The sequence below is a fragment of the Oncorhynchus mykiss genome, chromosome 2 (assembly GCF_013265735.2).
Source record: "Oncorhynchus mykiss isolate Arlee chromosome 2, USDA_OmykA_1.1, whole genome shotgun sequence".
In the NCBI taxonomy this organism is placed as follows: Eukaryota; Metazoa; Chordata; class Actinopteri; order Salmoniformes; family Salmonidae; genus Oncorhynchus; species Oncorhynchus mykiss.
Genome location: NC_048566.1, coordinates 53399102 through 53543280, shown reverse-complemented (window position 1 = coordinate 53543280; position 144179 = coordinate 53399102). Strand labels below are relative to the sequence as shown.

General features: G+C 41.5%; 3 protein-coding genes across 6 annotated transcripts; 1 reads left to right on the top strand and 2 right to left on the bottom strand.

Annotated features, from left to right (window-relative positions):
* Positions 1–52875: 52875 nt before the first annotated feature.
* Positions 52876–75009, top strand: oaz2a (ornithine decarboxylase antizyme 2a). The gene is given in 6 exon segments (XM_036950407.1): positions 52876–53117; positions 61764–61830; positions 61832–61912; positions 67961–68133; positions 70764–70849; positions 72574–75009. Coding segments are annotated over 6 exon segments (648 nt in total). The 5' UTR covers positions 52876–53007; the 3' UTR covers positions 72705–75009.
* A 1955-nt stretch (positions 75010–76964) lies between these two features.
* Positions 76965–99233, bottom strand: psma4 (proteasome 20S subunit alpha 4). 3 transcript variants are annotated; one of them, XM_021564892.2, is made up of 9 exons: positions 98981–99233; positions 93002–93026; positions 92830–92872; positions 89534–89696; positions 89377–89454; positions 86063–86151; positions 85655–85785; positions 81425–81548; positions 76965–77229 (listed from the first exon to the last, which is right to left on the bottom strand). In XM_021564892.2, the coding sequence occupies exons 2-9, from the start codon at positions 93002–93004 to the stop codon at positions 77075–77077; spliced, it is 786 nt and encodes a 261-aa protein (XP_021420567.2). In that variant the 5' UTR covers positions 93005–93026; positions 98981–99233; the 3' UTR covers positions 76965–77074. The 3 variants fall into 3 exon arrangements, with proteins under 3 accessions (XP_021420567.2, XP_021420576.2, XP_021420584.2); XM_021564901.2 differs by lacking the exon at positions 98981–99233 and adding an exon at positions 93607–93631; XM_021564909.2 differs by lacking the exons at positions 92830–92872; positions 98981–99233 and having other exon boundaries at positions 93002–93023.
* Positions 99234–104511: 5278 nt separating this feature from the next.
* ireb2 (iron-responsive element binding protein 2) lies at positions 104512–127168 on the bottom strand. 2 transcript variants are annotated; one of them, XM_021564872.2, is made up of 22 exons: positions 127044–127168; positions 120204–120293; positions 119814–119979; positions 119051–119188; positions 118621–118851; positions 115718–115787; positions 115329–115512; positions 114808–114947; positions 112956–113127; positions 111965–112065; positions 111708–111824; positions 111203–111362; positions 110958–111093; positions 110611–110695; positions 110215–110371; positions 109849–109973; positions 109629–109733; positions 109270–109412; positions 108918–109065; positions 108549–108671; positions 107038–107223; positions 104512–106908 (listed from the first exon to the last, which is right to left on the bottom strand). In XM_021564872.2, the coding sequence occupies exons 1-22, from the start codon at positions 127162–127164 to the stop codon at positions 106798–106800; spliced, it is 3009 nt and encodes a 1002-aa protein (XP_021420547.2). In that variant the 5' UTR covers positions 127165–127168; the 3' UTR covers positions 104512–106797. The 2 variants fall into 2 exon arrangements, with proteins under 2 accessions (XP_021420547.2, XP_021420553.2); XM_021564878.2 differs by lacking the exon at positions 127044–127168 and adding an exon at positions 125432–125490.
* Positions 127169–144179: the final 17011 nt, after the last annotated feature.

Sequence of the window (144179 nt, the reverse complement as noted above, 5' to 3'; positions counted from 1 at the left end):
TGATATGGTAACGGGCTATAGTGCATAACACAGAACCTCACAGTGTTCAGTGGCTCTTTAAGTAACCTGTCTTATGTAACCATACCAAAAAATAAATAACTTTACCAAACGTAACGTATCATACTAATTTGAGTGTCTCGTATTTACTATATTACGTCTAGTCTATGAGACCAGGCTGCCAAATCACTAGCATGCCTCTGATTACCTGCTTGGCTCCAGTTATGAGGGATGGGTGCTCCTTTTTCTCTATCCACCTGCACGCCATACCAGCCAGAGCTCCAGCTGCAAGTGCTGACACAGTCACATGCTACCACAATAGCTAGCTACCAATCTAGCAGAACCAGTGACAAAGCAAGCACCGATGAGAAGTAGACGAATAGAAGCAGACTGCGGCCACATATACTCCAAAATGTGCAGCACCAGTGTTGCCAATTTAGCGACTTTGTCGCTATATTTAGCGAGTATTCAGACCCCTTTAGCAACACATTTTCAAAAAATTGACGAGCAACAAATCTAGCATCTTTTTCTGGTGTTATTGGAGACTTTTGGAGACTCTGCCTTGAAAGCAAGTATCGTTCTTACTCTTCTCAACGAGCAGCAGGTGCTGCCGTGGAACCCAACCCGGCCCAAAGCACTCACAGGCACAAAGCAACCCAACCCGGCCCAAAGCACTCCCACTCCCAGCGCAGCAGTCCCTCCCAGCTGCAGTCAGAGCAGGAGATGTTCACCGCTCCGAGTCCAGACTGCAAAATAATCCCACATGCAGGAAGCCGCCGCAGGCTGATCCCGCCCTGGTTTACATTCAGGGCGGGATGTAAATGTAAAATGTTCTTTGTCTAAAATAAATCACTACATTTGACTCACACAGCCTCAGTCACTTACTCACCTTGTCCACTGTGTGTGTGTGCCTCTCTGTGACATAAGCTAAAAATCTAGCTGGCTAGCTCATCATGTCTCAGTCTAAACTGTACACTCAAAAATACAGAAAGGAGTGGGAATCTGACTTGTTCCTGACAAGGTTCTGGCCTTTCTAGGGAGTTTTTCCTAGCCACCGTGCTCCTACACCTGCATTGCTTGCTGTTTGGGCTTTTAGGCTGGGTTTTTGTACAGCACTTTGAGATATCAGCTGATGTAAGAAGGGCTTTATAAATAAAATATGTTTTTTTTTTCTGGGTCCGGATCCGGTTAGCACTCTGCCAGTTGAGATATTTACCGAACATCCAAACAGATCCGCAGACAGCGCCATCAATAAATGAGGGATATTGTCCAAATACTATTCCTTGTGTTTCGATGTATAGCAACTTTATAATATATATATTTTTTTGGGGGGGGGGGGGTGGGGGGGTTAGGCTACTTTCCAAAAACAATAACTGTCCACCTCATGGTTCAGCTGTCAGAGATTTGAGCACTAAATGAATCAGGGAATTGCATGCATAGGCCTACAGGCTTAAGTGTCCACTGGATGATATTAATGTAAAAAAAGATATAGCTTTTATATAAAGGAAGATAAACTTAGGCCTAGCCCCAGAGAGATACATAGAGACATGCCAGTGGCATGGGGCAGCAGGGTAGCCTAGTGGTTAGAGCGTTGTAACCGGAAGGTTGCAAGTTCAAACCCCTGAGCTAACAAGGTACAAATCTGTCGTTCTGCCCCTGAACAGGCAGTTAACCCACTGTTCCTAGGCCGTCATTGAAAATAAGAATTTGTTCTTAACTGACTTGCCTAGTAAAATAAAATGCTACGACACCGACATGCATTTCTTTATGTCCGATGGCTACTGCGTCTGTTATACAGATATAGATGTACAGGAAGCTAATTCATTCATTTTCGATCAGAATATTTTGCATAAAGATAAGCATTATCGTAGTAACTCTGGTACGCCTGAAACATTCTTCCTCACCTCAAGTTAAACTTAGAGTCAGATGGAGTACTGTTGCACTTACGGTAGCTAAAGCTTCATAATAGCTACACCTAACCTTCACAAATGTTTCTAAACTTTATTAGCGTAATATCAAAGGTAAAGGTAAATATCAAAGGTAAATATTGCGGTAAACACAGCATTACAGTTGGAATTTAATTTGGCCAAAGAGAATGACTGGTTAAAACCTTCACAAAAGGCAAGTGCCTACCATACCCAACAAATGACAGAAATATGCTAATGTTATTTATATTACAACATACATACATAGAACCTGTCTTAAACTAAATACGTAGCACACAAAAAATACAGATCAAATTTAATTTAGCCAATAAAAATGTCGTCTCAACAGAATGAAACAAAACCGTTTTTTTTTAAATATTTAAATAATTTTTTGATGAATAAATATGGTTACAATAATAACAATTATATACAATAATAATAATGATAACATAAATGATTATACATAAATATAAGTTCCAAAATTGCATCCCTACCTGAATAGGGAGTTGCGCAGTAGCCTGCATTCTTCTCATTTTAGTACACTACAATATTATAACTTAGATTAAATGCCCCTTTAAGTAATTTTACTATAGGCATACTATTTTCCCTCTAATTTTTGTTTTACTAGGCCAAGGCTCCTCTGTTGCTCTGTCCCTCCTCATCTGCAAGCGCAGATGCACTTAAGGTGTAAGAGAATGGTGCTGAAGCGCGAATTCGATGTGGAGGCTATGATAGACAGCCTCTCTTGGACAATTTGGCCTGCTACAATTTTATTTATCTGGTTTAAAAATGTTTATCAGCCAAATGCAGGCAATTACGAGCTAAGTGAAACCCTGGAGCATTCTCCCGTCAGAGTTGTTTCCATTATTTTGCGTTGTTGCAGATAAAAGTCTGAGTAACTACGTAGTGCACATAAAGAGACCTTGAGGTTAAATTCCCATGTATCGAATAAAAAATACAAGTTAAATGGGTTTCCATCGCATTTTCACCTCTAGGCATACTGATGGTTTTGTAGCAAAAAAATTGATTTGGTATAGCGAATGTATCGGCACTCTGGTATTGGCACGTGTGCTCTAGCCAACAGCTCGCGTATACAGTGCAGGTTTAGCCTACGACATGATGAGATTATTATGGACAAAGGTGCGAGATTAGTTTTATGTGTGAAATGGCAGCCGAGCATCAATCCCCATGTCACCAGAATAAGACCCATGATATTTATTGAAAGGTGCATCAACCTCATCACTGTGCACTTTCACCACCCTGTGAAGTTAATAATTTATTTAATCTGTAGCCTAATAAACTGCAAGCTTTCCCATGATGTGGTGACATTTTTTTTATCACACATATAGGATACTTTACTCGCATAAAAAGTTTGGATGGAAACCTGGTTAATGTCAAACCTTTTGAGGATGGTGGAATTATATTTTGGATGAATGTGCGCATGAGTACAGGAGACTTTTGAAGTAGCCTAATCAGATTAAAAACATTTTGACTGGTATTGTTTATGCCACGTATAAAAAGCTACATTATTATAGGAGGACTTGGGAGAATGATGATCTACAACAGACAGCGCATTCAGTATCAGAAGTAAAACTATAGCTAGACTGGACTGCTAGTGTGGATTTCTAGACCTTATAAACTGTCGAGAGTAGATCCACAACTGATCCAAATCGAATTAAACATTCAAATCACAGGGCTTTTGCGCCATTATTCAAATAACATTTTCACTGCAGGCTAGAATGTCGTACTCACTTGAACACAATAATGCAATTATTCGTTGCATTGTGGTGTTGTAGGCTAGTCTAGGTTGGATAATTGTATTGTCCCTAAACAAGATCAATAGGGGAGATTTTTTAACTCTGTCTCATATTTTCACTGTTCTTTCATGAACAATGATGCACCTGGCCTCTCCGCTGCCTATCAGCTATTCATATTTGTTCTTGTCGATTCATATTAAAGATTGATGCAGCTTTTAATGGTTTTATGTGTGGTAGGATTGCTAGTTAGCCTATTGCAGATTTGAACAAACGATCCACCTCTTATTATTGTCACTATGAATGATGGATGCAGGGCAGGTTATACTGTTGGACTATACTGACCTGTGGTATAGTAAGAAGTTAGCTCATGGAAAAGTGTAGTGCATAAAGGAAGTACCAAAACACCTTGACATAGGGGAGGAGCATGCAAGCAGATGAGGACATTTGGCTAGGATGGAATAAATGACACAGTAAAAGCTGCTAAACAGTGAATGTAAACCAAGGGGGGAAAAATGCACTACCGTACCCTGTGCCCAATAAAAACAGCGAATTGGCTCTGGAAGCCAAAACAGCATCTAAACGTGAATTGATTCTCAATTGCGGTACGGTTTTAGAAACATAAATCCCTATACATCAAAATAATTCCACAACATAATTTCACAAAATACAAAATGATTCTGCAACTACGGGCACTTCTATGTCTTCGGGTCAATTTTGGGGATTTTATAAAAAATAAAACAAATATTTGTATGTTAAGTTCACACTAGATTCACTCCATACTTTTTAAAACACATCTCTAAAGTATTTTATCTACTTTTAAGATGCATTTTGTACCTCAATTTCATTATTTTGCCCTTGTCCCTGACCCAAACTTTTTTAAGTTTCTATGTTTTTCTATGAAGAAACATTAATAATGACACATTATGTAATGTTATGTACTACAGAAAGAGTCAATTAAATAAAATCTATATCAATATTTATTGTGAATATGCCCTTTATATTGTTTTTTATACAAAATATACCTGTTCTCTGGGAGTGGTGTCATTTCCACCACTGAGGACAAATTCCTCATTACTAAAGTTTTTTCAAGAGAATGTTAATTTAGTTACCATGGAAACATATTGTGACACTGAAGCACATGGCTGCAGTGGACAGTTGTTCCAGATGTGATGTTGTTAATAGAATTATATGATTAGAATATTACCCTCTGAGACCATAACTCTGAAACCATATGATAGTATGAAATTGATTAGCATCATTAGACTATTTTAATGCTGTGTGTGATTTAGTCAGTAGAATTATATCTGAGAGTGTAGTTCGTAGTCAGAATTAATGTTTTGGTGACCATATATCTAGTGTCTTGATAACGGACTGTCTGAGCAAGATTCGGGGCAGACCTTGGCTGGGGCACTGAGAACTTCCCAGGGTCTCGACACTGAGAACTTCCCAGGGTCTCTCCCTATGTCGGCTGGGTAGCAGGACAGTGTGGGCGTATGATAACTAATGTTTTGTGTGGAAGTATGTGTGTCAATATAAAATCAAGGTCTTTGTACTGTGCACGCCAGAACGTTCCCGTGAATAAACATTTGACCATTGTGGACTGGGCCTCTGTCTGTTTTCATTCCAACCAGTATCTTACAAATCCTGGTTGCAGACAGAGTCATTTAAATGAATTGGGGTATGAACATTTGAGAACCTAATTCTCGTGACAGATGTCCAGAAGTTGAAGAAAAATCAAGGTAAATATTGCTTGCGTAGAGAATATTTTAATCGTCAGTCATTTCCAAACAGGCTATAATTTCTTTCATTTGTGGTAGAACTTTTGAATTTTTAACAATATTTTATGTATTTAGTGTAAATGATATGGTAGCTCTAATACTAACCAAAGCATGCTAAGCAGTCTGTCAATTTTCTCCAGAAACTGTAGAAGTGTCATTTCCATCACAGTCATTTCCATCACAAACTTAAATGTGGTGGAAATGACACAAATCCATTATCTTATTAGTTTTTACTTTACTTTTTAAAAACTTTAGGCTTATTTAATCACGTTTGAAATTAATTTATTCTAGAAAATGCTCCAACGTGTGCACAAGTTGAAAATATTTTTTATGAAAGTATTTTTGTTTATTTTCAGAAGATGCCACATAAAACAGCATAGAGGTCACAGACATATAGAAACAAAATACAAAATTATCCTGTACGATGCCAGGAACATCTGCAAAAAGACAGGGAGAGATACTGGAAGCAAAAAGATGAGGGAGAAGTAAAATCTCTCTCTGAGCTTACAAAGCGAGAACAAAGAAACAAAGAGAAGACAATGGAAATGTGACCAACGGAATAGAAGACAGGCTTTAAAGAGAACGGTTGCAATGGAGACCTACCTATCAGGCAACACACCACCTCAGTCACCAGATGACTTGCAGCCAGAACATGAAGCTACCCCTAATTTACCTGATTTACCTGATACCCCTTCCTCATTGTCTGCAACAGGAATGAGAAGTCGAATACTTGCTGAAAGGAAAAAGGTTGGAAGAGGTCGCTCAAAAGCATACAGAGATCTTAGGATGACAAATGTCAAACTTGATAATGCTTTATGGAAAGCTGAGAAATACAAAAAAGGTAGGATAGACTGATGAACAAAATGGAGAGACAAGATTCCCCAAAGACAAAGCAGCAAATGAAGGGAACCCCGAAGAACTTTAAGGATTTTATTGTTTCAAAATGCCATCATTGAAACAACAGTATAAAACAATGTGCAGTGCCAAGGACAAACAAGTGGCTTCAACAATGCTCAGAGGCAACATCCTGAGAAAGTATGGCCTGGTCAAAGCCGCAAACAGAGAATTTGCATTTTCAGCAAAAGCAATGAGGGCAAATGAAAACAGGCCATCAAGTCTTCAATTACTCCAGGCAAAATCAGTGTAAACAGAATTAGCACAGCCACAGAAGAGAAAATCACTAGATTATATGAACCTGATGATAACAGCAGAGCAACAACAGGGAAAAAGGACACACTAACGAGAAATAAGAAAAAAAAGCAGAAGCACTTCTTGAATGACACAATTCAGAACCTTTATCAGAAGTTTAAGAGGGAATATTCAGAAATTCAAATTTCCTACTGTGAATTCTGCAAAAGACGTCCTTTTAGGGTTGTCAAGCCAGTAGTCCAACACATGCCTCTGTAAAACCCACGCCAACCAGTTCATGGCGGACAAACTACAGTATCACAAAGTGATCAGCTGCAGCAACATTGAGGAAGTTGTTGAGTCTTTGTGCTGTGAGAACCTGAAGAAAGAGTGCATGTATAGAGAGTGCTCCCTTTGCCAAGAAAAAGAGCTTAAAACATCTGACTTTGATGCTGGTGAGCAGACATTGTGGTTTGAGTGGAAAAACAAAGCTGAAGAGAGAGAGAAGAAAAACAGAGGGAAACATGGAGAAGTTCAGTGTACATTTGACAGTAAAATAAAAGGTATGTGGCACGCTGCAGATTCTATTGGAGGACTTCTCCAAAGGATTGAAAGAGAAGTTGGGGATACACGTGTACAACATTCGACACTAATACTCCAAACTGAGAGAATTAAAAGATCATCTGGGGAAAGAGGAGATTATTGAGCATATTGACTTTGCAGAGAACTACCTGTGTAAATACACCAGTGAAATCCAGGCAGTTCCCTTTGGTGATTCTCACAAGCAGGTGACCCTCCACACCTGTGGTGGATATACCACAACTTTCACTTGGCTCACTGAGCTCTTCTATGCGGCATAACCCCTCTGCTATCTGGGCCCATCTCTCAAAAACACTGGCCTACTTCCTTGAGCTCTGCCCATCGGCTACTGCTGTACACTTTGTGTGTGATGGGCCTACAACCCAGTATAGGTCTAAAAATAATTTACAGTATCTCTCCACCCTTCCCTTTGAAATGGGCTCCCAGAGAGTTACATGGAATTTCCTAGTAGCCGGACATGGAAAGTGATGGGGTAGGAGCAGCTGTGAAACGAAGAGCAGATGGAATTGTGGCACAAGGCAAGGACCTCCCAAATGGAAAAACTGTATTTGAGGAACTGTCAAAAGATCAGTCAGCTATTACACTCTTATACATTTCAGAGGAGGAGATAGAGCATCGAGGCCCTCCTACCGGTTCACCTGGAGACAATCCGTGGGACAATGAAGATACACCAGGTAATAGTTGTGGGTTATTTTATGTTGAATTTCACAGTTCTTATACAAACATATTATCACTACACTATGTATCACTAGACTGTCGAAAAAACAGAGGCAGACCAAGATGGAAAATTCAACTCATCTCAAAGCACTGTCCAGCCCATTGAAGATCTAAGTTTAGCATTGATTGGAAAGTGGTGTGTGGTGGAGTATGATCAGGACGTTTACCCTGGTATCGTGCAAGACGTTGACGCAGAGAGTGGTGCTCTTGTGAAAACCATGAGTCGCGTTGGCTCCAACCTTTTTTTTCTGGGCCAATGAGAGATGACATCATATGGTACAGACCGCAGCATGTCCTTGGACTTGTCCCTGAGCCCCATCCAGTGACTAAAAGGCACATGGAGCTGAATGCCTTGGTCTGGGAGGAACTTAGCTCTCTTTCTAAGCCTTAGATACTCACTATACACTACATACAAAGCAGGGCATATAATCATACATTAAATAAAACATGTCTAGCTCTCAATTAACTCTTTCCTCTATATAGACATTCAAGCACATATATATTTGTAGCATCGAAGTATAGTCAAGGACAACACAATGTTTTCATGTTGAAAATGTGCTAGTACTTATATTAAATAAATGTTTAACAATGGTTGTTCAAAATGTTTGCAATAAAATATTGTTTTCATACCTTTTTTTTGACATAGATGTCATTTCCACCACACCTTGTCATTTCCATCACAACCCATATTTTTTAGGTAAATTAGTATATTATGTACAATTTACATACATTTATTTTAGATATAGAAATCATATGGTTGTTATCATAACCTCACAAAACGGTTGGGTGGAAATATCTTATTTTTCATGATAAATAAATGATAAATCTGTCACCAAGGCAAGTTTAAACATTCAGGCGTCGTGTTGAATAACTTAGAAAAACCTTAAAAATCACTTAAAATAATATTCAATACAAGTTCATGTACAAATGTATAAGAAATCTGTTATAAATCAATAGTATGATATTTCATTTTCAACTAAATGGCTGTCTGGGAAAAATTACAAAAATATATACATTCCTGAATAGTACGATCGCAGCCATTATCAGATATAGTTTCTAGACAAATCAAAGACAAGTACAATACTGGTAAAATGGTGTTTGAATAAGTTTTATTTTCTGAAATTTCGCATGACCAAAGTACTCGAAGTTGCAGAATCACCCTTACATTTGTGTGTTCGGAGATGCAGATAGCTAATTAGCACAGGTTGTCCACTCTGTCTTCCGTCTGTATCCGTAAACAAGCGCTGTACCATGGAAATATGGCCGTGTGGTAACCCTAACCCTATGTAATGTAATGTAATGGAACTGAGAATCATGATCAAGGGCTAAGTGATTCCATTCCAAGTACAGAGGAGTTATTTTATTTGATAGAGCAACGTTGTTAGTTTCCCTACAAGCCTTTCATTCTAATAGTAATATATTATATTCAAAGACAGATCGCTGTAATTTATACCATACACTTTTACAACATAGTCCTTCAACATTATTAAAATGAAAATGAACTAACAATGGCACATTGCTCAATAAAATGGAAGATGGGTGTCCCAACTCTGTGGTCACAAAAGAACCCATGGGGGGGTGGGGTCCTATCATGAAATACCGTGTATAAAAGTATGTATGCAACAAAATATCTGTAAAAAAAAACAAAAAGTAGAACAAAGTTACTTTTGCCCTCTGGAGAGGGGCGGATGGGCCATGAGTATGTAAGTGGGGTTAGGGGGGTGAGTTTCCCCTGACAAAGAGCTTTGGGTGTCTAGAAAAGTGCCAAGTCCAATTAATGGTTATTATTAAATGTTTTGCCATCATCCATAGTTTGAAGACCATGCTTTTGTACAGAGACGAAAACTGGTACAAAAAAAACAAAAAATGTGGACTGCAAGGCTATGTTAAGTGTTAAGTTAAATAAATAAATGACTTTGCAGTAGCGGTGAGTGGGTAAAATCACTGGGAACCCCCCCTCCAAAAAACACATTACAACCTGTGTTGTGATAGTGTTTTTTGCTCTATAACCTGTTAGTTCACTGTGATACAGTGTATATAGGCCTAAAGGCAAAGACAATAAGAAGACAGTGTCAATTTGTTTGTCTACATGCCATTTTAAAAACAATACAGATATTGGAGTAAACCTATTTTGGGCTAAGACTGAGTAGCTAAGACTAAACATCATGATAAGCTTGCAAGCTGAGTTTGAATAAGACATCCGATTAACACCATTTATAACAGTTGGTTTTACTATAGCTAATAAATAACAAAATCCTTGATGGATGAATAGATTTAAGAAATGCATGCCTCGTCTGCTCCATGCAAGCAAGCCAGCATACACGTCATCACACTCCCTTATCTGACTGGTTGAATAGGCGGGCGTTTGACTTTGTAGAAACTAGTGAACATTCCTTTTCTCCATTCTTTTTCTCTGGTATTATGGCAGTCCACAAACAAATGTTACAGGTGCATACCGCCACCTACTGTATGGGTAATGGGGTGGGGGGGGGGGGGGGGAATTCCATTGCGGGAAAGGGGGAAAATAAACATTTTATACAATACAAACATATAATAAATACAAAAACCCATCCCACTCAAGCGAGGAGCTAGGGTCTCAGCACAGAGGGGGCGGGGCGGTCTTGAGGGGCCCTTCTGACCAAATTTGTTTTTTTTTAACAATAGGTGATATGGCGTGATATCAAAACAATAGGTGATATCATAAACGCACATCAGGCATCATCACATATTGAGCCATACAAGTCTATTTCCAATAAACAATACAGAGAGATATAGTATCACTTAGCCAGACACACGTTTTGAAAGGCATAACCAAGTCATCCCTGCTCAGCCAATGTAGCAATGTTGTAGTTTGATGTAGTGTAGTCCATTTGTTAATTCCATCATCATGGAATAAAACAAAATAATAGAATAGAACAAAATAATTATCCCAACAGGTGAATGAACTATGTACAAATCAAGGTCCCATTTTAAAACGTCCCATTTCCATCCTCCTCTCCTTAATGTTGGCAAACTTGCCATCCACCTTTTCACTGTCTACAGTTCATTCTGAAAATATTCAGACCCTATGACTTTTTACATTTTTTGTTAAGTTACAGCCTTATTCTAAAATTGATTAAGTATATATTTTTTCCCTAATCAATCTACACACGATATCCCATAATGACAAAGCAAAAACAGGTTTAGACATTTATGCACATTTATTAAAAATAAAAAACGGATATACCTTATTGACACATTTTCAGACCCTTTGCTATGAGACTCGAAATTGAGCTCAAGTGCATCCTGTTTCCATTGATCATGCTTGATATGTTTCTGCAACTTGATTGGAGTCCACCTGTGGTGATTGGACATGATTTGGAAAGACACATACAGTATCTTGTCTATATAAGGTCCCACAGTTGACAGTGCATGCCAGAGCAAAAACCAAGCCATGAGGTCGCAGGAATTGTCCATAGAGCTCTGAGACAGGATTGTGTCAAGGCACAGATCTGGGGACAGGTACTAAAAAAAGGTCCCCAAGAACACAGTGGCCTCCATCATTCTTAAATGGAAGAAGTTTTGAACCACCAAGACTCTTCCTCGAGCTGACTGCTCGGCCAAACTGAGCAATCGAGGGAGAAGGGCCTTGGTCAGGGAGGTGACCAAGAATTGGATGGTCACTCTGACAGAACTCCAGAGTTCCTCTGTGGAGATGGGAGAACCTTCCAGAAGGACAACAATCTGCATCACTCCACCAATCAGGCCTTTATGGTAGAGGCCAGGCAGAAGCCTTTCAGTAAACGGCAAATGACAACCTGCTTGGAGTTTGATCAATAGCCTATTGGGAGTTGAGAATTTTGATAGGCTAAATAAAGACAGGTTAGAGTTTTTTTTTGTTGTCTCCTCTCATTCGTTTTTTCCAGCAATTTTATTTAGAAATATTGCGAAAGGCCTATTTTCGATCATTTTCATTGACAGCTGCAAATCAACAATCAGTAATTATTAATTAATTATATAATTTCGTCAAGTTCAATTAATTTTATTTTAGGGGAAGCTTAGCGTCTAGTCTATTGGAGGTGCCGCCTATGTATGTCTCCTGCTACTGTCTCACCTTGGGCCCTTCCAATCCCACAAACGGCACTAAAGACGAGTGCATCGCTGCTCCATCATCTGGGCCACAACCTAGTTTTGACGTGGTTCGACTCCAGCGCAGGGATGCATACGTGGTGGATGTGAAGTCCTACCTGACGCCGAACAGCACCTGCATCCTGTGCTGTAAACTACTGCATGGCGGCAAGCGACCCATGTCTGCACAGGAGTGGCGCTGCCATAGACACTGCCATCACTGCCACCACGGCCTCACCAGCAGCCTCAGTTTGGCCGGCAGTGTGAAGGCTGACTTGGCCATAGACACAGGCAATGTCTCAGGTGGCTTGGAGGTGGCTGGGACCAAATCAGAGATGAAAAGCATTGCCGTGGAAAGGACCAAGACTGACCAATTCTCCTTCACCACCCACCAGCTGCACTGCACCCGCTGTAGGTCAGTCATTCTGTAGGGGGTCATGTTAGGAATTCATCATTTAAATCTCCCTTCTGGAGAGGGCTGCCTGTTATTTCTACAAAAATGTCTTATAGATTATAGTTACAAGGATTCAGCATCCTACTTTTTATTTAATGATTGGTTAAAAGGTGTTTCAACAGTGCATTATTCACAACGTGTCACAGTAAATCTGTAGGTAACAGCTTCACTTGAGGTGTATAACAATACCCATTAGCTGTAATTTATTCACATTATGTTCTCTTCCTCTCATCATGCTTTTTTGCTTTAGCAAGAATCATAATGTCCATGAGCTAGAACTGGTGTCAAGAGCAGGTCATTGTCTCGTTGTTGTTTTTTATATTCTCCATTCCAGTGATCGTGTCTCCAGTAGCCCACCTCTCAGTCCTGAGTTCCGTAAGGATGTTGGCTGCTCACTCCCCACTCAGTAGATACCAAGACAAATACCGCCATCTCATCGACACCTATGGAACCCACTACATCTGGAGTGTGTACTTTGGTGGCAGGGTAAAGACAGTCACAGCTATACGAGCCTGTTTCAGCTGACCAGGTGAGCGAGTGTCTGAGTGTTGGGCTGAAAGTAGGCCTGTTTCAGGCCTCCTACAGCTCCGGAAACTTCATCAATGTTCTACAAAACCGTGACGCCCAGGCAAGCTATTCCAGTGGCTTCGTCGGTTCCTTCACTGAGGTGGCTGGTGGTACGGGCTGGCTTGGGTCCGTGTCCTTCACTAAGAACGATGCAGCAGGCTTCAACAAGTAGCTCTACAGCCTGACGGACCACCCAGATGTCATCAAATATGACCTGTGCCCTCTGCATAAGCTCCTTCCAGACACCATCAAACACGGCCTAAAGAATGCTATCCAAGAGTACCTGAATGAAAATGACGTCTCTACAACCTCTGGGGTGCCCAGCTGTCTGCTGACGATCGTGTGAGGAAAGTTGTCAGTATACATGAAGTGGGCTTGTGACGTATAAGTCCGTCACTGGCCACGGTCAGCATTTGGTACTTTAACGCAAGCACACATTCATCACTCGTCCCTGCTCCGTTATCAGATAAGTTAACAATGTGTGTCGACACACAAGTTAACTTCTCTGTCTTAGTGCATGCATTTCACACTTACAGTGGGGCAAAAAAGTATTTAGTCAGCCACCAATTGTGCAAGTTCTCCCTCTTAAAAATATGTAATTTTCCTCATAGGTACACTTCAACTATGACAGACAAAATTAGGGAAAAAAATCCAGAAAATCACATTGTAGGATTTTTTATGAATTTATTTGCAAATTATGGTGGAAAATAAGTATTTGGTCACCTACAAACAAGCAAGATTTCTGGCTCTCACAGACCTGTAACTTCTTCTTTAAGAGGCTCCTCTGTCCTCCACTCGTAACCTGTATTAATGGCACCTGTTTGAACTTGTTATCAGCATAAAAGACACCTGTCCACAACCTCAAACAGTCACACTCCAAACTCCACTATGGCCAAGACCAAAGAGCTGTCAAAAGACACCAGAAATAAAATTGTAGACCTGCACCAGGCTGGGAAGACTGAATCTGCAATAGGTAAGCAGCTTGGTTTGAAGAAATCAACTGTGGGAGCAATTATTAGGAAATGGAAGACATACAAGACCACTGATAATCTCCCTCGATCTGGGCCACCACGCAAGAGCTCACCCCGTGGGGTCAAAATGATCACAAGAACAGTGAGCAAAAATCCCAGAACCACACGGGGGGACCTAGTGAATGACCTGCAGAGAGCTGGGACCAAAGTAACAAAGCCTACCATCAGTAACACACTACGCCGCCAGGGACTCAAATCCTGCAGTGCCAGACGTGTCCCCCTGCTTAAGCCAGTACATGTCCAGGCCTGTCTGAAGTTTGCTAGAGAGCATTTGGATGATCCAGAAGAAGATTGGGAGAATGTCATATGGTCAGATGAAACCAAAATAGACCTTTTTGGTAAAAACTCAACTCGTCGTGTTTGGAGGACAAAGAATGCTGAGTTGCATCCAAAGAACACCATACCTACTGTGAAGCATGGGGGTGGAAACATCATGCTTTGGGGCTGTTTTTCTGCAAAGGGACCAGGACGACTGATCCGTGTAAAGAAAAGAATGAATGGGGCCATGTATCCTGAGATTGAGTGAAAACCTACTTCCATCAGCAAGGGCATTGAAGATGAAACGTGGCTGGGTCTTTCAGCATGACAATGATCCCAAACACACCGCCTGGGCAACGAAGGAGTAAGTAAGAAGCATTTCAAGGTCCTGGAGTGGCCTAGCCAGTCTCCAGATCTCAACCCCATAGAAAATCTTTGGAGGGAGTTGAAAGTCCGTGTTGCCCAGCAACAGCCCCAAAACATCACTGCTCTAGAGGAGATCTGCATGGAGGAATGGGCCAAAAGACCAGCAACAGTGTGTGAAAACCTTGTGAAGACTTACAGAAAACGTTTAACCTCTGTCGTTGCCAACAAAGGGTATATAACAAAGTATTGAGATAAACTTTTGTTATTGACCAAATAAATTCATTAAAAAAATCCTACAATGTGATTTTCTGGATTTTTTTCCCTCATTTTGTCTGTCATAGTTGAAGTGTACCTATGATGAAAATTACAGGCCTCTCTCATCTTTTTCAGTGGGAGAACTTGCACAATTGGTGGCTGACTAAATACTTTTTAATATAAGCAATATTTATTATACTTATTGATGTGGTGGATGAGCACGTTGTTTGTTCCTTCTCTCTCCACCATCTCTGTAGCTTCCGGGTATGCTGGATAAGGACTAACCGAGCTAAGGGAATTGGACTGAGGGAATTGGCAGTACTGTTGTTTTTGTTCAGGGAATCACTATGTAAATAAACACCCTTGCACAGAATAACTTTTGCGGCTCCGCCAACTTTTTATTTTGACAGAGGTTAGGTTTTCCAGTATAGCCTTCTGGCCTACTCTACGTGACAGGGCTAGTGAGCTGTGGGGGGACATTTGGATTGAAACCGAGTTCTTTGCTATAGTCCGTTATGGATCCACTTCTTACCAAACCCACGAGGAACACACTGACCACACCAGGTGGTATGTCACCTATGACTTTGGTGTGGTGGACACCCATCACATTCTGAGAGTGGAGGTGTTTGATGCTGATTTGTGCGGAAACAACAACCTGGGTGGCTTCAACCTCAAGCAGGGCACGCACAAACAATCCTGCAGGCTGGACAACTGCAATGTTGAGTACACCCTCACCTGCGACCCTTACCAGAGATTTGTGTAGCAAGTACAAGCCTAACCCCTAGCCTATGGGCTAATCAAGGCAAGGATTCCACAGAAGTGGAAGTCGCTCAGGATAAGAGCATCTGCTGCTAAAGGACTAAAATGTCATATGTAAATGTCTTGCATATAGATCTCATATTACTGAACACTCTTTAAAAAAAAAGGTGCTATCTATAACCTGAAAGGTTTCTTCGGCTATCCCCATAGAATAACCCTTTGAAGAACCATATTTGGTTCCAGGTAGAACCCTTTCCACAGAAGGTTCTAAATGGAACCCAAAAGAGTTCTAGCTGGAACCAAAAAAGGGTTTTCCTATGTGGAAAGCCGAAGAAACCTTTAGGAATACTTTTTTCTAAGAGTCCATGGATTAATAAAAAATAAAAATATATATATATGGGCCTCCCGGGTGGCGCAGTGGTTAAGGGCGCTGTACTGCAGCGCCAGCTGTGCCATCAGAGTCCTGGGTTCGCGCCCGGGCTCTGTCGTAACCGGCCGCAACCGGGAGGTCCGTGGGGCGACGCACAATTGGCCTAGCGTCGCCCGGGTTAGGGAGGGCTTGGTCGGTAGGGGTGTCCTTGTCTCATCGCGCACCTGTGGCGGGCTGGGCGCAGTGTACGCTAGCCAAGGTGGCCAGGTGCACGGTGTTTCCTCCGGCGCATTGGTGCGGCTGGCTTCCGGGTTGGATGTGCGTTGTGTTAAAGAAGCAGCGGCTTGGTTGGTTGTGTATCGGAGGACGCATGACTTTCAACCTTCGTCTCTCCCGAGCCCGTACGGGAGTTGTAGCGATGAGACAAGATAGTAGCTACTACACAATTGGATACTACGAAATTGGGGAGAAAAAGGGGTAAAATTCAAAAAAAAAAATATATATATATATATATATATTGCGAAAGTATTCGGCCCCCTTGAACTTTGCGACCTTTTGCTGTATTTTTTTGTGAAGAATCAACAACAACAATCATGAAGTGGAACGACATTTATTGGATATTTCTAACTTTTTTAACAAATCAAAAACTGAAAAATTGGCCGTGCAAAATTATTCAGCCCCTTTACTTTCGGTACAACAAACTCTCTCCAGAAGTTCAGTGAGGATCTCTGAATGATCCAATGTTGACCTAAATGACTAATGATGATAAATACAATCCACCTGTGTGTAATCAAGTCTCCGTATAAATGCACCTGCACTGTGATAGTCTCAGAGGTCCGTTAAAAGCGCAGAGAGCATCATGAAGAACAAGGAACACACCAGGCAGGTCCGAGATACTGTTGTGAAGAAGTTTAAAGCCGGATTTGGATACAAAAAGATTTTCCAAGCTTTAAACATCCCAAGGAGCACTGTGCAAGCGATAATATTGAAATGGAAGGAGTATCAGACCACTGCAAATCAACCAAGACCTGGCCGTCCCTCTAAACTTTCAGCTCATACAAGGAGAATACTGATCAGAGATGCAGCCAAGAGGCCCATGATCACTCTGGATGAACTGCAGAGATCTACAGCTGAGGTGGGAGACTCTGTCCATAGGACAACAATCAGTCGTATATTGCACAAATCTGGCCTTTATGGAAGAGTAGCAAGAAGAAAGCCATTTCTTAAAGATATCCATAAAAAGTGTAGTTTAAAGTTTGCCACAAGCCACCTGGGAGACACACCAAACATGTGGAAGAAGGTGCTCTGGTCAGATGAAACCAAAATTGAACTTTTTGGCAACAATGCAAGACGTTATGTTTGGCGTAAAAGCAACACACCATCCCCACTGTCAAACATGGTGGTGGCAGCATCATGGTTTGGGCCTGCTTTTCTTCAGCAGGGACAGGGAAGATGGTTAAAATTGATGGGAAGATGGATGGAGCCAAATACAGGACCATTCTGGAAGAAAACCTGATGGAGTCTGCAAAAGACCTGAGACTGGGAAGGAGATTTGTCTTCCAACAAGACAATGATGCAAAACATAAAGCAAAATCTACAATGGAATGGTTCAAAAATAAACATATCCAGGTGTTAGAATGTCAAAGTCAGACCTGAATCCAATCGAGAATCTGTGGAAAGAACTGAAAACTGCTGTTCACAAATGCTCTCCATCCAACCTCACTGAGCTCGAGCTGTTTTGCAAGGAGGAATGGGAAAAAATGTCAGTCTCTCGATGTGCAAAACTGATAGAGACATACCCCAAGCGACTTACAGCTGTAATCGCAGCAAAAGGTGGCGCTACAAAGTATTAAGTATTTAGTTTTATATCTTTATGTTTGAAGCCTGAAATGTGGCAAAAGGTCGCAAAGTTCAAGGGGGCCGAATACTTTCGCAATGCAATGCACTGTATATATATATATATATATATATATATATATATATATATATATATATATATATATATATATATATATATACACACACACAGTTGAAGTCAGAAGTTTGCATACACATAGGTTTGAGTCATTAGAACTAGTTTTCCAACCAGTCCACAAATTTCTTGTTAGAAAACTATCATTTTGGCAAGTCGGTTAGGACATCTACTTTCTGCATGACGCAAGTAATTTTTCCAACAATTGTTTACAGAGATTATTTCACATATAATTTTATAATTCACTGTATCACAATTCCAGTGGGTCAGAAGTTTGCAAACACTAAGTTGACTGTGCCTTTAAACAGCTTAGAAAATTCCAGAAAATTATGTAATGGCTTTAGAAGCTTCTGATAGGCTAATTGACATAATTTGAGTCAATTGGAGGTGTACCTGTGGATGTACTTCAAGGCCTACCTTCAAACTCAGTGCCTCTGGACTTGACATCATGGGAAAATCAAAATAAATAAGCCAAAACCTCCACAAGTCTGGTTCATTCTTGGGAGCAATTTCCAAATGCCTGAAGGTACCACGTTCATCTGTACAAACAATAGTATGCAAGTATAAACACCATGGGACCACGTAGCAGTCATACTGCTCAGGAAGGAGATGCGTTCTGTCTCCTAGAGATGAATGTACTTTGATGCGAAAAGCGCAAATCAATCCCAGAACAGCAGCAAAGGAACTTGTGAAGATGCTGGAGGAAACAGGTACAAAAGTATCTATATCCAGAGTAAAACGAGTCCTATACCGACATAACCTGAAAGGCCGCTCAGCAAGGAAGAAGCCACTGCTTCGGTTTGCAACTGCACATGGGGACAAAGATCGTAATTTGGAGAAATATCCTTTTGTCTGATGACACAAAATAGAACTGTTTGGCCATAATGACCATGGTTATGTTTGGAGGAAAAAGGGGGAGGCTTGTAAGCCGAAGAACACCATCCCAACCGTGAAGCACGGGGGTGGCAGCATCATGTTGTGGGGGTGCTTTGCTGCAGGAGGGACTGTTGCACTTCACAAAATGGATGACATCGTGAGGAACGACAATTATGTGGATATATTGAAGCAACATCTCAAGACATCAGTCAGGAAGTTAAAGCTTGGTCGCTAATGGGTCTTCCAAATGGACAATGACCCCAAGCATATTTCCAAAGTTGTGGCAAAATTGCTTAAAGACAACAAAGTCAAGGTATTGAAGTAGCCATCACAAAGCCCTGACCTCAATCCGAAAGAAAATCTGTGGGCAGAACTGAAAAAGTGTGTGCGAGCAAGGAGGCCTACAAACCTGACTCAGTTACACCAGCTGTGACAGGAGGAATGGGCCAAAATTCACCCATCTTATTATGGAAAGCTTGTGGAAGGCTACCCGAAACGTTTGATCCAAGTTAAACAATTTAATGGCAATGCTACCAAATACTAATTGAGTGTATGTAAACTTCTGACCCACTGGAAATGTGATGAAAGAAATAGAAGCTGAAATAAATCTCTAATATTCTGACATTTCACATTCTTAAAATATTGTGGTTATCCTAACTGACCTAAAACAGGGAATTACTACTAGGATTAAATGTAAGGAATTGTGAAAAACTGAGTTTAAATGTATTTGGCTAAGGTATATGTAAACTTCAGACTTCAATACTTCAATTGTGTATATATATATATATATATATATATATATATATATATATATATATATATATATATATATATATACACACAGTGGGGAGAACAAGCATTTGATACACTGCCGATTTTGCAGGTTTTCCTACTTACAAAGCATGTAGAGGTCTGCAATTTTTTATCATAGGTACACTTCAACTGTGAGTGCCTTCTGGTATTGGCCTTTGTGGAGAAGTTGGAGTCCGTTTGATTGAGTATGTGGACAGGTGTCTTTTATACAGGTAACGAGTTCAAACAGGTGCAGTTAATACAGGTAATGAGTGGACAACAGGAGGGCTTCTTAAAGAAAAACTAACAGGTGAAAGCCGGAATTCTTACTGGTTGGTAGGTGATCAAATACTTATGTCATGCAATCAAATGCAAATTAATGTGTGTGTGTGTATGTATACACAGTACCAGTCAAAAGTTTTGACACCTACTCATTCCACGATTTTTCTTTATTTTTACCTATTTTCTACATTATAGAATATTAGTGACAACAGTGAAACTATGAAATAACACATATGAAATGATGTAGTAATAGAAAAGTGTTTAAAAAATCCAAATATGTTTTATATTTCAGATTCTTCAAAGAGTTTGACCCCCTCTGGTCAGTCTAATGATGTCACAGCCACCAATATTGAGCTGTCATCAAGGCAAAGGGTGGGTAACCCTTTGCCTTGATGACAGCTTTGCATACTCTTAGCATTCTCTCAACCAGCTTCATGAGGTAGTCACCTGGAATGCATTTCAATTAACAGGTGTGTCTTGTTAAAAGTTAATTTGTGGAATCTTTCCTTCTTAATGTGTTTGAGCCAATCGGTTGTGTTGTGACAAGGTTGGGGTGGTATACAGAAGATTGCCCTATTTGGTAAAAGACCAAGTCCATATTATGGCAAGAACAGCTCAAATAAGCAACGAGACATGAAGATGAAAGGATGATCTACGCATGTGTGGTTTCCACCGTGAAGCATGGGGGAGTGGTGATGGTGTCGGGGTGCTTTGTTGGAGACACTATCTGTGATTTATTTAGACTTCAAGACACACTTAACCAGCAATGCAACCACAGCATTCGGCAGCGATTCGCCATACCATCATCTGGTTTGCACTTAGTGGGACTATTATTTGTTTTTCAACAAGACAATGACCCAACACACCTCCAGGCTGTGTAAGGGCTATTTGAACAAGAAGAGGAGGGATGGAGTGCTGCATCAGATGACCTGGCCTCCACAATCAACCGATCTCAACCCAATTGAGATGGTTAGGGATGAGTTGGACCGCAGAGTGAAGGAAACGCAGCCAACAAGTGCTCAGCATATTTGGGAACTCCTTCAAGACTGTTAGAAAAGCATTTCAGGTGAAGTTGGTTTATTTTTACTGGATATGTACACAGCCTTTGGCCAGATCTTCATAATCAATGTCCATTCCATGTGATTTATCATCAAATGAGTAAGCTGTGTCATGTAATTGGTTCTGAGTGTCTGTTCAGATCAGATGCAGTTATTCTAAAATCAAATAAATGTTATTTTCTTTCATTTGCTTAATATTTCCAATAAAAATTATTACAGGATACTGAAACATTCAATCTCTGACTGATATAGTTATCAATGTGTTTTCAGTGAGGCATTAATATAATTAATTCACAGTCCCCTTATCCCGAATTCATTCCAACCTCTATCCATTTATTTATTTATCCTCAATGAGATGACAATAAAAGTAAAAACAACAGAAAAGTGTAGTAAAGGTGAGATTGTTTTGGAAGTCATACTGAAATATTTCAGCAGATGGCGCTACTACTTTGAGGAACCAAAGTCTCATTCACTACCAGTAGGCCTACGTTCGTTACAGCTAAGCTAATGGAATTCTGCAGTGGAAGTTTTTATGTGTCACGTATGACAGAGAGATAAAGGCAAGGTTTGGATATGAACCACCATATCGCCAGTTGGGTTATGTCACAAAAGAGGCTGAGATCCACTTATTCACTGACAAGAAAGCAGCATTAGTGCTGTTGTTGTTTTAGATATACCTGCAGTAAATTTCATGGATATCCTCACATAACAAAATACATCACAATTCTTTTACATCACCTTTCATGTTTTTCTCCCCTAAAAACTCTTACAAATCAGATTTTTATCCGTCACTTATTGTGCACCACCTTTACTACAAGCAAAACATAAAAAATGCACAGACAGTAGTACATTTGACTATTCACTGTTTATAATGACTAGGACTGAACTGAAATGTACTATTCACTGTTTATGATGACAAGGAATGAACTGAAAGTGTGAATTACTGTACAGTGTAGGTCCATTATTTATGCAGCTGCATTTTGGATGGATAAGAACGTAGCTTGTTAGCAAAACACAGTGTAGTGGTTTTCCTTTGTGGGACGACTTTTAATAGAATGCGTTGATGCAGAACGCTCTAGATCGGTCATCCCCTTGCCCTCTCAATCAATGCACCGTTCCCAGGCAACGGTCACAACACAGCCTCCTCTCATCAACATGCAAATGTTGCATAACCTGCCATACCAGTCACTAAATGCTCAGAGCTCAATATTGGTGGCTGTGACATCATTAGAGGTTGAGTAAGGTCCTCTTCCCCCTCTACCAAGATTGCTAAACATCCATCTGCACATCACTGACCAGACTGACCAGAGGGGGTCAAATAAAACTCAGTTTCAACTCAGAACATGAATTGTAATGTAACTTAAATGCCTGTAATGTCAAAATATTACACTCTCAATTTATATTAATTAATTAAAAGTTAAACTAACTTACTGCATTGACTTCTAAATTAATTGCAATCCATCAAAAGCAGGAAGCAACTGTACCTGATATGTATATTTGATACTTTGCAGCTCCGCTTCTGCTTAAGATGCAGCAACACAAAGTGGATTTAAGGTTCACATAACATCCTTTGAACATCTGGACTGGTTGCATCACATGAGTCTGTCTGAGATTATATGATAACTATGGGGAGACATACTCAAAACCCTATTACATCACCCACCCAGCAACCAAGAGTTCTCCCATGACTGTGTGGCCACGTTCGACTCCAACTCCATCATGAAGTTTGCTGATGACATCACGGTGGTAGGCCTGATCACCAATGGCGATGAGACCTACAGGGAGGAGGTCAGAGACCTGGCAGTGTGGTGCCAGGACAACAAGCTCTCCCTCAACGTCAGCAAGCCCAAGGAGCCACTTCTTCCTCAGGAGTCTGAAACTATTTGGCATGGCCCCTAAGATCCTTAGGGATTTTTATTGCTGCACCATCGAGAGCATCCTTACTGGTTGTATCACCATCTGGTATGGCAACTGCACCGCCCTCGACCAGACGGCCCTACAGAGGGTGGTCCTTACGGCCCTACAGAGGGTGGTACAGACAACCCTACAGAGGGTGGTGCGGACGGCCCAGCACATCACTGGGGGTGAGTTCCCAGCTATCCAGGATGTACATGGCAGGTGGTGTCTCAAAAAGGCCAAGAAAATTGCCAAACACTCAAGTCATCCAAAACATGGAGTGTCTGGCAGGTGGTACTGGTGCATCAAGGTTCAGACCAACAGACTCCTAAAAAGCTTCTATCCCCTACATAAGATTTGTAAATGGCTAACATGTACTGCTCCCCCCCACAGCTACGCTACAGCTAAAATTATTACAACGATACTGTTCATTGATTATTGATTGCCATTACCATAGATTGCATCTATCTATTTATCCTGCTACTGTCCACTATTACTCCTGTTTATATGTAGCAAGTTTTAAGTTCCTCGGCATACACATCACAGACAAACTGAATTGGTCCACTCACACAGACAGCATTGTGAAGAAGGCGCAGCAGCGCCTCTTCAACCTCAGGAGGCTGAAGAAATTCGGCTTGTCACCAAAAGCACTCACAAACTTCTACAGATGCACAATCGAGAGCATCCTGGCGGGCTGTATCACCGCCTGGTACGGCAACTGCTCCGCCCTCAACCGTAAGGCTCTCCAGAGGGTAGTGAGGTCTGCACAACGCATCACCGGGGGCAAACTACCTGCCCTCCAGGACACCTACACCACCCGATGTCACAGGAAGGCCATAAAGATCATCAAGGACATCAACCACCCGAGCCACTGCCTGTTCACCCCGCTATCATCCAGAAGGCGAGGTCAGTACAGGTGCATCAAAGCTGGGACCGAGAGACTGAAAAACAGCTTCTATCTCAAGGCCATCAGACTGTTAAACAGCCACCACTAACATTGAGTGGCTGCTGCCAACACACTGACACTGACTCAACTCCAGCCACTTTAATAATGGGAAATGATGTAAATATATCACTAGCCACTTTAAACAATGCTACCTTATATAATGTTACTTACCCTACATTATTCATCTCATATGCATACGTATATACTGTACTCTATATCATCGACTGTATCCTTATGTAATACATGTATCACTAGCCACTTTAACTATGCCACTTTGTTTACATACTCATCTCATATGTATATACTGTACTCGATACCATCTACTGTATCTTGCCTATGCTGCTCTGTACCATCACTCATTCATATATCCTTATGTACATATTCTTTATCCCCTCACACTGTGTACAAGACAGTAGTTTTGGAATTGTTAGTTAGATTACTTGTTGGTCATTACTGCATTGTCGGAACTAGAAGCACAAGCATTTCGCTACACTCGCATTAACATCTGCTAACCATGTGTATGTGACAAATAAAATTTGATTTGATTTGATTTGATATATTATATATTTATATATTCTTGCAGCCAGTCACCTTTCGGCCCTGTTTACATGTATGACCTCCTATCACGGATACATTGTATAACTACAATGTTGTTGATACATCCTGTTTTCTCCTATCACAGCCATTAAACTCTGTAACTGACTTAAAATTACCATTGGCCTCAAGGTAAAATCCCTGAGTGGTTTCCTTCCTCTCGGGCAACTGAGTTTGGAAGGATGCGTGTATTTTTGTAGTGACTGGGTGTATTGATACATTTGAATAGAAAATGTGAATACAGAATCAATCATTTTCATAAACGTTGGAAACATTAAAAAAAAGCTAATTTCAAAGTTATAATTTCTGTGTTCCAAATTACCTCCGTTCCCAACGTGTTCCTGAACATCAAAGGTCTGTTACTAATACATCACGATACTATCTTTCTGCAGGAAAATACATAATCAGGTTGTCATTTCTCAACGATTCATTACGTGCCCTTTTAATACCTAGTTGCTAGTTACAGTGCACGGATGTTTTGTCTGGACCTTGGTGCAACAGAACACATCAGTGGTTTGTCCATCCATTCTGATGCCTTTGCTAATGCTGCCAGACTTTGGCACCATTCTCTCCCTTGATAAGCCAACCACACGTTGCGACAGCAATGTTACAAATCCGCTGGAGGAATGTGGAGTGTTGAGGGCCCTGTCCCGACAACTGCCAAAGGACGAGAGAATGGTATTTGTAAACAACTCTGACATCATTCGCTGCTGTAAACATCCAGGACCTCATCCGCTTGGCCTAATTAAGTCTGATATGGACATTGGTTTCTAATGACGAGGGTTAAATAAAATCCATGGGGAAGTTTACTTATCACTGTGTACACCCAATCACCTCTGAACCCACACACACAGACAGAGACACACACATAGACGCACGCACACACTCATTTTCAAACCGATGTAAAATCTATGAACAGTAATATTTTAAACACACATGAACGTACACATTAGCAATAATTTCTGTTAAAAAACAAACGTGAAAAATTGGTGGATACAGCGCTTTGGAAATAATCTCTGACGGCACGGCGGGGGTAGGCCTTATCACTAACCGTCGTGTCACCAATAAAATATAATAAAAATGAAACAACAACTTGTTTTAAATAGGCAATGTCTGAATACAGTTACAGGCACCATCTTTGCTCCCCGTGTGCATATAATACAGACAAGGCAACTAAGGGCTCTATTCAATCAGATCCACTTTAGCTAGCATCCAACATAGTGGTTGTTTTGACAGTGAGGTGGAAGTTGTGGTTTCAAATCCACAAGTGGCTCCTAGCATTATACCTAAAGGGAACATTGCCATTGGCTGCACGGAGTCACATTAACAGACATCCCCATGCTGTCTTGTTTACAAGTTTGAACAATGGAATGTGAGATTATGATAGAAATCCTCATTATTTTGTTTCATGATTTTTCAATGAGCATAATTATTTCTATATAGCCCACACTTTCTCGTTCTGCACTTCCAACAGGAGTGTGGCGGATGTGGCTTCCAGACAATGATCACAAGAGCAGCTACTCAGCGATTTGACGGCCTCTGACACGCCAAAACATCCGCTATGCGGGTGTCCGCTAACCCTTGATCTGATTGAATCTAGGCCTTAGAATTGAGGGTTATACGCACATCCAAACTTTTCACAGGAGCTGGACAAAGATACAATATAAAAAGGGGGAATGTCCATTCACCGTTATAGTGCAGATTATATTTACACTTCTCCAGAAATAACAGCCGAAATTGCATTACATTCGAGCAATGTACGTTCTCAACATAAACCAATGGACGGCAAATATTTCTTATAAATTTGTTTTTTAATCTAATTAAATTAAAAACCATCAATCTATTTTTTTTTTTAAATAAGAACAATATTTCTAAGTTGGATGGGGTCAGAATTATATAAATCATATCTCTCATTCCATGAGCATAAGGCAATGTGTGCACATGTAGGCCTAAGGGCTCTTCGGCAGGAGGCATGGATGTTTGTCCTATCCATTGAAGATACACAAAAGTATGTGGATACCCCTTCAAATTTGTCGATTTGGCTATATCAGCCACACCCTTTGCTGACAGGTGTATACACAGTCATGCAATCTTCACAGTCATGAAATGGATTTCCATGGCCGAGCAGCCACACACAAGCCTAAGATCACCATGTGCAATGCCAAGCGTCGGCTGGACTGGTGTAAAGTTCGCCATCATTGGACTCTGGAGCAGTGGAAACGCGTTCTCTGGAGTGATGAATCACGCTTCACCATCCGGCAGTCCAGACGTACGAAATTCCTGGCAGCCGCCAAATCTGGGTTTGGCAACGGCCAAGAGGATGCTACCTGTCCGAATGCATAGTGCCAATTGTAAAGTTTGGTGGAGGAGGAATAATGATCTGGGGCTGTTTTTCATGGTTCAGGCTAGGCACCTTAGTTCCAGTGAAGGGAAGTCTTAACACTACAGCATACAATGACATTCTAGAAGATTCTATGCTTCCAACTTTGTGGCAACAGTTTGGGGCATGACAATGCATGACAATGCCCCTGTGCACAAAGCGAGGTTCATACAGAAATGGTTTGTCAATATTGGTGTGGAAGAACTTGACCGGCCTGCACAGAGCCCTGACCTCAACTCAATTGAACACCTTTGGGATGAATTGGAACGCCGACTGCAAGCCAGGCCTAATTGGCCAACATTAGTGACCGACCACATTAATGCTCTTGTGGCTGAATGGAAGTCCCCACAGATATGTTCCAACATCTAGTGGAACGCCTTCCCAGAAAAGTAGAGGCTGATAGAGCAGCAAAGGGGGGAGCATCTCCATATTAATGCCCATGATTTTGGAATGAGATGTTTGACGAGCAGGTGTCCACATACTTTTGGTCATGGTGTGTATTTTATTAAATAGTATACTGTAACCTTACAATAGGCCTAGTTATAACAACATGTAGCCAATCAAGCTGTTTTATTTGCTTCAAAATGGAAATATTAGTCTACACACATTGCATTCACATTTCAAAAGTGCACTGCACGTTCGAGCCATGGGCAATTGGACATTGCCCAAACGTTAATAAGATTAGCCTACCATCGCCGTTGATATGGCCTGTTAGTGACTTTGCCAAGTGAAAGGTAAACAAACAAGCAGACAAATAGCCTGGGCTGCAAGCAGATTCAGCACCAAGGATAGAGATCGGAATTCCCACAATGACAGTTACAACTTCTTTTTACAAAATGATAAAAGAAAAACAGTCAATTTATTTGGGTAGTCCGGATTTTCCCTCTGTAGATGCTCCACAGTTGGTCATACTATCAACAAACTATCTGTTGATAAGCAACTGCTCGCTGAGGTTAGGTTTAGAATAAGGGTTAGGATAAGGGTTAAGGTTAGGGCTAGGGTAAGTGTAAGGGTTAAATTTAGGGTTAGGATAAGGGTTAAGGTTAGGGCTAGAGCTAGGGTGAGTAGATAGTTAGTTGAAATGTTACTGATAAACTGTAGATGCTTTGCAGACTAGTCAAATAAACTGTTACCGGAAAAACAATAAGCAGTCTATTGTAATGACTTGATGTTCCTAAACAGACACTTCAAATTCACTGACACCTTACATTAAATATGCGTCGCACATAGGGCCAAATTTTTAACAGATGCTGCATGGTCAAAAATGATGTCTAATATAAAGAAAAAAACGGGTATGTCGATTGACTGCTTTGCTGCTCAAGATAATTCTTTAAACATTGGTTACAGCCTACTGATTAGGCTACTGTGTGCCTCCGCTTGGCAAACTCGATGCCATAACCAATTGCATTACCGCTAAACCCGGCTTTTGGTGAGTCTTAAATATCACCAGTAGGTATTGGAGTATGTTTTTGAGGCCACACCTAAAATATTTTACCCCTCCCACCTCAGCGCAAGTGAGTTGATATTAGACGGGTGTCGTGATGTGACTATTATTCATGTGATGACATGCTATTTATTGAATAATTAACTATGTTTAATTATTACATGATTAAATGAATCATGTAACAATTAACTCATTAGTAACTTGAGGCACCTCAGGAAAAGTTTGTTTAATGAGTTACCATTTCCCAAATTAACTCAAGAATGTATAAGAATATATCATAACAGTCAAAATCAGTCTCATTCTGAATGTCGTAGACTCTCTAAATCTGCACAAACCCGGGTCTCACAAATCAGTCCGTACCACACAAATTGAGTTGATCCTTTTTTACAAACAAGCTAAATGATAACATAAGACATGCGCACACACACACACACACACACACACACACACACACACACACACACACACACACACACACACACACACACACACACACACACACACACACACACACACACACACACACACACACACACACACACACTAGGTTATTGATTAGAACTGAATACAATGACAACAGGTCCCTAGCGGACCGACACAATACGACACATTGCACAATATGGAGATTTAAATATGGAGAGAGCAAGAGAGAAAAGCAACACTTGGATACATTTGTAAACTACGCTTAGTTTAGCCCTAATACCTTGCCCCGAACTGCCGCTCTTAAGCGTAAGAAGTGTAATGCATGCATTTACGTGTTGACGGTCTCCGTTGGGTATCTGTTGGATATCGCTGTTGGGCCCACTTTGGGTGGCCTGGTCTTTCGTCCTCAGATGCAAGACTCTGATTGTCCACAAGATGTCACAATGTCCCTTCACTTAGTTGTCTGTTTCCTTGCACTCGTTCTGTAAGAGTGGTCTTCTGAGGACGGATAATCAGCCGTGTCAATGCTCCCAGCGTGGGTCGGAAAGCCGTGTAGACAACCGATTGTTTGAAGAGAATCACCGGATGGTCCTGCTTTAATTCCCCTTCTTAGCTACTCCACCATAGCATTGATTGTTAAGAGGTTTTCTTTGTCTTCTTCAACCTCGTGTTGTGTTTGGGATTGTGACTAATTGTATACCTCGGCTGCAACGAGTGGTCATCTTATTCCAATATGTTAATTCTTAACTCGTGCTTTATACCCTCGGGTAGAAAGGGTCCGTTTTCATCTTGCTCTGGGCTCCCTGGGGCGTAGCTATTTACAAGGCAAGGTATCACAATTTACTATGATCTCATTTAGATAACCAAAATCACAGTCTCATCGTCACAAAAACACTCTCTTTAATCTGGATATTTTCTACACAACGTAAAGTATGTAAACATCATAAACACATGAAAACTCTTCAAGTTACAATGTTTTCATCATAACGTCTTCATTTAACTTTTAATGACATCACAAAAATAGACATTGATCTTCCACATTCCATCTCTTATCCTTACCAGCATTTGGAGGATGAAATATATTGTCCCAGAGTCAATTTATTTGATATTGTAGTTTTGAGGTATACTCTCATAAGGCAGACAAAGACATTCCAGTCCCCATACTTGAGCAGAGAGGAATCATCTGCTGCCTTACAATTTACGATGGGCGTGAGGTGTCATATAATCCCCACCTTCATCCCTCTCCCACACTGCGGGAGAGAGAAGAATCTGTGTAGAGCTGATCCACTGTAACCTAATCTCTTGGACCCTCACAGGAGAGTGATGACACAGGTCAATTACCAACCCTGACGCCAGGGTTGGAAAATAGCAGAGCACTGGCTTTTACAAGTCGGAATTGCCAAAGACTGTGCGTTTGACACTAGCCCCGCCCAAACTCCAGCCAAAAATAAAGTATTCTTCTGAGACTGCTTAGTGTATGGATCAGGCTACACTAGCGCTTTAAGTCTTACTTCTTCACTGAGACTGCTTGTACTTGGGTTCTTCAGTCCCAATTAGAAATGTAGTCGGATCCTTTGTCTGGATTATCCGAAGCAGTTCCAATCATCACGGGAACCCTCCCAAAAAGGTTCCGCTGTAGAATGGTTAGGAGAGTTGACGTTCTAGTCAGACTAAGGAGAAGGGTAAACCACCCTCTGCTTCCTAGTATATTACTTGCTAATGTACAGTCTCTGAATAATAAACTAAGCAAGCTAAAAGCACAGATTTCCTACTAGAGATACGACAGATTGTAACGTAATCTGTTTTACTTGGCTAATGGGGGAGGTGCTTGATACGACTATACAGCCTGTGGGGATTTCTATACACCGCACAGACAGAAACAATTTGCTTTATGTGAAAAACAAATGCGGAGGAGTATGTTTCATGATAAACAACTCATGGTGTGATTGTAGGAATGTACAAACCCTTAAGACGTTCTATTCCTCCAACCTGGACAAAAAAAATCGAGAGAAAGTTATTATTATTTAAATAGAAGGTAGCCATGGTAAGATCCGTTGAATGCTGGTCTGGCCAATTAGAATCTATGCTACAAGACTGCTTTGAGCACATGAACTGGGAAATGTTCCCGGGTCGCCTCCGACAATAACATCAACGAGTATACAGATTCAGTCACTGGGTTCATCAGGAAATGCACAAAGGATGTTATCTCAAATAGGACATATCCCAAATAGAAACCACGAGTAAATAGCAACATCTGCGCAAAACTGAGAGCGTGGACCAAAGCATTTAACTCTGGTCAGATTCCTGGGGATATGGATGAAAACAAAATTACCAGCTACAACCTCCGGAAATCAGTCAAGGACGAAAAAAGAAAACACAGGTGTATAGTAAAAGGTCTACAAATCATCACAGACTACAAGGGGAAAACTATAGGTGCGTACACCGATGCATCACTCCTAGACGAACTACACAACTTCTATGCTCGTTTAGAGGCAATCAACACTGATAGTCCTCTCAATCTCTGTGGCCGTTGTGAGTAAGACCTTTAAGCACGACCAAGACGGCATCCCTGGCCGTGTCCTCAGAGCATGTGCAGACCAGCTGGCTGGAGTGTTCACTGACATATTCAACCACTCCCTGTCCCAGTCTGTGGTCCCCCATGCTTCAAGATGTCCACCATTGTCCCTGTACCCACCTCACATCATATGAAGGACTGTGCCTACCTGATTTAGGGGACACAGGGAACAGTTAGCAGTTTGGGACAATTTCATCATAAAACATTTCCTTGGTGTTAACTACAGTCTGTGAACAAACTTAAAATATATAAGTTGATGGTTCGGATTGCAAGGTTTGGATTCCAAGGTCATATTTTTCCATATACGGTTCCAGTTAAAGGGTTGTCAAGATTCAATTAGATCTGTGGACCATACATTTTTAATGGCTAGCTCAGAATATGAGCTTTCCAAAAGTGTTTTATATATTATAGAGACCCATCCTTTTGGGAGCCCAGATCATTTATTTATAAATCCCATCACTGGATAGTAGTTTAGTTTCCCAAGGGACTCAATAGGCCAGAATAAGTTGCAAATATAGAAAAAGGAGTTGCCTGGTAATGTGTATGTATCTTTCAGATCTTGGAATGTTCTCAAACCATTACTGTCCATGAAATCGGTGATATCGGTGTACGGATTTCACATTTGGGCCATTGGGGGGGATGCAAAATGCACCCCCTCCAGATTGCAAGGCGTTATTGTGAAATATTGGAGTATGGGCATTCCGTTTTAATTCCCAGTTACATTGTTTTAAAATTTTGTGCCAAATAGAAATTGTGTGAGTAATAATAGAACCAAAGAATAATTTACATTGTTTAAGGGATATATCAGTGAAGATCACCTCTTCCAGGCCAATAGGAGACACCATATTTATCTTTACACTCAGCCAGGGGGCAGAATAATCATGTCTCAACCAATTTAGGATGGGAAGAAATGCTAGTACCTAGAAATGCTATTTAAAGTTTGGTGCAGATAGTACCCCTACATCTTTCCCTCTTTGTAATTGTGTTAATTTTATCCAAGATCGTTTACCTTCCCAGATACATTTTGAAACCACACTATGAATTTTACCCTAATAGCCAGAAGGGGGGGCCATAGAAAGCTTTGAACTGCAGAAATTCAGCCGTGGCAATATATTCCTTTTGACAATAGTTATTCTGCCGGTTAAAGCAACTAGGATATTATTCCATCTACTGAGGTGTTCTGTTAAACTTCTTATGGCTGGGGGCAGTATTGAGTAGCTTGGATGAATAAGGTGCCCAGAGTAAACGGCCTGCTACTCAGTCGCAGTTGCAAATATATGCATATTATTAGGATATTTGGATAGAAAACACTGTGAAGTTTCTAAAACTGTTTGAATGAGGTATGTGAGTATAACAGAACTCATATGGTAGGCAAAAACCTGGGAAAAAATCCAAACAGGAAGTGGGAAATCTGAGGCTTGTAGTTTTTCAACTCAGCCCCTATTGAAGATACAGTGGGATATTGGTCATGTTGCACTTCCTAAGGCTTCCACTAGATGTCAACAGTCTCTAGAACCTTGTTTGATGCTTCTACTGTGAAGTGGGGCTGAATGAGAGGGGAATGAGTAAGAGGTCTGCCTGAGTCCCACGAGCTGACCATGCACGGTCACGTGAAAGTTAGCTTGCTTTCCATTGCATTTCTGAAGACAAAGGAATTCTCCGGTTGGAACATTATTGAAGATTTATGTTAAAAACATCCTAAAAATTGATTCTATACATCGTTTGACATGTTTCTATGGACTGTAACGGAACTTTTCGACTTTTCATCTGCTCGCGCGTCATGAATTTGGATTGCTGTGCTGAATGCACTAACAACAATGAGGAATTTGGACATGAATGATGGACATTATCGACCAAAACAAACATTTATTGTGGAACTGAGATTCCTGGGAGTGCATTCTGATGAAGATCATGAAAGGTAAGTGAATATTTATCATGCTATTTCTGACTAATGTTGACTACACAATATGGCGGATATTTCTTTGGCTGTTTGGTCTCTGAGCGCCGTTCTCAGATTATTGCATGGTATGCTTTTTGCGTAGTTTCTTTGAAATCTGACACAGCGGTTGCATTAAGGAGAAGTTTATCTAAAGTTCCATGTATAATAGTTGTATCTTTCATCAATGTTTATTATGAGTATTTCTGTCAATTCATGTGGCTCTCTGCAAAATCACTGCATGTTTTGGAATTACTGAACATAATACGCCAATGTAAACAGATTTTTGGATATAAATATGCACTTTATCAAACAAAACATACATGTATTGTATAACATTAAGTCCTATGAGTGTCATCTGATGACGATCATCAAAGGTTAGTGATTCATTTTATCTCTTTGTGCTTTTTGTGACTCCTCTCTTTGGCTGGAAAAATTGCTGTATTTTTCTGTGACTTGGCGGTGACCTAACATAATCGTTTGTGGTGCTTTCGCTGTAAAGCCTATTTGAAATCGGACCCCGTGGTGGGATTAACAACAAGACTACCTTTAAAATGGTATAAAATACTTGTATGTTTGAGGAATTTTAATTCTGAGATTTCTGTTGTTTGAATTTGGCGCTCTGCACTTTCACTGGCTGTTGTCATATCTATCACGTTAGCGGGATCTCAGCCATAAGAAGTTAACATTTCTGGCAATGGTTTTATCCAAGGAAGGAAATACAGTGTATCTATTCCCAAATATTAAAATGGGAAACAATTGCGTGGTCTTGAGAGGCAGTAGGACTGATTTGGTTAGACACATTTTATAGTTTGAGATTCAGCTGAAGTTATCTATGATCTTCAATGTGTTTGGGAGCGATTGAGATACAATGTCTATAATTAGGGTATAATGAGATGAAGTGATCAATAGATTTGAGGGAAATTTACAAATTGCTTGGCCAGAGTTTCCATGGATAATAAGAATGGCAAAGGTGAAATTGGATCACCTCGTCTGCTGCTTCTAGTAAATCTGAACAGAGCAGAGCCGATATTGCCTGTTATAACTATGGCTGAGGGATTGGCATATAATATTTTAATCATATTAATTACATTTGAGCTAATTCCCATAATGTTCCAGACAGACCAGAGATATGACCATTCTGGTACATCAAAAGCTTTTTCTTCTTCGAGAGATAATACAGCCCAAGGAGCTGTTGTGTCTGAGGAAACATCTAAGATATGTAATAGTCGCCAAAGGTTATCTAAGGATAAACGCTTTTTAACAAACCCGCTTCTGTCTGTGTGGACCAATTTGGGTAAGTAAGTCTCGAGACAGGACGACAACATTTTAGAAAACAGTTTAATATCTGTGTTTATCAAAGATTCGGGGCGATAGTGAGAACACTGGTTGGCATCCTTACCTTTTTTAAATAAAAGCGAAATTAGTGATTTATTCACATCTCACCCAAATTAACCTTTTTAAACAGCTGAATGTATTAATCATTTCAAGCAACAGTGGACCTAATTGATTCCAACATTTGAAATAGACCTCAGGAGAAATACCGTCTCATCCAGGTGATTTGCCTTTATTCATGCTAACCAATGGCCTTTGAATTTCATTGGTCCTAGATTCCGCAGTCTGGTACCGCTTGCCGTGCGGTAGCAGAGAAAACTTGGGTGACTGGAGTCTGACAATTTTTTGGGCTTCCTCTGACACCGCCTATTATATAGGTCCTGGATGGCAGGAAGCTTGGCCCCAGTGATGTACTAGGCCGTACGCACTACCCTCTGTAGTGCCTTGCGGTCAGATGCCGAGCAGTCGCCATATACCAGGCGGTGATGCAACCGGTCAGGATGCTCTCGATGGTGCAGCTGAAGAACTTTTGGAGGATCCAAAAACTATTTTCAGTCTCCTGAGGGGGTACTCTACCTCAGGCGAGCAATACCTCGAGACTTCTTTAATATTAGACATCACGCACCAGCTGTTATTGACACACACCCCACCCCTCATCTTACCAGACGTAGCTTCTCTGTTCTGCCGGTGCATGGAAAATCCCGCCAGCTCTATATTATCCGTGTCGTTGTTTAGCCACGACTCGGTGAAACATAAGATATTACAGTTTTTAATGTCCCGTTGGTAGGATAATCTTGATTGTAGGTCATCGATTTTATTTTCCAATGATTGCACGGTGGCCAATAGAACGAATGGCAGTGGGAGTTTGCTCGCTCGCCTACGAACTCTCAGAAGGCAGCTGAACTTCGCCCTCCTTTTTCTCCGCATTTTCTTCAAGCAAATTATGGGGATTTGGTCCTGTTCCCGGGAAGCAGGATATCCTTCGCGGGTCTCCTTAATGGAAAAAGCTTATTCCAGTTTGAGGTGAGTAATCGCTGTTGTCAGAAGTCGATGCCTCTCCTTGTTCGGGCGGTGTTCGGTGGTTGACGTTTTCTAGCCATCACTGATCCATTTTTCATTTTCCATTTGTGTTGTCTTGTTTTCCCACACACCTGGTTTAGTCCTCTGTTTCCCCCATGTCTTTGTGCATGATTGTCTATTGTTAGGTCTGTACGTTTCCGGCTGGTTTATTCCCGGGTGCTGTTTCACCGAGTGTTTAGAGGCTACCGTTATTTTTTGTTCTCACATTGGGTTTGTTACTTTGTGCATTTGCCTTTATTAAAGTGAGTTGATCACTTATCTATACTCACCTGCGGCTGACTTTATGCATCAGCTACACCCACCTCCTGACAGCTGTTCTGATGTCCAGAAGTTATTTTCAGTCATAAGAGACGGTACCACAACATTATGCACAAAATAAGTTTAAAAAATAAGTTAAACAACACAAGAAAACTAACAAAATAGCACAGTTGGTTAGGAGCATATCATCTCCAGCTGATAAGATGACAGCATGCGCTGTGCATAAGACAAGGAACAGAGTGCAAGCTTTTTTAAATACTTTTTAAATATCAATAGCCTATAGTCACATCATGCATCCCATATACAGTGCCTTGCAAAAGTATTCGACCCCCTTGAACTTTGCGACCTTTTGCCACATTTCAGGCTTCAAACATAAAGATATAAAACTGTATTTTTTTGTGAAGAATCAACAACAAGTGGGACACAATCATAGAGACATACCCCAAGCGACTTACAGCTGTAATCGCAGCAAAAGGTGGCGCTACAAAGTATTAACTTAAGGGGCTGAATAATTTTGCACGCCCAATTTTTCAGTTTTTGATTTGTTAAAAAAGTTTGAAATATCCAATAAATATCGTTCCACTTCACGATTGTGTCCCACTTGTTGTTGATTCTTCACAAAAAAATACAGTTTTATATCTTTATGTTTGAAGCCTGAAATGTGGCAAAAGGTCGCAAAGTTCAAGGGGGCCGAATACTTTCGCAAGGCACTGTATGTTTTGATTTCTTAGACATTCTAAGGCCTGTATCATTCACAACTAAAGTTGCCAAATAACTCTAAATCCTTATGACCTGTTTCAAATTATAACTTTTACGCTCAACAGCCACTTCAAATGCGCACTTGCTCCGCAATGGGAAGTATATCCTTTCTATTTTATTCAGCAAAGTTCAAATACATTCTTCTTACTATAAAATCACATAATATTAAATAATGCCACGGGACTTAAGCATATCTTGTCTGCTAAATGAATAAGCCTACAGCCTATGGAACGGCACATAGCCAAATAACATACAGTAGGCCAACTCATACTGTTCTTCTGAAATACATTATCTTCATATCATGTTTCTTTAGAACTGCCTAAAATCAATAATGGATTTATTGTGATGGTGTACTGTATATTACATTGATTTATTAGACTTATTTAAATGTAGATCTTCTGAAGACGTGCATCAGCGGCTTGTATGCAGCTTGTAGCCTATGCGTAAATGCCTAATTTTTATTGATCATCATTAATTAATTTAGTTCAATTTCAAATTGATCTCAGAATGTAGGATTTTGTAGTAATGAATCGTTGAAACGCCATTTTGTGGATCTTTTAGGAGATTCTGACATTTGAAGATGGCAATAGTAAGCGTGGTGTTCATACAAGCTTCTATATGAAATTTCTATTTTCTTAATGAAAGAAAATAGAGGTGTAGATAATAGTATGAAATCGATTCGAGATCATCATTTATGCCTGTTTGAGTAGAAAGTGTACTCTTTATCTTTAGGATTAGGTGCTCAGCAAGCCATCAATGAGGTTGTAATCAGAGAGTGTATGCTGGAGAGCCTTGGCTGCATGTAGACTGTGATTGGTATTATTAGATTTGTCCCGCTTGTCCAAAATGTAATTCATGTCTGTCCCAATAACCAGATGAAATTCAGTTAATTGTAACAATATGCTGCTCAGAGAATCAAAAAACGTAAGATTTTATGAATTTGAAGTATACACATTAACAAAGGTTATTTTCTTTCCACTATGGATAGTTACATTAAGGAAAGTAATTCTGCATTCTTGGTTGTCGCCTTTACCCAAGATAGTCATTTTTAGTTTCTTATGGACCGTTATGATTGCACCTTTTTGTATGGGGATGATGAAAAAGCAGCCAGTTTGCAATGGTTCTCTATTTTATGTGAACCATTTTGGAATAGGTGTGTTTTCTTGGAGCATTGCTATATCAACATGGTTTCTTGCTAGGAGATTAAGACAGCTGGGATGTTTAATAGGGCAGTTTAGGCCTTTCAAATTCCAAGTGAGAATAAAAAAAAAAGTTTAATCATTAATGATGTAATTGTTATATTTAATCTTGATAAGCCCATGGATGTCAAACAAAAATCAGGACCCACAGGGAAACCCACCCAATGCGGTTCCCCACCCTGTTTTTTATGATTCATAAATACTTTCCTAACCCTAAATAATCTACAAGATCAGAGTATTTTTAAATCTACCAATTGGTGCTAAAACTGAGACAAATATGCATATATTTAGGTCAGTAGCGGTGCGTGGGTAATTTCACTGGGTAAGTCAAGCCATAAAAAAAGCCAAATTACAACTTATGTGTTGTGATAATTGCGTTGCTCTATAACCTGTTAGTTCATATGCCTTGTGACCATGATATTTAGGCTTAAGGCCGAGACAATAAGAAGACAGTGGCAGAATAAATTTAACCACTCCTTTTCCATCACAAATCCCGAGAGCAGCCTCTGTCCTTTGAAGTACACAAAGCATATTGCATGAAACATTCAGTTACATGACCTAAAGAATGGTCAAGCAAGTCAACGTTTTCAACATTTTCGGACTACTAAACAACTTTTGATTTGGAACCACAGATTGTAAAAGCAAGTCGCAAAGAAAACAGGAGCTGCCTCTACTATTCCAGCACCATTTCAACTTGAACATTTCAACATCATCAATGCTTAGTTTAATACAGTAACTAAAAGATACCAAAAGTGGCTTCTTCCTTGCTGAGCGGCCTTTTAGGTTATGTCGATATAGGACTCATTGTACTGTGGATATACAGTAGGGAGAACAAGTATTTGATAACCTGTAAAATCGGCAGTGTTTCCTACTTACAAAGCATGTCTGTAATTTTTATCATAGGTACACTTCAACTGTGAGAGATGGAATCTAAAACAAAAATCCAGAAAATCACATTGTATGATTTTTAAGTAATTCATTTGCATTTTTCTGACCCACTGGAATTGTGAATTATAAGTGAAATAATCTGTCTGTAAACAATTGTTGGAAAACTTACTTGTGTCATGCACAAAGTAGATGTCCTAATCCACTTGCCAAAACTATAATTTCAATTATAGTTGAACTATAGTTCAACCACTCCACAATAAATGTGGCTCCAACCTAAATGTATGTAAACTTCCAACTTCAACTGTATATATTCTAAGAATCTTTGATTTAACGTTATCCATTGAAACATCTAGGGAATGATGGCACCCACATCATCAGCAGAAAGACAAAGGCAGTGTCGAGCACGTCAAAATGCTGACCCAGAGAAAAGGGAAAAATACCTTGAGAGAGCGTTAGAGATCGTAAAGAAATGTTGAGGCAGGGAAAAAGATCAGTGATTTAAGTGAGAGAGACCAGCCTCAGAAGCGTAAACAGTGGAGAACTGGAGAGTAAAGGAGCACTGAGGAACTTGACCACACCTCCAAAGTTCAGATCGTGTTCCAGAGCAGTCCCCACTGCCAGGATCTTCAAGGTCAGGGCAATGTGCATTTAAGGTTTAGAACATTGATAGGTTGAGTGTAGAAGACGTGTATTGTACAGAGCAAGTGAAATTCTTGTTAATTCACACAGTCTCCTCTGAACAGTTGATGTTTGTGTCTGTTACTTGAACTCTGCAACCTGTGGTGCAGTTAACTCTAATGTTCTTATCCTCTGCAGCAGAGGTAACTCTGGATCTTCCTTTCCTGTGGCTGTCCTCATGAGAGCCAGTTTCACCATAGCGCTTGATGGTTTTTGTGAATGCACTTGAAGAAACTTTAAAAGTTCTTGAAATGTTCCAGATTGACTGACCTTCATGTCTTAAAGTAATGATGGACCTTTGTTACTCTTTGCTTATTTGAGCTGTTCTTGCCATAATATGGATTTGGTATTTTACCAAATTGGGCTATCTTCAGTATACCACCCCTACCTTGGCACAACACAACTGATTGGCTCAAACGCATTAAGAAGGAAATAAATTCCACAAACTAACTTTTAACAAGGCATACCTGTTAATTGAAATGCATTCCAGGTGACTACCACATGAAGCTGGTTGAGAGAATGCCAAGAGTGTGCAAAGCTGTCATCAAGGCAAAGGGTGGCTACTTTGAAGAATCTAAAATATAAAATATATTTTGATTTGTTTAACACTTTTTTGGTTCCTACGATTCCATTTGGGTAATTTCATAGTGTTGATGTCTTCACTATTATTCTACAATGTAGAAAATAGTAAAAATAAAGAACAACCCTTGAAGGAGTAGGTGTGTCCAAACTTTTGACTGGTACGGTACATTGTTTTATGTTTTTTCTTATATGTTCTCTCAATATATTCTATTGAGTCTGTTGACAAAATTCGAACTAAAGTGTACACCGTATTTAAAGGGATGGCTTAAGATAAATGCACTGAAATCCCTATTGAATGAAAACTCCACAGAAATCTGCTGGCCAGCAAGTGGGAGGGTTTTCAGCAGTTGAATTGCATTTATTCAGTGTGTGCAAGGGAACCACGCATGTAAAGCCCAATACGCACCTTCATAAAATAAGTCTGAATACCAACTACTGAGAAGTGTGTAGGAAAGGTGTGCATAAGAAAGTCGGAATCGGGCCCTTGATGAATAAGGGTGGTTCATGAGGGGAAAAGGGAAGAGAAAATGAAAAAGAAAGTTAAATATAACAAGAGAAATTCAAGCCTAAACAACCAAACGGGATGGCTGTAGGAACAATGGCTCCTGATCCATTTTCATTAGCAATATGGTGTAAATTGTCCTAAACATAATGTCCCCTCAATATGTATTAAGCATATAGGTGCTCTATACTATGTACAAAAAAAATCAAAAAGAAGAGGGTATGTGCAAGAAATGGAGTCTAGGTCTATAATCCAGATCTTCACAATAGTGAATCGTTGCTGGTAGGAAAAGTCCTCCCTGGGAGATGAATTCAGCAGCGAAAACAGCCATTTATAAATAATTTTAAAAAATTAAAAAAGTTGTGCGGTAGCCCATATGGGACTGGCCATCTATCCTAAACAGCTTAGCCCATAGGGATGCAATGCGCTGTAGCCCCACTAGGACGCAACCCCAGTCTATATGACACTTCAATATATTGTCTGTCCATTGTTCATTAAATGCCGTGGAATCATTGTCTAATTGTCCTGGACCATAGGCAATATAATAATAGCGAAGTCCAATGTTTAGCAATAATAATAATAATAATAATAATAAGTCAAAAGTTTGGACACACCTACTCATTCAAGGGTTTTTCTTCATAGTATAATAATAGTGAAGACGTCAAAACTGCGAAATAACACATATTAAGTCATGTAGTACAGCAAAAAGTGTTAAGTAAATCAAAATATATGTCATATTTTAGGTTTTTCAAAGTAGCCACCCTTTGCCTTGATCACATCTTTGCACATTCTTGGCATTCTATGGTAGCTAGTGAATGTTAGCTAGCTACTTGTTACTAAAGTTAGTGCAATTTATTCCAATTTGCCTTGCTGAAAAAGTGTTCTAAAACCAAGAAAACAATATATAATCTACCTCTTCAGTCTCCTGTAGTTTGAAGAAACTAATTTGAATTGAATAATATCCTAAAAATGCTCAACTAGCACTCTTCACTCTCAATCCAATATTTCACCAACTCAACAATCTTCTCAACACATAGAACCCCCATAATGCTCTGTGGCATAACCACAATACACCACACTAGGTTTGTTCTCTGATCTTAATCCTATGATTGGATGGACAACATGTCAGTTCATTTTGCAAAAGCTTTGATTAGTCGTAGGACATCCTCCTGAAGTGGTCATAATTACCATGTAGGTCTATGGAAGGGGGTAAGGCCTACTACGAGCCTCCTAGGTTTTGTATTGAAGTCAATGTAGCCAGAGGAGGCTGGGAAATAGCTGTCTTCCGGCTTCACCAAGTTGCTAGCCTAGAGTGTGTTGTTGAGACTACTGTAAACCATCATTGCAAAAACAGGTATTTGGTGACGTGGATATATTTAGTACAATTTTATCTAAAAAAATATGTTTTTAGTGTTTCATTATTTTACATTTTCTAAAATCCACTGAGTAGGATGGTCCTCCCCTTCCTCCTCTGAAGAGCCTCCACTGGCCTACCTCTTATTTCTTAAATAGGAAGAAATAGGCTCCAACACTAAGACCTCGTTGTTAGTTAGTAAAGTCTTACTAAAATGAAGACGGTTTAAATGAATTATGCCTCCTCGAATTTGCCTACTTTCAGCACCACGAGCTGTCCATTTCCAATTGATTGTGCCGCATCTGCTGTGTCAACGAATCTGGTTTATATTGTGAAGTCAGTAACTCTGATAAATACTGTATATCATGGGCAAGAAATATATTGTTTTTAATAAAAAAGAAATTATAGTAGTAGCAATCTATCAAAGTTGACCTCCGGTCGTCCTCGTCTTTGTGCTGTCCTTCTCAAACTGAACAGAACATAGGCTAGTCTGCGTGCATGATAGTGCATTTTTTTTACTATTTTCGGAATAAACCTTTGACTCTCTTCCTGAACTGCCACCATAGCTCTATACAGAACAGCCATTGGTTAAGCAGCACACAAAACAGTTTATGATCAGCAAGAGCAGACCAGGCCGGGGCTCAGGATTGGAATATCTATTGCAGTGTGATTTATTTACATCATCCCAGCAGCTATTTTAGGAATATAACTTTGCTCTGTGCTTCTCCGAGCATGCACTTTATAGCCTATAGCCTATGGGATATGGATACTTTGATTGAGACCACACTAAATAACCTATATGTGCAATTGATATACCGCGCCCAGCGGAGAATTAGAAATGAGGGGTGGCATTGGACACACATTGATATACACAGCATAGCCTAATAAGCAACTCATTCTAAAAGAGTCCGAAATATTGACATTTCATCAATTGCAAATTACATGACCCTCCTCTCAACTAAATTTAGATTAAAAAAAATACCAAAACCTCCTCTTGACTGAAATTGAAAAAGCATGACCCTTCCCATTTTCCTCCAGGTAACCATTCTGTAAATGTCGATCCGTCTCTTACACACACACACACACACACACACACACACACACACACACACACACACACACACACACACACACACACACACGCGCACGTACAGAGGGACGGACGGACGGACGGACCGACCAAGACGGACCGACAGACACACCGACTATGACTGGGTCTGTGTTCAGCGATAAACTCCACTCCAGTTTCTAACAGTTAGAGACACACACATCATCCTACCTTATTATAAAGTGACAATGAGTCCAATGAGGCTAAATACAACCGTGTGATGAAATCAATTATTATTACTGATGGGACTATTCAATGAAAAGCAATATTCAGGCGTCTGGATACCATGTGAGCTTTATGAATTTGCTTTTACGTTCAGAGAATCTATTAAACAAATGGGAACTGTAGAAAGAAGGCCCTCCATTCCAGCATGATTTGTTGCTGTGGAAGAATGTTGTTTTGCACTGACCCCAAAATTCCTTCGACCTGGTTGCTGTGGATTGTCTAAACGTCCATCCATCAGCTCGGAAAAAAACAGAATTGTGTTGTTCTGACAGAAACACGCTGGGCTTTCTACCAGACCAGGTCAGACCTATCTCATAACTGCTATGGTCCTTGTTTTGCCCAGGTGCAGTCAGGCATACGGTGGCTCACCGGGAGGGAAGTATGGAAAGAATTCCCCGGAGTCGGCACAAACGTGGACTTGGCTAAATCCCCTGTTGTGAAGCTTGGCCTTGTTTGTGTCGATTGGGATTGTTCAGTGAAACAGTGTTATTGTTCACGAAGCGGCTCTGCTGGGAAGGGCATGACGGGCCGGACATATCTGGCATAGCTTCCTGCAAGTGGCTTTGTTACGAAATCACAGAGATTAAAGACCGCGGAGGGAATCACAACACACCAGCTTGGATGCCCGTAAATGCATTCTGTCACACCGATGGCCCGTACAGCTCTTATGTCAGTTCTTCCTGTGCCACCAATTACAAAAATATTATTGCCATTTTGAAACCGTAGTTGCGAAAGTAACTGAGTTTGTGGACCTCGAAATTGCAGTATCACCACAAAATAATATCAAGCAAGGATCATATCAGTGTCAAATATCATATTTATCAGTCTTACCGCAAAGTACACAACACAGTTGAACTGCAAAGTACACAACACAGTTGAACTGCAGTTGAATGCAAAATGACTGCACTGCAGACATGCTGCATACTGAAATAACATTGCTGATATGAAAGTGCCTACTTTTTAGGAAACAGTAGCTGCAGTTTAACCACAGTATAACTGCAATGTAATGCACTGTAGTACACATTTCTGCAGTTATCTTTGCTAGGAATGGTTCCACACAATGGTTGTGTAAAAATATTTTTGCAGAAAAACTTGTATCACAACCGTTTTGTCAAATGAATTGTAGCCTACATCAGTACAAGCTGAGTGTATACTAGGACACAGATACAGATGGATTCCAAAGATCTATCTGTACTGGTTTATTTCCCTGTGCAAATTGTAAATTGGAAAGACAGGTTGAACTAAAAAACATGCATTATTGTTTCAGAATTGCCTACATAACGTTGTCATAAACAACTCCACTTGGAACTTGACCTAACACAGAATGACAGTTCATGACAACTCGTGTCACATTTTAAATGAATATGGTCTAAAATATGAGTTCTCTGGTCAGTGCCATGGCTATCTTTTTCAACCAAAACAACAAAATCCAGACAAATCTGCCTGAAAAATGAAAAAACATAAATCACACAGGGTCAAATACAACAGTAATACTTTCATCAAGAATGTGCTGTGACTCTGGCCAGTCAGAGGGGAAGTAGAGGCAACAAGGCACATGTAAATAGAAGACTTGCAACTACTGTGGGAACGGTCACTGTGAGAACTGAGGTTACATTTTGGGTCAATGAGCTTGGATGGCCAGAGACCCACAGACACGAGAAGTACGGATGCTGAGGGTGCTGCAGTACCCCCTGAAAAATCAGAATTTAAAAAGAATATGAATAATACATTACATTTTTTTATTACAAAAGTAGTGGACTGGGACTTTACCAGTCCTGGATTAGAGGACTGATATAGTCTCCCCCCCCCACCCCCCCTCCTCCTCCTCCTCGCAGAACCACCACCCCCAAACATCTTCCCACGACTATGCAGAGACCCAGATGTAGGCTACAGCACAGCACCCTCAGCTGGGTTGTAGAAACAGGAAGCATCCGTTTTCAGGGGAAAAGAAGAGGGGAAGACTGAAAACCGGTTACATATACCCCGCTCAGGCATTTCTTTTACGCCCACAATGTTAGCTTAACAGCACAGTAACGTAGGGCCGCAGGCTCTGGGTTCCCACCCAAGATCACTAAACTGCCTTGCTTCGATGTGAAACTTCATTGTTATCAAGCTTCCTCTGTTTTTTTTCTTTTCTTTTTGTGGCGTTTTTTTCAGAGTGATGTTGTTCTCTGGAAAGAGCTTTCACTGGGACATGGACGTGGTGTGTTATGGCACATAGCGAGTTCCCACGACCCCCTGCACTTCCTTCACCTTTACTGCTCGCTGAGGGCTCGAAACAGGAAGTCAACAAAGGCCTCCAGTCCATTCAGAGAGCACCGCAGGGCTAATTTAGTCAAACAAACATAGAGGGAAGCTGGAAGCTGCAGGGCAAGGTCTGGTCATCCTTAGCTCTCTCTCCCATGGGAATTACCAAAAGGATCTGATCATATCTGGTTTTCTTCTCAGAAGCTCAACTGAAATAGATATTGTGTGTCAGGATGGGAATGGTAAATAAAGTCATCAAAGAAATGCCACTGTTTTTGGTTCACATGAGATTGACCAAAAATGTAGACTGGGTGTGTCCCCCCACCCCATCCACATCGACGAGAGAGTAGTGGAGAAGGTGGAAAGTTTTGAAGTACACATCAAAACTGAAATGGTCCACCCACACAGACATCATGGTGAAGAAGGCGCAACAGCGCCTCTTCAACCTCAGGAGGCTGAAGAAATTTGGCTTGTCACCTAAAACCCCCACAAACCTTTACAGATGCACAATTGAGAGCATCCTGTACCGGGCTGTACCAGTCTGTATCACCGCCTTGCACAAGGCTCTCCAGAGGGTAGGGGACTGTACAGCACTTTGTGACATCAGCTGATGTAAGAAGGGCTTTATAAATACATTTGATTGATTTGATTGATAGTGAGGTCTGCACAATGCATCACCGGGGGCAAACTACCTGCCCTCCAGGACACCTACAGCACCCGATATCACAGGAAGGCCAAAAAGATCATCAAGGACAACAATCACCCGAGCCACTGCCTGTTCACCCCGCTATCATCCAGAAGGTGAGGTCAGTACAGGTGCATCAAAGCTGGGACCGAGAGACTGAAAAACAGCTTCTATCTCAAGGCCATCAGACTGTTAAACAGCCATCACTAACATTGAGTGGCTGCTGCCAACATACTGACTCAAATCTCTAGCCACTTTAAGAAATAAAAATGGGATGCAATAAATGTATCACTAGTCACTTTAAACAATGCCACTTTATAATGTTTACATATCCTACATTACTCATCTCATATGCATATACTGTACTCTATACCATCTACCGCATCTTGCCTATGCCACACGGCCATCGCTCATCCATATATTTATATGTTCATATTCTGATTCATCTCTTACATTTGTGTGTATTATGGTAGTTATTGTGAATTTGTTAGATTACTTGTTAGATACTACTGCATTGTCGGAACTAGAAGCACAAGCATTTTGCTACACTCGCATTAAACATCTGCTGACCATGTGTATGTGACTTAACATACATGCTAACATACATGTGTATGTGAATAAAATTTGATTTGGTAATGAAAACCATGAAGCAATTTGTTTTGCACAGGCTGCAAACCTTATCATCTGGAGATGTTAGTGTGTGCACCTTCTTTTGTGTGCTAGTGTGTGTGTGGTTGTGTATGTGGTTGTTTATGTTGTATTTTTTTTCTCGCTCTCCCTCTCTTCAATAATTGTCATCACAAATTATCCCCCTGTGTCTGGCAGCAATACCTGAATTAGCAATAGGGGGTAATGCAATACTCTAAGGGGTAATACAATACGCTAAACAACCTCCAAGCCGGAGTCTCCCCTAAGGGCTGTTCTAGAATCTGTTCACTTCTCCTTCAACACGGCCCTTGACCACTGAGAATTTGAATAAAAGCTGACGTTAGGTCAGTGCTCAGGGATAAGTACCATACAACAACACCCCATGGAACACAAGGCTGACATAGCAGTCCGCACACCTCCCTAGCAGGCCTTGTCTTATGTAGGGCTTTGACAGCAGTGACAAGACACTTAAAAGGATAGCTAAGCAGTGGGTCCAGGTTGCGTAATCGTATTAAATATTAATCTTACTGTAATGCTCAGGCGAGACCTTGAGTGGGTTCTGTCTTGAGTCTGCACTTTTGTGTGTGTGTGTGTCCATGCATACTTTTGTTCCTGTGTGTGTTTCTCTCTGTGTGTGTACATGCACATTTGTGTGTGAACTGTGTGTGTGTGTGTGTGTGTGTGTGTGTGTGTGTGTGTGTGTGTGTGTGTGTGTGTGTGTGTGTGTGTGTGTGTGTGTGTGTGTGTGTGTGTACCTAGGCTTCCAGCATTTTCCATTGGACTGCACTGCAGTCTGGGGAGGGAAAGGATGAGTGGAGAAGGGGAGAGGGTTACATAGCAAAGCACAGACCTCCTTTTGAGAAGATAAGAGCAAATCAAATTTTATTTCACACATACACATGTTTAGCAGATGTTATTGTGGGTGTTGCGAAATGCATATTGGTAATACAGGGGTGAAAAGACGGATGTGTAACAGAGCAAAGATCATGGGCCCTGACAGTGCAGAGTGGCAGACTGCCTCACTCGCCTCAGGAAGTCAATGGTCACATGACCACTTAGCATTACGTTTTTAGGCAAGCAACATAAACTTATCTTAGAATGTAGACAAATAGGAAATCTAGTGAATGAATGGATCAGGAGAGAAGTTTTACTGAAAGTCATTCATGTAATTCACTTTTATTTTTGTCCTCAATTTAGTTTTGGTTTAATAAAACCCGACTTAACAGATCCACACGCTGACTGATATTTGATTTACTCTGCATTGATATTTGCAGTGTTCCTTTCTAAGAGGCTAGCCACGATATTCTAATTTAGCAATGGCTTAGAGTAGTGTGTGCTTGAGCTTCTAGGAGTTCCTAATGATATTACCATTCTTACCTACTTCAGCGCCTCTAATCAAAACATACCTATTTACAGCACATAATTTGTCCTGGGTTAGCCTTGTCCTCAGTTAGCCTTGCTAAACCATGTGTGTGTCTGCGTGCATGCATACATGTGTTTGTGTACTTTCGTGTGTGTGCGTGCGTTTAATACGTTTGTGTGTGTGTTTGCGTGCATGCATGTTTGTGTGTATCCCTGCCATGGAAACTCTGAGGTAGACATACCTGGGCCGTATTACTGCCACACAATCAGCTTAAGAAGGTGTTGATTTCATCCGTGAGAGAGACAAGACAGTTCCTTGTGTGCTAAGATGTGATGCAGTAATGCTGCGGGAGGTGCTTGTGCGTTTATTTACCAGATCTGTTTGTGATGCCTTGCCAAATCCATGGTTACATCAGCCTTAACATGTCAAACAGATTTGGCACCAGCTCTCATACCATAACAGCCTGATTTCTAGATAATGTAAGTAGCATCATCTCAGCTGAAAACTTCCCCCCAAAACAGATTAATTTGGGATCCTGTCCTAGATGATTGATTGTGGAATCCAAATGTTTTTTTTAAAAGTTTTCAACAAACAACATTTGATGAGATGTTTCGCATTTTTCCCAAACATGGATGGAGTAAGGTTACTGACATAGCATTGCAGTGGGGAAAAAAACACATCAGAGAGAATAAAATAGAGCAAATACATTTGGAAGGAGAGAAAGAGAGCAAGCCAGTCAAGTGCATTATTCTGAGATCGCACCCGAACTTCACCCTTAAATCAAAAATCCATGGAAGTGGATGCTGCAAGAGTGCTGCTGCAGTGGGTCCTTGCCAGTGTCATCCCGTTACACAATCCAGACAATCAAGCCAGCATGGAATTCACTTCTCCTGCACTCAATGTTTGTTGTGATTATCTGGCCTAGTAAATATACATTTCCCGGACATCCCGAAGGAGAGTGCCAGAGGTGAAGAGATACAATGGACCTTTAATTAGATTAAGTAGGCTGTCCAGAGAATGTGAGTGGTGGAAAAGGTTGGCATCTCACTCACAAGACACACACACATAGGCACGGTCATATAGATACACTCATGCACTGGACACAGACAGACAGGCACGCACACACACCAGGTAGACAGGACAGTGTGTGCACCGTATGGATAGGAGGGAGGCTATCACTCTCCACAGAATGAACAATACACTGTCCAGCTACATCTCCATGAGATATGTACTTTCCTTGGGATGTCCCAGCCCTGACGACTAGCCATGTTCTCTTATCTAAACTCTCCATCTGGTAACAGGAGGCGCAGACCTTCTTTGGCTCAAATTTTTCATGGCTTTGTTCTCCACCTAGAGCTCCTGAATATTTCATCCCCATGGGAGGGAGGGATATAGGCTGCTTCCCAAATGGCATCCTATTCCCTACATAGTGCACTTCTTTTGACTAGGACCCTGTGTTTATGGAAAGGGTCTCATTTGAGTGTATGCTTACATGGATATCTGGAGTGGACATACTGTTGTAGACGATCCCATCGCAATGTTACAGTGAGATAACACACATGGGAGAGCATTCCCTTCCGGGGCTTTAACCTTTGATTCAGAATCAGCACCCCTCATGATTCAGCATTTAGACTCCACTCCATAGTACATCTCGGCCTGAACGATGACACAATGTCCGAGACGAGCTGTCAAATAGAATTTGCATAACGACAGAATTTCAGTGTCTCACATGTGGTCCATCCCAAATGGCACTCTATCCCCTATATAGTGCATTACTTTTGACCAGAGCCATGGCACTATACAAGGTGGCTGTGGTTCTGTTAGCCTTCACACAGCAAGCTTTATCAAGGCCAGTCGGACTGACACCATTATTAAAGTCACCTTGGTGCCAGGTTCAAGTACCGAAGTTGGTATCTTGTTACTAATCTCTTAATCTGTTTTGGCAGAGTGGCTCTTTTCCATCCTTGGCTTTACATAAGTGTTGGGATACACTTGGTGGTGTAAACAACCAAAACAGTTATAAATATATGTTGTAACTAGCTAATGTTATTTCAAACCAGTGGAGGCTCCTCAGAGGAGGAAGGACCACCCTCCTCAGAATTTAATAAAAATGAAAACGTTAAAACATTTAAATGTTATCCTTATTAGATAGAACTATAGTAAATATATTCACGTCACCAAATCATTTATTAAAACACACTGTTTTGCAATGAAGCTCTACAGTAGCGTCAACAGCACTCTGTAGGGTTGCACCATGGTGTAGCCAGAAGACAGCTAGCTTCCGTCCTCCTCTGGATACAGTGACTTCAATAGAAAACCTAGGAGGCTCATGGTTCTCACCCCCTTCCATAGACTTACACAATAATTATGACAACTTCCGGAGGACGTCTTCCAACCTATCAGAGCTCTTGCAGCATGAATTGTTGTCCACCAAATCAAAGGATCAGAGTATGAATCTAGTACTGAAAGCATAAGCTACAGCTAGCTAGCACTGTGGTGATTAGTTGACCCAAAGAGAGAGAAAGACAATAGTTTAACAGTTGTGAACAAATTCATTACTTCCAAAATGAAGGAGAAGCAAGAGAGAGATGGAGAGATTTAGCATTTTCTTCCACTTTAAGTTTCACTTACTTACCTACTAAACGCAGCTAGCTAGTTTAGCCTACTCAAACACCCTGCTAAAACAGAGGGATGCTATGTTAGCTAGCTGGCTTGGACTACCCAACACAACACCGGAACTCTTCCAAGCTGCTACGGTGACCGAATATTTATTTCTCGCACAGAATAGGTTGACTCAAATTGTTTGGAGGAAATATTTATATTTTATTCAGCTTTGTTCAATTGTATTCTTCATACTATAAAATAATATAAAATAATGCCACAGAATTATAAGCAAATCTTGTCTGCTAAATTAACTAGTGCAGCCCACAGCCATTTGGCATAGCCACATCAGGACCTACCATAAGGACAACTCCGAGTATGCTATTCTTTTCTTTGGAAATAGACTACATTTTCTTCATATCTTTAGATGTGTCTAAAATAAATAATGGACTCATTGTGAAGGTGTAGGCTATATTAGATAGATTTGACTTTTTTAAATGGCTGGTAGGCTATGTGTGGAAGCCAGGAGATGCTAAATGTGTTTATGTTAATTAATGGTCAATTATCGTGAGACCGACAGTTATTTGTTTGACAATTACCGGCTGATGAAATTTTGTGTAAGTGCTGAACTGATTACTGACAGTACACTGTAACATTACTGCATTTTTAAAATTGTATTTGACCTTTATTTAACCAGGCAAATCAGTTAAGAACAAATTCTTATTTTCAATGAGAGCCTAGGAACAGTGGGTTAACTGTCTTATTCAGGGGCAGAACGACAGATTTTGACCTTGTCGGCTCAGGGATTCAATCTTGCAACCTTTCAGTTACTAGTCCAACACTTTAACCACTAGGCTACCTGCCGCCCCATGATTGTAGGGTGTTTACTAACGTGTTAGTTCTATTAGCTATGTTTACTATGACCTTACTTTAGCCACTATGGTGACAACGATATAGGCTGTGTGTAGCGGATATGATATGGTTTGATTGGAAAGGTTTTTTGCCTGGTCACATACAGCTGATGAGTTGTGCATTGAAGTCCACAAGCAAAGGGAAAATGTGAGAGGAGAGTGCATAGATGCGAGAAGGAATACAACGTGGCTGCTATGAAAATTAACTCTGTTTATTCATGTGTATTCATTCTACCGATTCTGTTGAAAAACTTTTCTTAAATAGATGGCTAACACTAACGTTAGCTAGGTGGCAAACCAACCACCCTCCTTTAGTTTTTGCCTCAAGTAACCGTCGATTATGTAATCACACCAAATGTAACATGCTGTGTCATACTAATTTCAGTGCCCTGAATTTACGTTAACTATGTTATGTCTAGTCTATGAGACCAGGCTGAGCAGGCATTGTAAAGATTTGATAACCAACTCAGGTCTGTGACCCTTTGTGTATCCGGAACAGTCCTTGCTATCTGAGGTCCTTGAGAGGTCCCAAACCCATTGTAAAATATTTAAGGTATGAGTTAAGGGTATGCTTAGGTAAGGGTTATGGCTAAGGTTAGGTTTAGGGTAGGGATTTCCCAAGGATTCCAGTTAGCACTAATCTTCCTATTTGAAACACACACAAATCACAGAGTTTCTAAACGCAGAAGCTCAGCATAATGAGACTTCCAGGAACGCTTGCGAAGAAGACCACGCAGACAAGGGTTACGGTTAGATTTAGGGTAGGGTGTGAGAAGTTATTCAAATAAGTGAACAATTATTTCTTAGTTGTTAATTTTCTCAAAATCTAAAAGACACAACCTAAATTCGAGCCAATGTCTTAAGTAGTTGAACATGTTATTAATCCAAACTCGTGGAATTTACAAACCTACACATTTTAATTTTCGTCAAAAACAACTTTATATGGAAAGAGTGCCGTTGGTTTGATGGTCTGCACATGCGCAGTTTGGCACAAGACGACCGTTAGAGGATTACGTGTTTCTGCGCATGAGTTTAGCTAGCCAACGTTGCCATGACATCGCCTACATACGTGATCGGGGATTTCTATTGGAGAAGCTGTTTCTGCGTATCTTCATACTGTACTGTCTTTACCCAATCGGTCAATAACTAGTGCATTGCTTCCTGCTTTGAGTTACCCATGATTCCAATGGTCGTGTAGGATGGGCATATAAATAGCCCCTTTCCAGCATCAACACTATAGTCGATGCAGAGGCGTCTACGGCTGGTCCTTTTGCAAATTGAAGCCTCATATTATATAGCTAGAACCGCGCCGGAGTTAACTCTAATTCCGTTTTTTTACGGATGGTGCACTTCTCCGTGGAGCTTCTGTTAAATAGTCATTGCTTTGGTTGTCAAAAAGGACATAAAGTTTTCGATTTCCTCGAGGGTATCATGCTGAATACCGAGGAAAGGTAGGCAATGTCTTACACGATTTTGCGAATACATATCTACAATTATAGATATTTATTTTCCTAATATTTTTTTCCATTTATTTGCTAAACTGACCATTGATTATGAATATTTAAATGATTATGAATATTTAAATGAATTAGTTTTCCACCCTTTAACTTTTCAGAATAACACAATAATAACCAGATATTTCATGTTGTGATAATAACTGAATATTTGGCTGTAATTCCTGTCTGTAGGTTGTCAATAATTGCTGGTGTATTCATGATTTGCTTTAGGTTTTTGATTAGATTAATTTACAGTAGCGTGATGCATGTGAATTTTCTATACTATTTATGAACACCAATATAATAGTATCGATGTCACATACTAGGCCCATATAATGTAACATGTCCTAATATCATTTGTACGCCTACATGCATAACATAGACCACATATGGTTTGTTATTGGTTATAGGACATTTTGTATCAATGTATTCAACAATGACCCTATTGCGCACTATGCATTTGCATTTAATGCTCCAACAATAATTAATTTGGCATATACTTAATATTTTTTATAATGCTTACCCCTAAGTCTACAACAGTTGTCCAACGAAGTTGTTTTCATACAGCGTAGAAGATGGATCGAATTACCAAAAACATTTCCGCCTTGTACTTTCTGTGCACGGGACATTTCATTTTGTGCAGTGTCAGTAAACGTAACCTATTTTCTTGATGCTCAAATGTCGCACTAATACCGCATATTTTCTTAGAAAGTCAAATCAATTAATATAAATGAGATGTTAATACGGAAAAATATAGATGCACCTCTTATTATTAGGCTATCGTTGCCATAATCTGTCCAGGTGCCATGCCTACCTATGACCTGATATCACCCCCATGCCTAGACCTACTTAGATTTTTTTTGCTTTCATCTATAAATCAGCTTTGTGTCAAAGTGGAAATTGCTCCTCAGGACAGGGTTGCTTAGCTGTAGTCGAAGCATCAGAGCAACAGTAGCCTCCTAGACTAGCCTATATAATGACGTGATACATCCACAATGCTATCATCTTCAGAATCTTCTTCCATGTTCCATCAGGAGAGTCATTTATAGCCTATCACTCAATCTTGGTAAACATGGTACTGCCTTTTCAAGAATGAGTGTCAATGTCCACAGCAGTATTCCATCATCATATACCACCAGCCTGTCTCATAAAAGTATGCATTACATGATATGCAGAAGCTAAGAATATAAAAATAGCCTACATTGAATATTACATTGACAACATAGTATGTGTGTGTACTATGAACACATGTGCATTCATGTTTTACATGTGTGGTGGCAAGCGCAGGGTCCATTCACTAGCGTGCTAGCTTATGTCCCTGTCAGCAGAAGGCATCAGCTGCCCTACATCACACAGACACACACTATTACACAACCAGCCGAGCCCCCAATGGGCTTGGACTAGATTATATTAGCTTGTGGCTAAAGCACCAGTGGAAACCTGTGTGGGATGCTATGGACGCTATCTGTTTAACAGTACGATTTTCTTACTAGTCTAATGCGATTAATTTCTATGGATGATAGGGGAACACTTTGAATAGATCATATGAGGCTATGACATGCTGTACAGTACACTGATCTCCTCAAGGGATCACCTTGTGATGTGCTGTTCTGTCCTAAAATGGCATCCTGAATGCAACTTGATACAGTACTGTAGGTTAAGACAAACGTCATATAAACATTTTTGTAAGTAGTAGGTTCTGGCTGTCAGGTGACATTTACTGTGGTCGTGATACTCTTGACCTAAGCCAAGTCAAGAGTGGAAAGGGGATCGGGACGGGGTACACATGGTGGTCTCCAATGAGCACATGCAGCTCGAATTACCAGAACTTCTCAGTTTGGTATCCTGGGTTTTTTTAGAACCGAGAACCTACATTCACACTTATACGGTACAGCTCTAAATCTTACCCATCAAGTTCATGGGAACTTTTGGTTTGCTATGTAGGCAAGGATTTGTTTATCCAGTAGGCCAATGGTTAATAGTATGGTTAATAGTATATTGTTGACTCACTTAAATTGTATAAAACTAGTTATAAAATATTTGGAGCAGCTCAGGTTTGACACTTAGATTAACTGGCTAATAAGAGGTGGTTTGGCCATTCTCTCGGAGCTAGTCTGTTAGCGTTTTCCTGGAAGACTTGCGAGGAATAGTATCCTGTTTTGAAGCCTTCTGTTCCTTGGATGTGTGCCACACTCACAAACTCTTAACCAGTCACCAGGGCAAACATAGAATCCAAAGCCATTATCTAAGGAATAATTAACTCAAATCAGGCTGCCAAAGGTTGAAACACAAACAACTGCAGTACCAAGAGAAATGGACTGAAAAAAACAAACAGTTTTATTAATAATTGCAGAACTCATGATATTTGAAATAATCTAAAAATCCTGACCAGACAAAAAGCACTATGGGTTTTGGATTTACCTATCACCTTCAGACCATATTATTTATCAACCTTCCATACAGTACTCTCTCATTGCACTGCAGTGTACTCTATATTAAACCCTAAAGCAGAGTTTGGTATGCTTGCCTGGGTTCCAGTGATTATACAACCACTCTCTCACACTCTCCTAACACAAGTCCCGGGAGAATACATGGTGCATGACGCACTTATATCCTTGTGTCCCAGTGCTGTGCCTGCAACACAGATATGATTAATACCTCACCCGTATGTTAATACAGTACAGTGCAAGCTAGGTCACTGCTGCATGACTTGAATAATGTTTATACTAGGGTGCAGTGGTTTTTGTTCGTTTTTCAACTTGTGACTGTGGTTATTTAGCCCAGCGCCCTTTGGCACTAGGAGGGGTCTGAATGTCAGAGGGCGAGAGTGTTGCCTTTCAAAACAAACTGGCATTTCGTGCAAGGACAGGAGCGTTCCTATATAGGGGAATGGAAAAAGGTGCTCTTTCTCAGCATTTTATTAGCAGTGCCACCATTATTTAACCCTAACCGTAACCTCCTTAGGAAGTTGGCAGAACATTGCGCTTGCAACGGCAGGGTTGTGGGTTCGATTCCCATGGGGGGCCAGTACAAAAAAGTAAAAACAAAACCTGCACTCGCTACTGTAAGTCACTCTGGATAAGAGTGTCTGGTAAATGTATAAAATGTAAAAATGGAATGTGCCCGAGAAAGTGTTAGCACAACTAAGAATGCTGAGCGGGTTCAAAACTTTTTAGGAGCTGTGACCCTCCTGAAACTTTTGGAATGCTCTCGTCATCTCGTGACACATTAATCATGTGGTTAGTGACAACAAATAAATCAATGCAAGTCACCCACTAGGAGTTTCCATGATTCGCCCAAAGAGCATAATTTTTTGCACTGCTAGATTTTGCGCTGCACATTTGGAACAATATAATCAATAGATTAACTAAATCAACTATAAGAACAGCAACTGGTAAATAATGCTCTCTCGAAGCCTTTCCAAGGTAACTCCAAGAAACCACTTTTGATTGAATTACTAACTGTATGGGGCTATAAACAAACAAGAAACCACACACCCAGAGGCAGCATTACTGGTGGGCGGAGACTTGAGGTGAGACTTAAAACCGTTCTACCTCACTTTTACCAACACGTCTCCTGCGCCAATAGGCGCGCTAAAACGCTAGACCATTTTTATTCTACCCGCAGAAACACAGAAGGCCCTCCCTTGATCTCCCTTCGGTAAATCAGACCACGACTCTATCCTCCTGGTTCCTGCTTACAAACAAAAGCTCTAACAGGAAGTACCAGTGACATATGGACGTACGGACGTGGTCTGATGAAGCAGACGCGAGGCTACAATACTGTTTTGCTAGTACAAGCCTGGAATATGTTCTGGGATTCATCTGATAGCATTGAGGAGTTTACACATCAGTCACGGACTTCATCAATACATTTAAGCACTAGGCTAAAGGCTAGAGCTACCGCTTTCAAGGAACGGGACACAGACATGGACACATAAAAGCCAACTATGAACTCCGAGACATAAAAAATTAAAAAGGACATAGGAAGTGGAATCCCATTTACACCGGCTCCGATGCTTGTTGTATGTGGCAGGGCTTGCAGACGATAAACAGACTAAAATGGGAAACCCACCCGTGAGTGACGAAGAACTTCCAAATGAGCTAAATGCCTTTTATACTCACTTAGAGAAAAACAACACACAGTCTTGTATGAAAGCCCCTGTTGTTCCAGAGTACTGTGTGATTTCGCTCTGTGGCCGATGTAGGTCAAATTTTTTAACAGGTTAACACTCGTAAGGCAGCCGGGCCAGACGGAATACCAGGGCGCGTTCTCAGAGCATGCACAGACCAGCTGGCAAGTGTCTTCACAGACATTTTCAATCCTCCTTGTCCCAGTCTATAATCCAAACATGTTTCAGGCTGACCACCATTGTCCCTGTTCCCAAGAACTCAAGGGTAACCTGCCTCAATGACTACCGCCCTGTAGCACTCTCATCTGTAATTATGAAGTGTTTTGAAAGGCTGGTCATGACACCATCATCCCAGACACCCTGGACCCACTCCAAGTCTCTTACAGCCCCAACAAAGCCACAGATGACAAAATTTCAATTGCATTTCACACTGCCCTCTCCCACCTGGACAAGAGGCAAAATAACTGTGAGAATGCTGTTCGTAGACAACAGTTCAGCCTTCAACACCATAGTCCCCTCCAAGCTCGTCGCCAAGCTCGGGACCCTGGGACTGAACACCTCCCTCTACAACTGGATCCTGGACTTCCAGAAGGGCCGGCCGCAGGTGGTGAGGTAACAACATCACTGCCACGCTGACCCTCAACAGAGAGGCCCCACAGGTGTCTGTGCTTAGTCCTGTCCTGTACTTGTTCACCCACAATCGCGTGGCCACGCACAACTCCAACACCATCATCAATTTTGCTGTCGTCACAGAGGTGGTAGGCCTGATCACCGACAGCAATGAGACAGCCTACAGGGAGGAGGTCAGAGACTTGGCAGTGTGGTGCCAGGACAACAGCCTCTTCCTCAACATCAGTAAGACCAAGGAGCTGATTGTGGATTACAGGAGAAAGAGGGGAGAGCACTCCACCATCCACATCAACAGGGCTGTAGTGTAGCGGGTCAAGAGCTTCAAGTTCCTTGGCGTCCATATCACTAAGGGCTTAACATGGTCCACACACACCAAAACAGTCGTGAAGAAGACACAAGAAGATGCTCTCAGGAGGCTGAAAAGATATGTCATGGGCCCTTGAATCCTCAAAGTTCTACAGCTGCACCATCGATAGCATCTTGATTGGCTGCATCACCACTTGGTATGGTAAATGCACCGCCCGCGACCATAAAGCACTACAGAGGGTGTTTAACTCTGCATCATTGGGAAGGGCTCGTAAGCAAGCATTTCACTGTAAAGTCTACACCCATTGTATTCGGCTCATGTGACAAATAATAATTGATTTGAAAAAAGCCTCTGAACTTACGTGGCTAACCACCAGTCCACACTAGCTGCAGGCGAGACATACAGACACTCCCCAGAGTGAATGTGACCCTATACCAGGGTTTCCGTCAGCCAGTAATTGTCGGCTCAGCTTTTGGCCGATATCTTTTTTTCTTTCTTTTTAAGCTGATGAACAAAATTGGCAACGACAAAAAATCCGTTTGCGAAATATTTTTTTGGCCTATTAATTGATGGAAATACCAGTCGATGGAAATACATTACGCTGTTAAATTGAATTGGCTGTTAAATTAAATTGGCACGCACGTGTATGTTCTTTATGTATTATTGTTTTATGTAGCCCAGGCCTACTGGTGGTATGAATTTGGAATCTGTCGTCCCACAGTCTGTTAGGAATAGGCGGTTTCTTTATCTACAAGGTGACCAATAGAACAGGTACATTTTTCTACTTTGGGGTGTAGTAGATTGACTGTCTTGTTGCCTGAGGGAAAGTAAATGTGGACAGTTATGCCTCATTTACATCGTAACGTGTTTCATTATGCCATACGTCATCTTCATGCAATCTTGTTCAGTTCCTGGACAGAGAGTTTAAGAAGGTTTTCACAATGCAAGATACGATTGTGGAGAGCCTAGTGCCTTGTCAGGGATCGCATTTATTTTGTGAGATTGTCAAATATGACCTTTTTATTCAAGACAGGTGGAAACATATTGTTTCAGTTGATAATAAAACAGTTTTCCTGAACTTGTTTCTATCGCTTTATAGCAAGTCAAGATAGCTTACAGAGCAGCTAGCTAGCTAAAATCTAGGCTATACTGTAGCTAGCGACCGCCACCTAATAATTATCATAAAAAAACAAACGTCATTACCATCACAAACTAAAACGGGAGGCAACAGTCATGAAGTATAATTGGCATAACAGTAAATGTGTATTGTTTAACATACTATTAAAATAGTACTCACTTATAGGAATGTGTAATTGTTTACAAGTTGCTAGCTATCCCATAAATCCATCGTCCAAAACCACATATTTGCATCTTCAGTGGTTTGGCAACTTCCTGTTCTTCGACCGTAAGGGGGCGTTGTGGACGGTCCCCATTCAAACGAATTACCTCCGTGGCAACGTAATGGACTACTTATGGTTAATATGAATGGGGCATTATTATAAAATCTTCAAAGTACACATCGGAATTCGGTAAGAAGGACCCATGTTGTTGCGTCCTCGACTTGCATGGTCTGTTAAAATGAACTACCATATTCTAAATGTGATTTGTCATTCTGAGCACTGTGGTTGGATGCCCTAATCGGGTTATGCACCCAATGCCTATGGGTCCGGTTAATTTCTGGTAAATCAAAATGTCAAATGTGCGGCGGCACATTTTCTTAATGGAAATACTGACCCATGCAATGTTTTTGTAAGCCCCCTCGGGAGCATCGGACTATTCTTACTACTGGCCTGAAACTAGGCCCCGTAACTCCAAACGACCGAGATGTGTGTTCCTGGGCCCCGACGAGGCTATTTGCAGAGGTGTTTACAGATCATGCGCTTGTTTGTGATGCATGCCTTTCCACCACAAGCCAGAGCCTTTCTCTTCACATCACAGTAGTTCCTCTGCTGCTGGTACAAGACTTAGCAGCCTCTCAAGTCAAACCACAGTGTAGTGTGACTTTTCGATTTAAGTGCTGATAATTTCATAGCTTTGAAAATAAAATCGGTTTGTATTTTTTTCCCATATTGCAACAATGGGTAGCATAGACAACCCCCTTCCTGAGTAGCTACAGTGTATGCGCACATTTGTTCCATAACAATATTTGCAGGACCGGAGACCAGAGTTGGCTACCCCTGACATTTTGATTATTTACTTTGTTTATGGTTTAGGCTGGGTTAGTATTATTTATTACTAGTCGAAAGGCCCTGAGGCCAAAGAGTTGATTACACAGACTTGTTTACTTGTCTGCCTCAGAGAAAGTTAAAACCAGCCATGCCTGTCCAGCCTGCCTTAAAGCTCAAGGTGAAGGCCACTGATTTTGTACATTCAGTACTACCTGCGTCTGATAAGAGGCTTGGCGGCTGCTTTAGTCTTATGGGATGTTTACGAGACGTCTTATGAGAGCAGACAATGACAAGTACAGCCACAGCATGTCATGTTATAATGTACTATTCTTCAGGCCCTGATTAGACATGACTTGGGAAAATAGGGCAAGCTGTTCCAGCCAAGGACTGCAGTGAGGTGAACCATGAATAAAACAGAGGGGGCGGGCATTGACAGAGGCAGAGCTAACACTTAACTTCAGCAGGTTGTTATTGTAAAAGTCAATTTGTTCTCTATGACATCGCCTGCCTCAATGAAGGTTGAGGTTGCTGAGATTAGATGCAGTGCAGATGGCACACTGCTACTTCTCAAACACATAACTGTATTACTTTGCCTTTGGCATAGGCAGGAGCAAAGAGGTGTTGTTACCGAGGTGGTGCTATTTGTGGAACAGCACTTAGATTAACACTAAGGTAGGACTGTCCTAGTGCCAGTGACGCAACAAGCTGGCAAATTGAACACAACCAAAGAAAGACATAAATCTAATGCAAACTGGGCACTTTTATTACTTGGGCGCTTGGTTCCCATTAGCCATCCACTTTCATTAAGTGTATTAAAATCATAAATGTCCAAGTAGAGTAGCAACGGGAGGTATGTGGGTTGACTTTATGACATGGCAGTGCACCACTTAGTGTTATTGTAACGGTCTCTGCATCCCAAATGGCACCTTATTCCCTGTATAGTGTGCTACTTTTGACCAGGATCCATAGGGCCCTGGTCAAAAGTAGTGCACTATGTAGGGAATAGGGTGCCATTTGGGACAGAACTGGTACCTCTAGGAAAGATGAAATACCCTGGGCCCTTTTAACTACATATTGATCCTGGTCCTATGTTGAAACACTGAATCAATGGTTTTACGGAAATAGTATCTCCGCCAACATTTTATTAAGTTAATAGCTGCCAACAGACACAAGGCTGGTGAATGAGACTAGGCAAATCGTATATATCCCAAACCTTGCCCCAAACCTCTAAAAACCGACAAATCTAAACCTGAACCTGAATGCTCAATCAGTCAAGTGCTCCTGCTTTTCATGTCTCTTTCATGAATCCTGTGGCATGGTCATTCATCTCTCTCTTTCTTTTTCCTTCGATCCCCTCTCTGCAGTTCTTTGTTAGTGGGCTCCAGGTTCCACTGCTCCAGGCACCAGGCTCCGGGGCCTCTGTGGTGCTCCTGATGCCCCTCACCCACACTTGAAGATCCCGGGTGGGCGAGGGACTGGCAGGGATCACTCTCTCGGCCTGTTACTACACAAGGTGAGAACACCCGAGGCAACTTCATTGCAGCCACTGATCAACAAATCACATCAACCCGTAAATATTCCTTAAGTGATCATGATAAACGAGTCTGAGCCTCGTCTTGCTCAAATGAATCCCCTGAAAAGCTGAATATCATTGAATGATTTATGCTCTTTATGCTGAGACAACACAGGAATCCTACATGCACTTCCTATTTTGCCCTGATCACCCCATATCAGCATGTATAATGTACACCACAGTGAACTGTATACACAGTGTACTGTCAAAGTAATAACCTGATAAAAAGGTCTCTTATGTACAATTATGGTACATGAAAATGCTGCTGATCTATAGCTCTGGCAGACAATATTGAAGCCATATATGGTTTGAACAGAGGCAGTCAAAATAACTGAGATAGATTATCAACCATAGACTCTGTACATGGTGATATAGAAAGTGTGCGTTGTCCAAGAGTTAATATCAAGTCAAATAAAATGTTATTTGTCACATACGCCAAATACAAAAGGTGTAGACATTTAGTGAAATGCTTACTTACGAGCCCTTTCCCAACAATGCAGAGTAAAAAGTACAATAAAGAAATAGTAACACAATAAAATAATGAGACTATACAAGGACTACTGGTACAGAGTCAATGTGTAGGTAATTGAGGTAATACAGTGCATTCGGAAAGTATTCAGACCGTACACAGGCTGTAAGGTAACAAAATGTGGAAAAAGTCAAGGGGTCTCAATACTTTTCCGAAAGCACTGTATGTACATGTAAGTAAGGGTAAAGGTGACTAGGCAATCAGGATAGATAATAAACAGAGTAGCAGGACACACTTTCACTCTTCACATACGCTGCTATCTGTGATTTGATTAACTGTTCAGCAGTCTTATGGCTTGGGGGTAGAAGCTGTTCAGGAGCCTTTTGGTCCCAGACTTGGCGATCCAGTACCGATTGCCGTGCGGTAGCAGAAAGAACAGTCTGACTTTTGGTGGCTGTGACAATTTTTGGGGGGCCTTCCTCTGATAGCCTGGTATAGAGGTCCTAGATGGCAGGGAGCTCAGCCCCAATGATGTACTGGACCATACGCACTACCCTCTGTAGAGCCTTACGGTCAGATGCCAAGCAGTTGCCATACCAAGTTGTGATGCAGCCAGTAAAGATGCTCTCAATGGTGCAGCTTTAGAACATTTTGAGGATCTGAGGGCCAAATCTTTTCAGTCTCCTGAGGGGGAAGAGGTGTTGTAGTGCCCTCTTCACGACTGTGTTGGTTTGTTTGGACCATGACCATTAACCCCGAATCCTTAGTGATTTGGACACTGAGGAATTTGAAGCTCTCTACCACAATATCCCTTGGGTTCCTAATAACCATCTGTGCTACCGTGGATGTTGAACACACACATTTATTTTTTATTTGTACCCAATTTCGTGGTATCCAATTGGTAGTTAGTCAAGTCTCATCGCTGCAACTCCCGTACGGATTTGGGAGAGGCGACGGTCGAGAGCCGTGTGTCCTCCGAAACACAACCTAGCCAAGCCGCACTGCTTCTTGACACTGCCCGCTTAACCCCGAAGCCAGCCACACCAATGTGTCGGAGGAAACACAGTACACTTGAAGTGTCAGCGTGCATAGCGCCCGGCCCACCACAGGAGTCGCTAGAGCGCGATGGGACAAGAACATCCCTGCCGGCCAAACCCTCCCCTAACCCGGATGACGCTGGACCAATTGTGCCCCGCCCCATGGGTCTCCCGGTCGAGCGCCGGCTGCGACAGAGCCTGGACTCGAACCAGGATCTCTAGTGGCACTGCGCCACTCGGGAGGCCCCAAGCACACACATTTGAGTCTCTTTGTAACTGTATTTGCACCTGAATCTGCTCTACCCTCCTTCTCTTTGCAAACACTTGCACACACACAGGTGTGTCCTTGCCCCAGACATGTGACTATCTCAGAGTGGGCTAAGAGGGTTAGGCTTAAACAGATCAGTCACACCTGTGATATCAACATCCTTGCCTCACGTATGAAAGAATGAGCCCTTTCATTGACAGCAGAAGGCTCGCAGCTCTGCTGCTACCCTCTGTTTTATTAGGTACCACCAATGATAAGAGAGAAAGAGAGGTGGAGGGTCAACATTAAACATATTTAATAACAAAAACAGAGGTGAAGTCGTATTGGATACTGTGTCCAGTTCAATTTCTGAATTGACTGATGTTGAAATTAGTTTTACTCAGTGATTTATATATACACTAGTATAGTTTTAATCTCAGTTTTGAGATTATGGGGAAATGATTAGACCAAAGGCGAGGACACAACAGTTCACCTGACACAAGAATGTACTTTTCGCAGCAACGAAATCTGAAAATACTCTGGATACATTCAGGAATATTCCTGGAAAATGTGTGGTAGGTGAAACCATAAGACAAAAACATGACAAGGGTTTGCGTGAGAGGACATACAGAGGACATACAGCCAAATTCTCTAAAATGAAATGGCCGACTTATTGTGGAGAAATGAACATTCAAACCTTTGACAACAGCTCTGGTGGACATTCCTGCAGTAAGCATGCCAAATGCACGGTCCCTCAAAACTTGAATTATCTTGGCAAAGGAGAAATGCTCACAATTTGAGAGAAATAAGCTTTTTGTGCATATGGAAAATTTCAGGGATGTTTTATTTCAGCTCATGAAACATGGGACCAACACTTTACATGCTGGGTTTATATTTTTTGTTCAGTATATATTTTTCTTTCCATGATATTGTAAAACGTTGTTTAAACAGTACAAAACAATTGATCTCTAACAACATATAGCCTAGCCTAACATTGAACGCATGGCGGCAAACACAGGCACATAATTAATGAAACTATTCGATGATCCTGTTTTTATAATTTGTTTGAATAAACACATATAGGCCTATATAAAACTTGACAAAACATTGCTTTATTGTAGGTATATGTAGCCTACGCTACTGCGTGAGAGCTGCATGGAAGAATTCCAATGCCTATGTTAGAAATGGCAAATAGAGAGACTCCTTCTCCTTCTCTTTTCTCTGCCTGGCAAGAATGTACATTTTAAATGACTGCAGACATTATCAGAATCTTTTTAAGACAACAAAAAATACAGGGAAGGCTATATAGCCTGCCACTGACAGTCTGCTGCTGACAGTTCTGTGGGTTCATTGTGGGTTCAGTGAATAAATGTTTGAATATTTCTGCCTGTTTTTTTGTTTTTGTTGCCATGCATCATTTCGACAATGTATCAATTTAGCCAATGGGATCACATCACACCAGAGTGAATAATTTTCCGTATAGCCTAGGCTACTTGCTTAAGAGCTAGAGAGAGGTTGAAGGGATAGGGTAGTTGCCAGCGGAGATGCGTGAATTACAAGAAGAAGGGAACAGTGAAATATCCGCAAGGAGTTTAGGTTACCCCCTATCAATAAGTGGTGTCACAGATTTAGATAAAGCACTAAAATGTAAATGCAGGCTTAGTGTCAACATAACTACCCAATGCTTCACTAAAATGAATCAATGGCTAACAGGCTATGGACATGTTGCGTTTATGGGTTTCTATTTTCGAATGGTTGTCAATTTCATCTTCATAGCCTCGGCCTACAGTGCCTTCAGAAAGTATTCACACTGACTTTTTCCACATTTTGTTATGTTAGTCTGAATTTAAAATGGATTCAATTGAGATGTTGTGCCACTGATCTACACACAATAACACACAATGGCAAAGTATAATTTTGTTTTTAGAAATTTTTTGAAATGATTATTTTTTTAAAGTAAAGCTGAAATGTCTTTAATCAATAAGTACTCCTGAATGTATTTAGGCTTGCAATAACAAAGAGGTTGAATAAACGTTTGATTAAGTCACAAATAGCATGGACTATGAGTGCAATAATAGTGGTTAACATGATTTTTTTTTTTTTTATGATTACCACATCTCTGTACCCCACACATACAATTATCTGTAAAGGTCCCTCAGTCGAGTAATGAATTTCAAGCACCGATTCAACCACAAAGACCAGAGGTTTTTGGCAAATAAATAAATATTTTTATCCTGAATACAAAGCATTATGTTGTTTGGAGCAAATCAAACACATCACTGAGTACCACTTCATATTTTCAAGCATAGTGGTGGCTGCATCACATGGGAATGCTTGTCAACTGCAAGGACTATGGAGTTTTGTTTCATAAAAAGAAACAAAATAGAGCTTAGCACAGGCAAAATCCTAGAGGAAAACCTGGTTCGGTCTGCTTTCCAACAGACCCTGGGAGACAAATCACCTTTCAGCAGGACAATATGCTAAAACTCAAGGCCAAATGCACACAGGAGTTGCTTACCAAGACAACATTGAACATTGAGTGACCTAATTAAAGTTTTGATTTTATACCGACTTAAATCTATGGCAGAACTTTCAAATGGATTTCGAGTAATGATCAACAACTGACTTGACAGAGCTTGAAGAGTTAAAAAATAATAATAAATGGCCAAATATTGTACAATCCAGGTGTGCAAAGCTCTTAGAGATTTACCTCAAAATACTCGCAGCTGTAATCGCTGTTAAAGGTGATTCTAACATGTATTGACTACAATATATCTAATCAAGATATATTAGTGTTTTATTTTTCATTCATCTTTAAAAGTGTTAGAATTTCTCTTAGAGTATTTTGTGTAGATCGTCAATAAAAAATACAATTAAATCCATTTATAATCCCAATTTGTAACACAACAAAATGCATGCTCCAATAATGTAGACTAGTTTTTGAAATCCTACAGAAAGGATTTAAAGCTAAGGCAAGGTTTTTGGGGAAAGGAGAAATTGATTTGCTTATGTGTCTGAGTGCGATGCGCTGCAGGTGGCTTTGGTTGATGGGTCCTTTTTAAAGTGTGTGTGTGTGTGTGTATCAGTTTGCTAATTGTCCATTCAGAATGTTTCCTAAAATAGGCCTAGCCTGTCTGGACTCCGACCTTGCGGTGGTCCAGAGAAACTGCACTACGGCAGTGATGCTGGGGTAATAATTACATTGTTAGATAGGCCTACAGTGGATTGAAGCATGTTGCATATAATTACCGTTGGAGTGCATAATTACCATGGTGTTTATGCCAACATCCAATGCAACGGTGTGTCCCCCCCCCAAAAAAAACAGCACAATATAGTCTAAAGGTACCAGCAGTAGGCTTACCATGTAAGAAGACACGATTCTTTTGAACCTAAAAGACAATCTAATCAAAATTGTATGAGTAGACCCTCTCACAGTTGAGGCTTAAGGGTATTATAATAGCCTGCAGATGAACAATATATTTCAATGCTATTTTCTAAGACACAGCTGTCACGACATGTCAGTCAGACGTTCAATGATAGGCGACAGTACGCATTCATCTCATTATTGTCTCTTTTCACCCACGATAGACATAATTGTAATCCAAACCCAACCTCGTTGTGATGCACTGAGGTTCCAAACTCAGTTATAGACAAGACAGACTTTATGACCAACGTGATCCTATTTACACTTTGTAGTAAGTTTTGACACACAAATCAATGTTTCTGACTCATATCGATGCCACATGGGCCGTTTTCAAAGGGATTTTTTTTTTTTTTTTTGTGTCAGTCAGTCTTTAAATAGATGTAATTTTGTTCTTGAAACATTTAATTGAAATACTGTAGAAAATCCATTCATTCCTATGGAAGACTGCTCCTACTGGGGAATATGGCTGACTGGTGGCTTTTAAGCCTCTCATTGGCCAATACATAGCATCAGCCATCCAGGGTTTATATACTGTACTTAATTGGTTTTATCTCAAATATTCCATGGGAAACTCATGGGATTGAATACAGTCAATAGAAAAAAAAACTGCATTCTTTTAAGGTTTAGAGAATTTAGACCTCCCATAATACTCTAATCCCCATTCCCACTCTTTTGAAAAAAGCCAAGGCCACTGTTCTCTTAAAAGAGCTAGGAGTCAGAGTGCTGTGTGAACAGTTTGTATGACGCAAGCACACAAATTATCTTCAGGAAATGTACCTTTTCGTCTGTCCTCCCTTCCTCTCCACTAAAGGACGAGAGGCTTACGGTGACGCGGGCAGCTCCTGTCAATGGGACACCAGCCATCCTGCACTTCCACTACCAACTGAGCGAGTGCCGCACGGCCTGCTGGGAAACAGCCCTCTCCTCGGACAGCCTCTTTCTGGAGATCCCCGCTGGGGCACTGGCGGAGGGCAGCAAAGAGGGGTAAGCATAGGCACACACGCAGACGGACAGACAGGCAGGGTGTTACACACAGCTCTGAGACACATACCCCTTGTTAAGACCTACCAGCTTGCCTGCAGACACCCATTACAGAAATGTTGGATGGCCTGTTAGGTTACTAATTTCACATGCAAGTTATACTCTGACAACATTTTATAGTATAAGGACAATGGAGTGTGCACATGCTAACAGAAAGGACGAGTGTGTCATTGTAGCAAAGTATTTATCAACAAGAAATCTGATCTAATTTTCGTTCTATTATCTATTACCATGATTGATTTTGGCCCAATAGGCCTGGCACATTACCTCTTTTCAATGAGCTTTCAGTTTTGATAGGATTATTTTATCTAAAAATCCTTTAGGCCTACCTACAGAAAGAAAACTACACATCCCTGCACAGCCTGGTAAGAGTGGCACAAAGGGTGTTAAGCGTCTCCAGTGGCTCTGCAAGCGCTGACAGGGTATTCTCCTCTGCTGGCCTGCTCTCCAGGGACCAGACTCTGGCCAATCTCATGTTTCTAAAAATGAATTCAAAAGGCACATAAGACTGAGCCTAATAGGCATTTTTTCAATTTGAATTGAATTCTAAGTAAGTCACAGTTTATGTGCAATTTATAATCTATAATTATTTAATACAACTTAATGTTTAAATTCTGAGCGCTTAATGTCCCTGCCAACCTAGTGTCACACATTCAAATGCTTCATTATTTATTTATTTGAAGGCTATAGCCTTGAAATAATGTAAATAATATAGCCTAAATAATAAATTAATTGTTCCTTCTTAGGCTACCTGTCTGGCTCCTGACCTATTTAGAGTGTTTATATGCTGTTTAATACTGTATGACATGTAGCCTACTTGAAATTATACGCACCTTTTAGTCACTTTTTCCTGTTATTAATTGAAAAACTTTTCATTCAAATCATATTTTATTTAACTCGGCAAGTCGGTTAAGAACACATTCTTATTTACAATGATGGCCTACCCTTGCCAAACCCGGACGACGCTGGGCCAATTGTGCTCTGCCCGACTGGATTCCCAATCACGGACAGATGTGATACAGCCTCTATAGACTGTAGTGACTCCTCTTGCACTGAGATGCAGTGCCTTAGACTGCTGCGCCACTCGGGAGATTTGGTTTCAATACTTCAAAACCAAATGGTAGGTCCAGGTAGTCAAAAAAAAAATAGACGTGTGTTGGTTAAATTGTGATTTGAATGAATGGAGTGAATTTGGAGCAGCAGTTTAATTTACCTTTGAGCTAGGAGCGGTTTTTAGCGGAGCAGTTGGAAAGAACGTGGAGCGCCGGAGTGGTGTGCAAGCCACCGCTCCATGAGCAGTAAGTGGGATTTCCCGACCACTCGACTCCACTCGCATACTCTGATCTGGACCAGAGGAACACCTTTGTGAGAATTCTGTTAATTGACTACAGTTCAGCATTCAACACGATTGTTCCCTCCAAGCTCGGCACCAAGCTCAGAGCCCTGGGTCTGGACACCACCGTCTGCAACTGTATCCTGGACTTCCTGACGAGCAGACCGTAGGCTGTGAGGATTGGCAACAACACTTCCACCAAACTGACTCTTAACAAAGGGGCCCCCCAGGGGTGTGTCCTCAGCCCTCCGCTGTACTCCCTGTTCACCCACAACTGCGTGGCTTTGCACGAACTCAACGGTTGTAGGCCTGAACCTACAACGACGAGTGAACCTAAAAGGGAGGAGGTAAGTGAACTGGTATTGCGGTGCCAGTACAACAACCTCTCCCACAACGTCAGCAAAACAAAATATTTGATTGTTGACTTGCTCCGATCCACATGAATGGGACTTCTGATAAAACAATTGACTCTAAGTTCCTCGGCGTCCACATCACCGAGGACTTGACATGGACCAACAACATCACCAGTAGTCAAGAGGGTGCAACAGCGCCTCTACTTCCTAATGCTCCTGAAGATATTCGGCGGAAGAAATCTAACTTACAGCATTTTGCCATGGTACGGAGAGTAAAATGTGCAGTTTATAACGCAATTCTACACGAGGGGCACATGCCCTGTGTGCTTTTCCGGTAATCCGGCCCTGCATGCATGTTCCTTACATATGACTAATAAAACTTGAAAAAATGCCTTTCAGGGAGGCTATTCTCTCTCTCTAGTCCAGTGTTGTTTCCCAACTCCGGTCCTCGAGTACCCCTAACGGCACACATTTTTGTTGTAGTCCCGAACAAAAAACACCTGATTCATTCAACTTGTCAAGGGCTTGATCAATATTTGACAAGTACAATCAGGTATGTTTCTTCTTGTCAACAGGGCCACTACAAAAATATGTACTGTTCGGGGTACTCGAGGACTGGGGTTGGGGAACACTGCTCTAGTCCTTTCCTTTTATGAATAGAAATGAGCCATTTATGCGGCGTCGTCATGTAATATGTCATCAGTGTCATGTCAATATCCTCTTGGCACGGCATTGGCGCGGTGCCAGCACAGTCTCAGCGTCTTCTCCAACACTGCAGAGCTAATTCTAAGGGGCACTGCAGCTGCCACTGCATTATTATGTAAGTCTACTCTCTTATGTAAAAACAGTGCATCATCTCATTCTCTCCCCCTTCTCTTTCTCCCCAGGCTCACCAGCCTGCTGGAGTTTGCTGAGGAGAAGCTGAAAGTCAACTACGTGTTCTTGTGGTTCGATAGAGCCAGAGAGGATCGATGTAAGCGCTCCACTATTTAGTGCTGGATTCAAAAGAGGAGTGCAGCTAGAATTCTTATTTGAAACAAAAAAAAAATGCCACCCCCGCCTCTGTTTTGGTGAAAAGCTCTGGATGGATGCAAGGACTGACCATCCATGATATCAAAATTATAGTTTTAAACATGTTGAGGCTATACACTGTTTGTTTACATTTACATTGTTTACAAGATTAGAGTAAAACAATCTTATATTTTGAGTTCTGATGAGGTATGACATTTGAACTAGGCTCATGGGGCATTTATAAGTTATATTCTTAAAGAATCAATGGCTATATATAATTTATGTATAAGTCCCAAGTGGATGAATCAACTGCCAATAATGGGCACATAATTGGTGGTTAGCATTGGCATGCTAATTCATTTCCATATAATGTACTTGGACTGTCCCAAATTAGATGTTTAGACTATGATAAACATTGGAAAGCAAGGGTTTCAGTTCCTTTCCAACTGTAGAACATTTCCTTGGAGGAAAAAAAACATTGAATGGATAATGACATTTGATTGAGCTATCCTTTTTGTACATTAATAACGTCCATGAAATCAAACGACCATAGCTTATAAGTACACTATACATAAAAAAGTATGTGGACACCCCTTCAAATTAACCACACCCGTTGCTGACCGGTGTATAAAATCGAGCACACAGCCATGCAATCTCCATAGATAAAAACATTGTCTGTAGAATGGCCTTACTGAACAGCTCAGTGATTTTCCACTTGACACCGTCATAGGATGTCACCTTGACAAGTCAGTTCGTCTAATTTCTGCCCTGCTAGAGCTACCCCGGTTAACTGTAAGTTCTGTTATTGTGAAGTGGAAACGTCTAGGAGCAACACAACGGCTCAGCTGCGAAGTGGTAGGCCACATAAGCTCACAGAATGCGTAAAAATCGTCTGTCCTCTGTTGCAACACTCTACTGAGTTCCAAACAGCCTCTGGAAGCAACGTCAGCACAAGAACTGTTTGTCGGGAGCTTCATGAAATGGGGTTCCATGTCCGAGCAGCCGCACACAAGCCTAAGACCACCATGCGCAATGTCAAGGGTCTGCTGGAGTGGTGCAAAGCTCGCCGCCATTGGACTCTGGAGCAGTGGAAATGTGTTCTCTAGAGTGATGAATCACGATTCACCATCTGGCAGTCCGACGAACGATTCTGGGTTATACAAGTCCTCGCAGCAATGTTCCACCATTTTTTATTTTATTTATTTTACCTTTATTTAACCAGGCAAGTCAGTTAAGAACACATTCTTATTTTCAATGACGGCCTAGGATTAACTGCCTTGTTCAGGGGCAGAACAACAGATTTTTACCTTGTCAGCTCAGGGATTCGATCTTGCAACCTTTCAGTTACTAGTTCAATGCTCTAACCACTAGGCTACCTGCCACCCCACCATCTAGTAGAAAGCTTTCCAAGAAAGTGGAGGCTCTTATAGCAGCAAAGTGGAGACCAACACCATATTAATGCCTATGAATTTGGAATAAGATGTTCGATGAGCAGGTGTCCACATACTTTTGGTAATGTAGTGTATCTTGGTTATAGAAGTGGCAGTGATGTTCTAGCGAAGTTAAGCTGAGAGAGTGCTTCTAATCTGGTACCCAAGACAGAACGACCACAACACTGGTTAATCCGGTCCTGGTCCTGCTAGGTTCACTAACTTCTCTGCATGGTCTCTCTTTTTCTCTGAACAGTATCCATCATAAAGACTTTCCACTACATGGGCTTTGAGGTGGTGAAACCCGGCAACCCTCTGGTGCCGGCTCGGACAGACCTCATCTTCATGGTCTACTCTCTGGAAAACAGCAGCTCCGATGAGGAGTGAATGAAACACCGGACCACCCTGCCGCTCCCTAGCCCACCCATGACCCCCACAGAACCCCTCCCGCCAGCTGCCTTCATCCCTGTCCCCCATCCTCAAACTGTGTGCCCCCTCCCTAACCCCAAAGATACTCTTCCACCCAAACCTCTACTCTTCTCATTGATTGGGTTGTCACAATTTTGTAGACTCTATTATAAGAGGGATGTGCTGCTTGGGGATGCTAAGATCTCTGTGGTGATACATCTTACCCTGATGAGCACAGCGGTGGAGCATGGAAGGGCGGAGCTTGGACCGAGTCATCACCCGATTGGTTCAGATTTTACTAATCGCCCCACTCCATGCCAGGCTTTACATGCCTGCCCACAACAATCCAACAGGGTGACTTTTTGGCTGAAAGAAAAAGCATATCTATACTCTGACAGCTTGCACGGAATATCAAAGAGCCTGACTGGGGTCTTTTAATGTACAGTAGTTTCTATACAAAGCAGGGCTTGTTTAGTAGGGACAGTAATGTAATGGGTAGCATAAGGGAATTATCTTAAGGGGATATTTGCCTGGGTATGGTTGGGTCAACATGAATGAATGAATTGTTCTGCTTGTATTTTTTTCTATGATAGGGACAAGTATAACACTGATCTTTCTGTTACAATTGCATTCATTCTATAACATATTTTTTTTTTCTCAAACTGTTGGGTATATTAAGTCTTCATTCCTACTTTTGCGTCACTATGATCTTTCAGCTTACGGTTTTCTTATTTTCTTACCAGATTATAGTTAGCGTGATATTGTTAGTCTCGTTTGATATTTGAAAGCTGAGCGAAGGTCGTTGTTTTGAATGTTGGGTCAGGGCAATCTAGTTCACAGCTCTCTGCAGCAATGACGTGCGTTCCCCTCACTTGAGGTCGCTCAGCTACGCAATGAACCAGTGAAACTAACACCTGAATTATTGAGCCAGTAGAGGTACATCGAGAAGAGTGGAAGAGCATTAAACATAAATGTTGTAATCCATTCTCACTCGGCACATAAGTCACCACATAAATATGGCTAGACTTAGCCCCCATCATTTAGCATGGGCTGAGACAGCTCTTCCTGGTTTCAATCCCAGTTAAAATTCATATCTTTGTATACAGTTCTATCAACCAGAGCCCTTTTGTACTAGTAGTACCACCCCCGACAACACCTCTGCTCAGTTGAAACTATTTTGAGAGGGTTGTGGTGGGGCCTTTTCCGCCTAAGAAAAGAGTGCAATGTTCTCTTTTACACTTCAGTCTTATTTCCCAAATTCATCCCTAGCTACCCAAAGCAATGTGGCAAAAAGGAAAACAACCCATGAAGGGAAAAGTCACAACACAAGCACTTTAGGTAGCCACGTAAAATCGAGTGGAAGTGCATTGGGGTCCATTACGGAGATGTGGCCAGCGCCTTCTATTTTGTTTTGCCGTGCAAACCAGACAGAATTGCCAAAGAAATAGTTCTACATTCAGCAGTAACAGTTAAAAAGTTCCGGTCAACAGTAATCCTATAGGATACTGGCTTAAGTTTCTTTCTCACACTAACAAGATCCCTAAAACAGTGCTAGGGTGACCTGGTTTGTTCAGGAAAGCAGTATACAAATATATTCCCCTACCAATAGCATTTTGTCTCAGAGGAACATGGTCAAGAGTGATGTGTGCTTGGGATCCTATGTGCAGGGGGCTTTCATTTTTGCATGTGTGTAGAGGTTGAGTCTTCATAGATGGGTTTAGATGACGTCACGAAAACTATACACACTTCAAGTTGTGATTCTGATTGGCCAGATATCTACCAACAATGACAAGAATCTGCCATGTGGGGAATTGTAAATTACTCATTTTAGTTGGTATCAAGAACATGATGAAACTATGTTTTGACTGATTTCATGTCAATGCTTATGGGAAAATTTTGCTAGCTAGCTAACCAACCAACAACTGTAAAGATGTATTTGAGAGAGAAGTGTTCATTATGCAAATGCATTTATGATTTCAATAAACATTGAAGAAATATAGTTTACAAGTCAACCCAGTCGGTTTTGCCCCATAGTTGCGCACGCGTCAGTTGTGTTGCTAAACAACCAACCCGTCTAGCTGTTGAATGAGCAGTGACGAAAACGAGTCTATTCATCTTCAGAGTTATATTTTTATGTATCTTTCTTGTTTGATAGTTTCTTATAGCCTAGTTTAGTTTTGTTTACAGTGGCATACAGAGAATCATTCAATGGCAATCCATACTTGTATACCTTTTAACTTTTTCTGTCCGGAAAAAAATAAAATAAAAATCTATCTTGCTTGTGTTTGTTTATCCATCGGGATGTGTGTGCATAGTTGCTGACAATTGAGAGAGAATGTGTTTGAGTAAGAATTTATGTCCCTGGGTTTGATCCCGGGCTTTGGCACCAAAAAAATGAATATAATAAACGGTAATAACCGACTCATGAGCACCATTATTTGACAGCCAGACAGAACCTGTACTGACAACGGTCCAACAAACCGGTTGTTTAATTTAGCATTTAATCTTCTGTAATTGGCAGTAATTAGGATGATGTAGTGGTGACGCTAAATAGGGTCGGTCATATCCTCCTACAAAACATAAGACAAAAAGTAAATTGTAGAATTAGAAAAAAGTGCACTGTTATTCCTGCACTGATGTTATACGTGTTGACTTCATAGAAGTCAATGTCATCCCCAGGGCTTTATTCCATTTCCTGCACCATTTAGACTTCAGTGGTCTGGCCCTGACAAAGACTTCTGTGAAGTCAAACCTTTGCTTTATTGCTGCAGTATGATACAATGGGGAACAGCAATACACCATGTGTGGGCCTTCCCTTTATCTCAGATGTAACACAAATACATTTTGGGTCTGCTGTCTGTCGGCCTACACTTGTGTGTGTGATTGTGAACTACCCCCTCAACCTTATTTAGACAAAACCTCAAAAAAGGTATACACCAACAGTAACCTAGTGCATGTGAGAGACAAAGATGTTGGGATTAATGGAATAGGTGAGTCAAATGCAGAGTTGTTTATCATGAATGAGTAGGCCAAAGGCTATAAAACGCTCTTCTCCTGCTGGGCTCTCAGCTCTCTTGCCGATTCAACCAATAATCTTCAGACTGTTTCCGGGAAACTGTCCTGACACTCCTGATGTTCTGCCAAACCCACTTTGTCCCAAATTGGTTGATCTTTCCATCTATTTCCAGGGTGTCAGGCCAGTAAAGGTGCTGTGCTACATGGCTTATGGTCCACTTCACCTAGGCATTTTCCAGTCCAGTGTCAAGGCAGCGCAAAGGACAGTGCTTGACCTCTGACCGCATTACAGGCGTTGTGTGCAGATGACAGAGTTAGGCCTGTTTAAGTGGAAAGTAACTTGTTTAGCCTAGGCTGCCCCCAAGGCATCTGTTCGGTTTCATAGCAGCAGCATGGTTTGAAACGACTTTAAAAATCCTATTCATCTATGTAGTCACACAATCACTATGGTCTCAGACATTTAGACATGCTATTTATTTAGTCTGAATGTGGGCCTATTTTGTTGCTGGGTTACAAGGTCCTGTACACACTCAGGTTGTAAGGCTGATGTACAGTACAACACATTTTCGATTCGTTTTTTTCCACACAAAATGTTTTATGCAACATGACTTTGACACAGCAGAAACCCAGCTGCCATTCTGGCTCCCATCACTAATCCCTGGCGGTGCAAAAAAGGACAGTCAGTCTCTTCTGACCTTAATCTTCACTTTACACAACAAGCCTTCAGATTGACGCTCTTACCGCATGGATGTCAGTCACGACCTTATGCAGAAGTCCCTTTTCTGCATGTACAGCGATCAGGGTTCGAGGATCAGGTCAGCAGAATTAAAGCAAGGTAGAATCAATAACTAATCCCTTCTAAAAATGACCGACTCATCTTTTACGTTGCATCTGATATCCGCCAATTCCACCAGAAAAGCGCATGGAATATGGATGTTGCGTAAGCACATTTAGGGAACTTCAATATTCTCCACATTACATGATATGAACATTTCCTCAGCACTGATGGCTCAGCATATAGCTTACGGCATAAGTCACATATTCCCTCTCAAACATACTGTGTTCTCAAAAGATGGCTCATATGATTAATATATGACACACTACAAACGTAGTGTGACAAATATTAGACTGTGTAGAGGCTGAGTTTTGTACAGAGTTGTTACACAGAAAACATGCAGTCAGCCCTAGCTTTCTGAATAAACATCATTCAGCAGATGCCAGACATGTATAGTATTTTGCCTTTATTTAAAGAAATACAACAGATAGTCAAAGAACAATTTAGAAAACCTGAACTATTTTAATTTTTTTTACAGAAAAGTAACAATGTGGGCCACTCATTTGTCCTTCTCCTTCTGCTCTTTTTCCTTCTTCTCTTTCTCCGCTTTGGCCTCCTCCGCCTCATGTCTCTTGATCAGCTCATCCACTTCCTTCTGTTTCAGCACCTTGATGCAAGTCTTTCCGTTCTCTCTGGTCAGAGTGGCGATCTCCACTAGATAACACCAAAGCGGAGACACATAGGGTTACAAAAAGGAAGCTACCACCCAGCATGTAAACCAAGAACATAACTTTTGGGGGGAATATTTAGCACTTAAGGAGATTGGAAGGGGGGAAATGAGAAACGCAATACAACAGACACGCATATACAGTATATGCAAATAAAGCCTTGTTCACACAGCAGGCCTTAATGCTCAAATCAGTATTTCAAATCCATTTTGGACTACTGGACTGTTCAAACAGCAAGTTACAAGTGACCAAAATGGGTGTGTGTGTTTTCAGACAGCAGTCATTTGCTGACAAGTCTATGATAGTTGTTATAGTAACAACAGTGTGTGTGTGTGCAGTGTGTAAGCTGATTGATGGTGGTGCTTGTTTCCCATTCCTCAAAAGTTAAGTAGCAAGCTACGGTGACAATGCCTGCCATGGACATTTTCCATTTCCTTTGAATGTTCTAAATCATAGGATAAGAACACTATTAAAGCCTCAAAATGATAACTTTCATAACTAGACCTTTTTGGCTTTCTAGCACAATCACCAATTTGTTTGTAAACAATTACCAATTTGTTTGTAAACAATTAACAAGCTAGTTAGCGACAAATGTTCTTGCCAAACAGAGTAGCTAGCAATAAACGATATAAAAACCACTTGAGGGCAAATAAATCAGATTTGACCGTTCAAACAAGTCACATGTCCAGGATAGGGCTGGGCAATATGGCCAAAATATATCACAGCATTGAAAAATAAATTGACAATATGACGGTATTTATGTTGTCGAATAATAAAAGTTGTGACAGGGTAGGAACCAAAGTGTTGATAAAGTGTTTCATAGGTGACTCTATAATCTTTGGCTACATGGAATCCTTACTCTTAGCTACTTCTGGTAGCTACCATTCATGCCTTGTATATTCCCCAGGGGTACGCGCAATGCCGTCGGGTTACGCCAAATAAAAATGTGATTAATATTTTTTTCCTTCACATTTTCAAACAGTACATTTATATTTTCCAAAATGGGGCTATACATTTGTGTGAGGTTTTTTGCCCTCGCCTGAGGAACCTCGTTTCACTGCCAAAAATACAATTAAACTATCTAGTGTTTAGTGAAATAACCACACTAAGTCAAATACAGGCAGCCTAGTCAAATAATTAACATCCAATCACATTAACCATTACTTTCTTGTGGGAAACCTTCACTCTTGCGCAGACATTTTGAAATGAAATATGACAATTTGAAAAATAAGCCACAGGAGTTTATTGAGCGAGAACAAAGACTACTTTTGAGTAGTAAGACATGAATAAACGCAACAGATACCATTAATAAGAAGAGCCTAGAAGAGTCTTATATGGTGAGCTACCGACTTAATTCTTCCAGCTGCCGCAGATATGGCTGGGACAATGCTGGGGGAAAAAGGAAAAAAAAAAACTATAGACAATGCCTTCATCAAACAACACTATTTTGAAACAATTACTGCTTCGCATACAAGCCAGTGAATTGTGTGTGTTACAGCTGGATGTCAGACATGGGGGGGGGGGGGGGGGGGACAGGGACGACATCAAATGGACTTGTGGTCAAGATGTGTTGGTATCTGTACTGATGGCGCAAAAGCCATGACAAGGGGACCTAGTGGATTGGTAACACTCGTGCAAGCAGTTGCTCCCGACGCCACTTGGGTACACTGCAGCATCCACCGAGAGGCCCTTGCAGCCAAGGGAATGCCTGACAGCTTGAAAGACGTTTTGGACTTTAACTTTGTTAAACCAAGGCCCCTGAAATCTCGTGTATTTTCTGCATTATGCGATATGGGCAGCAACCATGTAATGCTTTTACAACATACAGAAGTGCGCTGGTTATCAAAGGGCAAAGTATTGACACTTAAAAAAAAAAAAAATGTATTGAGTGACGAGCTTAAAGTTCTTACTGACCATAATTATCACTTGTCTGACTGTTTGCACGATGACGAGTTTCTAACACGACTGGCCTATCTGGGTGATGTTTTTTCCCCTCGCCTGAATGATCTGAATTACAGGGCCTCTATATTCAATGTGCGGGACAAAATTGAGGCTAAGAAGTTGGAGATATTTTTTGTCTGCATTAACAAGGACAACACAGGTCTTTCCATCATTGTATGATGTGTGTGCAAATGAACTCAAGATACGGACAATGTCAAATGTGATACAGCGAAGCACGAGTGAGCTGGGTGCGCAATTACACAGGTACTTTCCCGAAACAGATGACACAAACTGGATTTGTTATCCCTTTCATGCCCTGCCTCCAGTCCACTTACTGATATAAGCCTCATCAAAATTGCAACAAGCGGTTCTGTGAAAATTGAATTTAAAATCAGAAGCCACTGCCAGATTTCTGGATAGGGCTGCGCTCAGAGTATCCTGCCTTGGCAAATCGCGCTGTTAAGACATTGATGTCCTTTGCAACCACGTACATATGTGAGAGTGGATTCTCAGCCCTCACAAGCATGAAAACTAAATACAGGCACAGACTGTGAATAGGAATTATTTAAGACCGACTCCAATACAACCCAACACTGCAGAGTTAAGTGCATCCTTTCAAGCACACCCTTCTCAGTAACCTGTGGTGAGTTATTCACAATATTCAATTAACAAATAATGTTTTATATGTAAGATGGCTAAATAAAGAGCATAATTATTGATTATTATCATTTGTGCCCTGGTCCTCCTATAAAGAGCTCTGTCACTTCCCACGAGCTGGGTTGTGACAAAAAAATCTCATTCATATGTTTAAAAAAAATGTATTGTATAGTGTGTGGCAGGCTTACAATGATGGAAAAAAACAACATTTGAGAATGCGCTGACCCTGGTGCTAGAAGGGGCACGCAGCTGGAGGTTGAATGTTTGAAAAGACTATAAAAAGTTTGGGAACCACTGATTTAGAAGATCCTGTTGCACAAACACGCGCATTTAAGTCTACACCATTACTGGTATTATCAGGCTGTATAGCTAATTACTTTTACTCTGACTCAGTACATTTATTAGCTAGCTAGCCAGCTAACTAGCATTAGTGACTAACAAGATTTAGGCCCAACTTGCTAAGAAAAAACAAACTAGCTGTTTGCAGATGTATGAAACAAACTAATAGTGTAATTATATACTGAACAAAAATATAAAGCAACATGTAGTGTTGGTTCCATGTTTCATGAGCTGAAATAAAAGATCCCAGAAATGTTCCATACACACAAAAAGATTTTCTCTCTCAAATTGTGCACACATTTTTTACATCCTTGTTAGTGAGCATTTCTCCTTTGCCAAGATAATCCATCCACCTGACAGTTGTAGCATATCAAGAAGCTGATTAAACAGCATGATAATTACACAAGTGCACCTTGTACTGGGGACAAAAGGCCACTCAAATGTGCAGTTGTCATAACACAAGGCCACAGATGTCTCAAGTCTTGATGGGAGCGTGCAATTGGCATGCTGACTGCAGTAATGTCAATAGAGAATGTTTAATGTTAATTTCTCTACAATAAGCCGCTTCCAACGTAATTTTAAAGAATTTGGCAGTACGTCCAACTGGCCTCACAACCGCAGACCACGTGTAACCACGCCAGCCCAGGATCTCCACATTCAGCTTCTTTACCTGCGGGATCGTCTGAGGAGGTGGGATGCTGAAGAGAATTTAGTTTTGTAGAGAATGAGTATGTTCAGTATAGAACACTAGTGGATTTATAGTAAGAAGCATTGTTGCATGTGCTGCATTGACCATGCAGACTGAACGCAAGTGTCTCTCTCTCATGTTCGCGGAACAACAAATTGCGCTCCTTGAGTGACAGGGGTCGGGGCTAGGTCTGTGTAGAAAGTGGCATAGAGAGAGATGACTCAAGTAACAAAGTCAACTATAAAAATGGATGTTACACACGGGGGATCACATTTAACAAACCAACATTACAAATGCCGTTAAGTAAAAACCCAGCCCGGTCCGTCCATCAACACCAGTATATAGTAAAATAGGGTATCCTACCCAGCCCTAGGGCAGGAATCAGATTTGCATCTGACTTTAAACAACCTACAAAGGTGGTTTGAAATGTGGCCTGAAATATCTGAGTCACTTCAAACTGCCAACGTCAACATGGCTTATGTTAAAAAGGTCCATTAACACCCAATTTGAGTAATATTCCATTCTGATTGAATGGCAATCTTTCACTAACACACACCTTTCTCAGCAGACAGCTTGCTGACGTCCATAGTCTTGTTGAGCACTTTGACGGCCAGAGCCAGGGCAGAGGACAGAGCCATCTCTCCTTCTTTGAAGTCCTGCTTCAGCATGGACACGGCCGCCTTGGAGAGGACACAAACAAGACACTTAACATCTTTAACACAACACTGAGAAAAAAAAGAAACACACTTTAAAGTTAAATTAAGAAGACACTGGGGGTGCTGGTGAGCCAAAAAGGGTCCCCTAAATGGCCAGAAATTATTGTCCAGACGATCCCACAAACCTGTGAGAAAAATACAATATTACAAAAGAATTAGCGGGGCAAAAAAGTATTTAGTCAGCCACCAATTGTGCAAGTTCTCCCACTTAAAAAGATGAGAGGCCTGTAATTTTCATCATAGGTACACTTCAACTATGACAGACAAAATTAGAAAAAAAATCCAGAAAATCACATTGTAGGATTTTTCATGAATTTATTTGCAAATTATGGTTGAAAATAAGTATTTGGTCAATAACAATACTCAATACTTTGCTATTTACCCTTTGTTGGCAATGACAGAGGTCAAACATTTTCTGTAAGTCTTCACAAGGTTTTCACACACTGTTGCTGGTATTTTGGCCCATTCCTCCACATCTACTTCGCATTGAGTTGATCAGGCTTTTGATTGTGGCCAGTGGAACTCCTCTTCAATGGCTGTGCGAAGTTGGTGGATATTGTCGGGAACTGGAACACGCTGTTGTGCACGTCGATCCAGAGCATCCCAAACATGCTCAATGGGTGACATGTCATGTGAGTACGCAGGCCATGGAAGAACTCGGACATTTTCAGCTTCCAGAAATTGTGTACAGATCCTTGAAACACAGGGTCATGTATTATCATGATGAAACATGAGGTGATGGCAGAGGATGAATGGCATGACAATGGGCCTCAGGATCTCTCTGTGCATTCAAATTGCCATCAATAAAATGTCCATAGCTTATGCCTGCCCATACCTTAACCCCACCGCCACCACGGGGCACTCTGTACACAACGTTGACGTCAGCAAATCGCTTGCCATACATGGTTGTGAGGCCGGTTGGACGTACTGCCAAATTCTCGAAAACGACAATGAGGCGGCTTAAGGAATAGAAATAAAAAATGTATTCTCTGGCAACAGCACTGGTTGACATTCCTGCAGTCAGCATGCTAATTGCATGCTCCCTCACACTTGAGATGTTTGTGGTGTTGTGTGACAAAACTACAGATTTTAGAGTGGCGTTTGTCCCCAGCACAAGGTCCAACTGCGGAAAGATCATGCTGTTTAATCAGCTTCTTGATATGCCACACCTGTCAGGTAGATGGATTATCTTGTCAAATGAGATGCTCATTAACAGGGATGTAAACAAAATCTTAAAATAAATAAGATTTTTTTGCACAAGTTCCCCGGGATCTTTTATTTCAACTCATGAAACTTGGGACCAACACTTTACATGTTGCTTTTATATTTTTGTTAAGAGTAGTTAAAATACCAAGATTGATCTCTGCCGAAAGCTCTCGTACGTGCATAATTTACGAGACAGCGCAAAGATGCGGGTGAAGTGTTATGGCGTTTTTTTGGCATTCATCGGTTGAAAGATGTGCTTTTTGATAATGCATTTGGATGACAGAATAAAGTTAGGAATTTCCATGCGAGACAGAAGTCAGGATTTGGGGTTTCAGTGGGATTGGAAACCAGCCTAGGCTCTAGGACAGAAGATAATTCAAAGGCACGAGGGGAAATTGTAACAGGATTCATGTCTGTGACAGAGATGTTGTGAATTGTGCATAGGCCTATCAAATGTGACTGTCTGAAGTGTCAATGACAGGGCAAAGAGGCACACTTTATTTTGTAGGCTTTAGCAGGGGTCTCCAACAGGTCGACCGTGAGCTAACAGCAGCTCGCAGACCACCTATAAGTAGCTCACCAAACAATTCTGAAAGAATATGCAATTTCCCCGTGTTCCACCACAAACTGTCAAACAAATCTCAAGTATCAGACACTGCAAGATCCCAGCTACTATCTAACCAACGCAACATTCTCTCACCCCTGGTTAGCCACTATTAGCTTAAAAAGCCAAATACCTGCTTATTAATTATTTCCAGCAATATTGCCCTTTACTGTGTGGTGCAGGCATTTGTCAATCACACCGTGTGTAGCCAGTAGTGATGGGTCGTTCGCGAATTAACAGCTCTTTTTGGTGAATGTCGGGAGCGAATCACATATGTGAAGAGACTTTCATTTGGCTCCCAGAATTGCAAACAGTTACTACTGCTGATCTGCAGATGAATTATAAAAACATTCTCTGAAGACGGTAATTCCTCAGTGCAGGAACAATAGCAAGGAGAGATGATCCAAATGAACAGCACTTTTAGGTGAATAGAGCCAAATAAATTGGGCTCACAGAAAAGACTGGGAATGCCCATCACTAGCAATTGATGTGATAAGCGCCTTGTGGGTTGACAAATACTTTCCCCCAAAACCTTCTCAATTAAAATGTTACTCAAGAATATTCCGAGACTTGTCCCGAAGCCACCCCTGCGTCGTCTTGGCTGTGTGCTTATGGTCATTGTCCTGTTGGAAGGTGAACCGTCGCCCCAGTCTGAGGTCCTGAGCACAAGGATCAAGTATCTCTGTACTTTGCTCAGTTAATCTTACCCTTGATCCTGACTAGTCTCCCAGTCCCTGCCACAGAAAAACATCCTGACAGCATGATTCTGCCACCACCATGCTACAATGTAGGGATGGTGCCAGATTTCCTCCAGACATGACACTTTGCATTCAGGACAAATAGTTAAATCTGGGTTTCTTCCGAGAATGTCTTTTCTCATGGTCTGAGTCTTTCGGTGCCTTTAGGCAAACTCCTAGCCAGCTGTCTTTAACTGAAGAGTGGGTTCTGTCTGGTCACTGTACCATAAAGGCCTGATTGTTGGGAGTGCTGCAGTAATGGGAGAACCTTCCAGAAGGACAACCATCTCCACAGAGGAACTCTAGAACCTGTCGGTGACTATCAGGTTCTTGGTCACCTTCCTTACCCCCAATTGCTCAGTTTGGCTGGGCAGTCAGCTCTAGGTAGTATTGGTGGTTCTAAACTTCTTCCATTTAAGAATGATGGAGGCCACTGTGTTCTTGGGGACCTTTAATGCTGAAGACATTTTTTGGTACACTTCCCAAGATCTGTGCCTCGATACAATCCTGTCTCAGCGCTCTACGGACAATTCCTTCGACCTCATGGCTTGGTTTTTGTTCTGCAATGCACTGGTCGACTGTGGGCCCTTATATAGACAGGTGTGTGCCTTTCCAAATCCTGTCCAATCCATTGAATTTACCACAGGTGGACTTCAATCAAGTTGAAGAATACATTTTCTGCTCTATTGGTTAGAGCCTGTAAGTAAACATTTCACTGTAAGGTGTTGTTGTAATCAGCACACGTGACAAATAAACTTTTGATTTGAATTAGAAAGTCAAGGGGTATGAATACTTTCTGAAGGCACTGTATAGCACAGGAGGTTAGTAGCACCTTAACTGGGGAGGACGGGCTCGTCGTAATGGCTGGAGCAAAATGAGTGGAATGGTATCAAAAACATGGTTCTATGTGCTTGATGCCATTCCATTTGGCAAAAATGCACACACAATCTGGCTAAGCAAACATGTCCTTGATATTCAGGTTAGTCAAAGACTGAGACATCATATACAACAATCCTGTGTGGTGAAACATTTGAGTTTACTCTTTTAATCTGTCCAATGATGAGCACCTTTCCAACATGCAGAGACCTTCAGAAGCACAGCTGCCGCCCTCTGGTGCCCAAGCTTTGCATAGTTTCATCATTAAATTTATTGCAGGAGAGACGTCACAGCATACGGACAAAGAGGGGGAAATCAGGTGCAGCCATGAGTGAGTGGTCTTTGATGAGTGGTCTTTTGGTGGACTAAGTGAAATCGGGTGCGGTAGTAATGTAGGAACCAGTATTATGGTACTGTTCATGTACTGGTTCTCCATAACCAACCTAAATCTCAAAGTATACTACAGGTCATCTGATAATCTACCACAGAAACAGGCTGCTTTATATAAAGGGGATTTAGGGCTGACAAAAAAAACAAAAATGGGTAATTTGTCCAGTCGACCCGTGGTCCATCTCTGGTGATTGCAATTTGCCACAACAGATGAAGAACGCAGCACGTAAACACATCCAATGTTAAGAGGGACTTACGGCACTATTGTTGCCGATACAGGTGGCCTTCCAGCCTCCGTAGTTGCCGCTGGGGTCACTCTGGTAGAGCTGGAAACCATAGTGTTTGTCCCAACCCATGTACAGCAGAGACACGCCAAAGGGCCTTTTCCCTGTGGTCAAACCGCACAAACAGAAATGTAAAGAATGGTATCTATAATGTCAACTTTGCTTTTTGAACAACCTCAGAGATCGAAAGGCAATCATGAATTCAGAAGACACTGCTTTTTACACTGAAGGTGGCCAGACCAGCCACTTAACTTCACACTTGAAATTACAGTACTGAGGAGCAGTGAGCTAAACATAATGGCCTTCCAATTGACACAGCGCTCTAGTTTCATTGGAGAGTGCTACTGAATAAAGCCTCATCTGGTGTAGACCGCAACTTACCTCCAAACTGTGTGTAGGCCTGTTTGATGTCACACAGAGCTGTAACCAGCTGCTCACAGGGGATAGGCTCCTGGTACTGCAGTAGGTATCTGTGGGAAGGGAGAAGAGGAATTCCATACGTTTCCACAATGTTGCTTCATCACTAGCTTCAATAAACTATTTAGGAGCAACAAAAAGGCACAAAGACTGAAATTTAGGCTACCTTTAGGGCATTTTCACATATGAAACACGCTACTCTGGTTTGGATTGCCGGAGCGTGTGAGATTTCTACAGAAAATTTTTCAGAGTGTGATTAGCAAGACACACATTCTACATGACGTTAGCTAGCTAGCGATCTTATTTAGAACAGGCAAACACACTGAACAAAATTATAAAGTGCAACATGTTAACTGTTGGGTCCATGTTTCATGAGCTGAAATAAAATATCCCAGAAATGTTTCAATCGCATTAAAAAGCTTATTTCTCCAATTTTGAGCACATCCCTATTTGTGAGCATTTTAGCCTTTGTCAAGGTAATCCATCCACCTGATCGGTGTGGCATATCAAGTAGCTGATTAAACATGATCATTCCACAGGTGCCCCTTGTGGTGGCGACAACAAAAGGCTACTCAAATCTGCAGTTGTGTCATACAACATAATGCCACATGTCTCAAATTGAGGGAGTATACAATTGACATGCTGATTGCAGGAATGTCCACCAGAGATGTTGCCAGAGAATTTAATGTACATTTTTCTACCAAAAGCCGCCTCCGTCATTTTAGAGAATTTGGTACCACGTCCAACCGGCCTTACAACATGTAACCTCACCAGCCCAGGACCTCCACCTGTGGATTATCTGTGACCAGCCACCCAGACACTTGATGAAAGTATTGATGGAGTATTTCTGAAAAACTCATTCTGATTGGCAGGGCCTGGCTCCCAAGTGGGTGGGCCTATGCACTCCCAGGGCCACAGATGGCTGCACAATCATGTGAAATCCATAGATAAGGCCTAATATTTTTTATCTCCAATTGACTGATTTCCTTCCATGAAATGTAACTCAATAAAATTATTGAAATTGTTGCATGTTGCATTTATATTTTTGTTCAGTATAGTTACTGCACAATACTAACCTAATTGACAGAGCAAAAAGGAAGACTGTACAGAATAAAAATATTCCAAAACATGCATCCTGTTTGCAACAACGCACTTAAGTAATACTGCAAAAAATGGAAAAGCAATTCAAATTTTTTCCTGAATACAAAGGGCTGTGTTTGGGTCAGATCCAATACATTACCAAATACCACTATCCATATTTTCAACCATAGTGGTGGCTGATTCATGTTATGGGTATGCTTTTAAATCATTAAGGACTGGGGAGTTGGTCAGGATTCAAAATAAATGGACAGGCAAAATCCTAAAAGGAAAACCTGGTTCAGTCTGCTTTCCACCAGACACTGGGCAATTAACTCACCTTTCAGCAGGACAATAACCTAAAATAAAAAAAGGCCAAATCTACACTGAGTTGCTTACCAAGAAGAGAGTGAAAGTTTGAGTGGCCGACTTACAGTTTTGACTTAAATCTGCTTTTAAATCTAGGGCAAGACTAGCAATGGTCAACAACCAATTTGAAGATTTTTGAAAATAATAAAATGTGCAAATATTGTACAATCCAGGTGTGCAAAGCTCTTAGAGACTTGTCTAGAAAGACTCACTGCTGTAGTCACTGCTAAAGGTTATTCTTATTTTGTACTTTTTAAACAATTTTTTCTCCCAAATTCTCATGATAGCCAATTGGTAGTTACAGTCTTGTCCCATCGCTGCAACTCCCGTACGGACTCAGGAGAGGCAAAGGTCAAGAGCCATGCGTCCTCGGAAACACGACCCTGCCAAGCTGCACTGCTTCTTGACACACTGCGCGCTTAACCCGGTTGCCAGTCGCACAAATGTGTCGGAGGAAACACCATACAACTGGCGACCGTGTCAGCGTGCATGCACTTGGCCCACCACAAGGAGTCGCTAGAGCGCGATGGGGCAAGGACATCCCAGCCGGCCGGAACCTCGCCTAACCCAGACGACGCTGGGTCAATTGTGCGCCGCCTCATGGGTCTTCCGGTCGCGGCTGGTTGTGACAGCCCGGGATCAAACCCGGGTCTGTAGGGACGCATCAAGCACTGCGATGCAGTGTCTTAGACCGCTGAGCCCATCGGGAGGCCCTACCAAAATGTGATTCTAACATGTATTGCCCCAGGGGTGTGAATACTTATGTAAATTAGATACGTTTGCTCAGGTAGTGTGTGGACACCTGCGCAAACATCTGAAAACAGGAAGGGGCCTTCCCCAAAAGTAGGAAGCACAGAATCGTCTAGAATGTCATTGTATGCTGTAGCGTTAAGATATCCCTTCACTGGAACTAAGGAGCCTAGCCAAAGCCATGAAAAACAGCCCCAGACCATTATTCCTCCTCCACCAAACTTTATATTTGGCATTATGCAGTCGGGCAGGTATTGTTCTCCTGGCATCTGACAAACCCAGATTTGTAAGTTGGAATGCCAGATGGTGAAGCGTGATTTATCACGCAAGAGAACGCATTTCCACTGCTCCAGAGTCCAATGGTGGCAAGCTTTACACCAACTTCAGCTGATGCTAGGCATTGTGCATGGTGATCTTATGCTTGTGTGCGGCTGCTCGGCCACAGAAACCCATTTCATGAAGCTCCTGACGAACAGTTATTGTGCCGACGTTGCTTCCAGAGTCCGTTTGGAACTCTGTAGTGAGTGTTGCAAACGAGGACAGACAAATTTTTTTCGCACTTCGGCACTCGGCGGTGCCGTTCTATGAGCTTGTGTGACCTACCACTTCGCGGCTGAGCCGTTGTTGCTCCGAGAAGTTTCCACTTCACAAGAACAGCACTTACAGTTGACCGGGGCAGCTCTAGCAGGGCAGAAATTTGATGAACTGACTTGTTGGAAAGGTGGCATCCTAGGACGGTGCCATGTTGAAAGTCACCAAGCTCTTCAGTAAGTCCATTGTACTGCCAATGTTTCGTATGGAGATTGCATGGCTGTGGCCGCAATTTTATACACTTGTCAGCAACAGGTGTGGCTGAAATAGCTGAATCCACTCATTTGAATGGATGTACACATGCTTTTGTATATATAGTGCATTCCTGTAAAATGGAACAGTGTCATTGGTCATTGGTAAAGAAAACAATTGTCTTTTCGGTTCTCCAAAATTTTTTCCTAATTTATTATTATGCTTCATCATAGCTATGAAGCGCATCAATCCTATACATATCAGTGCTCTATTCATCTCTTAGGTGGTCCCCTGCTCACCTCTGTGCTATCAGTCTCAGCTCATTGGTCAGTACATTGGCATCGGATGTGATTCCAGCCACGCTACACGCCATATCCCTGCAACACAAGACAAGAGGAAATGTCACACAAGCCAGTAGAAGCAATGGAAGGGCACTTCTGCTTGACAGCAACTTACTCATTCAGCTTGTAGATCTTTTCTGAGAAAAACACCTCGTCCAATAGCTTGTGGATGTTCCTCCTCTCAGCCGCCAGCAGCACACCGTCATTGGCCAAAATCCCCAGACAAGTGCCAGCGTGACCAATGGCCTCCATGGCATACTCTACCTGGTATAGGCGGCCTGCCAATGACAGATGGCAAATGATAAGTGTGGGCAATTCCATGGTAACGGAATGTCAAATTTTAACAAACCATATAACTCCATGCACAATGACTACTTTGAACAATTTACACAGTAAGAAATAATACAAAATTAAAAAAGACTTTCCTGGAATAACTGTGCAGATGCAAAGTTTGGGGGTAAAACCTCCTTCAGTTTTATTTTGACCAAATACTGCATCTCCACAGTTCCTGTAAATGTGTTTTTGTAAAATTGTCAGTGGAAAATGTTAAAAGTAGTCCTTGTGCATAGAGCTCTATGGTTTGTTAAACTGTGAAATCATTGTTTCTGTTTGGTATACATTACTGTGATAAAATCTGAGTCGCTGCGCAACTCCGTTACCATGGAATTGCCTGTGTCTCAGCACAACGAAACAAAAGAAACGTCCCCTTTTCAGGACCCTGTCTTTCAAAGACAATTCGTAAAAATCCAAAATAACTTCACAGATCTTCATTGTGAAGGGTTTAAACACTGTTTCCCATGCTTGTTCAATGAACCATAAACAATAAGTTAAGACACTAACAGCTTACAGACTGTAGGAAATTAAGGTTACAGTTATGAAAACTTAGGACACTAAAGAGTCCTTTCTACTGACTCTGAAAAACACCAAAAGAAAGATGCCCATTGTCCCTGCTCATCTGCGTGAACGTGCCTTAGGCATGCTGCAAGGAGGCATGAGGACTGCAGATGTGGCAAGGGCAATAAATTGCAATGTCTGTACTGTGAGACGACTAAGACAGCGCTACAGGGACACAGGACGGACAGCTGATCGTTACACCTGCCCGAGTTACACCAGGAACGCACAATCCCGCCATCAGTGCTCAGACTGTCCACAATAGGCTGAGAGAGACTGGACTGAGGGCTTGTAGGCCGGTTGTAACATCACCGGCAACAACGTCGCCTATGGGCACAAACCCAACGTTTCTGGACCAGACAGGACTGGCAAAAAGTGCTCTTCAATTACGAGTCGCGGTTTAGTCTCACCAGGGGTGATGGTCGGATTCGCATTTATCGTCGAAGGAATGAGCGCTACACTGAGGCCTGTACTCTGGAGCGGGATTGATTTGGAGGTGGAGGGTCCATCATGGTCTGGGGCAGTGTGTCACAGCATCATCGGACTGAGCTTGTTGTCATTGCAGGCAATCTCAACGCTGTGCGTTACAGGGAAAACATCCTCCACCCTCATGTGGTATCCTTCCTACAGGCTCATCCTAACATGACCCTCCAGCATGACAATACCACCAGTCATACCGCTTGTTCTGTGCAGTATTTCCTGCAAGGAATGTCAGTGTTCTGCCATGGCCAGCAAAGAGCCCGGATCTCAATCCCATTGAGCACGTCTGGGACCTGTTGGATTGGAGGGTGAGTGCTAGGGCCATTTGTCTTGGAACTTGCAGGTGCCTTGGTGGAAGAATGGGGTAACATCTCACAGCAAGAACTGGCAAATCTGGTGAAGTCCATTAGGAAGAGATGCACTGCAGTACTTAATGCAGCTGGTGGCCACACCAGATACGGACTTACTTTTTATTTTGACCTCACCCTTTGTTCAGGGCCACATTATTCCATTTCTGTTAGTCTGTCTGTGGAACTTGTTCAGTTTATGTCTCAGTTGTTAAATCTTGTTATGGTCATACAAATATTTACACATTAAGTTTGCTGAAAATAAGACAGGGCCGTTCTGACGCTCTACGCTAGAGACTAAAATTGCCCACAAGACTAGAACAGTAAGCAAAATGACGTTGAAAATAACTATTTACCAGACACTGAAGTTATGATATGGTGAAAATACATAATTTAAAGACATCTATGTTTGGGCCAAATCAAGGTCTGTACAGACCAGACAAAATCTGAACCAAACATTAGACGTCTATGATTGGTTCGGATTTGGTCCAGACCAAACTGCAAAGTCCGTGGATATGGAAATCAAGGCCGATCCGAACTGCACCAAAAAAATATGTCCGGACCAAGAAAATAGGTCCAAAAGGCGTCAGCGGCGGTCCGCGCTTACTGAGGTATAGCCTACAGTGTCACCTGAAATGTAATTTTAGGAGCGGCTATCTATGTGGTAGGCCCACCGTTTCTAAAACAGGCCGTTGCATTGGCTTTATTAGTCCTCTTTCCTGTCACTAATCGACGTGGCTATTTAAGCTCCGAATATCAGATACCCAACTTTATCAGGAGTTCTCATAAACCGATTTGCAATATGTTAACACAGCAGGAAATGCAGAAGTATTTTCTTTTTCGCTATGATCAGCCCATAAAATATTGAGTTAAAAACTTGAAATCACTGATCATGACAACTGCTGTCCATGAAACTCATGGAGTAGCCTGATTGTCCGTTCCATATTCTACATTTTACTTTGGCCTGTCCTGTTTTTAGGATATGTTGTTCAACAGGTCAGCACATTTATTTATTTTTTTGATTGGGCGCCATTTAGGTTAGGCTATTTGATCAGAGAAACCTGCATGATGTAAAAGGTTTATGTCTCATTACATTGTCATACATTTATCTCCAGCCTGTAGGCTACAGAGAAGACCACATACTCTTTACCATATGCTATATTTGCTACATGATTTATGTTCGATCATTTTTGTTGACAGAATGTTGGTGGAGGTGACTCGCTCCAACAGCAGCCTTGAGAGGAGTGCTTTGAATGGACAATATAAATCATTTGCGTCCTTGCCTTTGACAAAGTGGGCACTGCCTATCACAGGGTGGCATCAACACTCACCTAAAAAGCCCATATGACACAGGCTGACAAATTGTTTTTGTTTTTGGGTAGAATTGTGAGATTTTGTGTTGTTGGAGGTTCGTCTGGATCAGTTCAGCTCAGAAAATAACGCCCTTGTCAATCTGCCAACTGGCGGCAGCCTAGTCCTGCCTAATGGCTGGCCCAAGATGAAGAAATAACTGATCTGACATGATTAGATTTGTAAAACTTCGCAGTAGGATATAAGTTTTCACCTATCCAATTGTATTTGATCCATCTTATTTCAAGGAGCAAGTGAAGGATGCATTCAAAAGTATTCCAACATGAATGTCCATCAGTTGTCAATAACTTTACTGCCTATAAATTGAGAGGCTCAATCTTACCTTCAGGCGAGAAGATGGTTGTTCTTGAATCATATCGACGAGACTGTAAAAGGTCAACAATATCACACTACATAGGGCAGACTACAAACTGTCATAAATTGCTGTTGCGCTTCCATCAGTTTCTTTGGCTTCCATTACAAAAACTTAGATCTCAGGTTGCTTTGATACTCACCATCTTAGTAGTTTCCTTTAAAATGCTGTGGAGATTAAACAAATAATGTTTAGATAACAAATTCATCAACTCCACTATGTGATAAGCAAGTTGCTAAAGGCTTAGTCAACTCATTCTGCCAGATTGATATTTATCCATGCCGGTATTCTAGTTTTTCAGCGCTTGCTTGTCATAGCTATGGCTAACGTTAGCTAGTTTGCCTGCGCTAGTACGGAGGCCAGCAGAGTGAAACTGAAAGTGCAGTAGTACCTGAGGATTTTGAAATAATTCGCTATAAGGACAACATATGTACACACCAATATGGATTGATTCATTGCAAGTTAACGTTAACTTCTGTTTATGCCATAGTTACAACTTTTTTAATAGCGCAAGCTCTATCAATTAGTATGCTTGCTAGCTAAGTGCTAGCTCTCGAGCTACCATGAAGCAGCAACTTTTAGCTCACTAGCTCCCCACTCCATCCACTATTACAGATGTTAAAGGAAATGGCTAGCTAGCTAAATTACAGGAATTACAATATCATTACTGTGCAAAGCAATACGCGTGTTCTCATTTTTTTTAAAGGGATAACTAAAAGCTGAAATATACAACGCAAATTGTCATACACCTTCTCTTGAGTTGTAACCTAACGTAGCCGGCGTGAAAAAAATACTGTCAAAGATATTTCCTTGTTGTACTTTTTTTCCCCTTCGACTTCTTCTTCGGGATTAGGTTGGAGGACCACATCCAATTTAAGGTGCATACACCGCCACCTACTGTACTGGAGTAAGAAGCCTTTCGCCCATTATCTCAACAATCTTAAAGACCGGCCACTATGACTTTAGACAGATCCCGCCCGCCCATCTAGCATCACTACTCTGGATGGTTCTGACTTAGAATATGTGGACAACTACAAATACCTAGGTGTCTGGTTAGACTGTAAACTCTCCTTCCACTCACATTAAGCACCTCCAATCCAAAATTAAAGCATCCTTCACTCATGCTGCCAAACGTATCCTCGTAAAACTGACTATCCTACCGATCCTTGACCTCCAACACAATAGTCAGCAAACTGGATCTAGTCTATCACAGTGCCATCCGTTTTGTCACCAAAGTCCCATATACCACCCACCACTGCGACCTGTATGCTTTCGTTGGCTGGCCCTCGCTTCATATTCATCGCCAAACCCAGTGGCTCCAGGTCATCTATAAGTCTTTGCTAGGTAAAGTCCCGCCTTATCTCAGCTCACTGGTCACCATAGCAGCACCCACCCATATCACGTGCTCTAGCAGGTATATTTCACTTGTCATCCCCAAAGCCAACTCCTCCTTTGGCCGCCTTTCCTTCCAGTTCCCTGCTGCCAATGATTGGAACAAATTGCAAAAAGTATATATATATATTTAAATCACTGAAGCTGGAGACTTATATCTCCCTCACTAACTTTAAGCATCAGCTGTCAGAGCAGCTTACTGATCATTACAGCCCATCTGTAAATAGCCCACCCAACATCCCCATATTGTTTTATTTTACTGCTTCTTTGCACCCCAGTATCTCTACTTACACATTCATCTTGCACATCCTACCATTCCAGTGTTTAATTGCTTTATTGTAATTACTTTGCCACCATGGCCTATTTATTGCCTTACCTCTCTTATCTTACTTGATTTGCACACACTGTATATAGACTTTTCTATTGTTTATTGACTGTACGTTTGTTTATTCCATGTGTAACTGTGTTGTTTGTGTCGCAATGTTTTGCTTTATCTTGTCCAGGTCACAGTTGTAAATGAGAACTTGTTCTCAACTGGTCTAACTGGTTAAATAAAGGTGAAATAAAAAAATAACAAATAAAACTGCCTCGGCTATGCCACCTAGTGTTGTGGAGGACTTGGCAAGTGTTTTGCACTCCAGTGCCCAGTTTTTCAAAAATGATCTATCTGGATTTCTAGATTTCACCTATTGGATAGGATTAAATGCATAGAAATACAAATAATTGAGTTTAATGGGGACTCTCGTTCTATTTCTATGCATTTAATCCCATCCAATATCCAAAATCCGGATAGATAGCTTTAGAAAAGAAAATAGAAATAGATTACATTTTCAAGATCAATGCTTTGAACATAGCTCTCAAACTCAGGGGCATTCTGCCTTCTACCTACAGTTTTCAGCCATTAGCCAATTGTCATACTTGAGTAAAAGTAAAGATACCTTCATAGAAGAGTACTCAAGTAAAAGTCATCCAATAAAATACTACTTGAGTAAGTCTAAAAATATATATATATATATAAGTGTCAAAATATACTTAAGTGTCAAAAGTATAAATCATTTAACATTCTTTATATGGAGCAAACTAGATTACATAATTATTATTGTTTTTACAGATAGCCAGGGGCATGCTACAACACTAAGGCATCATTTACAAACGAACCAATTGTGTTTCCTGAGTCTGCCAGATAAGATGCAGTAGGGATGACCAGGGATGTTCTCTTAGTGTGTGAATTGGACCATTTTCCTGTCCTGCTAAGCATTCAAAATGTAGGAGTACTTTTGGTTGTCAGGGAAAATGTATGGAGTAAAAAAGTACATACTTTTCTTTAGGAATATAGTGAAGTAAAAGTTGTCAAAAATATAAATAGTAAAGTACAGTACAGATACCCCCAAAACACTACTTAAGTAGTACTTCAAGTATTTTTACTTAAGTACTTTACACCACTGCCTACGTTCACGATTGACTCATGTGAACTAAAATCCCAATGCTGTGTTTTAATGTTTAGAAACATCAATAATCATCACTTGCGACACAGCTTTGAAACATATGGCCATTATCTTTCATCAGCGAGAAAGAATCCTTCAAATATAAAATATACACTTACAGCTATGGTGCCTCAATCTGAGGAAACAACATTTCCGCTACACTTCCTGAGTTATGCTTATGTAACCCTTGTTATTTTGGTCCTTTGAGAGGTACAGTTCGTATCCTCCGCCCCCTCTATGACCTCTGATTAGTAATGCACCTACGTCCTAGGTTATGCAAGTTAGCATTCTAGCTAACAACTGCTGCATCCAAAATAGTTATTTTGCAAAGATAACAACCAAATATAATCTTAGCAAGTGTTCAAGCAAGAATCAAAACATCAGTGAAAGCGTATGAGAACCCCAAAAAGTTATTTTATTTAGAAGTAATAAAAACTTAAACATAGGCTATGTTGAATGGGCGCAGATGGCAATGGATTTCTTACTGCAGTTCGTGACGTCAGTAGTGCAATGGCCATAATAGGTGCCGGAGGAGATGGCTGCCGTTTTACGGGCTCTTAACCAATTGTGCTATTGTGTGTGTTTTTTCACATTATTTGTAACTTATTTTGTACATAATGTTTCTCCCACTGTCTCTTATGATCGAAAATAGCTTCTGGATATCAGGACAGCGATTACTCATCTCGAACTGGACAAATATGTTTTAATTTAACGAGTCGGACGCAAAGGATTTACTTCCTACACCCGACAAGGCCAACTTCCCTGTCATTCGCAGGAGAAAGAGACAGAGTTTTCAGGGACGTCGGTCGGGGTGCCTTGTAAGGATCTGACGGCGAGTGTGTAATCTACCTTTACCATCGGTCCTATTAGCCAACGTACAATCATTGGATAACAAAATAGACGAGCTATGATCATGAATATCCTACCAACGGGACATTAAAATTGGTAATATCTTATGTTTCACTGAGTTGTGCTGGCTAGACCATGCATTTTGATTTTGTCCATCCACACCAGATGCGATCAGGACCCATAGGTTGAAATATCCAAATAAACTCTGAACCAACTATATTAATTTGGGGACAGGTCAAAACACATGAAACATTTATGAATATTTACCTATCTAGCTGGCTATTGCTAGCTTCTTTGTCCTGGGACATAAACATTGGGTTGTTATTTAACCTGAAATGCACAAGGTCCTTTTTTTCTGGATCTTTGTAGAATTTTTACCAATTTTGAGTCACACAAAATCATGTGTTGGCTACTCCAACAATTAATCCACAAATAAAAGGTGAAACCTAGTTAGTTTCTAGTAATCTCTCCTCCTTTAGTCTTCTTCTATGGCCTTTATATGTCGGTTGGCAAACAATTTTGACTGGAGTGTGGACCTCAGTCATCTTTCAAATCACCCACATGGGTATATGCTCCTAAAAACCTAAGAAGAAATCAGAGAGGCTGGACTTGCAGCATGTCAAGCGTCAAAAATAGAACCAAATTCTATTTTAGCACCTGGCTACGCAGACGCTCATTGACGTGCAAGCTTTGGATTAAATTATTGAATAACATGCATGTGTACATTTATTTTGCAACGCTCACACACGCAGACGGTGTAGTCAGCATGATATACAATGTAGGCCTATCACTTGTGCATCAGTGCGCTCTGAAGAGTTAAGAATGATATGCAGTCTTACATTGCACCCAAACAGGACAGATCTGAGATTTGTTTTGCTACTTAGTCCTCTTAAATTGTAATTCCAAATTGCACATCAATAATATTTATGGTTATATGACCAAAGACTTGTATAACTAACCCAAGATAGACCAGATCCTGTTGTGTCGTTTCCAATGGGAGTAAATTCATCTTAGTGGGCAGAACAAGCAAGATGTGCAGAGCCAAGCACCAGCTAGTGAGATTCTATTGGTGTGTTCAAGCATTTATTCGCCTACTCTTTGAAGTGCATGTGTGCTCAATTTGTCATTGCTCTACACAACACAGTCCACTCTGTTTGTAACAGATTCTAGTTATGGAAACAGAAAACTGTATGGAGATCAAATGTTTTATCTATGAGAAAAAAACTCAATTTTCTCCCACTGCCAACCATGGGGACTTCCTCTCATCACCAGATTTGGTAGTGAGTGGAAACTCCAACTGGATGCTTCACGTGTATGGGCCCTACATCCAGTGAAATATCCGTCTCGTTGTTCTATCTGCGATATGACAGTCTGCTCTTCCATTCCTCAACCTTCACACCAGGGCTGCCAAAAATATAAGGTCGCTAATAAGACTTTTGCAAAAAATAATGGACCTGTGAAAAAATATATAAAATAACTACCCACTACCATGAGATGTATATATTTGATGTAATAATTGAATGATGACCATATCCCTTCCCGAAAATACATTTAAATAGTGTTTTAATGCAAGTGTTTATACCCTGCTCCATGTATTCAACCTATTCCATTTAAAATTTGGCTCCTAGTGCAGCTTTACTTCCGGGCTATTATGATGCATCTGGCAGTTCCTTCTCAGTATCCCCTTCATTTTAGAACGTTTTAAAAAACACAGAAGCCAAACGCGGAAACTATGGATACAACTTATTTTGTGTTCACGCATTATTATAATTCAAATGAGCGACACTAGAAATCCATGCATAAGCATGTTTCTGTTAGCCCATACATCATGACAAAATACACCGTATGACTGCCCTGCTAATGTGTTTGCCCCTTGTAGGCTAAACTGCCAAGAAAATAAAAAACGTAACTGATCCAAATGGTTGCCCAGTCAGGCAGGCTAGATGCAGTTATTTTGAAATGAAATTAATATGCATTCTAAACGACAGGCTTTTGAGCGGTTATTCAAATTACATAGGCTATTCACTGCAGTTTACAGCCCATACTAGAGTTTTGTACTCGAAAACAATAATACAATTCTTCATTGCATTGTGTTGTTGTAGCCTAGGTATAATACAATTATTGTCCCTAAAAAACTGAAACAATAAGGTAGATTTTCGAGCTGCATACCCGGGGACTGGGAGGGAGCGCTCATAGTGTAAGCGATCTATGATTGTATCATCTAATTTAAAAATATATATATTTCATTGTGTAAATTGACTGGATATATTCACTGCAGTATTAAGCCTAACATTGAGTTTATGAATTGTGGGCTAATATGCATACGCTTCTAATTTAGGATATCGGCTACATCTCAAGCCTGTCTATCTTCATTGCTCTGTTGCACAATTACTCACCTGGCCTCTCAGCTGCCACGGCTATTCCTTATACATCTTGTTGAGTCCATCCCAGGAAAAGCCAGACTACAAAAACTTGTTGGATACTTATTTCGACGTATTTTCTGTAGCCTACCGGAGGACAGATGCACGCTTTCTCTTGATTTCTGAATAAAATGAGCTACAGCATTAAGGCCTTCACACCGACAGTGTTCTTGCGTTTTGGTACATCAGAAGTACATTCATTTCCAATGGAATGCTGCGTTTGCCTTGCAGTGCGTTCCGTGTGATGTACACAGGAGGTTGGTGGCACCTTAATTGGGGAGGATGGGCTCGTAGTAATGGCTGGAGCGGAATAGGTGGAGTGGTATCAAATACTTCAAACACATGCCATTCCATTTACTCCATTACGACCATTATTATGAGCTGTCCTCCCCTCAGCAGTCTCCACTGGTGGTACATATGTTGGATTTATCAAACTTATGCATGAAATTGTATCCGTAGACGCCTTGACAGAAAAGGTGAATGTTTAACTTTTGTTGCACACACATCCAGATGATGTTGCGTAACATTTTGCACAATGAAACTGTATGTGTGATCGAGGTGTAACAAGCTGGGAGATGGAAAGGAAAAGCTGATATTTTCCTACAGTGGGCCTATCTTAACACCGGGCTACATCCTGACAAAATAGGCCTATACCATATGAGTGGCCTGCTAACGTAGCTTTCTGGACCTTCTAAACTGTTGAGAATAGACCCAAACTGATCCAAATGGTTGCATAATCAGGCTGTTGGCCTATGTAGTGAATTCAGCATGAAACAAAACAGGAAATGTGAGTGGATATTCAAATTAGCCTACATCACTGCAGTTTACACCCTATAGACAAATGTGTATTCACTTGATATCAATAATACATTCCTCATTGCACTGTGTTGTTGTAGCCCAGGTATAATACTTTTATTGTCTAAAAACGTAGTCCTAGGCCTATCTGGTAGTCTCGTCACTTTACCCCTACCTAATACCTATGTGTTCATATCTACCTCAATTTCCTTGAACCCCTGCACAAGGAGTCGGTACTGGTACCCCATGTATATAGCCCAGCTATCATTGCTCATTGTGTATTTATTCTTCATGTTACTTATTTTTTTCTATTATAATTTTTTATTTCTTACTGTATGCAGCATTGTTGAGAAGGGCTCTAAAGTAAGCATTTCACTGTTAGTCTACACCTGTTGTTTATAAAGCATGTGACAATAAAAATGTGATTTGATTTCACTCACAGTGGAGCTTTGTGTGCCCGTGCACCACTGAGCAAATCCTGGAAAAACACACTACAGATCTGCTATTTCATAATCTGGTTACCTATTTTTCTTGCACTTTGACAGGTAAATATTTTGCCTATGGCCCTAATATTTAGCTAATGAATGGCCTAATATCTAGGTAATATTTATACTGAACAAAAATATAAATGCAACAATTTCAACGATTTTACTGAGTTACAGTTCATATAAGGAAATCAGTCAAATAAATGCAGGCCCTGATCTATGGATGTCACATGATTGGGCAGGGGCGGAGCGAAAGGTGGACCTGGGAGGGCACAGGCCTACCCACTTGGGAGCAGTGGTATAAACTCCTTATGGAAAAAAACTTTAAAGTACGACTTAAGTATTTTTGGGGGGTATGTGTACTTTAGTATTTAGATTTTTTACTATTTTTACTTAAAAGCAATGGTAGCATTGCTTTAAAATATTTACTTTTATGAAAATAATGTACTTTTTACTCCATACATTTTCCCTGACAACGAAAAGCACTCATTACATTTTGAATGCTTAGCATGACAGAAAATTCACGCACTTATCAGTAGAACACCTGATCATCCGTACTGCCTCTGATCTGGTGTACTCAAAAAACACAAATGCTTAGTTTGTAAATTATGTCTGAGTGTTGGAGTGTGCCCCTGGCTATCTGTCTGGTTTGCTTAATATAAGGGATTTTAAATTATTAAAACTTTTACTTTTGATACTAAAGTATGTTTTTGGCGTTACATTTACTTTTTATACTTTTTACATGTATATTTAAAACCAAATATTTGTAGACTTTTTTACTCTATGACTTTCACTTGAGTCATTTTTTAATAAGGTATATTTATGTTAACTCAAGTATGACAATTGGGATTTTTCCATCACTGCTTGGGAGCCAGGCCCACCCGCTGGGGACCAAACCCAGCCTTGGACTCTTTAAAAGCAATGCTACCAAATACTAATTGAGTTTATGTAAACTTCTGACCAACTGGGAATGTGATGAAAGAAATAAAAGCGGAAATAAAAATGAAAAATGTGAAATGTCAGAATAATAGTAGAATGATTTATTTCAGTTTTTATTTCTTTCATCACATTCCCAGTGGGTCAGAAGTTTACATACGCTCAATTAGTATTTGGTAGCATTACCTTTAAATTGTTTAACTTGGGTCACACGTTTCCGGTAGTCTTCCACAAGCTTCCCACAATAAGATGGGTGAATTTTGGCCCATTGCTCATGACAGAGCTGGTGTAATTGAGTCAGGTTTGTAGGCCTCCTTGCTCGCACATGCTTTTTCAGTTCTGCCGACAAATTTAAATAGGATTGAAGTCAGGGCTTTGTGAAGGCAACTTCAAAACCTTGACTTTGTTGTCCTTATTAAGCCATTTTGCCACAACTTTGGAAGTATGCTTGGGATCATTGTCCATTTGGAAGACCCATTTGCGACCAAGCTTTAAATTCCTGACTGATGTCTTGAGATGTTGCTTCAATATATCCACATAATTTTCCTGCCTCATGTTCCCATCCATTTTGTGAAGTGCACCAGTCCCTCCTGCAGCAAAGCACCCCCACAACATGATGCTGCCACCCCCGTGCTTCACGGTTTGGATGGTGGTCTTCAGCTTGCAAGCCTCACCCTTTTTCCTCCAAACATAATGATGGTCACTATGGCCAAACAGTTATATTTTGTTTCATCAGACCAGAGGCTTTTTTATGGTGGTTTTGGAGCAGTGGCTTCTGCCTTGCTGAGCGGCCTTTCAGGTTACGTCGATATAGGACTCGTTTTATTGTGGATATAGATACCTTTGTACCTGTTTCCTCCAGCATCTTCGCAAGGTCCTTTGCTGTTGTTCTGGGATTGATTTTCACTTTTTGCACCAAAGTACATTCATCTCTAGGAGACAGAACACGTCTCCTTCTTGAGCGGTATGATGCCTGAATGGTCCCATGGTGTTTATACTTGCGTACTACTGTTTGTACAGATGAACGTGGTACCTTCGGGCGTTTGGAAATTGCTGGATGAACCAGACCTTTGTGGAGGTCTACAAAATAAATTCTGAGGTCTTGGCCGATTTATTTTGATTTTCCCATGATGTCAAGCAAAGAGGCACTGAGTTTGAAGGTAGGCCTTGAAATACATCCACAGGTACACCTCCAATTGACTCAAAGTATGGCAATTAGCCTATCAGAAGCTTCTAAAGCCATGACATAATTTTCTGAAATGTTCCAAGCCGTTTAAAGGCAGTTAACTTGGTGTTTGTAAACTTCTGACCCACTGAAATTGTGATAGTGAATTTTAAGTGAAATAATCTGTCTGTAAACAATTGTTGGAAAAATCACTTTTGTCATGCACCAAGTAGATGTCCTAACCGACTTACCAAAACTATAGTTTGTTAACAAGAAATGTGTGGAGTGGTTGAAAAACTAGTTTTAATGATTCCAACGTAAGTGTATGTAAACTTCCGACTTCAACTGTAATATATATATATATATATATATGTTCCTGGACATTTCTGTGTGGAATGGCCCAAGCCCTCACCCTCCGATCCAATAGGACCAAGACGTGCTCAATGGGATTGAGATCCGGGCTCTTCACTGGCCATGGCAGAACACTGACATTCCTGTTTTGCAGGAAATCATGCACAGAACGACCAGTATGGCTGGTGGCATTGTCATGCTGGAGGGTCATGTCAGGATGAGCCTGCAGGAAGGGTACCACATGAGGAAGGAGGATGTCTGTCTTCCCTGTAACGCACAGCATTGAGATAGCTTGTTGTCATTACAGGCACAGTCCAATGATGCTGTGACACACCGCCCCCGACCATGACAGACCCTCCACCTCAATCCCGCTCCAGAGTACACGCCTTGGCGTAACGCTCATTCCTTCGATGATAAACGCAAAGCCAACCTTCATCCCTGGTGAGACAAAACCGTGACTCGTCAGTGAAGAGCACTTTTTGCCAGTCCTGCCTGGTCCAGCGACGGTGGGTTTGTGCCCATAGGCAACGTTGTTGCTTGTGATGTCTGGTGAGGACCTGCCTTACAACAGGCCTACAAGCCCTCAGTCCAGCCCCTCAGCCTATTGTGGATAGTCTGAGCATTTATAGAGGGATTGTGTGTTCCTGGAGTAACTCGGGCAGTTGTTGTTGCCATCCTGTACCTGTCCCACAGGTGTGATGTTCGGATGTACCGATCCTGTGCAGGTGTTGTTACACGTGGTCTGCCACTGCGAGGACGATCAGCTGTCCGTCCTGGCTCCCTGTAGCGCTGTCTTAGGCGTCTCACATTACGGGCATTGCAATTTATTTCCCTGGCCACATCTGCAGTCCTCATGCCTCATTGCAGCATGCCTAAGGCACGTTCACGCAGATGAGCAGGGACCCGGGGCATCTTTCTTTTGGTGTTTTTCAGAGTCAGTAGAAAAGCCTCTTTAGTGTCCTAAATGTTCATAACTGTGACCTTAAATTGCCTACAGTCTGTAAGCTGTTAGTGTCTTAACGACCGTTCCACAGATGCATGTTCATTAATTGTTTATGGTTCAATGAACAAGCATGGGAAACTGTGTTTAAACCATTTACAATGAAGATCTGTGAAGTTATTTGGATTTTTACAAATTGTCTTTGAAAGACAGGGTCCTGAAAAGGGGACGTTTTTATATATATATATATACACACACACACACACACACACAACACACACACACACACACGTTTACTTGACTTTTATTCTCTATAAATTGACGCTCAAATAATTTACTCCGGCAAGTTTGCCACTGTTGCGCTGCAATAAGAAAGTAAACAGAAGTCGAATCCATCACTTCTGTTGTTTGGCAGTGTCCATAGAAACGTTAGAAAATGTGGTGGATAGAATGTAATGGATCGCATCCCGACAGTGCAGCTCAGTGTAAACAAGCATAACGGCAGGGTCGGTATCTCCTGGCAAAGAACAGACATTCTTCAAGTCGAAGTTGGATATTAGTAGTGCTGTAGTAAAGGATCTATTTTACAGCCAGTTAAGATAGCATTTAAACCTACAAATGTAGCATGTTAATTTCAAGCAAACATGTAAGTGAATGGGTTTTCCAAAATTCTGAAGCTTCTTTACCCTTCGTGGTCATTGCTAAGCAAAACAATGAGCCAGTCTAGCCTGGGACTAAGAACAAAGCAGTGTGAAAAAAGTCTGTCTTGGACTTGCGGGTGATGTGCTGGAACAATAATGCCAGCACTGATTTGAGAGCCCAGCATCCAAATAGATGTTTTTTTGTAGTTTCTTTACAGTAAAACTTTCATTTTAATCATTTATTAAAAACTATATACAATATCTGTTATAATTCAGTATTCGGTACTTAATTATTATTTTTTTTACCACTTCTCTGCATTAACCAGGTACTTATTGTTATGTGCAATGTTGCACTTGCTTTGTTTGCATATGGTACATTTTTTGTGAAAATGAAAAATGAAGCAGTACCCCAACAACACCTACACACAAATAATAACATCACATACGTCATCCATTAATTAAAATGTACTAAATTACCGTGTGCTTGTACTCAGGGAAAAACCTAAAATCCCCAAAGCAGTCAGTGAGACGCATACCTTTGAAGTCAAGCCAATAGAACGGATCACACTTTCAAGGGAAACTGCATTAAGATAAAACTGGGGTATACTCAGTGAGGTGAAATACTCAGAATAACATTGCAGATAGAAATGAACACAGTTGACTTGATTACATGTTCTACGTGACAATTAAATCGTATCTACACTAGACATTTCTACCTGATTCTGAAAGTTCTTCAGTGTTGCACCATCTTGATCAGACCAGCGGCCAGGACTCAAGTACCCAATCAAAACACAACAAAACACAGGAAACCAATAAGCCCAAATCAGGCTAATTGAAGCTCTGTAGTTTGACAACCAAAGACATCAACGTGTGTGTATGCACCCTCAAAACGAATGACATTACAGGTCAGGAAACTCTGTTCTCTGCTTAAACTTGCTTTGGAAATGTGTCACGGCAACACAACGGCATTGTTCACTCTTGGAAAGTAAAAAAAATAAAAATATGTTGGGTTTTCAAACAGCACATGACAGTCAACTGTTTGAATTTAGTATGACAATAAATACTTGACAATCTCAATGACCACTAAAGTATTTGTTTAAAAGCTAATGTTCAAATCCACATTCCAGAAGTCTCAATTATATTGTATGAATAAAGTTTCATATAGTGCCATTATCTGAGTAAGACAACTGAGGCAACAATGTCACACAGACAGCCTTAACATGCAAAATGTCCAACCACAGTGTTAATACCAACACACGAACAATGGTTGCCCGCTACTTTGTAAACCTTAAATACCGGTACCTGACAAGCAACATGTAATGAGATATTGTAGACCAAACTAGACTATCAGAGCCATATATAGAGATATACAGTTCTAGATTGTATGCATCTTACAGAGGACCTCGCAAATTGTCATTAGAAGCACCAAAGCGAAGGACATTTTGACACCTCTGCCTCAGCACCAGTGAAATCGATAGTATTTGGGTGTGGAAACTAACCCCGTTGTCAGATAATCAGTTCAACCAGTAGACAATGAAGCTGTGCAGACATGGAGAGCAAAAAACAACTGTTTCCTCCACATTCTCATTCTGACCATAAGTGAAAAAGAGGACATCCCTGGAAATACTCTGTTGTAAAGGATGTCTGCAGGAGATATGCACAGCCAAGACTGGTGCACGATTCCAAATCCAAATCTTAAAAGATTACATTATGTAGGCAAAGTAGAATATTCTCCCTGTTGCTTACAGCAATCCAATCTGTACAGATCTACATACGCATCAAAGGAGTAGAGAGAAAGAGTTGGGTTGCAATTGGGCACAAGGTCTCTCATCTGGTCGGCTAAAGCAGATCGATCTGGTTTCAGAATTGAACTTGACTGATGTGGTTAGGAAGCTCAAGCGCTGATAAAAAGTGCAGATACCTGTTCAAAAGAGATGAAACTTTCCGACTGACACAGATAAAAATCAATGACTTTATCAGGTTATGCCCATGCTTTACATTGGACTTCTACACTGCAACGTTCGGAATGTTCCACCCTATAGAACAGGCACCCTGCTGGAGCTGGTTGTTCTGAATGGGGCATGCTCAGCCGTTAAATATCAATCTGTTCTAAAGTGGATTGTGTTGGTCTAAATGCTGAAGCAGATTGATATCGTCAAAGAGGACTGAGCTGGTCTTGGAGCTGAAAGAATGTTGGGCTGGTCTGAGCTAGTCTGAAGTGGAGCAGACTGGACTGGTCACAAGCAGTTCAAAACAGCACAGGTTCGGTTTAGACCTGGGAGGCATTTGTCTGTGGGCGGGGGAGGGTACATAATCTCTGTGAATTAGCTTCTGTGTCTTCCCTACTTGAGCAAGCTAGTTTAGTAGGCCCATTTCCACACATTCAACTAGATGGTTGGAGCATGACTAACCCCATATATAAGCACAGAAAGAAAATCAGTCCTTGGGGTTAAAGCGGAGTTAAGATAAAATGATCTAGTCTAGAGCATGGTTCGAGCCACGTATCGCAGCAGCCCGCCATGCCGGTAAAAGGCCACATCCATCTCGTTGTCAAACAGAGTCGTCACACTGAAGGTCTTTCCAGAGCTAGTCTAGAGAAAAAAGGGAAAAATGTAGGTCAATGAAGAGACAATGCCATGGACAAAGATAGTTGTGAGACATTTTAACTGGGGATGGGAAATTTGAGTTATAAAAAGGTAACATTTGATTGGATGCCATACTTTGACAGTCAGCATTTGCTTTGGGGACAGGTCCTCTGGTAGAGTGATAGTGAACTTCTCCTTCCCGCAGAGCTCTAGCGAATCGGCACTCTGGCCTGGCAAGAACTGGAGGGGCGCGATGCCCATGCCCACCAGGTGATTCTTGTGCATCTTCTCAAAGCTTTCTGCTATGACAGCTCGCACACCCTGCCAACCATAGAACACACAGAATAAGAGACCAATGGGATCTGTATCCCATGGAGAAAAAAGGCACATATACAATTGAATGAAATTTCCCAAGGAATATTTGACTCATTTAGAATTTCATTGTGTACATACGAACTGTAACGTTTGTTGGAGGAGGAAAAATGGTCTGGGGCTGTTTTTACGGTTTGGGCTAAGACCCTTAGTTCCAGTGAAGGGATATCTTAACGCTACAGCATGCAATGACATTCTAGACGATTATCTGCTTCCAACCTCGTGGCAACAGTTTAGGGACCGCTCTTTCCTGTTTTTGCATGACAATGGGAAGTGATAGGGGGATACCCAGTCAATTGTACAACTAAATGCATTCAACTGAAATTAGTATTTTGCATTTAACCCAACCCTTCTGAATCAGAGCTGTGCGGGGGGCTGTCATAATAGACATCTTCGGTGCCCGGGGAACAGTGGGTTAACTGCTTAACTCGGGGCCAGAACGACAGATTTGTAACTTGTCAGCTTGGGGATTCGATCCAGCAACCTTTCAGTTACTGGCCCAACATTCTAACCACTAGGCAACAATGCCCACGTGCACAAAGTGAGGTACATACAGAAAAGGCTTGTCGAGATCGGTGTGAAAGAACTTGACTGGCCTAAACAGACCCCTGAACTCAACCCCACGGAACACTTTTGGAATAAATTGGCATGCCGATTGCAAGCCGGGCCTAATCGCCAAACATTTGAGCTCAAACTCACTAATGCTCGTGGCTGAATGAAAGCAAGTCCCACGCAGCAATGTGCAAACATCGAGTGGAAAGCCTTCCCAGCAGCAAAGGGGAGGCCAACTCCATATTAATGCCCATGATTTTGGAAGAAGATGTAAGACGAGCAGGTGTCCACTTTTGGTCATGTAGTGTAGCTGTGCCATGATATGCAATTAGGCATACTGTAGCTGCAACTAAGTAAACCTCTAAATATTCTTCCAATATTCCACATGCTAAAACCTTCCCTCATCCCAAGTTAGGTTGTCGTCCCAATAACTGGCTGATCATCCCTGTACACATGGATCCTAGGGCCTTTAAGAGATAGGGGGCCATCCTTCACGAGCACATGTTGCCAGCCACAGTACAGAACCAGATCTGCAGCGCCCTCACCTTGGTTGTACTGCATCTAGTTATTTAAAAAAATCTTTATACATAGAAAAATCTTGCAACACTTCAAGTGTTAAAGAGTGTTTAAAAAAGTGTTAAAGAACAAGCTCCACCCAGAAGCCAGTTTTATTGGCATGTGACCAGTGCTTGAGGCTCTTGGGTGTGGAATGTAGCTTTTACCAGTAGGTAGGGTCCTTTGGCCGCCCAGTCCCGAGAGTTTCCTGAGCCGTACTGCTTCCCTGCCAGGATGATGAGGGGAATCCCGTCTCTCTGGTAGCGCTCTACTGCCTCAAACACGTCCAGCTAACAGCACAAAAACACACTGTTAAACAACTTGGCCGAAATCATGTATATTATCCACTCTCCATTTACTGCAAAGATGAATCTCATGTTATTTGTAATAAGGTATTTTACTATATCACTTGAAGCGTTTGCTTGGGTTATCAAATCGTGAGCAATAGGGAGATACTTATTCCCTTCCGTACAGAGCTGAATGAAGAGCACAGTTCAAGTGCACTGTTTCTAGACTTGAACCTCTCTCTCACTTACAGTCTGGCCTGATGGAATGTGCACGGTCTTGGGGCCCGGTTTGCCGATTAACCGGTTCTGGAGTTTGATGCTGGCAAATGTCCCTCGGGTCATCACCGCGTCGTTTCCCCTCCGGGCGCCGTACGAATTGAACTCTCGTGGTGTAAGGCTGAGAGTGAGAAATCCAGAGTTTAAAGGTCAAACTACTTTCCTCCTAAGTTCCACTGAGAGTTTACCAAAACATTTGCTCCTGACCCTGGTAAAATGCTAAAGTAGCACACAACATAAATAAATAAATTACATGGAGGTGAAGAATTTGAACAACCCAGCCCCTGCTGCAGCAGTCTGCGTACATCAATTATAGGATGCTCACCGTTTGCTCAGCAGGTACTTGGCAGCAGCACTGACCCTGGCGATGCTCCCGGCAGGGGAGATGTGGTCGGTGGTCACCTTGTCTCCCAGAAACAGTAGGGCATGGGCGTTCTCTATAGACTGGGGCGGCTGGACCTCTTTACACTGGGAGAGAGGGGAGAGGTCATATAGAACCAGGGCCCAGAGTAGTTCTGAAATATGAATTCAGCTTAACCTGATGCTAATATGTTTCACAAACTATCCATTACGCTTTGAATATATGAAATATATCTACTTCTGAGTTTCTTAAATTATCTCTCTTAAAAGTGTTTATTATTGTTGTACATTTGAGTAATTTTCCACACAAAAAATAAGACTCACAAGTTTGTTGAAGAAGGAAGGAGAGCGGATATATGTGGATTTGGGATCCCATGGGAAAACCACAGACTCTGGACATTCAAGGTTATTCCAAAACGTGTTCCCTTTCTGTAACAGAGTGACAAACAGCACACCGTAATAACTGCACCGTAATGAAACTTGAATAGGTTGAGGGAAAAAGAATCAAGAGAGGGAGCCAACCCTAAACAAAAAGGACCCTCACCTCCCTTCTGGCACGGAGCTCTGTGAAGATGGAAGAGATGACCTTGTCCTGCTCTATCTGCTGCACCTCCTCCCTGGTGGGCCACACATCCCGCAGGTACACCTCCTTCCCCTCAGAGGTCACACCTACACCAGAGGGACAGGGTAACAAACATGCTAACACATTATGTTTTTAACCTTCCATTGGGATCTCCCAGGGGGAACAAATTGACCCCCCCAGATAACGTTTTTGGACCATCACAGCAAGTGAACGGTAGTTCGTCAATGGTATCAAAAGGTGTAGAAGAGGAGACAGATTATTACATAAAGTGTCAAACAAACCTCAAAATGTGGTTTTGGGGTTTGAAACGTGATGTTGTTCACTTACCCAGAGGCTCTTTCTCGAAGTTGATGCTGACGGTGCCGGCGATGGCGTACGCCACTACTAGGGGTGGAGAGGCCAGATAGTTGGCCCTGACACAGTCACATAGGCGTCCCTCAAAGTGTCTGTTCCCAGATAGCACTCCGCAGGCCACCAAGTCCCCCTACGGCGGGCGCATGGGGAAGGTTAGACCTTCCTATAAAACCTCTCCGTCACTCTCTCTAGTCACCCATTTGGTCAAAATATTTGATGACAGAGTGCGTTAAAGGAGGCAGCCAAGTGTTTTTTTTTTCAAGGATCAAATTAACACTGGAATGGATACTTCATTCTGGAATACAGTCTTATTCATTCCCAGCTCTGCAGTGAATAGTAACCAAGTTAAGACAGAGTTTGTTCAAGTACCTCTTTGATAGCTTCAGAGACGGTCTCCGGTAAAGGTGCAGTGTTTCCAACGCAGGTGGCACATCCATAGCCTATCACTTCAAACCTGAGTCAGATATGAGGAACAATTATCTAATATTCTACTCCTGACAATTATGCATAATCAAGTGATGTGGGTGTGTGTCGGACATGAGTCGGGTACATAGTTGCTCATGGTCTCGTGATGAGGTAGCCCTGCCTGTGACTTTAAAACCTGTGTCAGCCCTTGGCCCAAGAGTCTCTTGGTCTCTTGGTCTAACGGTCAAGACATTGGTTTCTCCCGTAGGAGACCTGGGTTCAGATCCTGTCCGTGACGTGCGTGTCCTCACCCTAGCTGGCTGAGGTAAGGCAGTACTCCACTGGTGTTGAGGTAGTGGGTGACCATGCCACTGCCAGGAGCCAGGCTGGTGCGGATGTAAGGCTTGACGATAAGGCCCGCCTCCACCGCTTTCTTGGCCAGCAAACCTGTCAATCACAAGGCGATACCAGTTACATTGGCAATATTCCCAACAGTCCAATTGGGATTTCAGGAAAACCTGAGAATATAGTACCGTGTTCCTCCAGTGTCTCTCACCTGCGGTCAACATGACGGAGGGGTTGCAGTTGTTGGTGCAGCTGATGACGGCTGCGATGACCACAGAGCCGTGGGCCAACTCGTACTCCTGACCGCCGTGGAGGAAAGGCACCAGGCTCTCCTGCTTCTCCTTGGAGATATGGAACCCTTTGAAACCCACCTGGAAAGATAAACACAATTTAATTAACTAATCCATACTTTCAATATTTTACAGCCAGAAGATGTGGCAGGGATCTCACCCCTTTCTACATAACAGAAAAAAACTGGTCATTCTAACAAAAGTATTTATCACTCATATAAAGTTGTAGTGAACAAGGGTCACATGATTGATTCGTTTGAGATGAACCAACAAAAAGCCATATGTACAACATTTCCCCTCAATGGGCAGTTTTACTTTTCTGTTGCTATGCAAACTAAAATATGAATAGGCCAATTGTGTGATGATCTCAAGTATTAGTATTAGTTCTCTACTTTGTTGACCTAAGGCGTCTGACTGATATGTTACCTTCTCGTTGAGACAGCTCTGGAAGTCCTCCTTCATGCTGCTGACAGCCACCCTGTCCTGGGGCCTTTTTGGCCCACTCACATGGGGCACCATGGAGCTCAGGTTGATCTCAATCACCTTTAGAGAAACCAGGGACAACATAACTGTACCTCTGATTGTGAAACAGAAAAACGATGCACTTCGTAATATGGACCAATATTCCGCCATAGCTTCCTCTACTTATTGGCCACTAATATCTGAAAAGACTAAAAGAATACCTCAGAATATTGTGGGTCTTCTGACGAGTCCTCGTAGCTCCTGAAGAGTTTCACAGCCTTCAGATAAGCCTCCAATAATTCAAGTTTCTCCTCGGTAAAGTCTGAGAGCAAAGGAAAACATCAAGTTTTAACATTACATGCCACATATGCAACATTTAAAAATCAAGAGATAATTCACCCAAATGCCAAATTTACCCCACCTTAAGGAAACCAAGAAAGTAGTATGTTGACCGAATTTGGGTTTGTTTAAGTTAGCATTAACATTGCTGAACGAAAAACAATTAATACAGCTTCTCTTAGCATTGATGGATTCTGTTAAAATGTAACATGTTTCAAGTTAAACTGTAGTTTGTTTGTATCCTGTTTCGTGAATGATTACTGTGAGTATTAAATGGAGTTTAGGCCATGAAACTCTGTGTATGCTAATTTGTAAGGGTTGACCTAATCTGATAAGAGGAAATTGCCTCGGATCAGAAAGCATGGTCAGGCCCAGGACAATGACAGGTTGTGATTCTGACATATAGCTAAACAAAGAGAGGACAATGGACATTCCACAGGGGAGATAAGGGAAACTCATTGGGGTCATAAAATGTATGGCTGGGGAGGTGACACCTACAAGGTGGTGACAAAATGGAGGGAAGATTATAAATGGATGCACTCAGCTGACGGCATCCTTGGTAATAAACACTTGAAACATCTCATGAGCTTTTGGTCTCAATTCCTTATTGCAAAGAGGTTGCAATAACATTTCTTTATAACAGCATGTTCTAAATAGCATGCACATAAATCTCAAAATAACACCTGACATACATCCCAGCCTCAGAAGTGACAGTCTAGCCTGGTCCCAGCTCTTGCCAATTCTTATGGTAAATTTTCACGGCATGTGCTGTCTTACCATCTCCTACTGTAATTGTTACGCTAATGACCAGATAAGTTGGCAAGACAGCACAAACGGACCTGGAAACAGGCTAGTGACAGCTTCCTGTCTTACTTGTTTGCTTAAAGTGTTTGAGTGTGACATGGTCGACAGGGAAGAAGCTGACGGTGGCATTGTATTCAGGACACATGTTGGCGATGGTGGTCCTGTCTGGGACAGACAGCTGGGACATGCCGGGACCAAAAAACTCCACAAACTTCCCAGCTATGCCCGCTTGACGAAGGTGCTGAGATGGAGAACACATTGAATCAAGCTTGGCAGAGCATTTAAAACATCTCCATCATGTACTTTACAATGACAATATAGATAATACAAAGGAAATTAAAAAGACCTAAAGGAGGTTCAACGACATGTAGCTTAACTTCTTTGGGACTGGGGGGAAGTATTGAGTAGCCTGGATGAATAAGGTGCCCAGAGTAAACTGCCTGCTACTCAGGCCCAGAAGCTAGAATATGCATATAATTAATAGATTTGGATAGAAAACACTGAAGTTTCTAAAACTGTTTGAATGATGTCTGTGTACAACAGAACTCATATGGCAGGCAAAAACCTGAGAAAACAATCCAGCCAGGAAGTGGGAAATCTGAGGTTTGTAGTTTTTCAAGTTATTGCCTATCCAATATAGTGTCTATGGGGTCATATTGCACTTCCTAAGGCTTCCACTAGATGTCAACAGTCTTTAGAACCTTGTTTCAGGCGTCTACTATGAAGGGGGAGCGAATAAGAGCCGTTTCAATGAGGGGTCTGGCAGAATGCCATGAGCTAAGTTGCACGTGGCCGTGAGTCCGAGCTGCGTGCCCTTTCATTTCTAAAGACAAAGGAATTGTCCGGTTGGAATATTATTGAAGATTTATGATAAAAACATCCTAAAGATTGATTATATACATAGTTTGACATGTTTCTACGAACTGTAATGGAACTATTTTGACTTTGTCTGGACTAAGTGCCTGCGCCTTGTGAATTTGGATTTGTGAACTAAACACAAACAAAAAGGAGGTATTTGGACATAAATGATGGACTTTATCGATCAAAACAAACATTTATTGTGGAACTGGGATTCCTGGGAGTGCATTCTGATGAAGATCATCAAAGGTAAGTTAATATTTATAATGCTATTTCTGAGTTTTGTGACACCTCTCCTTGGTTGAAAAATGGCTGTATGTTTTTCTGTGACTAGGCGCTGACCTAACATAATTGCATGGTGTGCTTTTACCGTAAAGCGGTTGCATTAAGAAGTGTATCTATAATCGTATGTATAACACTTGTATCTTAGATCAATGTTTATGATGAGTATTTCTGTAATTTGATGTGGCTCTCTGCACTTTCACCGGATGTTTGTTTGAGACGATGCATTTCTGAACATAACGCACCAATTTAAAATTAGTTTTTTGGACATAAAGATTCAACTTTATCGAACAAAACACACATTTATTGTCTAACATGGAGTCCTGGGAGTGCCATCCGGTGAAGCTCATCAAAGGTTAGTGATGAATTTGAACGCTATTTCTGTCTTTTGTGACACCTCTCCTTCTTTGGAAAATGGCTGTATGGTTTTCTGTGGCTAGGCACTGACCTAACATAATCGCAAGGTGTGCTTTCGCCGTAAAGTATTTTTGAAATCATACACTGTGGCTGGATTAACAAGAAGTTTCTTTAAAATGGTGTATAATACTCGTATGTTTGAGCGATTTTTATTATGAGATTTCTGTTTGAATTTGGCGACCTGCAATTTCACTGGCTGTTGGCGAGCGTCCCACATATCCCAGAGAAGTTAAACGCTAGCAATCAATAAAAAGTGATACTTTGCAAGTGCTGTGTATGGAAGCTTCTTTTGAATATGGTTTCAACATTTCTGAGCTACCCTCAGATGTGTACCAGTATGTTTAATTTCTTAGTTGTAGCCTACCTTGGTGATCCCCAGAACAATATCGATGGACGTGGCCAGGATGTTGACGGAGCCTACTAGCCTGCAGCCAACCACCTGGGGTAGGGTCAGAGAGATGGGCTGGCCCAGCATCACTGCCTCCGACTCGATCCCTCCCACACCTGAGACAGAGAGCGGGAAAGAGACAGGAAACCGTCTTAAAGCTATAGAGCTATTGGATAATTCACACGTCGATCTCCTTCTTAAGTTCTTTCATCACCAAAGCATTGTAACTTGGATATTAACCTATGACCTGATGAATGTGGTTTCAGCAAAATTCTTAGTCCTTTCTTTTATGTATTCTCTTTGATGTTTTTCTGTTTGATGCTAATCTAGTTTTTATTGGGGTTAATGGGTACTTCAGTCCGTATACTGAACTTGCGAAATGTCCCTCCTCCAGGGCACTGTAGTTATATGCATAACTTTTTTTTAAATTCCAATGATTTCAGCCAGTATTGGCAGCTGTGTGGACATTGATATAACTTTAAATTGTTGTTCTTTACCCCAGCCGAGGATGCCCAGACCGTTGATCATGGTGGTGTGAGAGTCTGTGCCCACCACGCTGTCTGGGTAGATGAAGCCCTGGCTCTCCTGCACCACCTGAGACAGGTACTCCAGGTTTAGCTGGTGTACTGCGCCCACATCCGGGGGCACCACGTTCACGTTCTTAAACGCTTTGGAGCACCACTTCAGGGGAAAAGGAGAAAGACGTAAGTAAAAGGTTAGACTGGTACGCTACACGGGCCTAAATAAGTTGCAGACGTGTTACAATGTGTGATTATAGGTGCTGGTTTCAGTTCGAAATAGCTGCTGCAGAGTCTCTGTAACTAAGTATCTTGTTTACATTAAATTTACTTTGACGGAAACGAGAGAGAGAGAGACAGAAAGTTACCTTAAAGAACTGCAGCCGTTCTTTGTTTCGGATCAGCTCCAACTCCTGGTTTTTCAGAGCTGTTTCAGGTCTGCAGAAAACAATGACAAGGACAATGTGCACCTTTCCTCTCTACTATACAGGGTACCGAGTAGGCTTTGCTACACTATAAATCCACCCAATACGCAGGAGCCAGGACCTGCATTCCCGAATTAGAGGCCTTCTCGGATTCCGAAATTGAGATCCGAAAGGAATTGGATGTGTGAAACTCCAGAACGACTTGACCCAGTCCCCGCCCACCCCCCGACCCAAAATATGTCAGAAATGAGGGAGAATCGAAGCCAAATTGGGTCGGGTCTGTATCCCACATGGATCCGAAAGATAAAATAATGCGCAAGCCAGCAGAATTGTTTTGACTTGTCTAGCAGGCAGTGAAAGTTAACGTTTCACATGCATCTTCTGTTGTAGGCCTAGCTAAAATAACTTAGTTTTGGTCTACACTACAGCTTAGTATTTTCGGAAATGACATCTCAAATGTAAAATGTCGGCACAAAAAGAAGGGAACTGGGGTGTGTGACGAAGATGCACTAGTAAGCAAGTCTCTCTCCAGAATGCGCTCTCAGTCTCCCGTTAATTTGTGTGTATTCATAGTTTCATTGTGTGAATTGTTTGCCTTTCTGTTTTTTATAGGCTCTTTCCAGAATGCGCTCTGTCTCTCGCATGTTTTTTTAAAGTTGTGGTAGTTTCAACTGGGTTTTTGGTTCGTGTGCAGTTTATAAAGTGATCATTTAAAAAAATACAAGTAATATGATTACTATTGTTGCACATGCTGTGTAGATAAAATGTTCTATGTTTTCAATATATCACAAACTGTTTCTGCATATTGGTTATCAAGAAGCTTGATCTTGCAAGCTAGCCACTTACATAGTATAGTTGGAGCTCTGAGCTGGAGATCATTTATTTGGCACATCTTAAATAGTTAAACTTATACCTATAATATAGGTAGTAGTGAATTTTAAGTGCAACTTGATCACCTGCACAACAGTGGATCGTCACGTCACGAAAGCTTCCGCTTGCTCTGTGTGCTCTTCGCAAATGAACGCGACTCAATCAGCTGCTTTGGGGGAATGGCTTCATAATTAAAAAATAATGCAACAAGCGAAATGAAGAACGCAATCTGCTTTATCTATTAACCTCTTGAGTGTAGGGGGCAGTATTTTGGTGTTTGGATGAAAAACGTACCCAAATGAAACTGCCTATTTCTCAGGCCCAGAATATGCATATAATTGTCAGATTAGGACAGAAAACACTCTAAAGTTTCCAAAACTGTCAAAATACTGTCTAAGTATAACAGAACTGATATTGCAGGCGAAAATCTGAGGAAAATCCAACCAGGAAGTGCTGTTTTTCCTGAAACCTCTCTGTTCCATTGCATGCCTTCCCTCCATCTAAAGGGATATCAACCAGATTCCTTTTCCTATGGCTTCCACATGGTGTGAACAGTCTTTAGACATAGTTTCAGGCTTTTATTCTGAAAAATTAGCGAGAAAGATCACATTTTGCATGCGTGAGCAGCTTGGAGCAGACATTTTCTCTCTCACTCCTATTGAAAGAGCTACGGTCCGGTTGAAATATTATTGATTATTTATTAAAAACGGTTGACATGTTTCTACAAATTTACGGATACTGCCCCGTCGTGACAGCTCGAGCCTGTGGATTTCTGAACATAACGCGCCAAACAAATGGAGGTATTTTGGATATAAAATAGTCTTTATGGAACAAAAGGAAAATGTATTGTGTAACTGGGAGTCTCGTGAGTGCAAACATCCGAAGATCATCAAAGGTAAGCGATTAATTTTATTGCTTTTCTGACTTTCGTGACCAATCTACTTTGCTGCTAGCTGTTTGTAATGTTTTGTCTGCTGAGAGAGATGTCCTAACATAAACGCTTGGATAGCTTTCGCCGAAAAGCTTTTTTGAAATCTGACACGCCAGGTGGATTAACAACAAGCTATGCTGTGTTTTGCTATATTGCACTTGTGATTTCATGAAAATTTAATATTTTTAGTAATTTAATTTGAATTTGGCACTGCAATTCAGCGGATGTTGACAAAAATGATCCCACTAACGGGATGGGTGCGCCAAGAAGTTAATTAACCTTGTGCACAAGTTGCCTGCAGGTATTTAAAAATAACAAATATTCAACAAAACAATGACAAATAATTAGTAGGAAACAACTTTGCCATCAGTATGCTGTCGACAATTTTACATTAGACATGGTCATATTGCCATTAAAGTTTGTCAAAAATCCCTAGCAATGCTAATGTTAGCTAGCTCCAATCCTCTCCCCTCAATCTTAGCTAGCTAGCTAATGTTAAACTGCATCTAAAGTCAATCTGACATCACAATGATGACAAAAGTTATTCCTACCAATTATGTCTCCTTCATACAAGTAATCTCCAAGGCACTATAATGCACTTTTGATGACATCTTCATATGCACTAGTTGATTAGCATTAAGTAGAACGTTCAGTCAGTATTCAGGGATGTATTCATTTTCTTTATTTATTACGCTGATTCTGTTGCAAAACATTCTGCAGCAAACTGTTTACTCCAAACACTTCAATGTGAAGTTGTAGTTCACTTCAAATCTATAAATGATCGATACTTCCATGCTCTAAAGTGGAGTGAAGTCCACTGGGTTCCTTCCTTCCAGCCGTTTTTTTTTTTTTTGAGACGCAACCGAACTAAACCTTCCTTTTAACAGCAAAACGAATCTCAGTAGCGTTTGAAGTAAACGGTTTTGCAACAGAATAAATATTTTGCAACAGAATTGGCGTAATGAATACACCCCAGTCTTCAAGAGAATATTCCTAACAATGGCTTGATGCAACGTGCAATTCATGAATATGTATAGTGTCTTACTCAGAGACGGGTTGTAGATGGAAGGGGCATAGGAGAGGGGTGTTCTCAATCTGCTGGACAGCAGTGGCGGGTCTTCCCGGGGTGTCACTGCAGCCCCCTTTGCTGCAGCTGCCTCTCTCGCCTCCACACTGGGACCCCCTTCTGGGTGTGGGTCTGGCGGGGGAGGGGCGAGACGGAGGCCCCTGGCTCTGGCTATCCCCTCCACCAGGGTTGGGGGCGTTCTGTATGGCACTGCAGAGAAAGGGTGGATAATTTCAGAAAGAGCAGGATAATTTCTAAGGATAATTAAGAAACAGCAAAGGTTAATTTCAGAAATAGCACAGTATCAAGATATCCAACTCAGATAAAGAAGCCATCAACCTCAGGAGGGTTTCCCAGCTATCGTAAGGTAAAATATGTAACTTTACGCAAACAGTCCCTTTAAGCCCACCATTTGTTGAGGTCGATCTGTAGCGAGTGGTCAACAATGAGGTCTGTGGGGCACACAGGGTTGACCAGGCCGGGGTCCACTCCGTGTTTGGTCACTGCATCCCTCATGGCAGCCAGGTCCACCATGGCAGGGATGCCCCTGTGTGGAAGGAACAACAATCAGATCCACCATACTACTCCACAAAACAAACAATAACACACAGGGAAACCAAAACTGGTGACCGATAGCACTGAAATGCAGTATTGGTGATCGCACTAGGATTTAATACATGTAGGCCTATTGGGATTTTAAGGAGGTGGAACCATAGAAATTAGTGGAACAGTCTTTGCAATAGGCTAGTTTAACTAATTGTACTTAAGATCTTGATTCGATCATGTAACCAGATAGCAACATTGCAGCACTATACCCTTGAGCAAAATACCCTTCAGAAAAATACTGTTCATTCCTAAGACAACAAGCAAGACTGTGTGTACTTGATCAACTGCCCAAGATAAATACACTGAGGATACCGGTGGTGAGCCCTGAACTACAAAATATTAGAGACTCCATATACTTCACCTACAGGCGCTACAAAAAGGAAGCCAACAAAAAGGTCTGGGGATGGCTGCAACTCTACATTTCTTTGGAGGGATAGACAGGGAGTATGCTATGACACAGGGACACTGCTGGTATCTTGGACCAGGTTTCTCTTGCGAAAAATATTGTATATCAAAGAGATTAACCTGGATAATCCAAGGTTGGGGATGTAGGAAAAGACACTCACGTGAAGTCTTGCAGCAGGACCCGGGCAGGAGGGAATGGCACTTCTGCCACATTCTGCTGCTCGCTCCAGTCTAGGATGTTGTGGACGTCCTCTTCTTTCACATAGAAGCCGTCGCATTTGCGTATGGCCGCCTCCAAGAGGACACGGATGGATAGAGGCAGCTTGTCTATGGAAAGGAAAGGAATGAGAGACCATTATCAAAAAATAACTTTTGGCATGCATGTGGCATTTCTTTACATTCTATTGGTTGACCACAGTTCAAACTCATGGCCCTATAATGACAAAAGCTGCATTTTGAGAAATAATTAGACTCTGGTTTGGTCTTTTAACGCATAAGTGCAAGCTTAGCCTATTGTTGTTCAACACAGGAGCTGACAAATCCACACTCACCGTATCTTGCATCATTCAGCTTCTGTGGATTGAAATACTTCCGGTCGCCATCTTTCAGCGTGTCAATCAGGTGGTTAAAAGGATGCTCCACTGTATAGGGAAAGAGAAACACATATCAATCTGACACTAGAGACTGCACGTCCTAGAGGAGAGCACGTACACTCATTAGTTACACCCCGCATGAGTTCAACTAGGCTACTACTACTTCCAGCCTCACAGAACGAGTGAGTGAGTGTGTATTAGAGGTCGACCGATTATGATTTTTCAACGCCGATGCCGATTATTGGAGGACCAAATAAGCCGGTACCGATTAATCGTCCGATTTTTTTTTATATATTTGTAATAATGACAATTACAACAATACTGAATGAACACTTATTTTAACTTAATATAATACATCAATAAAAACTATTTATCCTAAAATAAATAATGAAACATGTTCAATTTGGTTTAAATAATACAAAAACAAAGTGTTGGAGAAGAAAGTAAAAGTGTGCAATGTAAGGAAGCTAACGTTTAAGTTCCTTGCTCAGAACATAAGAACATATAAAGGCTGGTGGTTCCTTATAACATGAGTCTTCAATATTCCCAGGTAAGAAGTTTTAGGTTGTAGTTATTATAGCAATTATAGGACTATTTCCCTCTATACTATTTGTATTTCCTTAACCTTTGACTATTGGATGTTCTTATAGGCACTTTAGTATTGCCAGTGTAACAGTATAGCTTCCGTCCCTCTCCTCGCTCCTCCCTGGGCTCGAACCAGGAACACAACGACAAAAGCCACCCTCGAAGCAGCGTTACCCATGCAGAGCAAGGGAAACAACCACCCCAAGGCTCAGAGCGAGTGACGCTTGAAACGCCAATAGCGCGCGCTAACTAGCTAGCCACTTCGGTTACACCAGCCTCATCGCGGGAGTTGATAGGCTTGAAGTCAAAAACAGCGCAATGCTTGACGCACAACAAAGAGCTGCTGGCAAAACGTACGAAAGTGCTGTTTGAATGAATGTTTACGCGCCTGCTTCTGCCTACCAACGCTCAGTCAGATACTTAGGTACTTGTATGCTCAGTCAGATTATACTGGACACGCTAGATAATATCTAGTAATATCATCAACCATGTGTAGTTAACTAGTGATGATATATTTTTTTTATAAGATAAGTTTAATGCTAGCTAGCAACTTACCTTGTCTTACTGCATTCACGTAACAAGCAGTCTCCTTGTGGAGTGCCACGAGAGAGAGGCAGGTCGTTATTGCATTGGACTGGTTAACTGTAAGGTTGCAAGATTGGTTCCCCCGAGCTGACATGGTGAAAATCTGTTGTTCTGCAGATGAAAGAGGCAGTTAACCCACAGTTCCTAGGCCGTCATTGAAAATAAGAATGTGTTCATAACTGACTTGCCTAGTTAAATAAAGATTAAATAAAGTTGTAAAAAAAAAAAAAATCTGTGTCCAAAAACACAGATTTCAGATTGTTATGAAAACTTGAAATCGGCCCTAATTAATCGGCCATTCCGATTAATCGGTCGACCTCTAGTGTCTATTAGCATGAGGGATCGTTGTATTTTTATTTTTCCTTTATTTAACTAGGCAAGTCAGTTAAGAACTAATTCTTATTTTCAATGACGGCCGAGGAACAGTGGGTAAACTGCCTTGTTCAGGGACAGAACGGCAGATTGTTACCTTGTCAGCTCAGGGATTTGATCTTGCAACCTGCAGATTACTAGTCCAATGCTCTAACCACTAGGCTACCTGCCGCCCCGATATATTCTGTATCGGAGCGAAAATTACACTGTACATCCTATGTAAACTTTGAGGGCCATTTGATGAGCCTTCACCCCCTTCTCAGTGGTTGACTCGCTTTAAATCAGCACCATTTAACGTTCCCCTTCAATTTTGCCTGTAAAAAAAAAGAAGCCTGGGGAATGTCATGTAGGCCTGTGTGTTCTGATCCACTTGGTCCCTGGCCCTTTGAACCAAGGCTAGAATGAAAGCTAAATCACAAGTGGTCAGGAAGGCCTCTGCAGAGGACAGCACAAAGTGGTCCCAATGTTTGTGACTTAACCAGCCTACTAGCACTAGGAACGTGTTGAGATTTAGATAAACAGGTGCCTACGAGTCTCTCTAGACAGACGGGTTGCCCCCCAAAATGTACGAATGCTCTGCACCAAGGCCTGGGATTTCCGAGACTAGGTGGCTACTGTTTGAAAACAATGGTCGTAATTTCACCACATTAGTATAAGAAAAATGCAAGCATCTTGTTGCCAGCATAACTGTCCATTGTGCATCTGTGTAAGGCAACTCATTTCTTCCTTCTGGGCATGACAAGCCTCAAATAATTGAATAACAGTTAAGACTTGCATGCATACTGTAAAATCAACATGCTTACTGTCACCAGTAAATCAACCACATAAGATCATGAGTAAAAAGAAATGAGGGACACAAGGAAGGGAACTCAAATATGCTCCTATTTAGTAAAGGGAGGTAACGCGTCCTGCTTATCATCACAAGCCTCATGTCAAATGTTTTCGAAAGATTAGGCAAACAGTAGAAACACCGTTGCTAGTGTGGAGTTAGCTAATCATACAAAAGACTAGATGTATATAATAACACATTTAATTTGTATACCGCTTTTCATTACATAGTTCTCAAAGCTCTGAGAATTGCTTTATTATTACAATGCCCGTCGGTAAGTTCACACCCCTTTAATTTACCCACATTTTGTTGTGTTACAGCCTGAATTGAAAAAGGATTACATCTAGATTTTTTGTCAATGGCGTACACACAATACTAGAGGTTGACCGATTCAATCGGAATGGCAGATTAATTAGGGCCGATTTCAAGTTTTCATAACAATCTGTATTTTTGGACACTGATTAGGGTCTATTACATTGCACCCCACGAGTACCTGTTATGCGAGTGCAGCAAGGAGCCAAAGTAAGGTGCTAGCTAGCATTAAACCGATCTTATAAAAAACAATCAATCTTAACTTTTTAGGGATAGGGGCAGCATTTTCACTTTGGATGAATTGCGTGCCCATAGTGAACTGCCTCCTACTCTTTCCCAGATGCTAATATATGCATATTATTACTATTGGATAGAAACCACTCTGAAGTTTCCAAAACTGTTTGAATTATGTCTGTGAGTATAACAGAACTCATAGGGCAGGCAAACTTCCAAACAGGAAGTGGAAATTCTGGGGCTGGTTGATTTTCAACTCATCGCCTATTCACATCCCATATATGGATCTGTTCGCACTTCCTACGCCTTCCACTAGATGTCAACAGTCAGTAGAACGTGGAATGAAGCCTCTAGTGTGATGTGGGCCCGGATGGCAGCTATTTGAGTCATTCGAGTTCCTGGTTACGCGCATTACTTATGATATCGCCATGCGTTCCATTACTCTGTAGACAAAAACGAATGCTCCGGTTGGAACGTTATTGGATATATATGATAATAACATCCTGAAGATTGATTCTCTATTTAGTTTGACCAGTTTATTTGACTTAGCAACTTACATCAGCTTCTTTCTGCACTCGCGTTACAAGTGGTCAGCCTGCCACGCAGTCTCCTCGTGGAGAGCAATGTAATCGGCCATAATCGGTGTCCAAAAATGCAGATTACCGATTGTTATGAAAACTTGAAGTCGGCTATACCGATTAATCGGTAGACCTCTAATACAGAGTGTTGGTGACTGACTTCTGCCGGCGACAAATTAATTATGCTTTTTTGCCAAAGTTTACTTACACCGACCATATTCAACAGGTGTTGAGCACTCGTAAATTCATTATTATGCGCTCTGGTACACTCAGCCGAGAGTGCTCTGAAATCGGAGTAGATATCCAGAGCGAAAGCACCCGAATGTCCATTGAGAATGCACAACGACTATACCATTTAGCTAAGCTAAGAATGATGGTTATAATCAAGTCAATAAACGTTGGGTAGTTAGATAGATGGTTAATATACTGGCAAGTTTTATGTATAAGTAGCCAACTAACATTAGGTAGCTAGCTAACATATTGCTTTAATAATATGCTATGCTATGTGGTTCGTAAGGACATCGTAGCTAACAACTTGTCAGCCAACATAAGGTAATTTATTTGAAAAGTTATTACATTGCTCAACATTTGTCATAATTAGTTAAGGCTATGAATTTGTATCCGATCTCGTTGTACTTCGGCTGCATACTTTCCGCAATTTTCTTCAAATCTGAAAACGATGTGTAGCCATGCCCATTTCCTGAAGAATTGCATTATGAGCCCTAAAGTACAGACACAGTGTCCTCTGTTTACTTCATATTTTGGCAAATTTAGTACGACATCCGGGAACTTTTGACATACTAACTATATCCATACTATAACTAATAAGCATACAATATACATTCAATTCCCGTCACAAATAGTATGGTTAGTATGAGTATTCGAGCGCAGCTAATGACTTTGAGAAGGGATTGTGTGACGATTAGCTTAGCAACCGCGTGAGCAGCACGATAACGTAAACGCGATTTGTCGACAGTCTGCTGGGTGCTGCATTATACATGCTTTCATTCATTAGATTCCTATCTCCTTTCTATAATATATCTGGCAATTGCACTATGCAATGCACTCTGGCCTAGAGGCAGACAAAAAGGAAAAATGTGATAGAACCTCCATTAAATAAAAAAATTCTCAAGGTAGGAATATCGCAAAAATATGATCAATGGCTCATTCGAGAAAATACATTCTCCCGAGTTATCACATTGGCCAGTATTGAAATCTGACATAAATGATAAGACGTTTTCACAATCTAAAAGTCATATTTCTATTATCTTCCAGTTTACTGAGAGCGACTTTATCACAGTACTAACCCATACCGGACGGATCTGACTGCTTGAACGGCAATAACTCAGATACACATGCAAGCACGAAATAACCCAGGGAAATCGATAGAACATCACTCAGAGATGGACAAAAACAATACAACATTGAAAATGGGTGAACATTTCCTTTAAGGACCAATGGAATGGTCTAAAATGATCAAAATCCACCCACCTTTGACACAGGGCCATGCAAAATGAACTTGTCCATTGTCATGCTGGGTTCAATTGCTATTGACGAGAGGAAACCGAATATCCAATATAAAACTCACTTATATCCAATATAAAACTAACGTTATAATCGGTGCCGAACCATATACAGTGGGGAGAACAAGTATTTGATAACCTGCAAAATTGGCAGTGTTTCCTACTTACAAAGCATGTAGAGGTCTGTCATTTTTTTCATAGGTACACTTCAACTGTGAGAGACGGAATCTAAAACAAAAATCCAGAAAATCACACAAAGTAATTAATTTGCATGACATAAGTATTTGATCACCTACCAACCGGTAAGAATTCCGGCTCTCACAGACCTGTTAGTTTTTCTTTAAGAAGCCCCCCTGTTCTCCACTCATTACCTGTATTAACTGCACCTGTTTGAACTCGTTACCTGTATAAAAGACACCTGTCCACACACTCAATCAAACAGACTCCAACCTCTCCACAATGGCCAAGACCAGAGAGCTGTGTAAGGACATCAGGGATAAAATTGTAGACCTGCACAAGGCTGTGATAGGCTACAGGACAATAGGCAAGCAGCTTGGTGAGAAGGCAACAACTGTTGGTGCAATTATTAGAAAATGGAAGAAGTTCAAGATGATGGTAAATCACCCTCGGTCTGGGGCTCCAAGCAAGATCTTACCCCGTGGGGCATCGATGATCATGAGGAAGGTGAGGGTTCAGCCCAGAACTACACGGGACCAGCTGGGACCACAATCTCAAAGAAAACCATTAGTAACACACTACGCCGTCATGGATTAAAATCCTAAACAACCTCCTTCCCTCAGTAAGAGCATTGAAGATGGGTCGTGGCTGGGTCTTCCAGCATGAGAACGACCCGAAACACACAGCCAGGGCAACTAAGGAGTGGCTCCGTAAGAAGCATCTCAAGGTCCTGGAGTGGCCTAGCCAGTCTCCAGACCTGAACCCAATAGAAAATATTGAGGGAGCTGAAAGTTCGTATTGCCCAGCGACAGCCCCGAAACCTGAAGGATCTGGAGAAGGTCTGTATGGAGGAGTGGACCAAAATCCCTGCTGCAGTGTGTGCAAACCTGGTCAAGAACTACAGGAAACGTATGATCTCTGTAATTGCAAACAAAGGTTTCTGTGCAAAGGTTTCTGATGTACATGCTTTGTAAGTAGGAAAACCTGCAAAATCGGCAGTGTCAAATACTTGTTCTCCCCACTGTACCTACCGGCTCTCTAAAAACTCAGGTACAAAAAAAATACTTTCCTGTGGATATTGTCTCAAATTTCGAGCAGCTATAGGACAAAGGGCACGTTTAAATGTAATTTTATTCAACATTCTGGCTTGTAAGAAATGTACACCATTTTGGAAGCATTAGTTTCAGCCTGTGTATATACCAATTGTGTATTACATCCTGATAGAACAAACACGCCAACGTTACTAGCACACTATAGTTAATAGCTAGTTAACGTTAGCTAAATACTTTCGCCCACACATTCAATAAATAACGTTACTGTAGTGCAATTCCCCGTTAGATAATTGGATGTATAGCTAGCTAGGTAACGTGACTTTTTGGGGCGATTGCAAGTGAAGATTAAAGGAGTAATGTTACTAGCCAGCTAACGTTAGCTAGCTAAGTATCATTAGCATTACAAGCTACCTGGACAGTGAGGAAGCTCAAGTAAACGTGAGACATTTCAGGCTTTGCATAATAAAATAATTGACATGGCCGCCAACTGCTTTGCAAACTGTGTTGATTTGAAATAATAGCTTGGCAATGTTATTTTAGACGACTCTTACCTTTGACTGAGGAAGTGAGCGCCATGATGACTTCTGAAACGGGAGAGGCTATTACCAGAGAGGAAGAGTCGAAGCGAGAGGGTTTACTCCGCCCAAAACATGTCCACGTTAAGCAACTCATTAATTATTAAGCAGGTGAGGCGTTTTTGTATGTGGGGGCAATGAGTGTCGAATTTAGGAGATAAAAATGAAATTCTATTTGGATCTAATAAAAGTTGTACTGCTTAGGTTATTAGGAGTGGACTGACAAGTGTGGCATCCTGGCAACTGTGTGGAAAAAAACTACTTTATCAGTTGTTGTTGGTTAAGGGCTGGTAAGTAAGCATTTCATTTTATTTGACTTTTTTTATTTCACTATGCAAGCCAGTTAAGAACAAATTCTTATTCACGATGACGACATAGGAACAGCTGGTTAACTGCCTTGTTCGGGGGCAGAGCGACAGATTTTTTTTACCTTGTCAGCTCTGGATTTCGATCTAGCAACCTTTTAGTAACTGGCCCAACCCTCTAACCACTTGGTTACCTGCCGGTGCATGTCACAAATAAAATGTGATTTAATTTGTCCCTGGTGAAATCATTTTATATTTATGAGGCTAGCATAGCGTTTCACTCTCCATTGAATTCAGGCCGTTTGACGTCAACACCCATCATCGAATATTCAAATTATATTAAAATAAAGATGTGTATCCACCACTCAAAAGAAAGCATAGAAACACGCCGTTCCACGCGGTGGACATCGAATTCAATTGTTAGGGCTGAGACCTGAGCATCTCGTTATTAGATCCAGTATCTCTGGCTATACAGCCATAGAGTCTTATGCCGCGTCCACGTACTAGTCGGAACCTCGGACATTTCTCACTTGATAACAGGTTGAACGCGGCACGTGTATCGCTATACCAGTTAGCAAGTCGAACATGTTAGAGTTTGCTATTTCCGAATGTCATGTGAACGCGGCAATAGATGTTACCTAAATTGATGACATATGTCGTGGAGACGATTGATTTCGGTTCAGTCAGTCGCCCTGATGAGCCCTTTCATGTTCTTTTAAAGCTCAATGGCCCTTCCCAGCAAGCTAGTTTATGCTGGCTAGCTGGCAAATCAAATGTTATTTGTCACGTGCGCCGAATACAACAGGTGTAGTAGACCATACAGTGAAATGCAAGTTACAAATTACAAGTCCTTAACAAACAATGCTTTAAGAAATGAAAGAAAAAAATAAAAATAAAATATTAAGGAAAAAAATACAAAAATGTAACAGCAGCAGTAAAATAACAAGCGAGGCTATATACAGGGGGTACCGGTGCAGAGTCAATGTGCAGGGGCACCAGTTAGTTGGGGTAATATGTATATGTAGGTAGAGATAAAGTGACTATGCATAGATTATGAACAGAGAGTAGCAGCAGCGTACAAGAGGCGTCTGGATAGCCCTATGACTAGCTGTTCAGGAGTCTTATGGCCTTGGGGGCTAGACGCTGCTAAAAAGCCTTTTGGACCTTGACTTGGCACTCTGGTACCGCTTACTGTGCGATAGCAGAGAGAACAGTCTATACCGGGATGGCTGAAGTCTTTGACCATTTTTAGGGCCTTCCTCTGACACCACCTGATATAGAGGTCCTGGATGGCAGGAAGCGTGGCCCCAGTGATGTACTGGGCCGTACGCACTACCCTCTGTAGTGCCTTGCGGTCGGAGGCTGAGCAGTGGCCATACCAGGCAATGATGCAACCAGACAGGATGCTCTCAATGTTGCAACTGTAGAACCTTTTGAGGATCTGAGGACCCATGCCAAATCTTTTCAGTCACCTGAGGGGGAATAGGCTTTGTCGTGCACTCTTCATGACTGTCTTGGTGTATTTGAACCATGTTAGTTTGTTGGTGATGTGGACACCAAGGAACTTGAAGCTCTCAACTTGTTCCACTACAGCCCCGTCAGTGAGAATGGGGGTGTGCTTGGTCCTCCTTTTCCTGTAGTCCACAATCATCCCCTTTTTCTTGATCACGTTGAGAGAGAGGTTGTTGTCCTGGCACCACACGACCAGGTCTCTGACCTCCTCCCTATAGGCTGTCTCATCGTTGTCGGTAATCAGGCCTACCACTGTTGTGTCATCGGCAATGATGGTGTTGGAGTCGTGCCTGGCCATGCAGTCATGAGTGAACAGGGAGTACAGGAGGGGACTGAGCCCTGAGGGGACCCCGTGTTGAGGATCAGCGTTGAGGATCAGCGTGGCAGATGTGATGTTCCCTACCCTTACCACCTGGGGGCGGCCCGTCAGGAAGTCCAGGATCCAGTTGTTTAGTCCCAGGATCCTTAGCTGAGTGATGAGCTTTGAGGGCACTATGGTGTTGAACGCTGAGCTGTAGTCAATGAAAAGCATTCTCACATAAGTGTTCATTTTGTCCATGTAGGAAAGGGCAGTGTTGAGTGCAATAGAGAAAACATCATCTGTGGATTTGTTGGGGCGGTATGCAAATTGGAGTGGGTCTAGAGTTTCTGGGATAATGGTGTTGTCAGCCATGACCAGCCTTTCAAAGCACGTCATGGCTACAGATGTGAGTGCTACAGGTTGCTAGTAATTTAGGCAAGTTACCTTCGTGTTCTTGGGCACAGGGACTATGGTGGTCTGCTTAAAACATGTTGGTATTACAGACTCAGTCTGGTTGAAAATGTCAGTGAAGACACTTGCCAGTTGGTCAGCACATGCTCAGAGTACACGTCCTGCTAATCCGTCTGGCCCTGCGGCCTTGTGAATGTTGACCTGTTTGAAAGGTCTTACTCACATCGGCTGTGAAGAGCGTGATCACACAGTCATCCGGAACAGCTGGTGCTCTCATGCATGTTTCAGTGTTACTTCTATACTTGCTTCTAGGCAAGTAATTTAGCTAGTCTAGTAGGTTCGTGTCACTGGGCAGCTTGTGGCTGTGCTTTCCTTTAATCTGTGATAGTTTGCAAGCCTTGCCACATCCGACGAGCATCGGAGCCAGTGTAGTACGATTCAATCTTAGTCCTGTATTGACACTTTGTCTGTTTGATGGTTCGTCGGAGAGCGTAGCGGGATTTCTTATAGGCTTCCGGGTTAGTCTCAATCCTTGAAAGCGGCAGCTCTATCCTTTAGCTCAGTGAGGATGTTGCCTGTAATCCATGGCTTCTGGTTGGGGTATGTAAGTACAGTCACTTTGTGGGACGACGTCATCAATGCACTTATTGATGAAGCCAGCGACTGATGTGGTGTACTCCTCAATGCCATCGGAAGAATCCCAGAACGTATTCCAGACTGTGCTAGCAAAACAGTCCTGTTGTTCAGCATCTTTTTCATCTGACCACTTTTTAAAAGTCTTAAAGTTTTAATGTCCCTGGCCACCAGGAGCACCGCCTCTGGATGAGCGTTTTCCTGTTTGCTTATGGCCGTATACAGCTCATTGAGTGAGGTCTTAGTGCCAGCATCGGTCTGCGGTGATATATAGACAGCTATGAAAAATATAGATGTAATTTCTCTTGGTAAATAGTGTGGTCTACAACTTATCATGAGATACTCTACCTCAGGCAAGCGAAACCTCGAGACTTTCTTTGATTTCATGCACCAGCTGTTGTTTACAAATATGCATAGGCCGCCGCCCCTTGTCTTACCAGAGGCCGCTGTTCTATCCTGCCGAAAAGCTTAAAACCCGCCAGCTGTATGTTAATCATGTCGTCGTTCAGCCACAACTTGGTGAAACATAAGGTATTCATTTTTAAATGGCCCTTTAGTAGGATATACGTGCTCGTAGTTCATCTATTTTATTATCAATTGATTGTAAGTTGGCTAATAGGACCGATGTTAAAGGTAGATTACCCTCTTGGCGACTGATCCTTACAAGGCACCCAGACTGTCTTCCACGATACCTCTGTCTTTTCCTCCTGCGAATGACGGGGATAAGGGCCTTGTCGGGTGTCTGGAGTAAATCCTTCCCATTCGACTCGTTGAAGAAGAATTCCTCCAGTACGGGGTGAGTAATCTCTGCCCTGATATCAAGAAGCTCTTTCTGGTCATAAGACATGGTGGCAGAAACATTATGTACAAAATAAGTAACAAATAACATGAAAAAACACACAATAGCACAATTTGTTACAAGATCGTAAAACGGCGACGATCTCCTTCGGCGCCATTATCATCATCATCAACTGGGTACCAGTCATTTTAGCTAACATTCCGGAGTGGAATAATAGCTGAACAGAGATGGCAACTAGGCTAGGCAACAACAGCAGCATGGGGCTATATAAAACTTGTTAAATATGTTGTTTATTTCGATGGCCAATAAATAAAAGTAGTAGTATTTATTGGTCACTATCTGGATGTCACCCTGACATGCCCGGTGCAACGATGTTGCATAGAGGTGCTTGCTAGCCTCTTGATGCCGTCAACAGGTCTCCCAAGAGACTCCAATGGGAGCAAATTAATCATAGTGCGCAGAACCAAGCACAAGCTAGATTCGGTGAAGTCTACAAAATACAGTCCACTGTTTGTTACAGATTCTAGTTTTGGAAACAGAAAAATGTATGGAGATCAAATGTTTAATCGATGAGGATTTTGGCCTGACATTCAGCAAATTCATCTCCCTCTATCTTCTCCCACTGTGAGTCACTGGGCTTCCTCTCATCACCATATTTTCACATCACCACATGATGCTTCACATTTATACATCCGGTGAAATATCTGTCTCATTGTTCTATCTTTGGGTCTCCTGGAGCAAAGCAATATGGTAGGGCGAAGAGGCTAGTGCTTGCACTAGTGAGCTGCTTCCCACCTGGCAGCTGTATCACATGTCTCTGTCGGTAGCTAAAGTGGCCAATTTGTTCCTTCCCACTTGGTTTTATTTATAGTAGGATAACAGCCTACACAAGAAATAGCATGAAGTATTGGTATTTGGTACTAGTAACCATCTGGATGTCACCATGATAGGCCAACTGTACAGTCTCTCCTGCTCAATACGGAGAGTTTGCACTGCAAGCCGGTAACCCAACAGCATGGGCACAGTGTCCTAGCTGCCACTTACGGCAGTAATGAGAGGGAAATAGCTCGATAGTGTAGTAACCAATATCAGGCCAGGGTGGCGGCTAAAGCACATTTAATGTAGTGATAAACACCGGAAATGTACAACTACGGCATTAACGTCTACATTTTGTGAAAAATCATATTCATTACTCTGATTAAAAACGCAATTATTTCTGAACACGTGCCTAAGCCCCAACTTCGGCAGACACGTTTCTTTGCACATCTTTAAACTAGCTAGCTGGGAAGGGCTCATCAGGACCACTGACGGAAACAAATCAGTTTTTCTACACTCTCGCTGTGCAACATACTTCATCATTTTGGGCACCTGGCGTGTCTTTATTGATGCCGCGTGATCCTACTGGGAAAAATCTATTTGAAGGGTCATCCAACTCAGAATTCTAACTCGGGAACTCTGGCTTCTTTTTAGAGTGCCGACTTTCTGACCTGATGATCACTGATGTCATCATTCTTCTGAGTACCCAGTGTTTTTGAACGTGGCATGTCAGAGCTCTAGAAAGAGGCCTTAGCTGGAATTCTGAGTTGGATGACTGTTCAAATCGATTTTCTCCAGTCAGGGATTTCCGACTTTGAACACAGCATTAGTCATAATACCCAGAAAACCTAGCAGTAAAACCCAGAAATGGTTCGAATCATTTTTTCACAATTCATTTTTCCAGTGGGAATTTTTTGAACTACTTCATATAAGGTCTGTGTTTTGATGTCATACAGTAATAACAAAGTATAAGGGAGTTATACTCCAGTCTAGTTATGGCGGTAATGAAAAATGTATTAGATACCAACAGCTCTGGGAAAGAGTTGGAAAATGGCGTCCCTTGAGAGGGCAAGAACAAGATGTACAGTTTGATGTCGGAAGTTTACATACACCTTAGCCAAATACATTTAAACTCAGTTTTTCACAATTCCTGACATTTAATCAGAGTAAAAATTCCCTGTCTTAGGCCAGTTAGGATTACCACTTTATTTTAAGAATGTGAAATGTCAGAATAATAGTAGAGTGATTTATTTCAGCTTTTATTTCTTTCATCACATTCCCAGTGAGTCAGAAGTTTACATACACTCAATTAGTATTTGGTAGCATTGCCTTTAAATTGTTTAACTTGGGTCAAACGTTACGAGTAGCCTTCCACAAGCTTCCCACAACTTTGATGGCCACTCCAATTGACTTTGTTTTCCTTAAGCCATTATGCCACAACTTTGGAAGTATGCTTGGGGTCATTGTCCATTTGGAAGACCCATTTGCGACCAAGCTTTAACTTCCTGACTGATATCTTGAGATGTTGCTTCAATATATCCACATCATTTTTCTGCCTCATGATGACATCTATTTTGTGAAGTGCACCAGTTCCTCCTGCAGCAAAGCACCCCCACAACATGATTTCACAGTTGGGATGGGGTTCTTTGGCTTGCAAGCCTCCCCCTTTTCCTCCAAACATAACGATGGTCATTATGGCCAAACAGTTCTATTTTTGTTTCATCAGACCAGAGGACATTGTTCCCAAAATTACGTTCTTTATCCTGATGTGCAGCTGCAAACCGTAGTCTGGCTTTTTATGGTGGTTATGGAGCAGTGGCTTCTTCCTTGCTGAGCGGTCCTTCAGGTTATGTTGATATAGGACTCGTTTTACTGTGGATATAGATACTTTTCTACCTGTTTCCTCCAGCATTTTCACAGGGTCCTTTGCTGTTGTTCTGGGCCTGATCTGCACTTTTCACACCAAAGTACGTTCATCTCTAGGAGACAGAATGCGTCGCCTTCCTGAGCGGTATGAAGACTGCGTGGTCCCATGGTAATTATACTTACGTACTATTGTTTGTACAGATGAACGTGGTACCTTCAGGCATCAAAAAAAAAAAATCTGAGGTCTTGGCTGATTTCTTTTGATTTTCCCATGATGTCATGCAAAGACACACTGAGTTTGAAGGTAGGCCTTGCAATACATCCAGAGGTACACCTCCAATTGACTCAAGTGACGTCAATTAGCCTATCAGAAGCTTCTAAAGCCATGACATAATTTTATGGAATTTTCCAAGCTGTTTAAAGGCACAGTCAACTTAGTGTATGTAAACTTCTAACCCACTGGAATTGTGATACAGTGAACTATAAGTGAAATAATTGTTGGAAAAATGACTTGTGTCATGCACAAAGTAGATGTCTAAACCGACTTGCCAAAACTATAGTTTGTTAACAAGAAATTTGTAGACTGGTTGAAAAACTAGTTTAAATGTATGTAAACTTCCGACTTCAACTGTATATTCCACTTGTCACCCCCAAAGCCAACTCCTCCTTTGGCTGACTTTCCTTCCAGTTCTCTGCTGCCTATGTCTGAAACAAATTGCAAAATTCACTGAAGCTGGAGACATATCTCCCTCACTAACTTTAAGCATCAGCTGTCAGAGCAGCTTACCGATCATTGCACCTTTTCATAGCCCACCCAACTACCTCATCCCCATATTTTTATTTTGTTGCTCCTTCATCCGAGTATCTCTCTACTTGCACATTCATCGTCTGCACGTCTATCACTCCAGTGTTTCAATTGCTAAATTGTATTTATTTTGCCACTATGGCCTATTTATTGCCTTACCTCCCTAATCTTACTACATTTGCACACACTGTATATAGACTTTTCTATTGTGTTATTGACTGTACGTTTGTTTATCCCATGTGTTGTTTGTGTCGCACTGCTTTGCTCTAAATTGGCCAGGTCGCAGTTATAAATGAGAACGTGTTCTCAACTGGCCTACCTGGTTAAATAATGGTGAAATACATTTTAAAAAATTAAAATGTCTTACTTATGTTGGCCACGAAGAAGGAGAGCACACAGTCCTTGGTAGTAGCTGGTCTCGTCTGTGGCACTGCGTTATCCTCAAAGCGGGTTAAGAATGTGTTTAGCTTGTCCCGATGCAAGAAGTTGGTGTCCGCGACGTGGCTGTTTTTTCTTTTGTAGTTGGTGATTGTCTGTAGACCCTGCCACAAGTCATGTCTGAGCCGTTAAATTGAGACTCCACTTTGATGTTTTGCCTGTTTGATTGCCTTAAGGGGGGATTATTTGTATTCGGCCATATTCCCAGTTACCTTGCTATGGTTAAATGCGGTGGTTCGCTCTTTCAGTTTTGCACGAATGCTGCCATCTATCCACGGTTTCTGGTTTGGGTAGGTTTTAAGTCACAATGGGTACAATATCTTCTATACACTTCCTGATGAACTCAGTCACTGTATCCATGTTTTCATCTGTTATTCTCAAAGGCCACCTGGAACATATCCCGGTCCACCTGATCAAAACAATCTTGAAGCATGGATGTCCATTGGTCAGACCAGTTTTGAGTAGATCTTAGCATGGGTACTTCCTGTTTGAGTTTTTGCCTATAGGAACGGAGAAGCAAAAAGGAGTCGTGATTAGATATGCCGAAGGGATGTCAGGGGAGGTTTTTCTAGGCATTTCAAAAAGTTGAGTAGCAGTGGTACATTGTTATTCCTGAGCGTGTACTAAAGTCAATGTGTTGTTAGAACTTCCGTAGCGGTTTCCTCAAAGTTTCTTTGTTAAAATCCCCAGCTACAATAAATGTGGCCTCAGGGATATGTTGTTTGCAAAAAGTCCAGCGTAGTTCATTGAGGACCTTTGTGTTATCGGCTTGAGGGGGAGTGTACACTGCTGTGACTATAACCAAAGACAATTATCTTGGGAGGTAATATGCTCAGCATTTGATTGAGGTATTCTAAGTCGGGTGAACAAAAGGACTTGAATTTCTGAATGTTAATCACAATCACACCATGAGTAGTTCATCATGAAACATACACCCCCGCCTTTCTTCTTCCCAGAGAGTTCTTTATTCCTGTCTGCGCGATGTGCTGAGAACTCAGCTGGCTGTATGGACTGGGACAATATATCCCTAGAGAGCCATGTTTCCGTGAAACAGAGTATGTTACAAACCCTGATGTCTCTCTGGAAGGAGATCCTCGCCCAGAGCTTGTCTACTTTATTATCCAGAGACTGAACGAGTAATATACTCGGAAGTGGTGGATGGTGTGCACGCCTACTGAGTCAGACTAGAAGTCCTTCTCCGCCGGAAGTGTTTTGGAGCAGCCTCTGAAATAAGTTAAATTGCCCTGGGGGGCACGAACAAAGGATCCAATTCGGGAAAATTGGATTCCTGGTCATAATGCTGGTGAGTTACCAAAAGTTATTTCTGGCTGTATGTAATAACACCAAAAAACTTCTGGGCTAATAATGTAAGAAATAACACAAAAAAACAATTCAGTTTGTCCGAAGCACCCTAACACAGGTGGGAGGCATATATTGAACAGACCAGAGGCAGTGGTTTATTTTGTATCATTTACTAAACAGGTATTTTTTCACCCTAAAAAGTAACTCCAGTACAGGGAACATCCAATGTTGAAACACTAGCGTAACAAAAGGCTGTGGCCAAAAAGGGAAGCAAAACAACAAGAGTAACATCAACTGCTAACACATGCGGAACATCAGGCACATCCCACGAGAAGCAGTGCATGATCAACGAGGTCGCTGGTGTGGGTCCCTGATTCGACTTGGTGAGAGATCTGTCGATGTGCCCTTAGGCGGGCCGCTTGACCCTGGTTGCTCCTTTGGGTCACTTTGGATGGGAGTGTTTGCTAGATGATTGAATGTAATGTAAATGTTGAGTGGCTTCACTGCAGGTAGATTGTATGTTTTAAAAATCAATAATAAAAAAATGGACATAATTTAAACATCACAGATTTACATTTCCACTGTGGCCATGATACAAATGCAATGTGAATTGTTATACTACTGAATGAAACTGTGAGATGCACTTAGGCCTTTGTGATTTGAACTTATGTTAACTATACTGATCAAGAATATAAATGCAACATGCAACAATTAACAATTTTACTGCTTTACAGTTCATAAAAGGAAATCAGTCAATTGAAATAAATTCATTAGGCCCTAATCTATGGATTTCACATGACTGGGCAGGGGTGCAGCCATGGGTGGGTCTGGGAGGGCATCAGCCCACCCACTGGGAAGCCAGGTGGACTGAGTTTTGGACTGAGTTTTTCTCCACAAAAGTGCTTCATTACAGACAGAAATACTCCTCGTTGGAGGCGGGTTATGGTAGAAAAATTAACATTAAATTCTCTGGCAACAGCTCTGGTGGACATTCCTGCAGTCAGCATGCAAATTGCACGCTCCCTCAACTTGAGACATCTGTGGCATAACTTCACATTTTAGAGTGGCCTTTTTATTGTCCCCGGCACAAGGTGCACTTGAGTAATGATCCTGGTGCTTAAAATTAATCAGCTTCTTGCTATGCCACACCTGTCAGGTGGATGGATTACCTTGGCAAAGAAGAAATCCTCACTAACAGGGATGTAAACACATTTGTGCACAAAATTGGAGAGAAATAAGCTTTTTGTGCATGTGGAAAAGAAATGGGATCGTTTATTTCAGCTCATGAAACATGGGACAAACACTTTACATGTCACGTTTATATTTCTGTTTAGTGTACATTAGTTAATTTGGCTGTGCTGAGCAAAACTTGAATAATTTCATCTATTCTAGGAGCCTACTGTTTGTATGCTCTTTATTCATTGTTAACTTGTTTTTCAACAATGTCAAGTACAGGCAGGGGCTTTCGTAAGACATGGGGTAAGAAATAATCTGAACATCAAAGATATACATTCTAGTGCGCCCATGTTAAAGGTAACTACATTACTTTAGTTGGCTGCTTATGGGAGCCGTGTGTGTGTGTGGAATATGTTTTGATCATTGGGTTTCCTGAAAACAGGTACTGACAGGAGGAGCTAAATGAGTCTGTCAGAAGTCTTCAAGCTGGATGGTGATGGAGGCTTTGGTGGTCCACACAACGAAAAAGCAGGTGTCCCTTCCAGTGACGTGGAGCTGACCTTGGGCCTGGTGCCAGTAAGGATGGTCATCAGAGGCGATAAGACCCTCCTTCCTTGATATAGAAATCCTTCGACTTCACTGCCTTTTCAATGGTAAGGTCTCTTGCAACATAGGGACACTTAACTCAATCAATCAAATGTATTTATAAAGCCCTTTTTACATCAGCAGATGTCACAAAGTGCTATGCAGAAACCCAGCCTAAAACCCCAAACAGCAAGCAATGCAGATCACGGGAGCTTGGAAAAACTCCCTAGAAAGGCAGGAACCTAGGAAGAAACCTAAAGATGAACCAGGCTCTGAGGGGTGGCCATTTTTTTTCTGCCAGGTGGCAGATTGTTCTTCCAGATGTTCAAACATTCATAGATGACCAGTAGTGTCAAGTAAGAATCACAGTGGTTGTGGTCCGGGACAAGGTAGCACGTCCTGTGAACAGGTCAGGGTTCCATAGCCGTGTAACAGTAATCTTCTTGCGTTGTGTACAATCAATCATCGACACGAACTCCAATTTGTAGCACCAGTCATGGAGATTTATTCTGATAGAAACAGCACAAAATTGCACGTCATGCATCACCATCCAACTCTCCACTCACGCACGCTGGTTTGGTGCTTGTTCACTAGGCAATGTAGTTACCAAAATAATACAACAATATAATATTTTTAACATTGTACCTGATATAAACAGCACAAAATTGCACGTCATGCAATGCACGGCTCACCATCCAACTCTGCACTCACGCACTGTACAAAATACACGAACCCCCCCACCAGACACAGTTAGTTGCTAGCTAGTATTAGCTGGAATGTTCTACAACAAAATGCACAACAAATATGCACCAAAAAAACGCTACATCTTAGATGTGGTGTTTTAATAACATTTACAAACAAATGTATATAAATTGTACATTTTAAATCATCACTTGGGTGTATAAAAATCACTTTTGACTTACAGTGCTTGTTCACTGGGACGATTCTAACTGAAACATCCTCCCTCGTAAGCAAGCTATGCAAACCAGCCAATAAGATGCCATGTTGAGGTGAAGGCAAGACAAAAATAAAAACAAAAACCCATTGGCTTAACAATAAAGTGACAAGGGAAATCACCAATATAATCCTGTTACAGCCACAGGCAGAACAGTTGAAACTGGAGCAGTAGCATGATCAGGTGGACTGGGGACAGCCAGGAGTCATCAGGCCAGGTAGTTCTGAGGCATGATCCTAGAACTCAGGTCCTCCGGGAGGGGAGGGGAAAGTGGGAGAGAGAATTAGAAGGAGCATACTTAAATTCACAAAGGACACCAAATAAGACAGAAGAATTACACAAGATATAACAGACTGACCATAGACCCCCATCACATACAGTGGTTCTTTCTTTAAAAGTAGTCGTAATGCAGGACAGCTTGCGGGCTGCCACAGAATTCAATGGCATGTATTTGAGTGTCGGCCATTGTTGCCATGAATGCTAGTTAGTGCTATTTTGACCACCAGAGGGCATCTTTGAGAAGAAGTTGACTGTTTTTAATATTGGCTGTACTAGAACATATATGGGATTGATTTTAAGAAATTAGGTGAATTAATTTGATTAATATTATGGTGTTTCTATTCCAAGAAAAACACAATCCTCAGGTACTATTTAATGAAGCTGCCAGTTGAGGACTTGAGGCATCTGTTTCTCAAACTTGACACTCTAAATGTACTTGTCCTCTTGCTCAGTTGTGCACCGGGGCCTCCCACTCCTCTTTCTTAGAGACAGTTTGTGCTGTTCTGTGAAGGGAGTAGTACACAGCGTTGAATGAGACCTTCAGATTCTAGGCAATTTCTCGCATGGAATAGCCTTAATTTCTCAGAACAAGAATAGACTGAAGACATTCATAAGAAAGTACTTTGTTTCTGGACCTTTTGAGCCTGTAATCGAAACCACAAATGCTGATGGTCCAGATACTTAACCAGTCTAAAGAAGGCCAGTTTTATTGCTTCTTTAATCAGAACAAGTTTTTTGCTTTGCTAAGCTAATTGTAAATGGGTTTTCTAATGATTATTTAGCCTTTTGAAAGGATAAACTTGGATTAGCTAACACAACGTGCCACTGGAACACAGGAGTGATGGTTGCTGATAATGGGCCTCTGTACGCCTATGTAGATATTCCATTAAAAATCAGGCGTTTCCATCTACAATAGTCATTTTCAACATTAGCAATGTCTACACTGTATTTCTGATTAATTAGATGTTATTTTAATGGACAAAAAAATGTGCTTTTCTTTCAAAAACAAGGACATTTTTAAGTGACCCCAAACTTTTGAACGGTATTGTGTATATAAAGAAAATCCAGAACATTAACCATGTGTGTCCTCTTGTTTTGTACTGCTCTGTAGTTTCGACCAAATGATTCGTCTGACAAACAAAGAACTTTGCGTGCCGCAGGCCCAGGCATGGATCAAAGCTGGCGAGACATTCAATGACATCATCAAGAGATATGCTGAACCCTATGTCAGTGTTTTTGGGACCACATCTTGTCTATTGTCCTGCTAATAGCCCTTGTGAAAAAATGCCTCCAGGGCCGACAGAAAAGTTCCTTAGTTTTTCCCCCTTCCACTTGCCTCTTCCATTTTGCGGTATTGCTGCAATTAGTTGGTTGTAATTTTGGGTAGGGCAGACATTTCCATATATTTGTGTTAGCTGCATGTGTGACATGACTCCACCAGTCCTATTTATGATATAATTTACAAAAATTATACTTTTGCAATTTTTCAAGAACTTATTTTTTTAATCAATTAGTATATTTGAGTTTAACTACAATATTTGTTGTATTATTTGTTCCTTCTTGTCTGGTGGATTTAAAAGAAAATCCACAAGTAGTCTGGTTCATCCTTGGGAGCAATTTCCAAACACCTGGGGACAAAGATCGTACTTTTTGGAGAAATGTCCTCTGGTCTGATGAAACAAAAATAGAACTGTTTGGCCATAATGACCATCGTTATTTTTGGAGGGAAAAGGGAGAGGCTTGCAAGCCGAAGAACACCATCCCAACCGTGAAGCACGGGGGTAGTAGCATCAGGTTGTGGGGGTGCTTTGCTGCAGGAGGGACTGGTGCACTTCACAAAATAGAAAGAAGAGACAGGTTAAAAAGGTCAGCGATATGCTTGGCGATGATAGGGGCAGCAACCTTAAAAAAGAAAGGGTCTAAACCATCTGACCCAGCTGTTTTTTTTGGGGCAAGTTTAAGGAGCCCCTTTAGCACCTTGGACTCAGTGATTGCCTGCAGGGAGAAACTTTGTAGCAGGGCAGGGGGGAAAGAGCGAGAAGCATCGGGATAGTCACATTAGAAGGGGTGGGAGATGAGGAAATGTTGGACAGGCAAGGAGGCATGGCTGAGTCAAATAGGAATCCTGACTTAATGAAGTGGTGATTAAAGAGCTCGGCCATATGCTTCTTGTCAGTAACAACCACATCATTAACATTAAGGGACATGGGCAGCTGGTAGGAGGAGGGTTTATTCTCCAGGTATTTAACTGTTTTCCAGAATTTCTTGGGGTTAGACCCACAGAGGGAGAACTGCTCCTTAAAGTAACTAACTTTGTCCTTCCAGATAGCCTGAGTGCACTTATTTCTCATTTGCCTGAATGCGTGCCAGTCAGTCTGAGTATGCGTGTGCTGAGCCTTTCGCCAAATGCAATTCTTGAGTAATTCTGCCAGATCACCGTCGAACCAGGGGCTGAATCTGTTTTTTCTTTATGGGGGTGTGTTTGTTAACAATACCACTGGAAATATAATAAAAGAAGGTCCAAGCGTCTTCGACAGAGGGGATCACACCGATTCTATACCATTTTACAGAGGCCAGTTCATGAAGGAAGACTTGCTGAAAGTTTTTTAGCAAGTGTCTATGACAAATCAGGACAGGTTGTTTCACTGAGCAGCCATTACAAACACAGGCTGTAAAACAGTGATCACTAAGATCATTACAGAAAACACCAGACTGATACCTATCATGATTATTTGTGAGGATAACATACCCTGTGGGATTGGTGATAATCTGAGAAAGATTTAGGGAGTCCCATTGCTTTAGGACTTGGTTAGGGGGTTTAAGCATGTCCAAGGACAAATTCAGACTTAGTGTAAGGGGCCAGGAGAGAGCTCAGGGCAGGTAGAGTACAGGCTGGTGCTGATTGGGGACGATAGCACCCAACAACAGTCAACAAAGAACTATTTGAAAGTTTAATGCTTAAAACCAGAAAATCACATTTTTGGGGGGACAGACTTGGTGGAGACAACCGAGCACTGAAGGTGATCCTTGGTAAAGATTGCCACTCCCCCACCTATGGAAGATCTGTCTTGCCGAAAAGGTTATAACCAGAAAGGTTAACAACAGTATTCAAAACACTCTTCCTTAACCACGTCTCAGTAATGACCAACACATCTGGATTGGAGCTGTGAACCCACACTTTCATTTGATTCATTTTAGGTAATGTGTTAACGTGCAGAAAACCCAGGCATTTATGAGAGCATAAATCAGTGATGCAGATATCAGAGCACAAGTCAGAATTATGGCTAGCAACAGTAGATTGGCCAGTATGGCATGGCAGCCATTAATAAATATTAAATATTAGACAGCCATGCCATATTGGCATTTGGGATATACCCCACAAACAGCACTGAGTGATCAGCCTGCCTACAGATTAGAATATGTGGACAACTACGAATACCTAGGTGTCTGGTTAGACTGTAAACTCTCCTTCTAGACTCACATTAAGGATCTCCAATCCAAAATTAAATCTAGAATCTGCTTCCTATTTCGCAACAAAGCATCCTTCACTCATGCTGCCAAACATACCCTCGTAAAACTGACTATCCTACCGATCCTTGACTTCGGCGATGTCATTTACAAAATAACCTCCAACACTCTACTCAGAAAATTGGATGCAGTCTATCACAGTGCCATCCGTTTTGTCACCAAAGCCCCATATTCTACCCACCACTGTGACCTGAATGCTCTCGTTGGCTGGCCCTCACTTCATATTCATTGCCAAACCCACTGGCTCCAGGTCATCTACAAGTCTTTGCTAGGTAAAGCCCCACCTTATCTCAGCTCAGCGCACTGGTCACCATAGCAGCACCCACCCGTAGCACGTGCTCCAGCAGGTATATTTCACTGGTCGCCCCCAAAGCCAATTCCTCATTTGGCCACCTTTCCTTCCAGTTCTCAGGTAGGCCAGTTGAGAACAAGTTCTCATTTACAACTGCGACCTGGCCAAGATAAATCAAAGCAGTGCGACAAAAACAACAGAGTTACACATGGGATAAACAAACGTACAGTCAATAACACAATAGAAAAATCTATATACAGTGTGCGCAAATGTAAGATTAGAGGGGTAAGGCAATAAATAGGTCATAGTGGCGAAATAATTACAATTTAGCAATTAAACCCTGGAGTTTAATTGATGAATGTGCAAGTAGAGATACTGGGGTGCAAAGGAGCAAAAAAATAAATAAATATGGGGATGAGGTAGTTGAATGGGCTATTTACAGATGGGCTATGTACAGGTGCAATGATCTGTAAGCTGCTCTGACAGCTGATGCTTAAAGTTAGTGAGGGAGATATGAGTCTCCAGCTTCAGTGCTTTCTGCAGTTCGTTCCAGTCATGGGCAGCAGAGGACATGACAATTTGTGATGTAAAGACGATGCTTATAAACAACTTTTTTATAAAGAAATATAAACATTTGCATCACAGTCATTGAGAATAACATTATGCATACTTGACTACGCCCACATCTAAAAATCACTATAAAAAAATGATAACACTTATTTTAAATATGCGTTGTGTGACCTTTCACCTTTTGTCAATTTTCATGCAGGCAGCATTAGCTCATGGCAGCATAAGCGTCATGTCAGCAACATTAGCGTCACAGCAGCAACATTAACACTGTTCTGCTTTTCCCTTCCAAATAAAGGTCTGCGGTAAAACGCTATGTGAATGATATGAATACATTTAGTGACAATGGGTTTCCAGTTGGCCATTGCAAAGTTTTGTCAACTTCTTCCCAAAATTGGAAATCCCATTTTTCATTATGCTGCATAAGGGAATGTGTTGCCATTGAAATAGCATGATAATCCAAACATTTTATTTTACCCCCATTTTTTGTTTGTGCATCTTACCTCTCTTATCCTCCCCAACATCCCTACCACCCCCATACA

Coding starts and splice junctions, on each gene's coding strand:
- psma4 (XM_021564892.2), bottom strand. Junction 89,697..92,829: donor AACCATCTTCTCGCCTGAAG/GTAAGATTGAGC, acceptor TGTCATTGGCAG/GCCGCCTATACCAGGTAGAG. Junction 86,152..89,376: donor CTGAGACTGATAGCACAGAG/GTGAGCAGGGGA, acceptor CCCTTCCCACAG/ATACCTACTGCAGTACCAGG.
- ireb2 (XM_021564872.2), bottom strand. CDS start 127,164: ATGAGTTGCTTAACGTGGACATGTTTTGGGCGGAGTAAACCCTCTCGC. Junction 120,294..127,043: donor GCTCACTTCCTCAGTCAAAG/GTAAGAGTCGTC, acceptor TTCCCTATACAG/TGGAGCATCCTTTTAACCAC. Junction 119,980..120,203: donor GCTGAATGATGCAAGATACG/GTGAGTGTGGAT, acceptor TCCTTTCCATAG/ACAAGCTGCCTCTATCCATC.